This window comes from Lagopus leucura, unplaced genomic scaffold (assembly GCF_019238085.1).
Source record: "Lagopus leucura isolate 7727_CA_CO unplaced genomic scaffold, USGS_WTPT01 Super-Scaffold_100028, whole genome shotgun sequence".
NCBI lineage: Eukaryota > Metazoa > Chordata > Aves > Galliformes > Phasianidae > Lagopus > Lagopus leucura.
Genome location: NW_024962279.1, coordinates 5,198,803 through 5,342,981, shown reverse-complemented (window position 1 = coordinate 5,342,981; position 144,179 = coordinate 5,198,803). Strand labels below are relative to the sequence as shown.

General features: G+C 41.1%; 1 protein-coding gene and 1 long non-coding RNA gene across 7 annotated transcripts; one reads left to right on the top strand and one right to left on the bottom strand.

Moving 5' to 3' along the window:
* The first annotated feature begins 55,131 nt into the window (after window positions 1–55,131).
* LOC122185261 (contactin-3-like) lies at window positions 55,132–124,366 on the top strand. Its single transcript, XM_042880867.1, has 20 exons — window positions 55,132–55,244; window positions 77,512–77,607; window positions 89,621–89,824; window positions 90,145–90,247; window positions 91,249–91,433; window positions 98,595–98,731; window positions 100,925–101,054; window positions 102,284–102,434; window positions 110,181–110,308; window positions 111,744–111,919; window positions 114,858–114,975; window positions 116,079–116,237; window positions 116,324–116,473; window positions 117,049–117,119; window positions 117,967–118,201; window positions 118,351–118,466; window positions 118,843–119,029; window positions 121,645–121,757; window positions 123,397–123,565; window positions 124,158–124,366. The coding sequence occupies exons 1-20, from the start codon at window positions 55,190–55,192 to the stop codon at window positions 124,256–124,258; spliced, it is 2,784 nt and encodes a 927-aa protein (XP_042736801.1). The 5' UTR covers window positions 55,132–55,189; the 3' UTR covers window positions 124,259–124,366.
* LOC122185262 lies at window positions 110,665–135,939 on the bottom strand. 6 transcript variants are annotated; one of them, XR_006180822.1, is made up of 12 exons: window positions 135,850–135,939; window positions 134,011–134,103; window positions 130,916–131,069; window positions 129,385–129,507; window positions 128,262–128,375; window positions 127,212–127,784; window positions 127,048–127,104; window positions 124,140–124,275; window positions 122,804–122,908; window positions 122,278–122,366; window positions 117,730–118,139; window positions 110,665–115,468 (listed from the first exon to the last, which is right to left on the bottom strand). It is a non-coding gene; the product is annotated as an uncharacterized LOC122185262 (long non-coding RNA). The 6 variants fall into 6 exon arrangements; XR_006180825.1 differs by lacking the exon at window positions 130,916–131,069 and having other exon boundaries at window positions 110,665–112,018; window positions 112,112–115,468; XR_006180824.1 differs by lacking the exon at window positions 130,916–131,069 and having other exon boundaries at window positions 110,665–112,207; window positions 114,408–115,468.
* Between the last annotated feature and the right edge of the window lie 8,240 nt (window positions 135,940–144,179).

Genomic DNA, 144,179 nt, shown 5'->3' with positions numbered 1-144,179 from the left:
GAACCACTAACCCAAACAAAACTCAACATTGCATTTTCAATAACTTTAAAGCTAAAGAAGCTGATCTGCGACTCGGTTACAGAACAAACTCCCCCTGACTTACACAGTGATACCATTCAGCTAACGCTTGTCCTTCACTTGCCTTCAGCACCCCCAGAGGAAAGATTTCTTTGCTTTTTCGCTAATCATCTCTGACATGAAGTTGGCCAAGTGAGCTGTGTGACCATGTCAGGGGTGTTCTGAATCAGCCTCTCCACACGCAGTGAAAAACAGATGGAGAACCAAAGACCTTGCTGCCTCAAGCAGTGGGTTGTTGTTTGTGCTTCTGTTCTGTGCCTACAAAATGCTACCCTTCTGAGGCAGGTGTATTATTAAACACAATTTTCACAGGTGCAAATGATCATAGAAGGTGCAAAGCAGTGCCTGCATTTATAGCTGAACCTGTTCTGGCTTGCTGTAGCATAGAGGTGGAAGAAATATGTGTTTCCTGTTTGGCTTTATTACCTAAATTGCTTTCTCAGGTGAACCAAAACACAAAGGAGAGAAAAAAAATAGATCAGATCAAAATGATTTATTTTCATCTTTACTACTTCCCACCAAGGTGAAACACCCAGCCCAATTCAGTTGTACGATATGCTTGGGAGAGGTAACATCCACAGTGTGCTCTAGGAAGCATAACTGCTCTTCTTCTCTCCCTGGTCTCTATTTAGGCAATAGTTCTGCAGTTGCTTATGCAAAATAAGGAGAAACAAATTTTCAATTTCTTTTCCTCTCTGAAGAAATTTAAATCCAATCTCATGTCTGAGATTTCCCTAATCACTACCATCTGTGCCTCTCCAGTGCTCCCTACTCTGTTTCTGCTTTTGATGATTAGGTAAACAGAGGCCATAACAGCAGTTGGAACCAGGTGGTGCACTCCTGATGGGGAAGTTGTACAGAAAGAGAGAGGCAGTGGTCCACAAGCAGTCTGCTCAGCACCTCTCCCTGCCTGCTGTCCTGTACCTGAGCAACAAAACATTTTCTTTTAGCATTCAGTTAGGTGCTGCTCCAACCCCACCTTCATTAACAGCAACATTGGCAGCTTGTCTTTGCCAGTATCACCTTCCTGTCACCTTATTCCCTGCTCCCATTCTCTCTGGGCAGCATCCCAGTTCAGCACAGAGGCTGCCTGCATTTGGGCAGAGCCTGGGCAGCAAGAGCTGGGCAGACAGCTGGGAGAGAACCACTCCTAAACACACCACAGCTGAGCAGGAACCATCGCATGGGTGTGCCTAAGTGCCTGATTACTGACTCCTGAGAAACAGTCAGGTGAAAATGAGGTTGATTGTGATTGAAGACTGCTGCGTTGGAGCTGAGCGGACTCAGTGGTAATCCATGTAGCAGGATGAACAGAGTCCTTTAGCAGTTTAGTACAAAGCTTATTGTGATAGGGTAAGATGATGGATCAAGGAACCTGATTTACTCACTTTGGTTTTGGTGAAGCAGTCGTGGATATGTTTGTGTGATTTCGTGTGCCCAGCAGAACACAGAAGTGCTTCTGAAAAGGTAAGTCTGGCTGAGCTAATCTGGATCTCTTAGACTGGGTGGTTTGGTTTTTGTGGTTTTGGCCTCGTTTCAAAATCTAACTGTGTTATGTGCTCCATTGATCTCAGGAGCTCTATGCAAACTGATAAATCTCTGCTAGCCTGGTTGGTGTATGCTTGAGCTTGGCCCAGGCTGTGCTGTAGGAGCTGCCCTTGGCGTGGCTGGTGAGCGGATCTGAGTAGTTGGGTCTGTGGTGGGAGCCATTGCTGGGTCTGATATGCTTCTGGCTTCTTTCCTTACCTGCTGCGTGGTGGGAAATGTGCTATATCCTGCTGGTTTGGTATTGTAGTTGTTTTATGCCTCTCTTAATTCTGTGTTGTTTTTATGCCTGTCTTGACCACAGCAGAAAATACTGAGCAATGATAGCACACGAAGGGCCTCCAGAAGCACAGGTAGAGGGCTTCTGCTGAACTGAGGAGAATTTTAATTAGCATTTCTTTCTGATATTTCTGGTACTGTGTATGTAAATGCCTGTCTGAGGAATCACACTGAGATCTCTGTGGTGACAGTGAACTCTCATCTTCTAAGAATGTGACACAGAGACAAAACACAAAGCAAAAATCCGTTGTCTGTCATCAGGTGTTTTTTTTTCCCAGCCCTCTGGTAAGAGAAAGATAAGCTGTACCTTGCTGTGTCGTGGAGTGATAGGAGAGAGTGGTCATAATGAGCAGAAGAAGCTGTGCAGCTTCAGTGCCGTGGGAGTGCCGTCCATGTCCCTGGATGGTGCTGCTGCAGAGCAGAGCCAGCCATCTCCTGAGGCAGGGCTGCAGTCATGTTATCGGCTCCAAGCTTGAAAAATCTGTTTTTTTTTTAAAGTCTTATTTTGTGGTACTCAGCTACTGAGTAAATTCTGTCCTTGTACTCCTGTTTTTATGTGTTATGTAGGCTTAAAAAAATAAGTGATTGCATAGCCAATGTGGCTATTAAGGGCTGCTCAGCAGCAGGAAGCGAGTAAGGAAGATAAGGGGAACACAAGAAAGGTATCAGCATGTGAGAGGCTATGCTGTTGTTTTCCTCTTTTTTGCCCCGTTTTTGCTTTATCTTCTCTTAAATCCTAAAAATTCTTTTCCAGGACCAGAAAGCACCCTATAATTTCCCAACCCAGTGCATGGATAGTGGTTGGAGGTGGTGCTTGACTTTGTCCGTGGGGTTAGCGTTTGTTTCTAACTACGAATCCTGGAGTTCTGTTGTGATTCTTGAGGATTTAACCAGCTTTTCTCTAAAATCTGACTTCAGGATCTCAGCCAGTACTTTTACTTATTGCCAACGTGATTGTGGCCATGTATTGCTGTCCCTTGGAGCAGTCTTTTCAGCCTTGCTCCCAGGGAAGAAAAAAAGTTTGTTCCCATGATGTTCCTCTGTACACAGCATACCTTTCCAGCCCAGGGATGCCCAGATATTCTCCCTTGCCTGGCAGCCAGAGTACTTACGAAACATCACCAGCTGGCTTAATTGACAAGATTAATCCTGTTTCAATGTACCTTTAGCTTCACAAACATTATGTAGATTTTCTTACTACACAAAAAAAGAAATTGTTTGCAGGAACTAAACTGTGTATTTTTCCTAACAGTGACAGTTTGTATGAACCAGTAGCTCCAACACCAGATCAGAACAAGCAATATATGTGTTTTGCCTGAGCAGCAATGGGAATAAGTATGGGATGGATACAATCAAAACAGACTGAACAGTTCATTAATTTACCTGGAAAAGCTTTGTTGGAGGGTTGGGACAAAGGATAGGTGACCTCTCTTAAATATAAGGTGACAATTTGATGGAAGTTCTTGTTAAGTCTCTGTATTATACATGCTCTCTCATGGGGACTTTCAGCTCTGGTGCTTTGTGTGCTAGAACAAGGCAAACAACTGAGTTACTGGATTAAGAATTCAAAGCCAGTTGGACTAATGTTACTAGATCCCATTCGGCACAGATCTGCTCCACGCTCATACGCATTTCAAAGACACGGTCATGACAGCCTCTCTTTTTCTAAAATTAGGAAATGTGACTTAGGAGCTGAGCTGTGATGGGCTGTCCTGGCCCTGTGCTGTGTGGACGTGGGTTCATCCCACTTGGAGAAGTCACTGACAGCACACTGTCCAAGGAACAGAGACACGGAGGAAAACGTATTATTTCAGTGAGTGTGTGGGCATTCTTGTAGGTGATTTTTGAGGAGCCTTTGGTATTTCATGAACAGGTACAGTTGTCCAGAAAAGTTTCAAACTTGTCTGGCAAATTGGAGTGCCTCTTTCAACACTCTGAATCTACTTTAGCAGCTGCTGTTTAGTGAGTATCTGACAGTTAGAGGGCCTCTATTTCAACCAAAGGTTCTTCCTGCTTTAGCTCAATAGAGCCATTCTCCATGTGTTGGCCATCTGGATGGCAGCTGCCATACCCAGGCCTTACTTTTGTCCATTATCTTACACATTTCAATAAATATTTGCTGTATATTTGCCATTATTTTGCATATCTTCCCACATTTTACAACGCAAGTTTTCCACTGGCTGGGTCTTCACTGTAAACACATTAATCATCCTAAATTCTTCATGGATCTAATTGCTGGGTGTACGCTATTTTCTGGAATTAATGCGTATTCAGATATAGAAGTGGGGAAAAAAGTAAAAACGTTTAACTTTGATTAATTAAACTGTGTTGATTTAACAGATGGCGTGTTCTGACACCCACCAGGCTTAGGTTTAGATTTGTGATACTTTAAAGAGGGATCTCTGCCCCTATTATTAAATGATTTCTGAATCTCTACACAGCCCACAGATGTTCAGCTCAGGCTGGTTTTTGTTTTGCTGGCTTGTTTTGTCTTCAGCTCATGGCTGGTAATGATTGATTCAGTTCCGGGTTTCACTGAGGTTTTATATTGCTGCCTTATAAATTGAATCCTTGCTATGGAACCACTGTATTGTTGTTTTCAGGCAGACCTTGTTTTTTCAGTACTAGCATAGAAGAACTTAGTATTGAATCACTTTTCTACCAGTAAAGAATTAATTAGCCTAGGGAGGCCCTGCTATACTTTGGTTATTTTGGGAAGAACCTTTAGAGAGTTCAGAGAAATTACAAAATTAATTTGGAAAGATGCAAGACTTTACAGGTTTTTTCTAGCTGGACTCTCCTAACAGCTGTTTTCTGTGTGCTGCTCACACCGACCAACCCCTACGCCTGTGTTCTCAAATACTGTGGGGTAAATCATTTTACTTACAGGTATATGCTTTTAATTATGTCCTATGCAGAAACAGCTGGTGTTGGACTTCTCTAGGGGTTGTTACTACACTAATACCCATATTCCTGATGGCCCAGGCAGCATTATTAAAAATGAGCATGTCCACAGGTTTTATTTACTTCTAAGTCGCTCCTCCTTTTCCAGTTGTTGTATTTTAATCTAGGAGCTGCCACTAATTGCATGCTATCAAGACTGTGCTTACGCAGCCTAGATATGCCAAAACACTCACTAGGGTTTCCAGGAAGCAGATTTGTAAGATGACATGTTCCTTGCATGCTTTCTGGCCCACCCTTGACTAATGGATTCATTACCCACTTGTGTGTATGTGACAGAAAAACAAATAATAAAATGACTTCATCACAAGGGAGAATGTAAGGGTAATGTAATGCATTTGCTTAAAACGATGGATTTGCAGTGAACAATGTTATACAAAGAAAAAATACATCAGGGACTCTCTCAGGCTTGTAGCCATGAGCCTGCAAAGCTTTCTCTGTACTGGCACTGCTATAGAGGAGCTGGTGTGACCTGCTCCTTGCTTGTCTGCTTCGGGGCACATCACAGCCCTGTTCCCCCCCGCCTTCCTCCTCCACCTCCTCCTCCTCCCAGCTGGGCTCCCCAGGACAGTCTGTGAACTGTCCCTGCTCTGGAGAAGCCTGTCTGTCAGCCCCATTAATTAGTCCTCTTCTGCTCATAAGCTCCAGGCTGCTTCCCCTTGTTTTCAGCCTCTAAAAACTGGGTAGCGCTCTCAATACCTCTCACGATACATAAATTATATAAGCAGTACCAGCTTCTTTCAAGATTTATGACATTGAGCTTGCTTTGAGCTCTTTGCAGAGTTTACAAATGACATAAACACAACAAAAGAGAGATTTGTGAGCTGGGTTGTGCAATGCTCTACACATGCTCCTTTATATTTAGGAGAGCCCTTCAGGGCCCCCTTCTGTAAGCTGATCTTGTAGGTTGTATAGATCCTGTTGCAGGCAGCAAAGCTGCTGAAATGTGGACTAACCCTGTCCCCCAGAGCTGCTGAATTACTGCGAGTGGTTCCACAGACACAGCCCCAAGTACCGACCTCTGTGTTGAGACGAGCCAAGCTGTAACTCAAAAGCAACGCAGCTTGCAAATCATCTGGGCTCAGCACCGTGCAATAAAGCAGCAAATGTCACTTTTCTTACTTCTGAATTTCAACCCACATTTTGTAACTTATGTTCTGAAATGAATATCTTTATATGCCATGGTGAGGGCCTTTATTTGTTTTTAGCTTATGTTGCTTTGGAAGGTGTGACACAGAACTAAAAATGTTGCCTTTACAAACCGGGTTTGCAGCGGGGCAGTGGGACTCCAGGCTGTCTAACATGAGCTAAATTCATAGAAATGGGATGATGGAGAGTATAAATGCATGCATTCACTTTAGAATTTGGTGATTTCTTTTGGTGAAGTTTGAAGTGTATTATATTGAGTCTTGAAACCATCTGGTCCTTCTGTACTTGAACCCTAGTAGGGAAGAAGTGGGGGGAAAATGAGTGTAGTGACATTGGTGGGATGAGAGGAAAAATACAGCGAAGGAAAGACAGGGAAAAAGGATGGTTCTTTGCTTTTACCAAAACTAGTGCTAGCACCCAAGGCAGATCTTAAATGAGTGAGAAATTTCTCTCTCTGTAGATTACTTAATTATTCAAAATCAATAAGAAACTGTTATATAATGAAAACTCAGATCTGTATATAAATGCTTAAAATTTTAGGTCAGTGAAGCAATAAGTCTACTTAAGGTAGTCAGGAAGACTAATAGAAAATACCTCAAATTCTCATGTATTTTCTTTAAAGTAGACATAAAACAGGAGCTAATAGTTCACATGATTCTGGAATAAGTTTGGGAATTGTCATCTCTTTGTTGATCCCATTCCATGCAGATAGCTAAATCGTGCTGTGCTGCTGACAAGCCCTTGCAGCACTGCATTGCTGTTATGAAAAGCATCCCTCACAGGATGCTTGATTGACAGGGATGATGCAGTGGCTCTGTGAGGGGAAAAATGAAACCATAAGGACTTAATATAACTCCTTAAAGATGCTGTTTTGCATTACGTGCTTGGGGAGGGAGTATGTTTGAACTACTTCAGTGACCTTTATTTTGTTTCTTATATCAATATTGTTAATATTCCTGTATTTATTAAGTTGCTCTGGATTTAGAAAGAACACAGATCGCGTACCCCAGATGTGTGCCGGCCATTTGAACCAGGACTGTGCTGTGGATCCACATTTAAATCATTTTTCCAACATTAGCTAAACATGTCAGGTCTCACAGAAACGTTGGTGCATTCAGCAGTTGTGGCATTTGGGGCTTCTTTTTGTTGGGTAGTTTTTAATCATCAAGAACATATTGAACACGATAGTCTGTGCTGTGGCAATGCAGTTGCCACCACTCTATCACTATATCACTGCACAAAAGCCTGGTTCTAAGCAGTTCTCTTAGTACAGCTATTATTTTGTCTCTGATATTTACATGGTATTGCAATGTAAGCCCATAAAACTTCCACAATACGGATATAAAATCCTCAATTGCTAGGATCCCAAGCCAAGTTCCTGTTTGGCTAATGCATTCTGTCTATTTAAAATTCACACTTCAGTTCCCAGTTTGTTGTTGATTGGACTCTCTTTTGCTTTCTTGCTCTGAGCCCATCTGTGTGTATTTAAGCACCCCCTGGGGCCCCCCCCCCCCCCCCCCGGAACAGTACTGGAGGGAACTCAGTGTGTTAAGTCAAACTCTGTGCCCTGCTATCTTGGCAGCCACAGCTCCTGAAGTCATTCTGTCTGGTTCCGAGCCACGGTGAGTTGTGCTGCTCCCATTACTCCTGCTGCAAAGCTCTTCCAGTCTCTCGCAGTTTTTTTGATGCAAACTGACCTCTGAAGGCTTGCTTTTGGACCATCTCCTCTTCTGTATTTTAATATTCCAGCAGAATATGCTTAACATGCATGTGAACATTGCCACAAAAGCAATGCATAGTTTAAATGTCCCAGACAGTGTGGTGAAAAGGTCCCTCAATACTCAGAGAAGGAAGACAACAAGATAAAGGTTTTTCCTTTTATCCTGAACGTTCCATGGAGTTGTCAGCAAATGCTTTCCTCCATGTGATTCATTACATACAGGGGAGAAGTAAAATACAACGTCTACTTCTTGCTGAATCTGTTACTGACAAATAGTTTCTGAAAAGGTCCAATGCATGATAGTAGAAAGACACAGTCTTGGAGATAACTGTAATTAATGTTCTGACTTCATGGTAAATGTGTAGGAGTAGTGTTTGAGTCTTTCTTTCCCTTGCATGCTGGTGATGCTCACTGAGTACGAAGGAGGAATCCTCCCGTGTAAACTCTTCTGTACACTCTTCTTTATTGTAATTAACCTGAGTCAACAATACTGGCTTGAGCCACTCCTTGCATGCTTAACTTTATTTATGTTGTCACTATTTGAAGTCCTTTTTAAACAGAAGATAATTATCCAGAAAACAAATAGAGCTAGAAATCACAATGCTCTGCCCATGTTACCCATCAGTGTCTTTTGGCCATCCGAGAGCTGCTTCAGCCTTCAGGTCTTCTGCTGCAGGACATGGTTATCTCCCTGTTCTGCATCTCCAGCAGCTTCCTTAGTGCTAAGTGAGTTGCCCACTTTAAATATCTTAAATATCTTTCTCCTCCAGCTACACAGATAAGCAGGCTTATAGTCTTAGATTAGATTAAAGCTAGCTCAGATATATCAGATAGTTAATAAGAATGTAATTCATCATATGTAAGCTTCATTTGTGTTAAAAATTGGCTTGGAATATTCTCTAATAGTAGAATCTGTCTAGCAATCAAAGTGCTACAGTGTTCAAGGCTTTTATTGTACATAATTCATTAATTTTCAAGTTTTTGTTTTAAAAAGTGATCTAAATGAAGAATAGAAAGCAACACAATTCATTTTATGAGAAATTTAGAAACATAGTCTGAAACAAAACGTCACATATTCTATCTCAGTAATAACAGGTGTGACATTGTCAGTGTCCTCTTTGTGATAGCTGTGGAAGGAAGATATCCAATGACATTCAGAGCCAACTGTCAGCTCTTCTTTCCAGGACAGATACTTGTTACCCACTTTGACAGCATTTCTAGAAATAAATAAGTTTATGTATGAAAGAATTGTGCAGTAAGATGAAAAAAATAAATAAAAATAAATTAAGAGAACTCAAAAGCAGAAAGGGAAGTAAGGATGACCAGCAGACCAGGAAAACCTGTTGGTAGTAGTTTTAGCGACCAGTTTGTGGCTGAAGGAAGTTCCTAATGTCTGTTCTCAACATTGGAATTCAAAATGAGTATTGCACCTTAGGACATAGAGCAGGTCAATGGGGGAGTGAGGGCCAGCTGTCTGTCTGAGCAGTCAAGATGGCTTTTATTGGGGTTGCTTTAATTCTCATATTACCCTCATGTGTGCAACATGCAAATGCTTTTGCAACAATGAGGAGGTTACTGAGAGGCTGGAGGTGGTGGTCCTGCTGCAGCTGCTGCTCTGTGATGCAGTAGAGCCTGACTTCTTGTAAATGGATCCATAACTGGATAGAGGACTACCACAAGACTGTTGGGGGAAGGAAATACAGTTGTGAAACGTGTGAAATTGTCCCTGCAGTTTTGTTCTGTTCAGTTGAGGTCCATTTCAGGAAAATAATAATGGGGGAAGGAGTGCAATTAATGGCTACAAACTAGTTTATTTAGGTTCCGACAAGCCAAGAAATAACTGATGGAGAGGAAATAAAAGTTGGATTGATGTATGATCAATACATTGGTGCAAGGTAAAAGTGTAGTTAACAATGCCATTGTTAACTATCTGAAGTGTCATCTTGTGTCTTTTGCTGTGAACAAAACCCTTGAAAGGCAATTCAAATGCTTGATATAGGAGACAATCATAATTTCATCTGTAGGCTCAGTTAATAGCTTGCAATGATTGTATGTATCTCTACAGTGATGAGAATGCTTGCACAGTGTATGCAGCCATCATAAACCCCAGGCTGGAAGTAGAGGTTGGTTTGCAGTTCCAAAATGGTAACTTTTATTTGCTAAAGCAGCCAAAACGATGTCAGATTATGTAAATGACCTGTCTTCAGAAATGGTCCCATGGTTGGTATCTGCTTTTGGGGATCCTGGGGAGAACTTGGGGGGCGGGGGGGGAGGCAGAATATATTTATTATCAGTGGCAGACTGGATAAAATTCTGTAAGGTTTAAATGCTGTTACTGCTTTTTAAAGAGAATATTTCTCTAGCCATATATAAATAAAGAGAGTGCTTCAGTGAGTGCCAGGACAGTCTGAAATATTTAGCCAAGGAGCTGAGATAAGAACAAATTACTCATTTGGTAATACTCATAGCTGAAATAAAGTAGTTCTTAACAAACATGTGGACAAGTTCCTAAAAATAAAAGCAGCAACATGCTGAAAACGTTTATTCAATACGCTGTCAGAAAACTTCTCAGAGACTGAATGCTTATTGGTAGGTTGGTGTGGAAGATAACTACTCTCTATTTTGAGCTTCCCCATAGCAAGAACACCAGAGAAGTAGAAAGTAGACCAACAACAGCTAACGGTGTTTGGGTTTTTTTCTGAGGGATTTGGTTTGGAGCACACATTGTGCAAATATCCAAACTGCATCATGCGTTCATGGATAACTCTAATCTATGAATAACAGCACTGATATCTAAGCACAAGCATAATATTGAAAAATTTCACCTATTTTGGTGTGTAGGCTACACAAATAAAACAGGTGTGTGCTCGCCCCTTATCCAGATGTAGCATTTCTTCCATGAAAATGGAGGCTAGGTTCTCTAACACAGCAACAGGGACTCTTATCTTCACCCAGCACTCATCTCTTCCTCTCATCTCCTTTTTTATGAAGCTGATCTTTCATCAGAGTGGAGGCAATGGAATATGTCAAAAAGTAGGAGCCCAAAAGGCTCCTACTGTAAGTCCTGTTGCTCAGTTTTATAACATCAACTTGGAAGGAAATTTCTTTTTAAAAGATTTTTTTGTTAATTATTATTATTATTATGAGGAAGATCAGAGTGTTGGAAATCTCTTGGTATTGTCAGTGCTCAATCCCATTGAATGGACCCTACAGACTTCTCTAATTATTCACAAAACATTTTGAGCAGATGTCCATAAAATGAATTATCTGCTGTCTGCCAAAAACTACTTCTGGCAGGCAGCATAGCAGGTAAATAAAAAGAGAGGTTGAAAACATGAATAAAACATGAATAGAAGAGCTTAGGGCATTTTGATTCTCATAAATTCAAAAGCACCAGTGGGATCCATAGAGGTGTAGTAGGGAGCCTCCTGTACGAAAATATGTAGAAAGGAGTCAACTTTGGAGGAAATGCTCTAGCAAGTACTTCATCCTCTTGGTGGAAGCACTGCTGTGCCAGGTAACAGACAACGCTTTCAGATATGGGGTGGCAGTATTTTTCTGTGCCTACCATGGGACACCAAGAGTCTGAACTTCCAGCATCAGTCTGTGTCCTGGGTCACTAAATTTAGTAAAAGTTGCAAATTCTTGTAATTCTTTCTATTCTGTTGTTGACAAGGGCATCTCTATATAAGCCTTGCTTTCAGTAACCAATTAAAAAACAAAATCTCCTGAGCGTAATGCTTTCCTAATTAAGGCAAGCTGTTTTGTGTTGTTAGGATCACAAAAAATGTAGCATCTACCTTCTGAACAAGTTGAACATTGCAGTTACTAAAACTCTGTGAATATAAATGCTATTAAAGAGAGGTATTTAAAGGAACCATCCTTATGTTAGCTTGTGAGGTTCGTAGATGGCATGATTTCAGGCAGATTATATATAGGATAAAACCAAAGAAAATATCAAATATTTGAGAGGAAGGCAGTTTCCAAAAGCTTAGTATCAAATTAAAAAGTACTGTATTCTGTACTGCTTCACAGAATAATAAAAACATCACAGTATTCAGGAAGAAGTTTTGTCCTACATCCAAATCAAAATCTTGTCATGTTGGACAAAATGGACTGTTTTTCTGTTTAGAAGAGAAAACTTGTAATTTGTTGGAGGTTCATTAGCAAAGAAAGTAAATACAAGTATAAAACAACATGAAGGAATAATTCTGGCATATGGGAAAAGTTTCCACATAAGAAAGTGGAAGAAAGAAGCATGAGAGGACAGAATGATTCAAATACCGTGATTAAAAGGAATAATAGGCAGGCAGGTAACTTCATAAATAACAGATCAGACGTGGTGATGGCGGTGTCATTAAAAGCAGTGATAAATTAATGCCTAGCAGAGGCCTATTTCTTTGTAATACTTCTGACATACTCAGTGGAGCCATTGTTACTAATTCATACAGGATTATACATAATTGGGATGTGCAATTATAACAGTTGGGGTTCAGAAATGACAACGTTCTCTTTCCTTCAGGGATCTGTAATTTATTCCATCACCTTGAACTTGCATTATACAATATGCCAAAATAAAATTTGCAAATGTTCTCCTAAATCCTGCTATCTTTGGTTCATACTGTACATGTAAAGGAAACATGTTGAGAAGATTAAAAATATGGGGAAGAATTACCATTTTAATACTTGTCCGTAAGGAGACAATAGAAGGTTTTCAGCCTCAGTAAATCCACTTTAATTTATGTAAATAGTTCAGGCAAAATGGTTCTTTTGCATTGTCTGTGTGAAAGCAGTAGCAGCAAGAGAGGGCTAGAAAGGTCAAGTTCAATTTGTTTACCAGAAATGGATCTGGTGTAAGTGAAGACAGATAGTAAGAAAAATCACAAGGGCTGTGTTTTGTAGGGGTGTCTTCCCATTCTTATCCACCAAAACATTTCCTTACAGCATTAACTCATGTGAAGTCTTATGCAAAAACTGCCAGGAGAAATACCTACGTTTGCAGAAGTGTGGCTGATGCAGTTTCCCTGAACTTTGAAATTTCCAACTTGGAGACCAATCTTAAATTTAACTAACGGTTTTTCTCTTTCTGCCGTCTCTCCAAGCTGCTGAGATATTCTTTTCTTCAAACACTTGTTATCCTAATAATCTGTTTATACAGAATAAATAAAGTGTTGCCATGGGCAACCTGAAGCTCTCAAAAGGAGGCTTCCTAAAATAGGAATTTCTGGGGCAGAGAATGGCTTGTACAGATTTGGTTCTTTCCAACTGTTCCTTTGTCACTGCCTTTGCTCCTGGCACTCCTCTCTGCATGATTCAATAGGTCTTCTGCTGCTGTTAAAGAAGCAGAAACTGGAAAAATGGCTTACTAGGGTGTTCCTTGAATGTTACAAGAGCTGGGTAAGAGCCATGTGAGCAGGAACATGAGAATCGAACTTACATGAGAAGGTAACTCTACAGCTGGCTTGTTTATGAGGGCATTAAGTATGCTGGAGAGTTCTGTACGGGAGCTTCTAGCTATGGGGCTACACAGCTGTCTTAAAGGGAAGAAAATAGGAGGAAGATTATCTGGCTAACTTGTTGGGAAGTGGAGGAAGATTTTGTTTTCTGTTATAGCTTTATTTTTAATACAACATTGCACGTGTTTCTTTGTGCTTGAATGCTCTCAGCCACAGAACATACAGATACACACATGTACGAGCTTTTCCAGGGTTAGGAGAGGATACTGTGTGTATCCTCATCCTATATGCAAATGTAGTATATGACTGCTGTCTTCTGATGCTATAGGGAGCAGTATCCCTTTCACCGAAGAGGCACTGCGATACTTTCCTGCTGAGTTACGCAGGATTCCTCATGTGGGATCTGCCAGCCTTTAGTTCTGTTCTAATACTTTTTGTCCTCCTACAAAGGCAATTTGGCTATGCTTTAGCCCAGTGCAAGGACATGGCTTGTGCTGCTGTGCTTTTCGTGTGTCAGAAACCAAAGGTGTCAACTGTTATGTCATTGGCTTGCCACTTTTTTTTGCTCTGTCTGAATTCAGTTTACAATGAAATGCTTTGGAACAAAGCCAGAGATAACCTTGAATGTCAGAAATTGTATTTTTAAAGTGATTCTGGATGCACAGGCAGCCAAAGAAGTTCAGCCCCTCTTCAAAGTCATGATGGGAGTATTGTAATGTAGATTGCATCGATTTGCTACCAGTTACTGACAGCTAGCAGGATTTTTTTTTTTTTAAGTTTCTCCACAGTGCCTGAAGAATAAAAAGTTCTCTACTTTAAAAACAAAAAAAAAAGTTGTATTTTCATGCAGATGATCCATCCTAAAAATAGTATCCATGTTATGTGTATGGTAAAACTCAATTTTGTATGCTTTATGGCAGGATTGTAGCACAAATGAAGCTTACACTTAAGCATATACGTAATGCCACGGACTCTGATGCATGCTTAAGTGCTTCCTGGTTACTCTTAACTAATTAATTTATTATAGAGAAGCAACAGAAATGCTGACTTGCAGTGTGATGACAGTAAGGTTGCTCTAGTTCCGAGCTATCCTTGTGTAGGACCAGTGTGCAGGTGTATGATGAATGAGAGTTGACAAGCTTCTACAATGAATGCTTGAAATACCAAAGCAAAGACCACTGGAGCGTAAAAGAAACACTGCACCTGGCCATAATTCAACCCAGCACTCCATTTACAAGTGTAATAAGAGTAATAGAAAAGATTAACTTTCATAGGAAGTTAGCTTGTGCATTTATACACACGTTGTTTTTTTTTTTTTTTACAAAGTTCAGTGTATTCTGGGCTTTGTTTCTACACTTAAGTTATCTGTATGACTTCGGACCATTGGTAATGCTGTGGAATTCTGTACACGATGTTTATAAGGCTGCTTTCTGCTGGGGACTTGGGTTTTGCAGTAATATCTGCCTTTCAGGCTTAACCATAATAGAAGCAGTGTAAATTGCAGTGTGTGCTCATATCCTTTCTTCTGTAAAGCCTTTGGGGCTGTGCCTGGACAATAGCTGTAGTCATATGCAGGGGTTTGCATGCTAGAGGAATGTTCTCCAAAATCTGGTTCTATATGGAAGTGACTTAGAAGCAGTTCACTCTTTGTTCAATGCCATAACATGAGCTGTCCTCCACAGCTGCTCATTATATGAGGACTAAGTGATGTAACACATAGCCTTCCCACAAATAGTGTGATTCAGTGCACAAAAGAATTGCTTGCATAGTGGAAGGTGTTTCGCTTTCTCAGGCTACAGAAACAAGGGCAAGGATAGTTCACCCTTAGGATCCATTTCCATCCTGTTACTCTGAATTGGTATGCCTGGGATCAGGGTGAAGACTGAAACCCATATTTCCAGAGTCCCTGGGCAATACTGCAGCCCCTGGGGCTTCCTTTCTTCCTGGCCAAAGCTTATAGCCTTATTGCTCTATCAAAAGGCACAAACAAACCAACCCACCGAAACAAGATCAGTGAAGAGGCTGTATTATTCAAATGATACTTAATCCAATATAACAAAATGTGATTATGAAAAAAAAAAAGAGAGAAAACTAAATCTTTGTTCTGCTTCTTCCTTCCTCTCAACTTCTGCTCCATGTTTGAATTCCACGGAGGTTTAAAATAACCCTCATTAAAAAGTTGCTATCAATTGCATCTCCAACAGCTTTATTAAGTTTGTGGTCATAGCCAGTCAAAGCTGGAGCAAAACACTGTGCAAAATCCCTTTTGTTGTTGTTGTTGTTGTTGTTGTTGTTGCAGATCCAGGAGCACAAAATACAGCTTGCTCCAGCTATAATTGCTGCCTTGGATTTCAATTGGCCACTTCCTAGCTTTATTCGCAAGACAGCTTTATTGCATTTTGAGATCTGATTATTAACTGTCATGAAAGCCTTGCTGCCAAGGAGGACTGACATCCCCAGTGCTAAACATGGGGAAGCTGTCATCCAAAGGTGACACAGTTCCTGTACTCAAATATCACAGCTGTTTATAATGCCACCGTGGTGGTCCATGGCCACATCAATGCTAAGAAATGTCAGAGCCTTCACTGGAGCTGCAAGGCCGTGTACCTGCTGGTGAGGTGCCAGATTGCATCCTTGGAGTAGGTTTATCTAGCTGCTGGCAGGAGAAATGCTAGGGCTGTGTTGTACATCCAGCATGCTTCACAGGAGCTTCCTTGATTTCATGTCTTCAACTTACAACTATATTTGTGTTGTCATCCTTCGTCACTGGTGAGGAATATTTTGCCTTGTATCATGTAGTCCTTTTAGGACCACAGAAAAATACCAGTATTACCAGTTAAAATAATTTGGAGTTTCCTCAGGCTTTCGAAGTATTTTGTACAAATCTTCCTCTTCATAACTTTCCTTTTTTCTTTTCCAAGAAGCCCTTGACTATTACCCCAGCATTTTCAAACTGTGTGTATGCATCTCTGTGTGTATGCACATATAAATATATCTACTTCTTTAAAATTGCATGTAAAGCTGATATTTGTGTTTTGGCTCACCTCCACTGGAAAGTGTGGGTGAAACAATACTCATGTCACCTGCTTAAGGCTCTGTACCTTTCCTGGAAGGTTTTCTTCTGTCTGTTCCTTGTAATGCTCATAATAGGCACTGTGCTTTTTTTCCCAAATGGCTCCAGAGATAACTATTTGGAGGGTAATTTTCGGCTTTGAGGATAAAGACAGTGCAACAGAGTTGGGTTCTCTACTTAACTGCGAGCGTGAACGTTTCATTTCCCTATATATTTGCCATCATTCAGCTCTGTTGTCAATTGTTCTGTGTACTCCAAGTAAACTTTGTATAGTTGAGGTGTTTTGCAAAACCCATAGATCTGAGCTTGCAAATATCCTGGTTCTGGAAGTCCAGCTCAGCTCCTGTATGCTGAGCTCTTGCATGACTTACACTCTAAACTGGAGGTCCTTAATGTGATGAGCCATATCTATGAATCTTCACTGTAACAGGTTGGGGAAAATGAGGGAAAACACTAACCTTTGTGCTAAGTGCATTAACTCTGGGGATGTTCTTAGTAAGGCAAGGGAGGGTCTTACCAGAAAGATTCATCCAGTAGTACCATTAACTAACTCCCAGATTTCAGACCTCTTGCAATTGGATTGGAAGTAGTGGAGTCTAAGAAATGATTATAAACGTGAGTACACAGGCAATATACTGCTATTTAGTAGAATTACAACTGTTTTGGACGAGTAACTAAGCCAACACAAGAGGAGAGAATCCAAATAAAATTACGTTTCAGTGGAACGTGTGAAAAAGTTAATGAGGGAATTTTGAGAAAAGCTTTCAAGGGTTTAATCTGAATATCATTGGTAGATGCATAAATAAATCAAGGAAGAACAGATTGCTATCTGGAACTTAAAACCACCTGTAACCCTCTGCGTGTTTTGGTTGTTTTGTTTTATCAAGGAAAAAGAATTTAATGTCTGAAGTCAAAGTTAGACTCAATCAATATGTTCAGGGCTCTTGAGAAATTTTGAAAATAGTTTCCTACTTGTAGTGATTTAGGGCAGTCAGGCATGTAAAAAGATCGATTTGGTTGTGAGAAATCAATGACCTCCCCTGCTAAGATTCCCAGCAAAATGAGAACTTGCCAATTACAGTGGGAGTTTTGATAAGGCCAGCAGGAGGAGGATGCTCCAGACTCAAAGAAACAGTGCTGCAATGCAATAGCTATTATTTTTTGGGCCGTTAGGGTATGAGACAGAGGCTAAGAATGGTATTCTGAACATCTTATCTCAAAACTCCACAATCTCTCATGGCAGATTAGCAGTGCTGATACAAACCAAATAAGCGGAGCTTACACACGCATGAGATAATCACCTCCATCTACTGGTGATGTTTGCAGACCTCTGCTCAGCAGGTGGTGGCAGTGCTCCTTCACTGCAGCCTTTCAAACCTCCCATCAGAACTCGCTCTGGCCATAACGCCACGTAAAATATGATGGATGTGTCTGCTCTGAAACCACTGTTTAACAGAAGTGTTGGTATTTTCTTATTCTCTCAGCACTGTGGTCGGTTCTGTGCAGTGCTAAGCATTGCTATGTGCCACCTACTAAAATGCCTGTTGTAAGGATGTTCTAAGGCTGGGGATGAAGCACTGGGACCTCAGTGTAATCAAAGGTGTGTGGGGATTGAGGGCCCACCCCCCAGAAACCTGACTGCTGTGGCTTTATGTAGTGCTCAGTGATTCATCCAGAAGGGAAAGCCCATTCCTTCGTTATTCTGCCTTCCATGAGCAGCGTTTTAGAGGAAAGCCAAATAGCTGTGCCTACGGGATCTCACAGAGATTCCTAAAAGCTGATAATAAGGTTTGACAGTCATGTCATAATTGTTAACAATGATACTGGAGATACGCCAGCAACCTCACACTCTTGCTGCTTCTCTGGATGAGAGGAATTGCTTTATAGCTCTAAGTCTGCAAACCGAATTTGACATAGAGGGACATTTCTCACAAAGGGAAATACAAAGCAATGCATCATATTGTGCCAGATTATACAATGGCTTTTAGGATGAAGTAATGAAGAAGAAGAGACTTCAGTGAGACTTCATTACTGTTCTCTATGCATACAAATATATTATACAGCTAAGAAAGCTTTTAGGAGCATGGTAGAACAGCCTGATGAAAGGTTTGGCAGCAGGTATTTGGAATGGTCCACTTATTTACCGCCACTAAAACCAGGAGTGATTGATTCAAATTCGCTGATGAAATCTTACCTTTCGAAACGCCATTGCTCATTCTCTGTTTCCAGCACCACGCAGAGAAAAGTTTCTTAAAGTGTAGTTTGGGGCTGTTTGTGCTGCTCTCCTGTACTGCCATTTGTCCTGGTTAACATGCACCCAATAATGTAGCTGTCAGAATAAATCACAGCAAACGATACTTTTTCGTATGGGTATCACGAATTTCAAAGCTCAAGGCTCTGGGATTTTTTCAGGCCAAAGGAGAAGGTTAGCTCCTTCTGAAATTTGTTGACCCTCAGACAGCCATAACTCTTTAAAACCGTTCCCTGAAAAAGGAATCAAAATACAAATCAACACTATAAAATTGGCGTACGAGAACAATGTCCTTTTTGCCTCTGTTTATAATGCCTTTTCAGTGGCTTTATGAGAACTCATATAAGCAAGCCCATGCAGACTCCTGCAAAATTTGTTAATTATTATAGACTGTTGCTTACCTTATTGTGGAAGCTGTCAGTAGACTTAATTAATGGCTTCTTTTTCCTTGTCACGTGGATTTTTGATTAGCAGTTTACCAGGTCACACTCCAAATCCTCGGGGTCTCAGTAGAATTCTGGAAAATATATTATGCATATGCTTGTGCTTGCTCCTAAACTTGGATAATTTCTAGTCAAGAATTATTACATCAATTTCACAGCACTGCAGATAGAGTCCTGACCACTCCAATTATCTGTCTACTCCCGAATACAGCAGCAGTAACTTCAAGCCGTCATAAAAAAGTTTATTAATTTAGCTTCAGTGAGAGCCAACCGTTTTACTGCAGTGCAACAGAAAGGTATCTACCGCCATGTGAGAAACCCTTAGCTATTTTTCTCTAAGCTTGGCTCTCTGAAAGGACTTTCTAAAATTTGCAAGTATGAATAGTGGGACCTATACAGAATCTGCATGAAAGCCTTCCTAAATCCCTGCAAGAACAAACAAGCGTTTAAGGCTAAAAGCTGATATTTTCTTAGTCTCAAAACAGTGCTGGTTTGCTGGGAACTGCAGCAGAGTTTAGCTCTCTTTTTCTCATAATTTCTAAGGGCTTTGAGTTTGTTTGTTTACACACTTATTGGTGTGTGCTGTTTACCCTTTGAGCAAGTTTTTGCCAGTAACAGAATAGAAACTTCTGCAGTAGCAGAATATAAACTTCCAAGTTCACTCTTAACCACGTTCTTCCCAAGACTTTTCCGTCTCAATATCCTGAGCCCTAAACGTACCTGTCTTTCAGGCCATGTCCAGCACCAACATTGGCTGGCATTCCATTTTGCTCCCAGATCATACAGCTGGGATGCCAGGTGGGCTAGTGGGAAGGATAAGGCGGCAGTGAGAAGGGATGCCACCAAACAGGTAAATCCGTGCATCAAATGGCCAGTGCACCACAGAGCCTTCCTTTGTAGAGGAGCTTCGAGCACCCAGATGAACTGCTGCAGGGGTAAGGAATGGGAGAGGAAGCTCTTTGCCTAGGCAGAATGGGATGCTCACCCCAAGGGGAGAAAGTACCAGAGGCGGGGAGAGCTCTCAGAAGGTCTAACTGGACAGAGCTGCCTCCAGCATGGTACTTGTTCTGTGCTTTTCATATGCCAGAAATCCCATAGGGATTCTTCTTCCTTTGCCAGAAAGGCAGGTCTGGAATTCTCTTCTAAGAGGATTGCTTTGTTGACAGCAAGAATGATATTTTTCTGCTAGGGATATACTGACTGAAGTGTTAAAGCAAACCAAAATTCCCTAGATTGTGGAAAGCTGGCTGCAGCAGCAGAAACAGCCATTAAAACTAATCTGTCTTTACAATCTGATCCCCACTAGTTATTTCAGATGTAGAGATTCTGATGCGCTCTTTGAAAGCGTTAGTTGTCATGAGTATAGAGATGCAATTATACCAGTAGCTTTTCACTTTGTATTTTTTTGCTGGTTCCAGCATCTGAAACCTGAAATTCGAAGTCTGTCTTTGAATCATGTAAGGCCACTGCCAGAACTGGTAGCTCCATGGCCACAACTTCATCAGCTATGCCTGGACCAAGGGGAGTAATCCAGGAACATGATGCAGGATTGCTATACCCAGAGCAGGGCTCTCAGGGTTTGCAGATCACCTTAATGTGCCTGCTGTGGGTGTGGAGCCTCATGTAGTGAGTGTTGAATAATGAAAGGCAGGTGGGGTTTCCTCTGCTGTTCCCAGAGGTTATGCATGAACCCCCCCAGCAGTCAGAGAAACAGAACACAAAAGCACTGACCCAGATTAGCTGCTGAAAGTGGGAAGAGGAAAACAAGCAGCTCCTGTCCATCACTCCTAACGCTGCTGAAACTGACTTTAGAGAGACGTGTACCCGAGCATGGTGCCCAGGGTAAAGGCCATGCTCCATTTCACATTAATATCAAACTTATTTTGAGAAGTCAGGAGGTCTTCCTCTGAAGTGAAGATGAGCTGTTGCAGTGCATGGACTATTACTAGCACAGATGCTCCAGGTTATGAAAGTGCAAAGACAGATTTGTGGTGTTTAAGTAAAAATACCAGCGACGAGGCAAAATGGAGATTAGAGAGGGGTAAAAACAAACGTAATAAGGAACTGATGTGAAGTAATGATCTGAAAACTGCTTCAAAGCCACTTCAGTCAGTGAGTTTTCATTTTCCACTTGTTTCAGTTGGCTTTTAATCAGGGCAATAAAGGAGAGACAAAAATAGATGAATGGAAATCAGAGAGGTGTAATCAAAATGTATACCTTAATTTGGAAATGGGACATAAGATGGGCACTTTTGCCTTACACGATGATTAATTTGATACTTTTGAACAACAGTCAGACTTTAATTAGGAGAGAACATAGTAATCTAATAGGCTTTGCAGATTTCTGTAGTAGGCTAACTATAAAATGTATCACTTATAAATTGAGGTTCAAAAGGTGACACAGGCTCAGAATATTAAATACCAACATCTCTCCCTTAGTTGATCTACCTGTTACAGCAAAATTTATTGCCAATCTGGCTGCAACATCTGCATAACTAAGGGACTTGTTAAAGAGAAATGAAACTTGTCTTTCTGCCAAAGTTTGGAGAGGCTTAAACAGAAATTAATATCTGTAAGTTTTCCTGGAGCGTTTTTGAGAAATTATCAGGCTGGCAATACCTGCTGCTATTGGGAGGGGGGGAAAAAAGGCACATTTCACAGTGGAGCTGAACTTGCTGCATAGAAATGGTGATGCTTTGACATGTTTACTTTCAAAGTTTGATACTGTTATTAAGGTAAATCTGTGCTATCAAATCCAATACTAACAAAGCCAATCTGATATATGATCTGTGAAAATGGGCTATAGTCATTGTATTCTCAAAAAGCCTCGCATGTTGATGCTACATACAAAGCAGGTGGTTGATACTGCAAAGCCCATTGTTATGTGCGAGTGTAAGGTGGCAATTCAGACAGCTCTGTCCTTTGGATCATACGTTCTGTCTAGAATGGCTATTGGAGAAATACTGCAGGAATGGGAATATTGTAGTTGAGATGGCCTTTGAATGCACACGTTGTGCTTAAACGTTAATAATTTGAAAAATCAACTGTGACGATGTATAGGGATGCTGAATTACTCACACTTTTCTTTTATGTTCCTGTCCTTTAGGGGGAAAATGTTTGTATGTGTTTAATAGGGACTGCTTTTTATTAAAAAAAAGAAGTGCAGATTCAGAGGTGTTTATTTGATGAACAGCAAATCCAGACTTCGGTCAAGTAGTGAAAAGATGAGTTTGGCTGAAATTCTGCGTACGTATGGTACCTTAACTTTCACTTCCCAAACTTGCAGTGAAGTCACAAAGAAATCCCTTTAAGCAGCCTGGTGCTCCTTCAGGGATGAGTATGAAGCTACCTGGACTGAATTGATGCTAAAATTCCCATCTTGACAGTTTACCACTTAACAATTTCTTTCAATAAACTATCCAGCTGCTTATAGTTAAACATGCTAATAGTTCTCTTTCTGAAAATTTGGAATCCTCAAGTTCCTTTTAATTACTAGATTAAAAAAGACAAATAGTGCCAAGGTATTTACTTGATGGCATGCTGCTTCTCCTTTCATCACTGAAGTATGATGCCTGCAGTTTCTACTACTTGTGATAACAGACCCTGGAGAAGAAAATAATCTTTATTATTTAATTTTTAAGTCTGAATTCGCTATTCTTTTCTCAGTGCTCCTCATTGAGAACTGGGCTGTTCTTCATTAGCCAGCAGGAGGCACGCGTTCCATTTACTGAGCAATATTAGACTTGCTAAGAGAGATGCCAGAACTCCAGGCTCAGAGTACAGTGACTGCACTGCACACTCTTTGAAGTCTTGAACTTAAAATTGCAAGGGGCAGAGAAGAATCATTTAGGAGAAAGCAGCCAATGGTGTGAATTTAGATCCCAGCTGACAGTGCTGGGGATGGTTAAGTGCTGAGATACCGAATTCATGACCTAGAAAAAGAAATGTTGATTAGCCAGTAGTTGGTGGAGCTCCAGAAACCAGGTTGCTGAGCACTTTTTTATTTGATCAAATCATTCCATGGACTGTAAAAGATAGAGCAGGGAGATGACTTGAATATCTCCGACAATGTACAGATGACTTTTCGTTCCTGTTCAAACTGTGAGAAACTCATTCACATAATTTGTGAACAGTGAGGACTGTGAACAATGATTTTCTTTCATAATGCTTTGGTTGTTATGACACCTTCTGGTTGTAAATTTCAGTTAATTAATGGTAATTATTACATCCAGAGCATCTTTGAGGCCAGTGTGATGCAATAAGTGAAGGTACCATCACCTTCTTCTCATGTAAGTCCTTCTGTACGTGACAAGTTCATGTTCTGTCATGCCCATGGGGACAGATCTTTTCTTCCTGACATACTGACCCAGGCAGAACCAAGATGCTTTGTGGCTGTGGAGTTTCAAACTTGCGTAGCCTTCCAGGTGTCAGTCATGCAGCTCCTTCATGCATATTTGATTTCTGCCTTGAGTGGTAATATCCTTGCTTTTAATGTATGTGCATGTTGTGCAGTTGCTGTGGGAACCATATCTTTGAGGTTACGTGATTTAAAAAAAAAAAAAGTATTTATAGATTCTATTTATTTTGCTTATGAATCAACGCGTTAATATTGATGCAATGGAAGAAGAAAGGAAAACAAACTTCTGAACAGAAAGCACAACATCAAACACAGATCTGTTTGTTTTTCTCTACAGCAGAGTTCCCACAACAGGCACAATTGCAGCAACAGAAAGGGAAAAAAAAATATACAAAACAAGAGAAGACAGAACAGGATAAAGCAAGCAGCAGACAGCTGAGTAGTTAATTTAAGTTGTTAAGACCATGTTTACCAGTCATGCAATGAGACTGCAAAGTATCATGGCATCTTCTTCTGGTTCTTGCTATGGGGCCCCTGGCACTGAAGCTCGCCTAAGATGTGAGGTCAGTGCAGCAATCTGCTTGATGCTGGTGCCATGACGATCCCTAGGGTCTGGATGGTCACAGGGAGGGGTTCTGGGGTGGCCAGCCAGGCTTCAGGTTCTCCTGAGCTCCCCTGAGGGAGGACTGCAGAGGAAGGATCCAGTATTGCCCTAATACATAGGAAGACATGAGGAGAGTTTAGCTGGGCTGGTTTAGCACTTCCTTCTCAGATGTGCTTTTTCTGTACTGCCAGTATGTGAACTACAGCCACAGGAGGTGTGTGATTTCAATGAAATGTGAAAGGGAAAGGGAATTCTTGCAGCTGAGGGGGCTGGGCGCGAGCTGGGCAGGGCTGGGAAGCGTGAGGGGTGTGAATATGTATGAGACTCTAATTGGCTCCCATATGTAATCAAGGTGCCTGCAGTTCCAGGAACATCACCTAATTGTTGTAACCAATTAACAAGTTAGAGTCTCTTAGAGCCACGCTGTCCCGTGCAATTCATTCCAAGAGCGAGGAGAGGAATAGCCTGTGAGAGCTTCCTGCAGATTAGAGTACCTGGGGCTCCTGGGTAGAGCAGGTCACACTGATGTTGTCCCAGCATCACCTCTTGACCTCCTTTGGGTCACGAACTGGCGTTGTCTCTTGGTGTTCTCAGTGTGACAGAAGCCCGTGCTGCAATAGGTTGTGCTTCCCTGGTGTCAGGGCAGGCTGTGTTAGGAAGCACTGAGCAGCACTGGGCCCTGGTTCTCAGAGTCTAAGAACTTCTCCTGAGCTTAATGCATTCATCACTGCGGCATTCATGTGTGTGCCGAGGAGATGCCAGGCTGTGCTGGGGCTCTGTGGGCACATAAAATCATGTTGGGAACAACCTGCAAGATCTAGTCCAACCATTCTCCCATTACCATATTAGAGCTGGCAGCACCCGATTCTTTGTGGCATTTGAGCAAGCATCCCTCCTCACCTTACCTCTTCACCACCAGTTCTGAACGTAGGCTTGCTGGGTTTTTAAGTGCACAGTCCCAGTCCTTTTGTCTGCTTCCTATAACTATCTTAATTGTTTATCTCTCTCTTTTTTCTTTTTCTTAAATGTCAATTCAGTTTTCCTTGTTCCATGCAGAACGTAAGGTTGCTTTTTCTTCTCCCTCCAGCATTTCAAGTCCCTTCACCTGCTTCTCTGATTGTTTGTCTCTGTCTGGTTCTCCTGTTTTCTCCTCGGCCATTCCCAGTGCCTTTACCCACCCATACTGCTGCATCTTTCCTTTTCAGCACATTTGAACTACAAGGCAATAGAAATGCTCTTTGTCTTTGATATCATCATGTGATATATTTAAAAAAATAATGTTTTTTACTGATTCAACAAAGATTTATAGCAGATTTTAAATAGTCTTTAGCCTGGAAAACTAAGGGATTTTTTTCTTTGTCCAGAACAGAAATAAAGCTAAACCCATTTGGAATGCATAGCAATTCAATGCAATAGTCATGTCTGACACGGTTGTATTTACTTCTATTATAACACAATTCTCTGCAGACAAGTCAGCAGAGAGAACTACACTGTAAGCACGAGAGCCTCTGCTTCTGTGTATGATTACAGCTCATTTTGGTGGCACAGATTTCTCTGGCAACAGAGCACTTAATAGTGGACCAAGATTCCCCAAACCCCATGTTATTTGTCCCTACCTCATTTCCAGATTCAGTTATTTACAAATAAAGCCAGTTACAGGGTGCATTAGAACTTAATTCTGTGATTGATGATTTTGCTTCTGCTGGTAACTAAACTCCCTTTCTACTACAGAGGGACAGTGTTGGAGCCAAAGCAAGGGGCAAGATTATGCTGGCCTCTTCATCTACTGATTATTATGTTTTCTGGAAGGTAATTATTTTCCCTCCTCTCTGATCGATGTAGTCTGATATCCATTTAATCTGTAGTCTGTAGCTACAAAAGGCAGAAACACGAGGAACCCAAAATGATGTGTTTTCCCAGTAGGCTTAAAGAAAATTGTGGAGCAGACTTCCAGGCCATTGCTGTTTTCTGCATGGATGTTGCAGCTGTTTTAGATAAGAACGTTGTTGCCACTGTATTGAATGGATTTTATATGATGGTATAAATATGTCAATTAGTATTTCAATTAGCATCCGTGACTAATCCTGCCCACGCTGGGAAGTTGCAGTATGCCAGTTCCTTACCAAAGGGTATGTTTGTGTTCCTTTGTTATTCAACTCTACTGTTAGTTGGTAACTTGAATAGTGGGGATAGGACAAATTATGAGCTTTCTTCTTCATGGGAGGTGAAGGATTGGATAGAAACGTTCAGCAGAGGGCGAGGTCCCAATTCTCCTGCACTGTACGAAATTCTGTGTTCTATTGCACACTGTGCATCAACTCCTACAGGCTTTCTTTCAAATGGTTGAATGCTCCAAAGTTTCTATGAACTTTGTAAAGGACTTTGTCATACAGTTTTGTTCTCCTGGTCTCTGGCTGATGGCATACCTCCTTAAAAGTCTCATTAAATTGCTTATCCTTATCTTTACTGACATGCCATCTGTGCCATCATCTTCATCTATGGCGAAACCACTTTGTATTGCCTTACCAGTGTAAGTGGTCTTTTATTTAACTTAAAATTCTGTGAGAAATTAATCTGCTGATGTTTCATAGTGAGAATAACGTAGTCTTCAAATGTAAACAGAGCCAAAGCAATGAAAGGAAATGGGTTTATGGTGCTCTGTTCTGATAACCCCCTGCGAAGAAGGGATTTCTCATTTTTCATTATTTCTATTTTGCCAGTAGAGGGCACAAGTGCTTAAATCACATGAGCTCCGCACGCGGTGTGTTGTGCTGAAAGCAATTAAAAAATATATAAATAAAGAAATATAAATCTATTTCCATTAACGAACATATAGGGGAGTTTTTCTCCGTTATCAGGAACTGCTAACAGCAAAAAAAGGTTAAAGGTTTAAAGAATGTTGTGTTCCAGACGTGCAAGAGTGTTTGGGTCTTGCTGTAGTTTGCTGGCAGAAAGCAATGCTTGGGGCAATACAGTGAAGGGAAAGAAGGATAAAGAGACAGCAGTGCCTTGGTACAATCTTACTGTAAAATCATCAAACACAAATTAGCTGCTTGTAGATACTGAGAATTAGAAGGCTTGGGATTTGTGTATTCCAATTTTATATATAAAAATTTGGCAAATTTTATTAAACAAACAAACAAACAAAAATAAAGCTCCCACCTGCACTGGAAAATCAATTCTTGGGGTAATTTTTGGTTGTATTGTTCTATCTGACATTCATGGAATGGAAATGAGAAAGGAGGAAAAACCATGGGCTAAATAATGACAAAAAGAACAGTTGTGCCTTGTATGCACATCTCATGATAGGCTTGGCCCAGTGCTTATTTCTAGAAAAGCTTTTAAAAATCCCCAATTTGATAGATTGGTGGCTTCCTTGAATCGTAAAGGAACAATGAATTAACAGTAGGACAAAGTTTAACAACATTCAGACACAACTGTGACTTTCTTCTCCTTTCTGCCCAGTGCCTATACATTTTTGAAGATATCTACGTGCAGTATTTAGAACTGATTTCTTTGTCTTGTTGCTGACTTTTGCTGAAGTGCTGCAGCTGAGGAGCAGCTTTCCTCGTGCCTGCAGTTCTTCTTGCAATACTCTGTAACTGAACTGAGCAGCAGAGTAACTTAGAGTTAGCAATCGCTTACTTAATAAGCGCGTGTTCCAACACCTCCAGATCCCTCTGTCTTCACATGGGTGCCTCTACAAGGCAGAACTACAATGACTTTCCAATTGAAAACAAGGAGGAACAGCTGTGTGGGACCTCTACCCTCCTGGAATGCGTTTTATCAGCGCAGGGACACAGTGCAAACACAGCTGAATGCTTCGGGTGATTAAATATAATCTGAATTAGAAACTGTATTTGTTGGATGCTGTAGCTGCATGCATTACATATATGAAAAACGTTGATAATTTTAGAACAGGTATGCACAAATGCTAATTAAAATCTCTGATTCTGTATTTGGAGTTGGATGGCAATGCATTCTTTATTTCCAATACAAGTTCCACAACTCATTTGTGCTAGACAACAAGATGAGCACATGAATGTCCTCAGGATCTTCCTTCTTATTTTAGAGTTTTCTGAGGTTCTTTTACAATTGGTTTCAGTACGTAAAAGTCTGCAACTGCCCTCATGTTGAGATCCAATGACATTTTGGTTGGAGGTCGTTTATAATACTGCTTTCCTTATTGTTTCTGTTCAAAGTGCACTTGCATGGAGCCATTTGTATTCATTACAGATGCAGAGTCTTCCCATCAGGGTATTTATAGATCTCAAAATTATTAGTGCTTGATTTAGGAAAGCATTCTTAAGCAAGACAGGAACGAAAGCATATGTTTTCACAGAGACAGAGATAAATACTGGCTGAAATATTTCACTGAACTCAAGTTCTTGGGACACTTTCCATCTAGCTACTATTCAGGTATGCTGTTTTTCCTTTTGTTTTGTTTTTTTTTTTTCATGGGTTGGCATTATTTACGTTCATGGTTTTCTCTGCCTGCTCTTGATCCTGCTGACAAAGTTTAACATTAAGTGCACTTAATCTTACTTTTCTTCAGGCGTGTTTGGAATGCCTGAGTAAACTCATGAATGAGATTTGCATGATGCTAAAACCCAAACCTATTTCATCATGTTAAAATTAGAAGAGTCAGGTGATTTTCAAGACCTACATACAGAACTACAGTGCTGGAGCACAGCTCCCTGCTTGCACAGAGGATGCTATATAACCAGTTGATGGGTGATATGATGAAGATAATTCCTGGGTTTGGGTGTTGTGATGACTGCCTTGAATTTCCCAGCTAGAACTGAAAGCTCTGGAGGTGACTAAAACACAGCACTGCATTTGGAAATAAATACCGTGTGTTACAGAAATGAAAATATGTATTCTTGTAACTTCTGTTGAGCATAATGAAAAATCATTCACGCTAAGAAGGGAAGGAGGAGTAGCCGACAGTTTCCTCCACTCCTCCAGCATGATCACATTTCAGAATGCTTTTAAGGAGTATTTCTTCACTGCTCAAAAATTTACTAACCACATCTTTACTGGCAATGGCTGTCTATGCTTTGGTTTCTGTCTTCCAGCTCTTAACAGTAAACTCAGAGTGGTGCTTTGGATGCATTTAAGCACTGGGTGTTCAACTCCCAGCATGAGATTGGAGTGGTTTCCCATTCTGTTAGAGCCCTCATGCCAGGAGAGCTCCTTGGGTTGTTGTGAACAAATACCCCACTTCTCCACTGCACTCTTGGTAATATTAAAGCATCAGATTTAGAAAACATTCTATATTTAGCAAACTGCTGAACAGTGTGTGAGGCACTTTGTTTGAACAAAGAATGGCAGGGTTGTGGGAATATAACTTTGCATTTAATTCTATTTGATTAGGAAAGCTACCAGTCTGTCACTTAGCTTTCAGGACAGCCTTAAAATGTCTTTGCCTTCCACTGAGTTGCTAGTCAGGCCTCCAGGCATCAGGTTTGCTTCTGCTTAGCATTCCAACTCAAGGTTGCCAGTTAATATATAATGATAAGAACAGATCCTTCGCATTTTAATAGAGATCACAAAATCAGGCGGAAGTACTGTGAGAATAACTTGATATATAGGGAAGTAATTCTACTTTAATGCCTAGTAGTTGCAGATGTTCAGATTACTGTAATGTTATTAAAATGAGCATCTATTAATAAACAAATATTTCAATGACACAAATCTGCAACAAAAACAAAACTAAATTACCTGTTTATTGGCATTTCAGTCATTCATTTGTACCAGGAAAATGCCTGTACGTCTGCAAATGCCGTGCTCTCACCCTGTCCTCTTTCCCATAATTCACAGATTACTTTTATGCCTCCATCTACCAATATGTAAAATCATTTCACCATTTTAATTTTCTCTCTCTGTGATTTCAAGATATTGTATATCAGTTTGCACTCACTGGGCACTTAACCTTCCTATTATCATTTTCTTTCTGTATCGTGCTCTCTGGTATGACAACACATAACTCACTTTCTTTTATCAGTTTCGTATTAGTCACTGTGGTCTGATCTGGGTTCGGGCTGCATTAAGGAAATTTGCATCCATACAGCAACACCGCTGTGGTTATCACCAGCATAAACCTTTAATGCATACAGCTGGTGTCAGGGCAAAGCGAGGTTTTCAGTGCTGCCATTTAATCCAGTCACATAATTAATTTCCTTAATACAGACAGGGCCTCTCATTAGCCTCCCCCTCCCCGTCCTTCCCCCTGCTGCTCCAAACACCATTTGCACTCTCTGTTTATTAGCACCAACAGGAGCTCATGGAGACAAGGAAATGAAATTTTTAAGATACTGGTGATTCAATCAATTGCATTTGATGCCAAAGTAAGTGTTACCATTGACTCCACTGAAATTGGGCTAGACTGTTGCTACTAAAAATACTCCTCCTAGACCTGTGGAGAGCAGAGTTACACGAAACAGTGGTAAAATGCAGATGGCCATTGGTGTGGGGAGCATGACCAGCACTGCTGTCAGTGACTGTGGAGCAAGGATGGGAGGGCATGCAGCTGATGGCCTGGCACAGCCACAGCAGGGAGTGCTGGGCTCAAGGAGACTGTGGATTATCTTGTGACATACAGATCCAAAATGCCACCTAGCTACTGCATCTGATGTTGGCCTTGAAGAAATGCAAAACGTATTATTGTCCCTGCAGAGCAAGACCTTGGGAAAGTGGCATCAACGTTGGCTTAGAAAGAGAAACTCTTATTAAAAATGAGAATGATTGGCTATGTGTTACACATTTTTAAATGTGAGGTTTTGTGAATAGTACTGGAGAAAGTAGGTTGTTATATACCTTCAACTGCATCCAAAGCATCATATATTTTGTCTGTATATTTTGGTCATTGACATTACTGTGCCTGAAAGTGTGATTGGAAAATGGAGTCTATAAAAACCCTTATACCCAGAAAGATGGAAAACTGTGTTTACAACTGCTTATCTAATTTTTAAAATTCTATTGCCTGGTGGCCAATTCAGATTCAAGGAACTGATCAGTCTGCTTCCAAAGAAACAGCTTAGTGGTGATTCCTGTCCAGTGGTGATGGCAGAGCAACAGCCTGCTGGCTACGTATCCATGTGACCCTACACCCCTTTTGCAGAGCAATTCGGTTTAAGCTTGAGGTGACTTAGTTGGTATTTTTGCCAGTGGACAGGAGAGATTTTGCAATTGAAGGTGTCTAGGAGACAAGCTATGATTGATTTGTTCCCTGGAGGAAATTGTGGTGGATCTGAGCCTACTTGTTACTGGTGGCTAAATTCTATCTAAAAACCTGGAAAAAACAAGGGCTGTCACAGCACATAGCAGGCAACAGCAGAAAGCAGTTCTATAGGCAATGCATGGGTTCAAAACACAGGTGGAAAGCATGACTTGAAAGCAGACATAGCAACTATGGCAGTTGGCAGAGCTGTGTGAGGGCTGCAATCAGCAGAGCAGGTGCTCTGATAGCTGTCATTTGTGCCAGCTGATACCAGGATGGAGGTGGTTAATTTGAGTCTCCCAACCAGATTATTAATTATTAACTGGCAAGTTTTTTAGCTGATTTACTTAAATATCATATTCATTTATCTGCTTATACCCATGCCACACTCATAAATTAGTTTCCTCTTTTTTTTTTTTCCATGTTAATCCTTAAGAAGCATTAATTAGACAACACTACAGCAGAAGCATTGCTGTCCTTCTCATGTAATTCCTGTGATGTGCTGTCAGTGATGTTTGAATGACAGGTGGGAATGAAAAAAAATCATTAGGCTGGAAGCAACACGAGACGTTTAGTTAAATTATTATTGAGCGTGAGTATTAGAGAAGCATTCTGGAGATCTGGATGGCAGAAGGGCATCGTGGTGTCAGGTGGTGTGTGGAAAATGTGCCATTTAGCCCCAGAGTCTTCTGTCTGCAAATTGATTATCTTCACAAGTGTATGGTAAAATAGCAAGTTTGCAGTGTTTCCTGAAGTGAATAATACAGGAAAAAATACTTGCCAAGTGACTATTTCTAAGTATTACAAAATAAGTGAGGGGAAGAGTGCTCTATTTTCTTAACTCCTCTTCCCAAAGGTTGGTCAGGTCTTTGACTTCACAATCTCATAAAGTGCTTGCCTGGCAAACTTCAGAAAACCTGCATCTTTTCTATGGAGCAACTTGCTAGCTGTGATAGGGAATTGAAGTCCCTCATTTAAATAATTACTGAAACTGAAAAATGTATTAGTTGGCAGTGGCAGTCAAAAGGTGGGACTGGGTGGGAGGCAGACAAGGGCACTGGGCACTGGGGAAGGCAAACTGCAAAATGCATTCTCAACATTTTCTCTCCTCTGGTTGGTCAAGCATAAAATAGTGGCATAAAAACCCTGTGCTGATCTGGCACAGCTGATGCTAACAAGTTGAGAGCCACGCCGTAGGGCTGTGACCCTGCCAGCTCTCGCATGCCCAGAAGAACCAGGTGTAATAAATGTGAGCATGCCAGGTGTGCAGAGCTGCCCATGGCACTTTGGGCTTTGCTCCTTGTGGACCCACGCGCTGCAGAGGCATTCATAGCTGCCGTTGTGCCACCTGTGCTGGGGGCTGCTGTAAAACTAGAGCTTGGCCCTTGTCCTGTAAGAATGCTTAAAAAAGGCAATTCTAGGCAAAAGCCCAAGGGTGGATTTTAAGACATAGGATTCCATGCTTTAGGCCCTTGCCTGACTGGTAGCAACAGACTGAGCTCCTGCTCTGTGCCAAAGCTGAGCTGAACCATGTTAGTCTGCGTCTCAGTGCTCAGCTCATGAGTGGGAGCTCGTTATATCACAGTTACTCCATCACCTCTATGAGTCCTATGCGATTGCACTCTGCCAATTAAAAACGTCTCGTAGTTTTTCAGAGATAATTTATTTTTTTTGACATCCTTTTCTCAGAGCGGTGCCACATTTCATTACAGAAGCGATTGCATTTCAGTGTCAGACAGCCCTTAATTACAGACGCAGACATTCACGGGAAGGTAACGAAGGTCTCCTCGGGTCCTCGCAGTGCACGGGATCCCAGAAGCTGTGCCAGCAGTTGGCACCTTCCGCAAAATAGAGCTGAGGGGAAACAGGGGCAGCGTGTGCTTCACTGCACCGTGCATCGCCCTGCGCGGCGAGGATCCTGGAAGGTAACGCGGCTTTGGGAAACGCACTGCTGGCTGTCGTAAGGGGCTTACAGGAGTTCTGCTCAGCTTCGCTGCAGCTGCGCAGCTCTAACAGCGCGATCACCTGGCGCGAGGCTCAACGAAACGTCTCCCCGTCTCATGCACGGAGGCCGACGCGAACCTTTGAGTCCGGGCTAAGGAGCCCAGCCATCGCACCAAGTTTTTGCCGAAGCTCCGCACGCGCCGCCCCTCCCTCAGCGCCGCTCCCCCGGGCTCTGCCCGCCTGGCGGCCCCGGGCACGGCGGCGGCAGCGCGTGTGGGCGGGCAGCTCGCGCCGATCCCGCCCCGCGCCTGGAGCTCGGCGCTCCCTGCTCCAGAAGAAGCGTCGGGCGCTGCGGGAGCCGCAGGATTACGGCGGGGCCGCTCGGCGGGTGCGCGTCTTCGCGTTCGGACTGCGGGCGGGGCGGCTCGGTCCGAGAGAGTCGGTCCGGCGGCCGCGGGGCGCCTCGTTCGCTCGGCCCGGCGGTGGGGACCCGGCCGCGGTCGTGCGGCTGTCGGCGGCGGCTCCTCTCTCGGCTCCGGGTTTTTTTCGCTGCCTTTACGGACGAGGAAAGGAGAAGCGGCGGTGCGGGCGCTGGGTGCGTGCCCGGGATCTCTCGCTGCCCGCCGGCTGCGGTCGCCCTGCCCAGCACGGTACGTCCCCTCCTGCGCGGCTCGCTGCGTTCTCGCACGTTTTATTTCGGAGATGCCCTCGGGGCGCTGCGTGCGGCTGTTCCTGAGCGCCGCCCGAAGTTCGGAGCGGTTCTGCCTTAGGGCTGCGCTGTCCGGCTTTGCTTTTGCAGGTAACCGTCTGAAATTCAGCGAGAGCGCGCGCTGCTACTTCTCTTATTTGGCGTCGGTGTGCGAGCCGGCAGCCCCGCTTTGCTTTCGCATCGCGGAGGGCCGCTCCGTTCCGCTGAATTCTGCCCAGAACTTTTCCAGCGGGCGCAGTTGGGGCTGCACGGGTTTGCTCCGCGCCCGTCCCTGCAGCAGCAGCAGCAGCAGCACGCGGCTCCGCGCCGCCGCCCCGTGCCGCTCCCCGCCGCGCCGCCCCGCTGCTCCTCGGGCGGCTCGTGGCGTTCGGGGTGCTGAGCGGCGCTGGGTGACCTTGTTGCTGCTCTGATTAACCCAAATTCGAGAGCCGACAGCCCGTTTCGAATGGGAAGTGTGGCAGCCCCAGCCTCGGGTGCGAGCTGCTTGATCAAGATTGCTGTGTTAATGGCATTGCTGCTGATGTGTGCGTGTCGTACCGATCTTAGGGTGCTTGTTTGATACGAGAGAAAATATCACAGGGCCGGGAGCAGCAAACTCTTTAAACTATTGACTGATGCTTTTTGCGCGAGGAATTTGAACTCGCTGGAGCTGCATGCTGGGTTTGCCGGAGATGCACTCGTTGCTGCTTTAAACCTGTGGGAAGTTGTGAACAAAATATTGAAACGAGGAGTGGAAATGCTGGGCTGGCTGTAAGCATCTCAGCCCTCTGCGGGGTTATTCCTGGTAAGTTGGCACGAGACTTTCCGAGGCAAACTGTGGCGTTTGTGAAAGGATTTAAGGGAAAATGGTGCAGTAAACGCGTGTGGTTCTTAGCGGAGCGCTGCTGATCTGATGTCAGGACTGCGGCTTGAAGGTGCGTTGTGCTGCGAGCCCCGTACAGCTCCCCTGCTCATCAGTCACCTGCGGGCTCCGTAGGGTTTCTGCTTCTCTGCGTTCTCTGTCCTAGCGCTACCTTATGCTGGGAGCAAGCTGGGCTGAGCCGAGGGCGTTGCAGCAAGCAGCGGTGCAGCGCTGCTCTGGGTGCTGAGGGCTGCAGGATGGCATCGCCGCCTGTGCCTGGGGACGGGCGCTCCTTGAGCTGAGCGCTGGGCTGGAGCTGCGCCGTGCAGCTGCGTGCTGCTGGGGCGCTGAGGTGGGACGGTCGCCTTGTCTCAGCTCTGTACCCACAACGGCGGTGGCCGTGCGGTCCCAAGGCTGCACATCCATACCTGGGGGCTGTGGGCCCTCAAAGCACCTCGGTGTTGGTGGAGAGCAAGTCTTGTAGGCGTGAGCAGCACCGACGTACGTTGTGACTGCCTCCTGTAATGCTTCTGCAAGGGCTTGTCCTCCAAACATAACACTGCAAGGCATCTGTGCAAGTGGAACATTTGTTTTCTTGGAGCAGAACTTGCTGTGCTTCATATGTTCTAGTGACAGTGCTGTCATGGGAAGCTCCTGCACTTTGGTTTGAATTTTTAGGTGTTTGTTTTTTGTTTTTTCTTTGTGGTAGAAACTGACTCTCCAGGTGCCATAAGCCCGTAGTTTTGTATCGCTGTAATTGGTTATTACGCATTAGGTGCCATCCACAAACATGGTTTTCCACTATTCTGAACCAATGAGAAATGTGGTGTGTTGCTGTTATCGGTGAGGAGCCAGAAAGCCTACTGAGAGAGGGGAGGAATCATCAGAGCTGAGGAATGACTGCACTGAGTGTGCTTCTCGGGTATGGGAAAGACTTCGGATGAATTAATTATGAGATTTAATGGAAATTGGGATAAGTGGGCTGTCTGTTCATCTGTTGAGGTTGGTTGTTTTTTTGGTCTGTTTTAATTTTTAACCTTGGTGCTTACTTTGGCATCTGGGTCTGTCATGTTCTGATAACAAATATGTTATCTTCTGATTCATATTTAGAAATCAGCACGATATTACAGTCATATAAGATGCAAACATGCATGTGTTCAAGCTGAGTGCTACTAAAATTACAGGTGTCTGTACAGGATGACTTCTTCAAGAGCCTGTTGTGATGAATGCATTGCTTAAAGTCACGTTGTACATGGATGATGCCAAAATGGATTAAATGTCAAGATACTCTGAAAGCAACTTTTGTTTAAAGAAGTTTAGAAACGTATTCTTCTTGTTCTTCAGGGTGGTTTCCATGGCATGCTCAACCCCTGGAAATGAAGGGGCAGAAGACTCACTTTAGTGCTCATGATGTGAACGGTTGTGCTTTTGCTGCTGTCCTTAATGAAGCACCTGCGGTGGCAGGAAGTCTTTTTCCAGCTCTTGTTTGCAGACCTACTACTTAAATTTCTGTCAGTGGCAGCCTCTTGCAGCCAAAGCAGGGACGGATCCATCACTGATTTTGCCAATTAAAAACAATTAAAATGCAGAAGCATGAACTTGATAGAGCTGCAGTCTTCTCTAATGCTAACGTCTTCACCTTTGATTTAATGAAGCTGTTCAGAGTCACAGCCCCACTTCTTGATGCAGAATTGAGTATCCAGATTTCATAGCATGTGGTGTAGGAGAATGCATTGGAGGAGGAATTTAACGAATCATTGGCGATGCTTTGTCATGTGCCTTAACTCAGGAAAGGATCGGAGAGAGGCTGCGGGACTGCATGGAGCGAGATACATCCCTGTTTAAAGGTACTGATTTGGTGCTCAGGCAGCCATGTCTCTCTCGTGTCCATTGACACAGATGAAAATCAGCCCCAAGCTGGTGGTGATGTTGGATGGCCTTTGCAGCAGGTGTTCTGACAGAGTTTGGGTAACGAGTGGAAGGAGAAAAAGTATTTGATTGCAGTCATAGAGTCATTAACAGTCAGAAGGACCTCTGGGATCATCTAGTCCAACTGCCAGCCCATCCCCAAGTCGATTAAAATTTGCTATCTGTGGAATTTCAGTGTGTTGCATCATAGAAAGAGAAGAGGTCCTGATACAGGCTGAGGGGAGGGGCAGAAGTTCAGAAGTTCTGCCACGTTTTTATTCTTGTTCTTGGTTGCATGAAGAAAGAGAGGTGCTGGTTTGGAGTAATGGGGATGGCTGGTTGATTAGAACTGAGCTCGTAATGCTTGTAACAGTGGCTTCATTTGGAACAGTTGTTGATTTTACACTCTTGAAGAAGCACTTTTTAATGTATTAAAGTAAAATATTCTTCAAAACCAGTGAGAGCTTTCATCTTGCATAACTGACGTGTTTTTCTGTTCCTAGCTATCACTTTTAAGTAATGGTCTCTCAAAGAATAAATAAATGGATCAATGTAAGGAATAATTAGCTGGCAGGGCTGCTGCGTTTCCAGCTGAGTAACGCAGCGGTTGTTGCTGCTCAAGTGCTCAGTGCTGACCCACGTCCCATCTGAAACCTGTTTGTGCTCTCTGGAGAAACTTATCTGGTGAGAATGGATGGTGTTTGAAGACAGCATGCGTATATTTTAATATTTTGAAAACGCTGCGTGTAGGAAACGCTCTGTTTGCAGCGTTTGCCTTCGTGTGGTGCACAAAGCATTTAAAAGATGAGTGGTGGAACTGCCAACATGGTGAGCCCCAAGGAAACAGGTCCGAATGGAATTCTGAGCAAGAGAGGAGAAGGGAAACAGAAGGAGCAGGCTTGGCTGAGGAGTGCTCCTTGATTGGGCATTTGTGGGATGCAGAGTAAGAACAAAATGGAGGGCTCCTCCGTGAGGCGGTTGCACTGCGAACTGCTGCCGGTTGTGATGGGCTGAGCGCAGGTGTGAGGATCTCCTTGAGGGGAAATGCACAGTTTTTATTTAAAAAACAACTATTCCTGTCTTCAGTGTACTGACTGATGTTTTTTTTCCTCTTGCTCTGCTCTAATGTCCGTGCCATGTTTGCAGTTTGGGGAACGTATTTCAGTTCAGTACAACTCGACGGTTCCAAGCAGTGCTGTTGCTTAGCATACTTAGGTCTTTTATGAAATTTAAAATATAATAAATTACAGCTATTTGTAGCTATAGACCTGTATTTGGAAAAAATTGGTGGGGAAAATCAACTATTTTTCCACAGCCTGACTTAATGTAAGGCATGGCCAGTGTCCCTCTCACTCGTGCTGAGGTCAGAACAATCATTTTCAGCCTTTTGCACTGCTTGACTACATAAGGAGCAATCCAGTCTAATCCAATCCAGAACAGGTCAGTGAATGATAAATGTAGTTTAGCTTACAAGCATACTGATGTTCACAGTTCATTTACAGAAAAATCATGCATCTCTGCTTCTGAAGACTCTCCATTTGTTAAAATCAGCTTCTCTTGGAATTCACAGTACAGCATGAGATGAAAGAAACTGCTTTAATGGCATATTATTGTGGAAATATTTTACGTGTAAAAACTGGGGTATCAGACTGCTATGATTCACGCAGAAGCCATAATTATTGAATCTAACCAAGTATTTTAATTTCGTTCTGGCTTAAGTAAGGTTTATGCAAATAGCTAAAGGTACCTTTTTCCCCATTGATCCTTTCAGTCAGATTATGGGCTGCATGTGTACCTGAGGGAACAGGGTCTTGTCTTTGCTACCCGTTACCTTAGGGAGCATCATGGAAATAATGGTTGGAATACTGATGGAAGAGAGCTGCTGGCCAGGCAGTGAGCTCTGGTGGGCCTGAGCTGTGTGTGGGCTTCAGGGCAGCAGTGCTGCCTGGACAGTGGGGCTGTGCCGTGGTGTAACCTGTATCTGCAGAAAAATAATGTCTTTATTTCCAAAGTTTGTGATTTAAAAACCACCAGTATTGACTACACCAGCCATTTTCTTCATTAAATAGTAACTTTTTTGTCACTTTCTGTTTTAAGTACAGTGCAGGTCAGCATATGTGCAAATGAATGGTAGGAGAGCTCTGTGCTGCATCCTCAGTTCTTTAACGTGTCAGCCAAACGTGTTGATGTAGATTGTAAATGATAATAAAAAGAAAAGGCTGTGCATGCATGTATCTTTTACTAGGGTAATTTGTAAAGCACGGGATTCTGCTAGGTCAGTGCCTGACCACCAGCAGCTCCTCCATGGGAGCGTGCTGTGCTCCTGGAATGTGCTTCTGGATAACCACCGCTCTGAAATCTGCTCTTAAAACTTAGAAACAGAGGTGTATAGAAGCCTAGCAAGCAGGCTGAAAGTGATCAAGAGTTATTAGCATGTTCTTTCTCCTGTGTGCACCCAGAGTCTTTCCTTTCTGTTATTAAGACTAGCAGTAGACCCTTTCTTTTTAAATTCAGAATTTCAAATCTGGACTTCGTGCACTGTTCTCAGTTATGCAAATGCTATGTGAGAAATTCTTTGCTTATCAGCATTTTATAAAGTATTTGGAGTTAAAGTCCATATAATCTTTAAGGTTATTCCGCTGACTTTTCTGTCTGCAGTCAACTTTTTGTTGCGTTCGTAACATTTCTTACGGTAAGACCAGAGGGTATATTTAAATAGTTTCGAATAATTGCTGCAATTGATACACTATTTTAAAACAGCATGATTTATAAATGTAATGGTATGAGCAGTGTGGGATGATGATTATACAGATAATTATTGCGTGTTATCAAAGCAGTGAGGGTTTGAAGGTGGGATTTTTTCCTTAGTGTTGCCACAGTTACTGCAGAGATCTGTGTTGTCTTCTCCGCAGCTCTTGCTGGCAGTTGTTCTGAGCTTGTGTTTCTTCCCAGGGATGCTGGCCATCCGTGGGCCCCGTGGCACAGCCTCACATGGCAGCCCTGCTGCAGGCAGGTGGGATCTCAGGGCTGCAGTGAACGTATTTCCTCTTGCTGTAAAGCAGTTAAATCATATTACACCATTTTCTGTTATTTCCTACCTAGTGGAACATTGGGCTTTCTTAGAACAGTTTCATTAGAAAGTTCAGTGTGGTATGGTTTATTTCCATTCATCCAGGTGATGGTGTTGAGGGCTTTGTTCCACGAATGCTGTGGCTGTTAAATCTCTCCATGCTCTCTTTTCTACCCCTTCTCCTTTGAAATGTAGTCCTTTGGAATGCCGAAGGAAAGGGTAGTTGCAGAGAAACCAGAAATGCATTGGAGGAACAGCTGGTGCTCTTCATTTCTTCTGGTGCTGCCAACTGAGAAGGACGGGCGAAGGGCACAAGGACAGGAAGGAGGCTGTGCTTTGTCACGCTTTCAGGCTTTGTCCCTCAACACCAGAACAGAAGGAACCCCTGGCCCGTAGCTTGGGAGCCAGGTGCCCATCTCAAGACATATCTGCTCACGTGGAACCGAGTCTGTAGGTAAAGAGCAGAGCTGAGTTATTGCTGGAATGGGTCTTCTCTTGTTACGGTGTACTGTTGGTTTTGATTTTGTTTTTCTTCTACAGTGGGGTGTGTACCTGAATAGTTGGTGGGCCACTGCTTCCATTTTGAGTTGTAAATATCTGCCCCTGAAATGCGTATGAAACTTAAACCCTAACAGCGTCTCTGTCACATGAATCTGGGCTTCATTCATTTCACTGGTCCATACAGTGCAATTGTTAACAATGTCAGTTAAGTTCTCTTTAACCTTGGGATTTGAGAATAGAGTGCCTTACAGTTATTAAAAGGCAAGCTTTGCATTGAAAATTTGTACTGCATCATAGGGGAATTTATTTCAACATTGATTGATTGGAGTTAAAACAAGTGAGCAGCCTTGCTGCCTTTGAGAGATGCCTGTTAAGTGCTGGGTTCGAGCAATGCTGCTGGCTTTTGGACCGTTCAGGTCTGCATCTGGCTTTTTAGGAAAACTCCTAATGTTTTTGTACAGGAGCTGGCATTCGTTATATATTAGAACTGGCTCCAACCCTTTCCTTTCCATCTGTCCTAATTTTTGCTCGTGTTGACTAAATACATTGAGAGTGTGTTTTTTGACTGAAGATGAATGTGTGAAAATGAGTATCTGCTTTGGAGAGTCCATACTGAAAGGATAGACTCTGTAATTTTTCTCTCTTCTTTATTATGAGATTACATGTGAATATGCAAATTGGCTAGCATAAGAACTCCTACAGATTAATGGGTGTAATTTATTTGGGGTTTCCAAGTGTTCTCGTGTAGCTGCCTTTCCAATGAAGCAGAAGCTGCAGGATGCGGTGAATTGAAGCTTTCCCTGGGAATGCTGGTCAGGCTGGTAGGAGAATATAAATATTGGGTTTTCTCTTCGAAGTGTCTTTTCCAGCCTCTGTGTCTTGTGAACTGGATTACTGCTTAATGGCTTAAATCATTGGCAAATGCTGCTGAGCAATACTGCTGCAAACATTAATGGAAGCAAAAGTTGTTTAGCTGTTCTGTTAGTCAAATCAGTGGAGGTATAAAGTCAGTCCTTCGGGGATGTAGTGGAAGGGTGGTGCTTTTCCATTAAAGGCTGCTAGGGATAAGTTGGTCAACTGAGAACAGTGGAAAGGGAATCAGCAGCTGAGCCAGAAGGTGGATTTCTACCTTGATCCCCCCCTGTGGCTGTTCCCCACTTATGAGCATAAATACTTGCCTTGGTGGTTAATGGGTGGATTAACTGTTAGATAAAAGGTCAAATTTTATGGAATTTCTCCTAAAATCTATTCACAGTACCATCTGTGCTTAATAATGCTGTTGTTTCCTTTTTCTTCTGTAGCCAACATCTTTCTAATTTGTATCACTGAAAACCTCTAAATGGGTCAAATAGCTTGGGATCTTCAGGGAGGTGATTTGTAAATTGCTCCAGTCCTGCAGGGTCCTGCTTCAGGCAGATGTGCTTGTTGGATGGGCTGGATGTCGAACGGAATGGATGACTGCCTGCTGCTGTAAGTTTGGGGCATGACCAGGATTGAATTTGCTATTTCAAAATGAGATTTCTGTGTATTAACTTGAGTGTAACTGCTGAGTGGGACTGAGCACCAGAATATGGAAATGGAGAGAAAACGGTGCGACTTGATGAACAAATGCCATGCTTAAAAGAAAAACTAAGTATTTAGAGTCCCTTTAAATGTTGAGGACTGAAATATGCAAAAATGTTGGAAATGTGCAGGTTGGCTCTGTAGGTTTGGTGAATATCTACTGTTTGGTCTGTAGAACAACACTTAGGGCAGACCACTTGAAACACATCCCATGACCTGGCTTCCCTGCCGTGGAGGGGCAGTGCTGGCAGGATGCTGAGGCTCCCTGCTGAACGTCCCCTGGGATTTTTTTCATTTTTTTTCCTTTTGAGTTAAAGCCTGAGAGCATTAAAATGGAAAAGTGCTTCTTTGATTCTTTGCTTGAGGAAAGTGAATTGATCTGTTTTTTTTTAATCTGTTTTGTAACCTGATTTGAAACAGACAAACTAAACCAACTTTAACAGAGAGGGCTTTTATGTTTATCACCCACATGCTATACGTTTTATGCATCAGTCTCTAGTTCTCACATCTTATCTTTAGGATTTTATTTTATTTTATTTTTTACCTCTCTTCTGTTAATTCTGAAGCAAGCTGCTGAGGTCAGGTGGTTGCAGATGATGCTTTCATATGAAAAAGAAGATGGGGAAGAGGTCACAGTAGAAATGAGAGTTTTAGATACAAATTTGCAGAATTCATGAGCTGAGGCTGAGCTGTAGAGTTTTTAACACTCTCAAGCAATACAGGAAACATAAGTTTTTAAGTTTCTTTTATGTCAGTCATTGCTTTGTGGGGTGAAAAGCAGTTTTCTATGGTTTTTTTTTCCTTTCTTTCTTTTGGATAATAGCTAGAGAACAGCTAAGGGCAAAGAGAGGATCAAGTAACTTATTCTATAACCCTTGAATTTGACCTGCATCAGCCCTGTGTCTGCTCATTGCCAGGTGCAGGTGATGCCAGCTCTGCTGTTGGAGAAGTGTTGGTGTGGCTGAAGCCTCACAGTGCTGAATGCTGGGGAAAGCAGAGCTCTGGTTGGTGAGCCTTGTGTTGCTTCGTGTGGGGTCTCCAGCTGCAGTCCATAGCATCGGCTCAGGCATTTAAGCTTACATTTTTAAGCAGCACGCACCTCCCCTGAATAAAGATTTATTGATCGGACAGAGATGTTCTGTGTACTCGTTAGGTTTGTGTGCACATCATTAGTGGCATATGAATAGCCTCTATTTGTACACTGAGCATTTTCCACCAGAGAAGATACCTGTTTTGTTGCTTTGATCGTTAAAGATTTTATTATTCGTACCACGATAATAGTAATGAAAAAGCATGAGGTGGACCAAATGACTGCATGCTCTTGATGAAGATGACCCTTCCCTAGGTTGGATATTGACCAGCCCTAAGGACAGCACGCTCTGATGGCCTTCTGGCAAGGTAGCAGGAAGCAGCTGCTCACTGCAATGCCTGCCTCCTGCTTGGGCACTTTCTGTTTTGCCTTATTTCCTAATGTTGACTAAGCAATAGTTAATTTTGCCATTTCTGAGACAAAAGCTAACGTGAAAGCTAATTATTTTCTTTTTCCCCTTCTCCCCACCCCTCTGTTTGAGGTCTGCTGTGTTCCTCATTACTGCTCCTTGTCTCATGTTTTTGTTATTCTACAGAGTTTTGTTGAAATTGTAGTGGGAAGAAGTGCTGACACCTTTCAAAGAATTAGCCAAGGATTTGTGGTTTCGAGTACAATTACTGAAGTAGTCATGTGTAAGCAGTAGTTTTCCTTTCATATCTTTAGCTTCGTCTGCTTATGGATGTTCCAGTTCTTCATTAGAGTTGTTGTAATTATTGGACTTTGAATCTCGAGTTGACCATCTTTAGCAATACAGCAGCAGAGAAACTACAGATCTGTATAGTTCTGATGAAGAGCTGTGTTTGTAGTGCTTTGAGTGATGTGGTTTAGTCTACTTGAGAATCCTTTTTCCTTGGTAAGCTTAAAATGCAAGCAGAAGAGGTGCAATACTTAACTGTGCTCTTTTTGTGTGGCTGTTAGATGGTAACAAGTACAAACTTGGATGTCAGGGGGAAATTCTTTACAGAGAGAGCGGTGAGGTGCTGGAACAGCTGCCCAGAGAGGCTGTGGATGCACCGTCCATCCCTGGAGGTGTTCAAGGCCAGGTTGGATGGGGCCCTGGGCAGCCTGGGCTGGTATTAAATGTGGAGGCTGGTGGCCCTGCATGTGGCAGGGGCTTGGAGATTCATGATCCTTGAGGTCCCTTCCAACCCTGGCCATTCTGTGATTCCTTCCCTCTTCTCTGGAGAACAAAATAATGTGGTGGCTCTTGCTTGGCGCTTTGTTTCATAAGAAGTTCTTTGGTATTATGTAACTGGTTTGTTTGCTGGCACCTGGATGCTGCATTGTGTGTTTCATCAGGCCATGGGAAGCCCTTCTGCACATCTGTTCTTCAGCGCTGCTGGCTTTGACCTTGTCCTGTCCTGTCCCAAGAATATCTTTTGCTGGGATCCACTGTGGGCTGATTTTCATCTGAAAATAAACCACAGAGTTTATCAGAAGTCCATTCTTTGCCTAAAATACTTGGAGTATTTATAACTGTGTTGTTTCTACAAGCATTTCCAGATGACTGTAAAGCAGTTGCTTCTTAGGCTCTGTGTTGAAAATGCAAAACAATCTCATTTGTTGTCCAAGAAACTGGGCTTATTGTGCAGATACCAATTTTGTAAGAGGGAAACATCAAGGAGTACAAATATAGCACTTGTCTCCTCTACTGAACTGGATCTAAGTGTTAGTGGGTATATGCATAGATGTTTTTTTTCCCCTTTCTTTCTGTAGTGCAGAGTAACAGTACTCAGGAGGCACCATCCCAGATGTAACTTGAAAACTGTTGGTATCGCTGAACGTACTTCAGAGTTGGGAAAGTTGCATAAGCTCCTTATGCAAAGCTACTACCTTAAGCTGCTTAGCAAAGCTCCACCACCTCGTGTTTTCTGCCTTGAAGCGATTTTAGCATAACGTCATCTCCTTTTCGAGCATCTGAACATCTCAAGTCCATAGGTTAGATGATGTGCATAATTAGCTGCTCATGCCTGTCTGTTTTCCTGACAGAACAGAAAGCTCCCTTTGGCATAGTAGTGATTTTAAAAAAGCATCAGTAAAATATGCAGAAAGTGATGGAAAGCAGTATGGAAGGTACTAAACACATTGGGTGAGATTTACCCTGAAACATACACCACTTCTCTTTCGTTCTGAGATGGACACAGTTCTTCAGCACAGAGTAGGTGTGGGTTCTGAGTCCTTCCATCCCCTTAACTCACCTCCAGTGTCCTGGCCATGGTCTGGTAGTGGAGCACTGCTGCTCCCTGATGCCTCTTCCACTGTAGCAAGATGAGAGTTGTTTGTAGGCCTCTAGCATGGAAATCACCGATAGACATATGAGCACTCTGTCTAAACTTGTTCCAAACATGAGTTATTCATTGGTTATTGTATTTCAGACTTTTAAAAAAAGTAATGGACAAATCACAGATTTGATAATTGATTTGCTTTGTATAATACAAACCTGAGAACAGCAGCAGAGGGCTGGAGATTTTGCGTCATGCTGCTGCTTAGCCCTTCTTCATTCACCTGAGGGAAAAGTCTCCACTTCCATCTGACTCTCAGGAAGTGCGTCAGTCTGGGCCTGAACACTGCAGAGAGTTAGCTACCTGCAGTTTTAATTAGCATCTCATACAGATTCCAGATTCATAAGGATTCACATCCCCTTCTGGCTCACTCTTTCTTTCCAGAAGACTCAACAAGTTGTCCACTAAGTCTGAGTACAAACAGCTCTGTTTTAAAAACTCTGGACGCTTCTGTCTAAAAGCTGTTATTCCTAGAAGTAAAATTGCAGTGATACTTTATCATCAATTGCCAAAGTTCTGTTAGGGTTTTCTTCCCCCGCTGTTAAATGTATGTAGATCCAATTAATATAAGAATATGAAAAAAGTCCTGAGAGCTTGCCTCAGTACTAGGCTTGGAAAACTTCCTTTATTCCTTTGTATCAGTTGAATTTAATGATCTTGTTGTTCAGAAAAAGGCTTCTGAATCCTTTTGAAGAGCTGAAATTGCTTCTTATGTTCTTATGGAAACATGAGCATTGTAGGCATGGTTTCCAATAATTTTGCAAAGGCTTTTCTTAGGGCAGCTTATGCCTTATGTTCTTGCTTTAATAATACCTCATCAGAGCCATAATCTCTTCTTGGGAGCCTGTTTTAGCCTGAATTCCAGTCTTTTTCCACATTTTATGCAATGAAGGATGCAGAGGCTTCTCAAATACTTGTAATAATTGCAGCATCTTTCATGCCATACACTGGGAACTTGACTATTTGGAATTCATATTCAACTCAAAATAATTTGTCTCTGTGAGTAAGGGCAAGACCCCATCTGATACATGTTGAGTACACATGTATGCTCTTCACATCAGGTATTTCCTATTGATGAGAGTAACTACAGAAAAATGCAGTGGTGAAGATCTCTGATCTCATCAGGTTTCTGTAGGAAGATTTGAAAGGTGCTAAGGGCTGCTTCCTCCTGGTCTTAGGGGTGTAGGGAAGTATTATGTGGAATTATCAAGAAGGCGTTGCTCTGGACACAGGGTGATGCTAGTTCCATCACAGATAGAAGCTGTGTATCACTGGGGATAGCTTTTTAAGCTGTATGCCATGTCTCTAGTGTAATTGTCCGTTTCTGTTGTCTACAGGCATTTTTCTGACGCACAAGTGTTGTTAAAATATATACAAACAATTTCCAATCGGTGCCTTAAATGAAAGGTGGTAGTGAATCTTGTGAAAGAGAGTGAAGAAGCTTGCCTGCTGGGGAAGCGCTGAGCTTTCTAGTTCAGTGCATTTATTAGTTCTTAAAGAGTTATGAATTTAGTTGGAGGTCATTCTGGAAAGGCGCTTTCTCTTGGTCTGCAGTACACGATTAATAGCAAGAGCAGTGCCAAGTACATTAAGACACAAAGTGAACCTTGGAGGGCCAGAGGAAAATAGCATCTTGTGGCAGCAGGAACCTGTTGCTATGTCCCTGTTAGATGCTGCGGAAAAGAATGTTTCTTCTCTGTGAAGAAAAAGTAATGTTTGAGAATCAGAGGAAAAATACGAGCTTTTTTAGTGAGAAAAGCAACAAGTTTTGTTTGAGCATAGATATTTTGTAACTGCGTTTCCAGCTTGTTTGGGCAGCCATGAATGATTGCAGAACAAGATTATAATTGAGATAAAATAGAACTCCTGAACCTGAAAAATTAAATTTGGAGTTCTCAAATTCCTGATCTCTTTCTTTAACCTTTCCATGGATTTGTTTTCCTGCCAGGGCATTTTGTATCCAATTACTCTTAATGCTTTACAAGGCAATTAACCTCCCTCTCCCATCTTCTCCTCCTCCTCCTTTGGTTTTCGGAACCTCTGTCAGCCAGATGTTTCCTAAGTTGGATTTAGTTCCTTAGTCAGGAAATTGATCTTGCAGTACATCACACGTTCTTAAGTTCATCACCACTGAATGTTATCTCTGTACGTTCCGTTTAGCTCTGTGCTCCTTCCAGGAGGTGTTTTTTTAACCAAAACTGACAAACTTACCCAGCAAAGCCAGTGCAGTCTTTATCGCATTAACCTTGTGCTGGTATTTAAGGAGATCTTGTTAAGTAATTCACACAATGCTTTTCTCAACTCTTTTTTTTAACATAGAAGTGAAGTCTTGTTACCTGAGAAGGATAAAAAGACACTTTGCAGTCTAGCACTTAGTACTGTTCTTCTTGGCCACTGACCAAATGTGGTTACCGTCTTTGTGCATTAATCTTGGGATAGACCCTGAAGTTCCTCTCCTAGTGTTAATGGAAGAACATTCTGTTGAAATTTAATTTCTTGCATTCTGCTTGTTTCGAATGGTGGCCTTATGTTCAGAATGAGTTTCTTTTCTTGAGATGTAAGTAACAGGGATATCTGAGTTACGATCTCTGAACTGTGCAGAAGTGAGGTAACTGGCTGCGCTTCACTGCTGTTTTGTCCTTCTTGCCCTCTGCTTTCTGTGGTGGGGTGTCTGTGTGCTGTCTGCCGGTGGTGAGTTGGCTGTGCAGGGACGTGTCCAAATTAATGCTGTGCAGGGGGCAAAAAAGAGAATGAGGAGTGGAGGGGGGAGTGTTCTATTTAAATAATAATAATAAAATACCATATTCTACAGTCCTAATAGTAACTGTGCCATGGTTTCGTTCTGTTATGCAGCGCAATGTCCCCTAATCAGCCACAGTAACCTACTGAGCATCTCAGTGCTTTCTCCAGTGGGTGATATTCTACCTGTCAGCAGTTTGTGTTTTTCCTGTTAGAATCTCATTTTGGATTTGCTGTCTTTATCACAGGTCTGAAATTTGGCTTAAATGCTGTATTCAAATTTTGAGGTAATATCTCATACTGTCTCTTTAAAAAACAACCAACCACAAAAATGCATACAAATACTGAGGAACTTTATTTCTATCCATACAAGAGGAAAGTCTCAAACTAAATAACTTTTACAGTGAAACTTCATTGACATCAGTGCAGATTAAGCTGCCTGGGTCTCAAATAAGAAATGGGGAGCTGGAGGAAGGAACTGAAACGTGTTCAGATATAACCATTCAGCCATGACTTTGAGCTTCTCTTTCCTTTCATATCACAGCTCTATCCTGCAGGGGATTATTTTCTTGCGTGTGACTTTGAGTGTGATAATCACAGACTTAGATTAAGGGTACCTGAGGCAATAACTCCTGGAGCTCAGTTCTGTGCTGAAATTGGTGAATTCTTCCATCAAACTCCTCCGATCCCAGACTGTAGGTATTTTTAAAGAAAAGACAAGATTGCATATGAAATGTATGTTCTTGTGTGTGTGTATACGTATTTCATAAAGCATAGAATTTTTACTTATACACTCTTTGCCTATATTACATAAGGCTTTACGTACTGTGTTTTAGGGGGCGAGTTTAGGAAATGCTTGGAATGTTTTTGCAGGTGCTTGAGACTGGTCTGTTATTGCTCTCTGGTATTCGTTTGCTTCCTGGATGCCTCGGTTTGGGAAGGTGGACGTGCCTGAATTCCAGTTCCTAGCATTTGAAGCCTCTCAGAAGGGTAGGAAGAGCCTGTCCTGTGCTGTACCTCTCTGTAGGTACTGCATCCCACTGGGGTATTGGGGTGCTGTAGGGAGCCCTGACCATTGCCCCTTGGGGTCTCCAGCCCCCACTGCAGCAGCACTGGGTACTGGTGCAGTCTGGGATATGATGAGGGTACAAATAAACTTCATTTGGGTCAAGGAATATCCAATTATGAAATCAGTGCATGCTGTGGGAAGCAGTGAGTTATATTTTGGCAACCATGCAGAGTAAGATAAACTTTTAAACTAATGATTTGTATGAGATATTTTGGAAGAAATGCTGCATTACTTGCACCTCACCAGGCAGTATCCTCCATGTGTTCATACAAAGGCCACTTGTATTTTTGAAGCCTGAAGTACTGGCTCATTGGCAGCATCATTAGCATCCTAAGGCTCACAGTGCTGGAGGTCAGCAAGAGCACTGGAGAAGTTGCAGTTAGCTTTTGGCAATGGCTGAATGTGGAAAAAAATACGTATGTTTAAACTTTAATAACACTTTTGGGGAATTTCAAACTTTTCTTTGTGCTGAATAAACATGATTTCTCATTGCTGTAGCTTGAGAACTTTTATGAAGAAATTTCAACCTGAAAGTCTCGATATGCTAAAAATGTCCTTCTGCCTGCATGAAGTGGAGCTGTGTATACTTTTGGTACCAATGATGGCATTTTACTTGGAAACTCAAAGTGAGATTGGTGGTGAGTAGGGCATGGAAAATCTGTGTGAACACTGCAGCAAATCTCCAAGTCTGCTCCTCGGAGGTCCATGACCAGCATGAGGCAGCAAGGCCAGGATCTGAGGTTTTTATCAGCAGTGTGCATGCTTGAAATCATGTGTCTTAGCTGATGCAATGCATTTATAGAGTAGGGCACGTGTAAGTCTGAATAACTGCTATTTCATCTGTGAGTAGAGGCCTTTCTGTTGTTACTCTGCATCTTCCGTTAACTCGGATGCCATGGAAAGAAAATGTCAGATATTTGTTTTTAATGTTTCTGATTAATCTGGTCCATTACATGCCATTTCATGGGATGTGCTAGCTTCTGCTGCCTTGTTGGACAGAAAAAGATGGTTTCAAGATAAGGTTGAAGGTCCTAGGAGTGAACTGTGCAAATATGCTTTCTCTTGTCATCCCCGAGTTGGTAAATATGACTCTGCTTATCTTCAGTATTATATTTTTTGATCTGGAAAGATTAACTGGCTGTCAGTGTAAGACTTTCACGGTACCACCACAAAAATTGATAAACCAGGTTTGAATGATGGTAGCTAAACACGTTGTCAAACTTGATTTTACTGTGCTCACAATAACTGTATTCCATGTGAGTTGGGGATGGAGTTAATATTGCTTATAATGACTTGCTAATTTGAAATTTTGTCGCATAGTTGATGTAATTGAAATAGTTGAAAAAGATTCTGATAAACATTCCCCTGTACTTAGGGAAAAAAAAGAATGCAAAGCTGATTCCTTTGTAAAGCTTTCCCATAGGTGTACCAAAGTTGATTGAGGCAGGCAGTCCCTGCAGGTGGTCGAACTGCATGCAAAGCAAAGACCTCTGGCTAGATTTGAAGAGGCTCTCAAATTGCTGGCACAGAGGTTAATGTGCAGAACTGTAGAAGCTAGCGGTCTTAAAATAGTGTAGGTTTCCTGAGGAATTTTAATATAAATTACGTTCCCTAATTATTTGTTTTGCAAGTTTTCTGCTTTTATTGACATGAAATAACTGCCTGTGGTAAAAAGCTCAGCTGAGTTCTGTTCTGCGGTGGTTACAGCTCTGCAGGTTTAGGTTCAGTGAGTGCTGGCGTATCCAGAGAAGACCTCAATGACAAGAATAATATGTGAGGTAGAGGTGCACTGTGTTGCTGTCGGTGGAGAGATTAGTGTGCAGTGAGAGAGGGCATCCAGTTATTACAATTTTTCTTTGTTCCACTGGGAAAAGGATGGGCTAGAAAAAACGTAGGGCAAGGGAAGATGCTCTGTAAACCAGAACCACCCATGCAGTCCCTGTATCCATAAAGCTCTATGATGCTTGTATAAAGCACAAAGGATATATGGTCAGGTAAAGCAGGGGATTGCAACTGGAAGTCGATAAATAGAGTAAGATCAGAAGTTGTAAAACTCTGCAGAACGGTTGCTGCTACTTTTCTTCTGAGCTTTTGTAAATTCATTTTGTTAGAAATATCTGCGGTGCTTTTAATTAAGCCTCTGCTAATGACGCACTGCAGATGGCTTTAATCCTACCTAGGGCTTGTTAATAGCAGAGTTCCTCTGAAAACTTTCCTGCTCATCTTTCTATTCTTACAGCCCAGCTTCATCAGGATGATTTGTCTATTGCTGATATCCCTATAGGGACAGGGAGGCTGAGTGAGAGCCACAGGCAGCCTAACAACCGCTAGGAGCCTGCAAAGGCTGCTCGTTAATGAGTGGCGCTCCCATGCAGCGTTGGAACCAAGATCTAATGAGCCCCCAAAGGAGCCGGGCCGATCGCAGTTTTCCTTGGAGCACCGTTTCCAACTTTTCTTTGGAACAAGTCATTGTATTGCTTAGTAGGGGTTTTAACTGTATTTTGTCATGCTTCTTAGCTTTTAATTGGTTAATTCTTATGTATCCAGAGTCTAATTCAGGTGTTTTAGATGGATTTTCGTGTGGTGCCAGTAGTGGCTCAATAGTACTTGTACTGCATCTCAGCTTTTCAAAGCCTTGCCATCCTCAATGTGAAATTACTCAGAATCACTAAACCCAATGTCGTGTGGAATTAAAGAATGTAAAAGGAGGAATAATCTTGAACAGCAAGTGCTCTCATAGTGAGATCTGCTGAGCTGCCAGATAGCCTTCATGGTGCTCTGTAAGGTGAGGCTCTGCTAAGCACTGCTCAGCAGGCTGCCACCAAAATACATCAGCAGGTCTTTGTGAGCTGGCATGGATCTTGCTTATCCCTTCAAATACTCAGATTGCAAATGCTGTTGCTTTCTTATATGATCTTTGTGGAGGATCCCCATCATAGACTCATAGAATGGCTTGGGTTGAAAGGGACCTCAAGGGTCATCAACCTCAACTCCCTGCCACAGGCAGGGCCACCAACCTCCACATTTAATACTGCACCTTGTGTAGCAGAGAAGTACAGGGAATGGACTTTAGCACTTCAGCTGCAGATAGAAGCTCAAGTGGATTTCAATATAGAGATTGCCAAATTTGACACTGGATGAGATCAGCTTTAAGTTATTATTTATACATATGTTCATCCCTTTTGTTTCTTGTTTGTCTCAGCAAACTGATCCCAGCTCTGGGCTACTTTGGTATCAAAGGAAAGCCTGGGGAACAGGAATATTGTGGGAAGACTAGCTTGTTAAATTATGTGCAAATGGAGGATTTTCATAGTGGTTTTTGTTGTATTTCGTTTGGGTTTTAAAAAGACCAAAAATGTTGAATCTTTGAATCTGTGACTTTTTCACTGTGTGTGGTAAATACACCTTTACTTTTCCATGGCTACACTTTCATCCATCACTGGTTCTTGTCAGTCTTAGAATGTGAGCTACGAGAGGTAGAGACTTGATTAAATGATACGGAAGATTGAGAGCCCACCATGTGGGTATTTTTCATTGAAACACAGTGTACTGGTTGATTTTTACCACTAGTAATTGCATTTTGAGGGAAATGAGAAATGGATGTTTTCAATTTATTTTATTTTATTTTATTTTTTTTTGAAACGATGTGGCTACTTGAAATTGCTGAGGGATGGTTCTCATTAGTCTGTGCCTCTCATTTGTATGATGCTGTGTGGAGATGACTTTAACTAGAATGTTAATATCATAATTTATCAAGATGAAATTTCCTTTTTTTCTTGTCAAAGATCACAAATCTTCCTGTTGAAAGTTTATACTGGGTTCTCAAGCAGGTCTGAGAAGTTCAAATAGTGTATGTAAATAAAAATCCCCCCTTCGGAGAACTACTGCTTTTTGACTGCTGTACTCAGGGTTGTAAGAATTGAGGTCGCTGCATAAGATTACTGATCCTGAACCTCTTCCAGACTCTGTTTCTCCCAGACCTGCTTGTCCATCAATTGCTGCGCTATGTGGTGTGTTAGTATGTGGGTTGTGAAAAGCTAATTTCGAAGGAGGAAAAGTTGAAACTTTGAGTAAATGTTTGTGCTTTCATCTTGTGCCATCTGTTTGGCTGCTGGTGTTTTCTTGTTATCCTGTAGTTGAACTAGTGAGAACTTGCTTGTCTCTGAAAGACAAACATATAATGAAGTCTGTTGTTTTGTTTTTTTTTTTTCCTGGTATGTTTGCACCCATTTCCTAGGTTTGCATTCTTGATGGTTTGCAGCAATCAACTTCTTGTGAAAATAGTGCTCTTATAGGAAGAAAGTTTCTCGTTTTCCAAAATAGAGGCAGATTTCCTCTGCATGCTCTTTTGGTAGTGGAACCAAACATTCAGATACTGAAGCTGCTGCTTACCTTTATCCTTCTGGATGATTGCATACAGTGTGCCAGAGCTCTGCCCAAGTGATTGAAGTCCTGTTAATTCCAAAAGCACCAAAATGCCTTTGTTGAAGCCAAATGTGCTACAGCCCTGTACCTCTTGACCCCAGGGCATGTTGGATAAGGAACAGAGCTTCCTCTGGAAAGCCCTCAGCAAACATACAGTGCAGATAGAGCCCAGCAGCTTATGCTAGCACTGTTTCATCAGTATATCACAGTGTCACTGTGCAGTACTTGTTAATACTAGTCAATAAATTATAGAGGATACTGCAGAAACAATATGCAAAACGCAGCAGTCCTGAGGCTTCCTAGCTCTGATGCTTTGGGATTTCTTTCAGAACTTAGTTCTTGGGTTGTGTCAGGTACTTCTTTCTCAGCAGATTGTGGCCATTTCTTAGGTTGTCGTGAGAAGGAGCAGGTGTGAGGTAAACTCTCTTGTCACACAAGTGCTTCAGGGTTTTGGCTTCAGCACAGAAGAAAAGGAAAAAGCATGTTCGTGTCACACAGCTGTCACTTGAGCGAAACCTGAGCAAAGCCAGGTCCCGGGGGTCACATCTGCTAGAGGATGCTCCAAGCCAAGTCAGGCTGTTGCTCGTTCTGCATGCAGCCTGTCTGCTGTGTGCACTTCTCTACGTGCTCTCAGATGTGTCCCCAGTATGAAGTGGGCAGGGGGTGGAGTTGGGCAGTATGAGAACCACCGTTCCTTGTGCTGTGATGCTGTGGATGGGGTGGGGATGAGGATGCAATCCTCAGCTGAGGATAATCCTCTGTGTGATTGCCTTTCTGAGGTGCTTAGCTTGAAATGCAAACACGACATTCATAGAAGTATGAGAAAATTTTCACTGTAATGTGAAACACACCGGAGAGAAGAACAAACAACAAAACGTGTTCAGGCTTAGCAGATTGGCACCTCGAAATTAAGGGTTGTCTTTTTTGCCCTTAATATTTCAGTGTGTTGATTCGTCACCTCAGTGCCGGGGGGAGTGATTTGATGTAGGTCTGATCTGTATGCTGCAGAACCTCCAACTTTGCCTATTCACTGTTCTTATGGGGAAAAAAGGGATGCTGTGGAAGTGATGCACGCAGTGTAGAGGCCACAATTGTCACACAATTTTTAAAAATGTATTGCACAGCTCGTGTAGGAAAAAATGAAAGTAAAATAAGAACAGTGTACCCCACACATAGAGCATGGCAAATTCTTTGTCATTTCGCCAGTAACGAAGGTAGAAATGGAAGCTAACAAATTATTTCACAGTTTATCACTGCACCTGATGCACTTCAGTGCCACATGCTGAGATATTTTTTTTTTTATTCTATTTTGAAATTATTTTTGGTTGCTGCATCTTCCTTTTCAGACTTCTGTAATACTGTTATGTACATCAAGCACAGGTCTGGAATAGTAAAACAGTAAGAAGAGGGGAGAGTGGATGTTACTTCAATCAAACTGGTTACTGCACGTGTTCAGGTTGTTGTCAGTGTGGTGTATACAAAGCAAGGAGGATGAAAGGTGTTCTTTAACAGCTGTTTGACTTCCAACTGCTGTATTGTGTGTGATTGCACCTCATGTATTCTCTCTCCTTCTAAAACTCTGTTTCTTACAAATAAATGGATGTGGGCAACTAGAAAATTGGTGTGCTTGTCAGCTGTGCTCCTGCTGGATTACCTAATTTGTGACACTCTGTAGCCATACATGTGTATTTCTCTTTGGGGCTCAGTTATAGGAAAACTGAGGCACTGCAGAGCATCTGTCCATTTTCTATTTGTTAAAACATGCATTTACAATGTAGGCAGTTCTTAAGTTTGAAGTTGGTGATCGTCCTGCTGTTTGTTCTTTTAACAGGTAAAACCTTGCACATGGAAGACTAAATGTGTGGTTCACCTGAAACAGAGCCAAAGTTACTGAATTGAGGCAACTGAAGATGCTGCTGCTGTGGAAACAGCTGTTCCTGGTATCACTCGTTGGCTGTCTTGGAGGTACCAAACTACAGTACTGCATGCTAAACTAGAATTTCAAATACTAAGAGTGAATTAATTAAAATAACTTCTCAGAAGTTACTCAACAGAGCCCTGCCAGAAGAAGATATTTGACAGCATGAGAGATACCATTGGTAACGCATGCATTGTGGATACAGTGATGTAATAACTTCAGGATGTGTTTCTGTTTAAATGGAGACTTTAAATTCTTGCTGTTGCTGGGGGTGATTGCTACAGCTTTTGTCAAAGCTTCATTTACTGTAGAATGGGTTTATTTGTGAGGAGCACTGCTGTTATCACTGCACCAATCAGCAGTCCAGAGATTTGCTTTCCCACTCTGCCAGACGATACCCCTCTAGTTTTTAGTGCTGGGAAGCTGTGCTGCCTTTCAGGTCTCCTTATGCCCTGTTGTCTCATTCGAGACGTTGCTCCCTAGCTTCCTGAGATCACTGCTCAGAGCAACAGGAGATGTCCCAGACTACTTTTGGTGGTTGTTCAACACATGGTTTGCTTGCCCATCCCTAATGATGCCACTGCGTGTGTGAGGGGGAAGGAGGAGGTCCCTATGCTGTCCTCAGTGGTGATTTGTGCTGGTGATTTCTGTGCATGATGGCACCATCAAGGTTGCAAAGAGCAGACATAACTGGTGGGGCCCAGATTACCAAAATGCATGCTCTTCAGTAAGTCACTGCCACCTTGATGATTTTATTTCCTGTGATGGTAGCACTTTTGTGCTACCAATGAGGGAAGCCTTTTGTTGTTCTAGTTCATCTCATTTGATAAAGGTCTGGAAAGTTCTTGAGCATGCAGAGCAAACAGAAAGAAATTTCCTCGTAGTGCATCTCTTTGCTGCATAGAAGGGGCTGGCTGTGGGCTGGAGGACAGACTGGAAAGCAGTGATCAGTGCTGTCAGAAATCTTGAGCTGATAGGTCTGTTCCTTGAGGGATTTTCTCCCTGTGAATGTGATGACGCCTGTTCTTCATCAGGCCTGTGTGGAAGGTTGCTCTGAAGAGTGAGCTGAACTGGCTGAAGTTGAAGGTATTTTTAGTGATTTGAGAGGAGGGAGGATAGTATGTATGTGTGCGCTTTAATTGAAACAAGCAAATATTGCTCAACATGTGAAATAGCTCATGGTGTGGACTACAGTCAGGGTCTGTTGTGAGCAGTTGCATGTTTCTTTGCAACAACTTCAGTGAGGGGATGCAGAGGGTCTGCAGTGAGGTGGGCAGACCATGGTGGTACAGCAGCGTGCTGTGCAGCCCCTGTTCTCACCTCTCCCCTTCTATACCTGCACCCTGTGCTCATGCTTTGACTGCCCTCAGGATGAGTGGTTCCCCATTTTGAATACAACTGAAAGAGATTTGCAGATTTCATCCCTAAGTGCGGGTCCAGAGGGCCAGAGATGGTTCAGTGATCTGACATACCTCCCTGTAATCTGAAAGGAACTAATATGGTCTCTATCAAATGCAAACACTTTTTCTCATAGAAATAGAATTCCAGGAGACTTAAAGATGGGATTTTTTTTCTTTTGCTGCTACTTTGTAGTTTGTTTTCTGGAAGAGATATTGGATGTTTCTGACATTGAAACAATCCTATGAGATTTGCACAAAGTTACAGTTTAAAATTGAAGGGTTTTGCTTAATTCTCCTTTGAACTGCGGGGAGCAGGTTGTTTATAAGCAGACCCGGTCTTGCTGCTGCTCCTAGGCTTTCCCCATGTCTGTATGTCCAGTGCTATGCCAAGCAAAGATGTGGTTCACTCTGAGCCTCTGCACAGCCCAAGACAGGGGAGGGAGAGAGCAGCAGGGGCTTGTTTCCCTACAGGTCTATAGGCACTGTTTTATGGCACTGCTCTGTGCCACTTGTTCTTCCTGCTCTTCTTCTTTAGCAGTGAATGCATGCAGCAACAGTCCTTCTCCAGGCCAGAAAGTGAGGGTGTGAACAACCTGAGTTAGCTAGAAAGTGCAGCTGCATTGGCCAGGGTTGGGCCTCCCCTTGGGCTGCATCTGGAAATACTTCAAGATAAAAATGTGTGTGCAGACTTGGAACGATTTGAAGGATGCACGTCCGCTTTGTGCAGTGCCTACTGCTGTGTCTTTGGCAACACTGGTGAATTACTTGCAAGGCCAACCAACCACTCCAATATCTGAATTAGCACAATTTGACATTATAGGTGTCAGCAAAGCAGTTTGGTTTTGTAGAATATGTGTATGCGTTTCTGAATCTTACGTGCAGCTTTGGAGTTTTGCTAACTGCTCAGTACAGTCATTATTCAACAAAAGAAATTTCAAGTAATTAGCTGATGTAATGAACGATCTGGGGAGTGAGGCTAGAACAACAAATACAATTAGCTATCTAAATATTATTTTAAGTGTAGTCTCGCTGATTTTGACCTGCTAGGTATTGGTTTTTGCTAGGTTTACAGTACAGTACTTCTGAGTATGAATATCTTTTGTGACTTAAATCACAAATATCATTTCAAGTAGAACAAAAGCTTTCAGTATCTCCATGGTTATGTTGATGTTAAATGAGTACTGATGCTATAAACAACAACAAAGCCTGATTTTTTAATCTGCTAAACCTATTTATTTCTTTAAGCTTTTCATTTGATAGTAGTCTTTTATCTTTCTAACCGTATAACCTGATTTTTCTGTAGTTTTTCATTTATAAAATGTAATACCTATCCTTTGAATCATGGCAAATATCTGAAACACAAACAGTATAAAAAGGGAAAACCAAAATCCAATATTTAATTCACAGATAACGTGGAGTAAAGGGTTCCTTTTCAAAAGAACAATCATTTTACTCTAATTAAACTCTTGCTATCTTTAATTGCAAAGCTTGCGAATCTTCTGGGTTGTGTTGAATTTAAATATGCTCTGTATTTTTTAATTTTTAAAAACGGAGATGATAAAGGAAATCAGTTCAGACCGAGGAGGATCTGCTGACCCTTGTTTGGCACAGGGTTTCCTTACAGAATGTGATAAGGAGCAGGCTGTAGGCATGGCCAGTTGGAGTCTTGCAAACAGGCACATGGAGTATGGACTGCAGGGTCTGTGGAACTGCTGCAGTGATGCCCTCAGACGTGCACTGAGAGCAGTTTGACCTTGATGGTGGTTCATGTGCAGAGGTACGTAACCTCCTTCAGGAAGCATGAAAGGTTTTTTCGCTCGTCTGTTTAAAGGCTTTTCTGACCTTTAATCTTTCTTGCATTTTTTATTGCATGTCACCTCAGTTCTTTTCAGTCATGTTTTAAAGCAACTTAGATGAAAGCAGGTTTTGTTTCTGCTGCTTGTGAGGAATGGTAGTCTTGAAGACACAGCGTGAATGTTGCAAGTTTGTGTTAAATCGTGTCAACACCAGGTGTACCAGATGAGTTCCTGGGAGAAGAAGGGAGGGGGAAGAAAAACACCACCAAAAAAAAAGAAGCAGAAGTAAATGTGTGTTCTGTGTAAGAGTAATTGCAGAAAGGAATGCTGTATGAAAGGAATTGCGTTAGCTGCAGATTGTTCTGTTTGCATATCTCAGATTGGCATTGAGTGTTGTGGAGTTTGCAAAGCGAATGTCAGAGCTAATAGTAAAATGTTTGTTATTGAGATGACTACTCTACTTGTAAAATTAATTTGCAATGACCATTGCAGTGACAAGGAAAAAGCTGGTAATATTTTAAAGGGCCAGTGCTTCTGATTTTGGGTAAGACTGTATTTGTTCATCCTACTAGCCTTGCTTTGTACCCATTGCAGGTTGTATCTCTCCAGTATTTCCCAAATGTTAGCTGAGTAGCACTGGGGAGCTGGTGGATTGGAGAACAAACAAGAAGTGAAGCAAAAAATGTATTTAATTCTAACGTTACCTTTTTGCTTAAATGGCTTGAATATTATTAACAGAGCTTTGGAGCAGTAAACTCTTAAAATCTACCCAAGAATCATGCAGTTCAGTTGTTTCAGGACTAGTTTCAGTGAGAGCACTCTGTAAACATGAAGCAAGTTGTAAACAGTTTGGAGGATATTACTTTTAAGCTATCATCAAGACAGATCAGCAGGTATTCTAACTTGCTATAGAAAACGATTTTTCTTATGTTCTTCCAAAACCTACCTGCAATTTACTGTTAGGAAATAACAGCTTTGGAAATGGAGATGTTGCTGATCTTGACTTACAAGTCTTGACGTTCTCTGTCCTTACAGATAAGGTATTTCATACTAGGTTCTTATTGCAGTGTGCTGTATGGAATTGCTTTCAGTTCTTTCAGTTTATCCTATGTGAATCTTCAGTTTATCAAAGTGGGGATGTTGAGAATATCTAATGGAATGGGGGGAAAAGAATAAGGCCCTTGAGGTTTTGCTTATTGGACTGTGTTTGTATTTGTATAGCTAATGATCCTGTAGTCTTTTTGACTGTGTACCTTAGGGATAAGAAGGTGATGATTCAGCATTACATAGTATGTCAAGTTTCAAACAAGGGAGAGGAATGTCTGCTTTGTGTTCCTTCCAACTCAAGCCGTTCTGTAATTCTGTGAGCTTCTAAAAAATATGCTTTATTATCGTTATTAAAACTACTCTGAAGAACAAGCTGAAAAATGAGTAGAAAACACAAAAGAAAAAAAAAATCAGCAAAAGCATAAAAAACAGACAAGAGCAGTTCCCAGAATCACTGGGGTTGTAGGCTGGGAGAGATCTCTGGTGGTCATCTCGTCCGACTGGTGAGAGTGCTGAGCTGAGTGGTGCACTGGTAGAGTTGTGAATCCTTTCCCAGAGCATGATGGCTTTTCCTGACTCTCCTGGGCATTTTCCCAAGTGAAATGAGCATTTCCCTGCCCCCAGTGTAGTCCCTTCAGGCATCATCATCTCAAGCACCTGAATGTGCTCAAACACAGAAACGCGATGTTTTCTGCACAGAACTACTGTTCTTGCACTAGTGAAGATACACAGTGCTAAGATGACCGTGTCAGGCAGGCTGTGCTTTCCAGTGAAGCATTGGAGCGTTAGGAAAAACAAAGCTCTTGTCAGTGGTGATGTGCTACCTGAGTTTGAAACTCCACTGGAAAATGAAATAGGAAAAGGTAGGAAGGCAGAATGCAAGGAGAACCGATTAACGTTCTTTCTCTATCCACTCTTAAAAGTGCATGGCTGGAGCATTGATCATATTTTCCAGATGTTCAGGTCATTCTCAGTGCGTCTTAAATAATAACCTGCCAGGAGAAAAAAAAAAAGTATGTAGTTTAACATATAGAAACCATTTGGGCATTGAAGTCCTTTACAGCATAGTCTGTTAACAGGGAGACTTTTTCTGTTAACTTATATCCCATCTGCATTTTAAACTAGATCATATTATTATTGCTTTCACGCCAATTCAGGTGTTTCCATTGTTTTCACGTCCATTTTTCCTGTTCCTTTAGTCAGCCTAACTCTTAGAGGAGAACTTGGTTAAACTGCCAGACTCCACAGTGTTGTGCATCGGACCCACTGCTCTCCTCTTTGGTGGTATTAAGTTTAGGAGGCTTACAAAATTAGAAGGTGTGGTTCTCTCTTACTCCCAAGAGGGATGGAAACAAACCTTCTGTTTTCTTCCTAGTGAAGGCTCCTTGGACACCAGCAGAGTGGCAGCTATACCTTCCCTGTGCACAGATAATGCTTTTCCTTGAAGTTATTAGTAACTTCCAAGTAATTTTGATAGTCTCTGGGGGGTTTCTGTATGGGTGAGAATCTATTAGAAGAAAAGCCATCATCATTTAATACTGTGACATTCTTCTTGTTAGAATTTGTTTTTCATTAAAAATTACAGTAGTCACAGAACCAGCCTATTTCTCAATGAGCAGATTTTTGCATATTAATTGCAATACTTTTGTACATTGCACATGCACAGTCATAGGGTAAAGAATGCATCTATGCCAGTAGTGACTCAGAGAATTGTTTATCTTGTAGTCCTTATATATTGCTAAGAGGATTGGTTACACTGATAGGAAATACTTGTTTGCTTATTGAATTAAAAAATGAGGAGCTAATCTCAGAGTTGTGATTTTCGAAGTTCTGATGTCACGAGCACTTTATACAGCTCTGGTAACAGAAAACAGAATTACTGCTGTAAATCTGGAAAGGCCCCACTCTAAATATTTCTTTGCACTTAAAACCAACATACCATCAAGCCTAATTACCCCTCTGTTATGGTGAGCAAGGGATCCAGCGAGCAGCCTGGCATGTAAACTCCAGAGCCAAGATATTTGCCCTGCTGCAGGCATTTTGCCTTCCACTTATAAAATGACAGATGGTGGTAGCTTACTGAAGACGCAGTTTCACCTCTTGAGATGAATCAGAGCAGATCTTGCTTCCTCTTTCTTTCTGCAAGTCTTGTTTTTAATACGAATGCTGTCTTGTACACTCAGTGCTGTGAGCTTTTCCAATTTTAGCTTAATGATGGAGCACACTCTTGTTAAGAATGACTTTTTAGAGATCTTCTTCATTCTTTGGCCTTACTCAAGAAGACAGGGAGCAGAAACAGCGATGCTAAGCCATTCACTTTGAATTAAGAGAGGGAATAAATATATTCCCCTTAGCCACAGTCATCTTTTTTTCTTCCTAGCTGTATATAAAACTGGAGCCAAGCTGGTGAAAAGGCTGTTGCCTTTTTGACTTACTGGACTTCCTCTGTGTTCACTGGGTTTACACATGTCTGCATTTCAATGGTGAGCATGTTCCATCAGATACAGTGCGTAGTTCCATAAGAGTAGATAATGTTGTGATACTGAAACACTTCTCAGAGAGACCTTAACATTTCTACTTCATGCTCTGAGCTGAAGAACACTTCCTCTTGAAAAACAGCTACTTCTTGCTGTAGATACTGTCTGAGTTTTAAAATTGAACCCTCACCTCCAACCAGTTGATGTCATTTCAGCATGACAAATGCTGTTCTTGTATTTAGTAATTAAACTCATCACGGATTTTTATGATGTTTGAACAGAGAACTTTTGGCCACTGGCAGTTTTAAATTTTGTGTAACTTACTGAGGTGTTGAGGTGCTTTTTTCTGCAATAAAACTGTAGTGTTGCAAATATCATAGAGCATAAAGGCTGTGCATCTGTGTTTATACACTCCTGTCTTGTGCAGTTTTGATAAGAGTTGGTGATCGCTTCCATTGCGTTGGTGCTTCTGTTTGCTGTGTCCCTCGTGGATAGATCATTATGCTGTGCATGTTAGTTGTCATCTGACTTCAGTCGCAGTTGCCTTGGGGAAGGAACCTTCTGAAGGTAGATAACCTGTCCTTAAACAGCGTGTGATGTGCTTGTCATGTTTGCTTAATCTTTGTTGGCTAAACAACAGCTGTCATTGGCTGCTGTTAAAAAATAAATGATGACCAGGATGGATGAGTGATCTCATCTATTTGATTGATTCCTTGTATTTTGGGTAATACTTCACTCTTTCTTACCTGCATAACCTGTCTGGTGCATAAGCTCCTTGCTTTGGGAAGGCTGGAGATCTGCAGGTTAGACAGTCTATAGAAATACCAAACCAGAGGAGGGGGGAACCGTTTTCTCTGCTAATGAAAAGACAGAAATCAATAGGGAGGGAGCACTGGGGAGAAAGATTTCCAGTAGAAGGTCACTGTGCTGAATGCAAGCTGTATCAGCCCCTTGGGAAGCTGAGAACAGGATGATGGGATGGAGGAACGTCTTAGAACAGTTGTGAGCAATGGTTGGGAAAGCAGGGAAGTACTCAGAGTTTGAAATCTAAAGCTGAATAATTTGACAGATGTTCAGGAAAACAACAGAGCTGCGAAAAAAAATACTTTTATTATTATAATTATTAGAAAAAGCCTTCCAGAAGAAACTGCTGCAATTTTGATGTTCTTAATGACCGTGCTGAAAATGAACGTTTGCAGATTTTTATTTTTTTGGTAATGTTGCATTGCTGCCAGCCTCTTGCTAAAAGCACGATTATTGTGGGGGAGCACAATTATCCTTGTTTAATAACAAATGGGAGAATGTTAGCCTTTAACTTCTCCAATGCATTCATCGGGGATCAGAACACAGTTTACTCTCTTTGTTTATAGGATAAAATAACACGAGGTCGTAAAGCCAAAACCTAACCTCAGCCTTATTGCTGTGCATGCTTGAAAATCTAAGGAAATGAAGACTCACTTATTGCTGAGTGATTAGTACCATGAGAAGTTACTGATGCTAAAAGGAATTAAACTTCGTAACTATAAGCAAAATATTAAGAAATGGCAGTTTTATGTAGTGGAATGTTTTTTTCCTGGGTAGAACAGTTCTGACTTCATTGTCTAGTTTTTAGAAGTCTTGAAGGCACGTCAAAAACATTTCAAACATACACCATTTGGCAGGAAAGCAGACCTTTCTCTACACTGGGGCTGCTTTCTGTCTTGGAAGAGAAGGCAGAACATCATTTTAACATGACACCTAAGTGAATGCATTTTGTGCTCGATTATCCTTTACCCTTTAACAGAGCTTCTGAGGGTCAGACTCTCAGGACCAGCGGAGAAGCTTCTGAATGCGGAGATGGTTCTGTTTGAACCAGTCACTGAAAGCAGCTTTAATGTTTTAATCCAACAGAGAAGAGAGACCCTTAGTAAAGAAAGGGTGGTATGGAGTAATATCATGCAATGATAACATTATGTTACACTGAAGCTAATTGGATGCTTCACTGCAGTGTGAGATGAGACACCTGGACTACTGCCTTCTTTCTGTTAAAAACTGCTGAGGCCCCAAGCATCCCCTGGGGGTGGGAGTTGTGCCTTGCACCAGGGGCATGAGCTCTGCACAGCAGCCTGTGCCTCTCTGGTGGCCTGCAGCAGGAGGCAGAGGATGGCAGTCGACTGGCTTTTCTCAGTTGTGGGGCAACGAGAAGTTCAGTGTTTGAGACCTGAATTAAAAGCAGCTTAATGTGCATAGCCAAGTTCAATTAGCAGATATTTTATCATGTTACTCATACGGCTGTTTATGACTGCGGAAGAAAACAGGAAAAAAATCTGCAATTAGTTTGGTGTAAGATTCAGTTAAGGATTCTCCCAGGCTTCTTGAAGTGGCAAGTAATGCTGTAGCTGTTAGTAAATAACTGAATTGTCAATTCTGCAGTATTGAAAGTAACAGACAAATAGTGATGAAGTCCTAGGAACAGACAGGATTTGATTCACATTGATGTGAATGTACCCTGATGTAACTCTTGCAGTGGCATCGTAGAGGAGCTTCCAGTCTGCTCATTGGGCATTTTAGGAGGCTGTTACGTAGCAAGAAGAGTTACAGCACAAATAAGAAATGGTCTTTTAAAGCTCTGCTGTATGTTGAGGAAAAGTTTTTCAGCTATTTCACTCCAGATTACTTTCTGCTCTTTATGTTGCTGGGGATCATCCATCAGTAGAGAGACTATGAATTGAGGCTCTTAAGGCTTCATCACATTTCTCATTTCTAAGGTTCACTGTGTAAGGAGATCATTTGCCACGTTATTTAATGAGTGTGGGCAGCTATGGGGATATATAATGAAAGGAAATGGATTTTCCCCACATTCTACCAAATGTAATGAAACATTTATCCTGCATCAGCATTAGACATATAGTAGCATTCTGTGGGAAGACTCACTTCAAAACTGGGGAAGCTCATTTCTTTTCATGATATTTCATGCTAAAAATTCTGGGGGGGGATGGTGGGCCAGCTGTTCCTGCCTTCAGAAATGTATAAGAACTTCCTTTGATTGCAGCTGTGGGAAAACAAAATCAAAATTTACTTCCTAACCTATGCAAAATGTTAGCACAAGCCATAGATGGTAGTTTGAAGACAGAAATTTGTATGGCTGAACTTACTGTTTATGTGTGTTTTGTACATAAAATATGGAAGATTCATCTCGCAACAGGATGTACATCTGTAGCACTGATGCGGAGTGGATGGATTTCAGCTTTTAGTCTGTAAGTGCATGATGGTACCCTTGCCATAGAACCGTATTGGAAAACGATAATTCTGATTTTCTTTGGAGTTTTTGAATCTTGATCAGAATTACATTGTTATTCTATAAATAGTGTTTGAAGAGAAAATGAAATCTACATAAAAGCAGAGAGTAAATGAGGGAGAGAGAGCAGTTGTTACAGATCATAACCTTATCAGTTGAGGTGACAGTTTCAATTCCTTTTGAGTTCTCTCCAGTTGTCATCTTTTTTTTTATGTAGGATTTAGTAACAGTTTTTGTCATTTTATTCCCATAGCAACTTTTTTTTTTTTTTTTTAATTATGAGAATCTGCTTGTCTCCTCTTATCTTACAAAGCTTGCACATGAATAACTTGTGGAGGAGTATGGTGAGGAGAGAGACTTTCTGGCACAGAAAACAAGGAGAGGAGTGTTACGGATATATAAATAAAAGAAAAGTATGGACTTCATGGTTTGTGTCCAGCACTCCTACCTCAAGCCTTAGCACAGGTGGGCAAGTGAGACTGCGAGCTGCTGAAGGATGACATCTTGGTGGGCGTGCAGATGGCTATCGTTTTGGCTTAGAAGAGGAAGAAAATATTCAGATTTAAACTTTGTGCTCTGAAAACATGCCCGGTACTGCACTTGGCACACACACTTTCTCCTCTCCAGCTCCTCCTTAGAACAAGGGTGTGGAAATTCCAAGTTGGTCCTTGACTGGTGGCAAACAGCTCAGCAGCTGGGGATCTCTGATTGCTGTGTGTCATGAGAACAGGGCCTAAAATCAGGGAGATAACATCAGCTTGTACAAAATGGTTCCTATCCTTTGTGTGTTAGTTGCTACTGCTCTCAATCATAAGGCACTAAATGAGGTTGAAAAAAGAAGCTGTAGCTTCATCGCTGTGTGTCGTCTTCTCATATTAAATATTTCACTTGATTGGACTTAATATAATGAGTGTCTGAACTGAAGCGGCATGGAAGGTAGTGAAGTAAATTGATCCAAATCAAAACTTTTCTTCCACATCTATAACAGAGAGATTTAATTGGCTGTGGCTGTAATCCCTGAAAGCCACAACTTGCTATGAAGCTGTATTTCTGGTTGCACCATGTTGAGAATCACTTGTAAATGTCACAGCTCTGTATCTCCTTGCTGTACGTGTTCAGGCTCTGATCTGCTGCCAGCCTGCCCACTTTGCCTCCTGATGTTTGCTGTCAGTGCAGCTACTTGCTGAGCAGGTATTAACACCAACTTGATGAAACTTGAGCTATTCCTTTTACATTGCATTGCTCGTGTCTTTATGTTGTATTGAGATATGTTTACATAAATGTTTCTAGTAGAATATGCTGTTGAATGGTAAGGCAGCACAGACTGAGTTATAGGGAGTGTCATTTTATAGCCAAGCAAATTCTCCTTACTTATGAGAAGAGGAGCAGTACCTGTGTTTTATTTTCCTCTTATTACCTCTCTCAGCCCTGCAAAGTGAGAGTTCTTCATTCTTTTTTATGAAACTGTATTTTTTAAGCCCTTGGCTTTTTATTAAGTTGTAGTTAACAATATACTTCTGAGGATTACACCACCCTACACAGAGCAATTTGGCTTCTGCTGGAGATCAATCTGCAGGTAGCGCATCTGTCGCTGAGAGATTCTGCTCAGATACCTGCAAAAAGATCTGAGGCCCCACTGCGTTTCTGGGGGGCTTCTCCTGATGGTTGTGTCTCCATCTATTAAACTCACTTCGATAGCACTGGGATCGTATTTGTTTTCATGAACAGAACAACAGGTAAGTATTTCTGGGCAGCGTTTTTTCACATGCCCTGATTGTGTTGTCAAATAGTCTCATGCTGAATGTATTTATCTATTCAGCTGCTTGCTCAGGTGTAATCCCTTGTTCAGCCACATCTATTCATCCACTGAAGGATGTGCACATTGGTACATCATGGCATATTAAAGGTTTACCGCAGCCTGCCACAGCTGTCATCACTTTGACCCCTCAGTAAACCAACAGTCTTCCACATAATTTTGCTTTCATTCAAGTGTAATGCCATTACTGCAGAGGCAGACAGAATGCAATTCTCTGAAGATCTGGTCTCATTCCTTCCTTTTCCAAGGAGGTCAACGTGCTCAAGCGATCGCTGTGCTTTCTTTTTTCACTCTTTGTTGCTGCAGGAAGAACAAAGAAGAAAGCAGACTGAATGGTCTGTTTGCATTACATTGAGGGGGATAAAGTGGAAGGGTGAACTCACCACTTGGATAAAGGCCTCTTTACAACATCCATTCCAAACCTCTTTGTTTGTTTCCTTCGCACTTTCATTTTTTAGCTTTTTTCCTACACAGTTGTACAGATTATTTTTTATTATTATTTTTACTTCATTATTATTTTTTCTAATGCCATTTACTACAGAAGTAAGCAAGTCGAAATCAGCTAAATCACAATCAGATGTTAATGTTGTATGGAAATGACCTCAGTTAAATCATACGACCACAGAATGGCCTGGGTTGAAAAGAACCACAATGATCATCTAGTTTCAAATCAGTGCATTTACAAGGGGTACCACTTCAAAAACAAACAAAACTTTCTCATTCTAGTTCTTAGCTTAATTATGGGACCAAACATACTTCCACAGTTTTTACTGACTTCATTACAAGGTTGATGTCCATTGCTTCTCACATCTCAGTGTCCATTAGAAGATGTAGGACTGCAGGCTGGAAAAGCACTGCCGTGTGTTGCAGCTGGTTTTGATTGAGAGCAAGGCACTTGAGCACACCACAGGACTTGTCTGCCATGCACCCTGAATTTCACTGATGTGTAGAGATATAAGGTGTCAAAATAGATCAAGTTAGAGTGAATTCTTATCACAAAACATTGCTTTGTGTAATGAATTTAATTTATTCAGAGTCATGCTTGCAAGGTTCTCCTATTCTTTCTCCAGACAATGAAGTATCAGATAGCAGTTCATTTTGAGCAAGACCAAGTGCAGTTTTATCACCTATTTACCTCTTTCTTTAATTGCTGAAGGATCATTGTTCGTGCTTTTGCAAATCAAAATGTGGAATTTGTTACCCACAAGAGGATTAAACTTCTTGATTTAAGTGCTATATCTGGGTCAGAGCAATGATTAATACTGAACACGAGAATCTGTAACCAAACTGACGCCCTGGTGCTCATCCCAAAAAAGGCTATTCTGATTTATGAAGGTGTATGAGAGGCAGAGGTACATGTGTCACAAAGCAGATGAAATTTTTGCTTAATAACAGTCAGCAGATCATGTCTTCAGTTCCAGTCGGGCTGATTAGCATGTGTTTGTGTGGTGGGTAGGAACAGAGCAGCTCTTTGGTGGGATGAAAGGTGGTGTTTACAGCACTTAGATTAGATGCCCACTGCAAGGCATGCAGGTGGCACATGGCTGGTGGCTGCTGCAAAGCCTCTTCTCCTCCTGCTGGGTACTGTCTTGTTTATTCCTGTGGCGTGCATTTGCTTGCTCTAAATGAGTTCTATTGACTCCTGTGAGTCTGTTGATAGTGAGGGTACAAGTGTAAGAAAGTTGCTTACAGTGAAAACATTTCAGCTGAGATATGTGGAGCTGTTGCAGGATGTGCAAGTCACCCTCGCTGTATGTGTTAAAGCAGCTCTGAGGATGCTGCTCGGGTTTCCTTGCATGGCCCACTAGGAACACAAAGTTGCTGCTCAGCAAGAGCTGCCGTGCATTCAGTCTGCTGCAGCAAAATAATTTGACTTCTTCCAGTGAGCATTCAGACTCTCAAAAACTAATTAAATACACTCAGTAGTGCTTGAGAAAAGGAGAGGTTTCTAGATAAGAAAAGACGTGGCTGCTCTAAAGGCAAGAAGCTGGTAGAAATCATTAACTCTCCATACTGAACTGCTCCAAAATGAGCCAAGCATTCATGTCACTGCGGCATTTCTTTCCCTGTGTACCTTACATGGAGAAGGAAAGACTCCTGTCTAGTTCTTTTCCTACCTATGAAGATGCACCATTGGGCATACCCAAATTCTTGATTGGGGCCTGTGCTTTTGCTGTTTGTTGGCATTGCTCTGTGGTGCTTGCTGGATGGAATCTAGCATGGCCATGCAGAGGGAGAGCTGCTTTGTCTTGTGGTTGGACCCTTGCAGCAAAAAATGAAATCTCTGTGCAAGAACAGGGAAGGGTGAGGGCATTTTACTGTAATGAATGCTGTGATTGTAATCGTAAGGAGTGAAGAACTGACTGAATGATTGCTGAGGCTGAAGATAAGGAGATTTAAAGAAAAAATGAGGAATGTGCTGAGGTTGAGCATCCAGATTTCAGGAGATGGGGATGGGGGGGAAACAAGGCTTGAACAAGGAGGCACTGGGGAGAAGGGACAGGGTGGAGGTGTTGTGAGGAATAGCAGAAATGTGTAGGATCTGGGATGCCTTGAGTTCCAGTTCTGATGGGAGAGACCATGGCCTTGAGACTGGAGCTGGGTACAAGTACCCAACAGCTCTGTGTTTAAGCAGTTGGGTAATTGGTAGTGAGACTGTTAAAAGAAAATCTTTTTTTTCACATGGATGAATAACAGTGCTAGCAATCCGACAGGGATGGCCATGTACATGTGTGCACAGTTCAGTATTCAATCAAGCAAGTTGAAAATCTTATTTTTCCTGAACATTTGTCTCAATAAAACTTAGACTCATGGTTCATTTATTTGAAACAATCCCTGTCTCAGGGAAAACAGAGTAGAAAAAATCCACCCAGAAGCTATTCACCTGTGAGCTATTTGCAGAGCTTTGGTGAAGGGGAGGGCTATGGGCACTGCTGCTCACAAAAGCTTTTGTTTTTCACGAGTTTTCACCCCAAACATATCCAGGGAAGGTTTTGAGCATGGTAGAAATGGGTCTCAGTGTATATTTATCTTGTTCTCTGAATTGAGGCTTCACTGCTAGCTGAGAAGCTGGTGTTGGTGGGACAGGATTAACTGGAGTTATGTGGGATGTTAACAGAGCCAGGAAGGGCAGGCTGAGGGTTGAAGAGCTGTTACCTTTGACAGTCTGATCCTTAGAGATCTGTCTGCAGACTGATGAAGGTTCACTCTGTAGATGGGGAGCAGACCCACTGGAGCACCGTGGTTCCCTCTGGGGGACGTGCTTTAATCAGCCATGTTGGAGCTAACTATTTGGCTTAAGCCAGGTACCACGCATGTTTTGAGATGGGAACTATAAATGTTTTGAATAGTCTGTGACTATTAGGTTTTTATGCTGATGAGCTGGTGTGTTTTTAGGTGTGAAACAGCAGCTGTGGTGTGACATCTGTTGATAGGACACTTAGTCATCTGCTGTATGTGTTATTTGTCATCATTACATCTGTTACAGTCCACATGGCCCTGATCAAAGCCGAGTGGCTTTCTGCCAGTTTCTCCAGCCCAACAGGGGCAAAGGAAATGGATTTGGTTACCTGTGTCCTGGTAATATGGGTGAAAACCCAGCTGTATTCAGTGATGTTAGTTGGAGCGTACCTCCATTTCTCTGAGGAAGGGTGCAGTCTTCAGAACGATAAAGGAATGAAGTCAATAGCAAAAAGAAATAAAATCCCATTGTATCAGCATGTTCTCAGTGCTTAAAAAATGTCCTCTTTGATTTATTTAGAGGAAAGTCAAAACGCTGCCACTTAAATAAACAAACAAACCCTCAGGTAATGAGTCCCGGATCTGGCAGTTCATTTATCCACCTGTTTAACTATTACAGTATGAACAGCTGTAGTTCTCCAACAAAAATGTGAACAGCCCAATAGTTCTTCAACACTAAACCCAAATCTGCTTTGTGGTCACGAGCAGTTAATGATAGAGGTGCTTCAGAGACTGTCAGGATATTCGTAGAGTTTCTTTTAGGAAAGCTTTAGGGGGACAAAATTGTTTCATGTGCGAAGTCGGCTGTAAGATAATTTGCTTGAGCAAACATTGTTCCCTCCTGAGATATTTCTTAAATTGCTTGAGTTGCTTTGTTCAGTGCTGTGTTTGAGTAAAGGGATAATTCCCAGATAATATGAATTTTGAGAAGGTGTATTTTTGGAAATACTGGAGAACGTTTTTTCTTCATTTTTTTCTTTCAAAGCACGCAGTTCTATTTTTCCAGGTTTTCTTCAGTGTATTTTTGCCAATGCAAAATGCCTTTAGAAAGAAAAAAAAAAATCTGTTCATCAGATGTTGACTCAACTTTTATGCTATTGATGTTCATCTGCTGCTATTTTTCTCTGCTCTCTGATCTCTTCCTTCTGCTCCACAAAGCCCACAAAAGTATCTCATCTCCCCTCTCTCCCTTTTTTTCTCCCTTAGTACTGCAGTCTCTTTTGCCTTTTTGTGCACTGGCATTTCATGTTCGCAGCACTCTGATATACCTGTGCCAATTTCTTTTCAGCTTTTCATATGTGTGTTTATGTAACAGACTTTGTTTTATGATTTTTTCATATGATTCCCATTTAATCGGTGTAATCTGTGTTTCCTGTTGCATATTTTGCCACACACTGGGTGGCTCAGTGGTGCTAAGCAATACAGGTGCTGTCAGTTTGCTACTCTGAGCTGCTGCTGTTGCAGCAAGGAGCACCTGCAGCCTGCCCGTCCCTGCATGGCTTGGTGGCCAGGCACTGATTTCATGCATCAAGAACAACCTGCAGGTCCTCTTGTCTGCCACATGCACTTGAAGGATAAGTTCCTTGAAGGATGTTCAGGCTGGAAAATCGAGGTTTGAGTAGTGTCAGTTTGTAACTAAAAGATGCCTTGAGGATGGGAAGCAGAGACCTCTCTCTCTGCCCTGTCCTGGGGTATAGGAAACAAAAATGACCAGGACATCCATGGGAAGGCAGGGGCTGAGCTGCTGCCCTGTGTCAGAGCTAGCTCTTAGCCTGGGAGAGCTGTGCTCTGACTCTGTTGCTGCTCCTGTGGCGTGGAAGAACACAGCCTCTTACTTAAATGAGGTCTAGAGAATATTCTGGTGTGTATATATAACCCATTGTGCAGTTACCTTCCTACAGATAAATGTTCTGCTATAAAATGAAAGTTCAGCAGTGTGCCACAGCATTAAGAGATTTCATAGAGGTTGCTGTGAAATTATATGATTTTCCTGTAATACCAGCATGACAAAAATGAAACCATGGAGATAGTTCTCTGGTAGCCAGCGAATTTCTTCTCCAGTGACAAATCACCCAGTTTCTTTGCTTGCTTTGAGTAATGTTCGATTTTGCTCTGTTAACATTTTTTTTCTCTCCTTTCCACCTCCAACAATAATTGATGGTTATAGAGGTAATGTGGGGAGGAGGGATGCGAACAAAAGTTATTCTTACGGGATTGATCCGAAGCCCTGTGAAATCAGCAGAACAACTCACTTTTTCCATGTGCAGCTCTATCGAGCTTGTTCCCAGTGGTCTGCAGGCACTGTTCTGGCTAGCTGGCCTCATCTTCCAACACTTCTGTTAAGCTGATGGAAGTATTCTTAAGGAAATTATTCCTTGTATACGTTGTTTCCAGTGTTTGTCTCAATAAGTATAAAATACACGGTCATAAAAATTCCTCGATATTGCCAAATTTGGGATATTGAGTAGTGGGAAATAACATTTGCCTGTGCATGTTAGTAGTATAGCTAGTGGTAAAAAGCTTTCCCAAAAAGAAACAGATTTGTCTTATTTTCTCCAAAGTTGTCATTAGCAATGTAGCTATTACAGCATGCTTAGGCTGTTATTCTTAAGAGCTGAGGGACTGCTATTTCATTTCTTCTTAAATAATGTGACTTGTACCAGGGCGACCTTGTTGTGCATTAGTAGTTCATTATGTGCTGGCACTGAACAAAGTCCCCTCTGTAGAACTGCATACTGAAGAAAACAGTTATGATTTGGTTGTCAGGCTCATTTGAAGCACTTGAACATCACGCCAGTACAAAATTATACATGAAGTATATTTAACAAGTTCTGCAGCAGTGAAAAATAATGAATCTAATGAAGTAATAAAATAAATATTTTTTGTCTGTCAAAGACACTTATCTTTATAGAGCATGAACCCTTCTAGAGTTTTTGAAACATGGTAGAATTGCTAATAAATGTGCAGTGACAGTAAGTATCAATTGATGTAAGTATAATCAGATGTTTGGGTGCAAATGGACTTGGGTGCTAAATTCTGCTTCTCTCCAGGGCATGACATTGTCCTGTGCATTACTGAAATAGAAGTTGGTGTAACCTCCAGAAGCCTCTGCTAATCTTAATCTCAGGCCCTATGGATGACAGATATGTAGCTGTGGTGCAGTGCTGCTGCAAGCTGGCAGTGGGTCTGTCTGAAGCAGCTTTGTCATCAAAAACTCTGTGCTTTTTTCATTACATGGTGTTAAATCTTCTCAAACCATGGATGTTTGATCTGATCTTGCATCATCCATTGCCTTCCTTGATTACACAATTGCACAAACCAGAAATGTCTTGCAGGATACCTGCTGTAGCAGCAGTGAATGCAGGCAGGCATTGGGCAAGACTATCAATTTCATTTCTTTCTTACCTGTTGGTTTCAGGTGAACACAAGAAACGTTATCTTCTGCAGAGGTCTTCAGATGCTGAAAGCTCTGCTGCTCATGAATTCACAAATACATTTTTTAAATATCATATCATATGACTTTTGTTCCAAATACAAAAATGGTTATTCCAGAGTAGTGGCAGTGTAAATGATGCTCATGTTACTTCTGCTCCATATTTCTGAAATCTTTCTTAGCATTGTACTTAAGGCTTAAAACCTAGCTGGAGTGCAAGGGATGTCAAGGTTTCATTTCCATGGTGTTTGTGTGAATGGGAACACATCTGATTATCCTGCCTGAAAAGAGGAACAAAGGCTTTACTTAATAAATAAACTTAAATAACATTTTCTTGCACTTTTTTATTGCAATGGCAAGTGCATTTCAGGTGATGGAATGTCATACACTTGATGCTGAAGCAATGAGGCAAAGTTATGTGTTATCCTGGGAGGGGAGGAGTTGCTGTTCCAGGACTCCAAAACATCTCCATTGCTAATTTTAAACTTGGTATGTCAAACTATAAAAAGGCATGAAAACATTTAATTTTCCATTTACACTGTTCTGGATTGGTTTTAAGGTGCATATTTTCTGTGTTGACTTTGGGCAAGTTAAGTAACAAAGCTGCTTGTTTCCTACAGGAGCAATAGCTTTTCAGATGAAAAAAAGATAAAAGTGGGGCATAATAAATCGTAATAAATGCAAGTAAGAAGTAAAAAGGCATGGGCAAGGGGAACTAAATAAAACAATTTCAGCACCTAGTTTGCGAGAGTAGATGAAAACCTGAAACATCCAGTGGTGAGTAAGATGATCCATGGATAATAAATAGAACGAAGTGCAGCCGTACAGGTGGTTTTGTTCAGCCCTGAGCTGGTGCATGCTGAGAAGTGACTTGTATATAAGTAGGGAATAATTCCCAAGGTCAGAAGTTTGGACTTAGTTGCTTAATACTCATGGAGGATGTTATTGTTATTTTGCATGGTAATTTATAATTATTTTTGAAGTGCCACCAGCCAGTGCGTAGAGATGATAAAAATATCTGAAGGAATTGAGTGATGATACTTGTGCAGCTGTGTGATTAGTCTGGTGCTTCAGCCGCTCTGGTAGGTACGACAGAAAGCTTCCTGCTAATTAATGAAGAATGACTCTTTCATTGTAGCGTCGCTCATATTCTTTGTTTTATGATGGATTCTGCTTTCCTTCATGTTTTCCTCTAAAAATTATTCCCTGGTTGACAGCAGCCTTCACTGTAATCACTGATGAATACGCTCAGCTGCACTGAATGGCACCATCTCAGACTGTAGAGCTGCAGTGGGTCACTGGGTGATGCAGCACAGCACAGTGTGCTGAGTCCCAAACCTTCCCAGTGGCTCCCAACCCCATCCCGTCCTTTCCATGCACTGTGTGGGACAGCACAGACAGCTGTGTTTTTAGGCAAGTGTGGTTGCAAGGAATGAGTGTATGTGCTCAGAAAGTAGTGCTAAACCATCTTGTTGTAACTGCAGAAATAAGAAGTGTAGGTCGATCCGAAAGTAAAGCCTCCTACTTATTCCCATGGAAATAGCATTGTATCTGTCATTGCATCTATCTCTTTGTATCTGTTGTTATTCAGTAGAGCAAATTCTCAGCTATGTAACACTCTTTTTCACCATAGTCACCAGCATTAGCTGTGCATTTTTGCCAGCACTGAACCTGCCTGGTTGCCATGCTTGTGAAGATCTGCACCAGTGAAGGTGGCCCCCACTGTTTTACAGCTGTTATGGTGGCAGTGTTTCTAGGAAAACGTTGCCCACACAGTCCAACTTCCACTGTGCTAAAATCCATTGTTTAATCTCTGTAAACATTACAAAGAGTCAGTGAATGTCAGTGGCTGCTGTTTTATCTGCGCATAGGAATTCAGTGATGTCAGACACCATTTTGTCAGATTGCCCCTCTGCTGCCATTTGTTACAAGGCAATAAAACATAACAGAAGATTGGTGGGAAGGTTCAACCTCTACTGCCATCCCACCAACATCCGCTTCTGATGTTGTGGGCCAACATCATAACACAGGAGGCATTACTTTTGGAGCAGCCCTCTTATATAATATTTACAACTCACAGTGGTTAAGGTGTAAGGGGGGTGAAATTCCATCTAAATCCATTTTATACATGATATATATGTGTGTGTGTGTATTGTACATTTTTTGCATCCAAGTTGCAACATTATTTTCATCCTAATATGGAACAGAATGCCTTTTCCCCTGGGATGTATGCCATCAGAAAAAAGGTCTGTAATCCAGGTAGGGAAAATTCTTAAAGGTGCAAGTGAAGGTGATGTTGGAAATCTCTGCACATAAGTTTTGTTCTGGCTGGTGTTCCACAGCCCTCCTTCCTCAGCTCCTTTTGTGCCCTGTTGTGGTGAGTGCACTGGGATGCTGTTAGCTCTTAGTTCCCCTCTTAGGGACTTGGTGGAAGTGCTATGAAGGGGCTGATGAATTTATATTGGATATTTATATTGATAGAGGGGAGGGAATGATGTTCAAAAGACCCGGAACAAATTCTGAGGCAGGCTGTTTTGATCTCCCAGTGAAATCAGTTTAGTTGTGGTTGCTTATGAACTCCAAAACACGTCTAGCCAGAAGATCTGAACTCATTATGTGAGTGAGGACATAGGTCCTTGAGATGTACTTACAGAGAAATTCAATTGGAAAGCTGAAAGCAACCATTTTAAGTAACCCTCTGTGCAGTAACAAAGAATAACAGAACAATATCTTATTGTGGCAGCAAATGTATTTTTTTTAAATGAGGCATTGAAATTCTAATCACTCTTGTTCAGTGTTCAGACTGCAGCAGCTGTTGCTTTTCAATATTAAAAAAATATTATGTTTTGGGAAACAGCTAGTGTTGGTCAACTCTGTAGTATAATGCTTGTTACAGAGATAGCCTTATCTTAAAACTTCTCTACCTTTTTGAGCATCTCTGTGTATCAATATCCTGTAAAAAGTTAGAGGAAAAAAGCTTTTTTTTTTTATTTAAGATTCCTAGCTGGCTTTTTACTGTCTGAATGTTGTCATGTATGGCTTTACTGTGATGTGATTCCTGGAAATACTTTCTTGGGGTAGAACTTCAGTGCCAGTTTGTATTGATGGCTGTATCTAGCTTTATTCAGGGTTACAGTGGAGCCTTACTTTCTTAGTTCTCGAGTCATCAGTTAGAGTGAACCTTAATTTAAAGTTATAATAAATATTGCTGCTCTACAATTTTGCACTTGTGCATTGCCTGCAGCATTTGGTTTCACTCTTACACAGTTTAACACGATAGAAGACCAAAACCAAGCAGAGTGCTGGGTTGGTATGCAGAGAGCAAAGTGCCTGCCCTATCCATGCTGCAGGGCAGTAGCTGGGCAGTGCTTTGAGGGGCTCTGCCCACAGGGCTTTTTTACCCTCAAAAAGACATATCTGCTTTCTGAATAGCTGTGACATCAATTTACAGCTGGTTAGAGGAGCTCAGAGGATCTTGAAGCTATTTTCATCGGAGCCTTCATTTCAGCACAAGCAGTGGCTTAAAGACCTATTTTTAAGTTATGCATATGATTCCTTTCCAGTTAGCAGAGTTATGGTGATATAAGCCTAACGTAAGAGCAAAGTTATCCATCGGATGTGTTTAATTAGGTTCTTGTAAATTATTTCACTTTAGGCCTAGTTCTGTCATCCTCTCTTGTGTTTAACAGCCACTTCAGCAGCAGGTCCAGGAGATCTCAGAACCACTCTGCATCCTGAGTGACCTGAGAGCAGGAGTTGGACAGCTTGAGCCTCCTGTACGGTGGGACTGTGCCGTCTCCTAACATCTCACCTTTCTTTCTAAAACAGACCCTGAGAGCTCACGGACGAAGATGAGAAGCACTGTATCCGTGCGAGAAGGGCAGGGAGTGGTGCTGCTCTGCGGAACGCCGCCCCGTGCGGGAGGTAAGGAGCACTGGAGCTTCCAGAGACAGCGGGTGAAGATGGAATGTCCTGTGGTCACAGCAGGAGGGTGGCAGGGAGCTCCATCAGGGAGCAGCAGTGAAACCTCGTCTCCTACAGAGAGAGAAGACAAATCCAAAGGAAACGAGTGCAGGAGAAGACGGAAGGGCTGTGGCCAGGAGAATGTTCTCCTATCTTGGGGTGCCACCTCAGTGATTTCTGTGCACTTGTTCAATTTTTATGATATCTCTGGCAACCGGCTGAGTATCTTCTAGAGTTAAATTCTCTCTGATTTCATGAGTGCTGAGCCTCAGTGAATCTAGTTTTTTCTATATCCAGACAGTCGCAAAGTCCAGATTGTTCTCTGTAATTATTCTACTGTGTGCATGCATTCCTGAAACTGAAGCATTTCGTAGTTTAATGCAGTGTTGCAGATATAATTAAAACACTGCTGTCTTGAGGGGAAAACTGTATAAATGGATTCTTTGTGGGCCAGAAGTTGAGTGCGTTTTATCATCTATTATCTTCTGTCCTTGGTAATTGCTTGCTGAGTTTTAAATAATATTTGGAAATAATTATTTCTTTTGTTTTCTTTTATTGATAAGTAGTCTCATTATTGAAGGTCAGTGATGTTAAACATTAGACTTAATAGAGACAAGGTAATATAAACTAAACATTGTGAATATGATAACATAGGTGTTGTGGCCTCTTAAATTTGACAGAGTCAAAGCAGACAGAGCCATAAAGTGACATTTTACAACTGTCTGAGCTTGCAGAATTTTCCTCTCTCCAAACTGATACGAACTCTTAAATCATCTTTATGGCTTTACAACAGCTTTGTCTTTTAGCTGCTGAGAAAATGGGTGATTCCCATGGCTATCTGTAAGAATTAGGATGATTAAATTTTGCTTCTATATGCAGTTCAAAGTCTGAATTACTGTGGCTGTTCCCATACTTGCATCCTAAGCGTGTACACACACAGAAGTGCTCATCTGACTGACTGCAGTTCAGCACAGTGATGCTGGAGCTGTTGAACATGAGGTGACACAAGACCTGCTTGTGCTGCCTAGGGCCGTGGCTCACACTGACACATGAAGGAGGTGAGGGTTCTTTCACCATCAGCAGGTGGGGTATGATTGACACTCCACGCTAATTGTGTTATTCATACAAAAAAGAGAGCACTGAGGGCCCCATGAATTATCAAATGGAACTGAGAATTGGTATGAGAATTATTTAGAATCCTCGGATTTGTGTGGGAATTGAAGCGTATTAACCATTAAACTTTTCAGAAGACTTAGGAAGAAATCCTTCCTCGTCTTTTTTTCATTTTTTAATTTTTTTTTACTGAACTGAACTCGCTGCATGGTGATGTCAGGCATTTAGTGACTGTAGATCTGGCATGATACAAATTGGTTGGTCTTGGATAACGTTGGTCTATTAAGTGGTAGCTTGTTAGGAATGGCTCAAACAACAACAACAAAAAAAAAGTGGTGAGAAAGCCAAGCAGTGTTTTTAAATATATATAAAATGTCTGCAAAGAGAAATTATTCAGTTCCCTGTATTTGGGAGGAAATATTTGTGTTCACTTTGGCAGGAAAATACAGCAATCTGAGTTAGATGCTGGGACCAGATTAGTGCAGATTATGGAGCAGTAGCAGTGATTTCTTGATTCACAAAGGAGCTGGCATTAAACTGAACAGCCAGTAACTGTTGTTGGTGGCTGCTGGTGGTGTTTCATTTTGTTATTTCATTTGTTTTAAAGAATTTAAATATCTGTCTGGAGTGGTTTAGAAACAGCTGACCGCAGCTCTTTGGGGTTCTTTGCTGATCTGTGGTCTGATTTTTGTTTGATTCTGTGTTGGTTGCACTGAGAAATCAAATTTAAACATACAGATTCTATGCAACAGTAGTTCTGAAAAGTCTGAAAAACCTTGTTCTCTCTGTGCCATTAGGCCCCCAAATATTGTAGAATGGGAAAAAGACAATTTGGCATACTTTATAGCTTGCCTCAGCTATGGATGTTAATGTGACTATTACGAATATCCCCTTTCAATGAGGAGCAATTTACTTGTGCAGTTAATAGTCCTTTTGTCCTTACAAAGTTTGCAGTTTCATGAGAGTGTGGACATTGACCATTTAAACCAGCAGTGAAAGTCTGTTTAACTTCACATTTCAGGATTACGTGCTGAGCTTGGATTTTGGCTTTGCATCTCATAGCTGTTGGTGTCTGGGGGGAGGAGGAGGGTGCTGGGTACTTCTGCTGAGGATGCACCCAATGGCTTCATATCCTGGTGGTTAAACATAAACTGCATCACAGACTACTTCAGTTTTTTTCTTATGAGTTTTGCTGCATTCTCCCTTTTTAGCATTTCCCTTTTTAGCCACCTTGTTTGAGATTTACTGGAAGGGTGACTCAGTGAGTGACCAGCTTGGAGAGATACCTCCTGCCTTTGTGGTGTTTGGGGCTTTTTGTTGCTGTTAGAGCTCTAACTGAATGGAGATACCTGTGTAACTTGATGATAATTATTGGGTTTGGATTTCTAAGTGAAAGTATAGGAGGGTATTTAACTCATTCTTTCTTATCCTCTTACTGGAAGTTGTATTTGAGCACTGATTTTTGGATAATTAAGATGCTCGTTGGCTGTTGTTCTGCAGAAATGTGACTGTTTTTGTACATGATTTTAATTCTGTCACAAGAAAACCGTTAAAATACTTTTTATTTTATTTTTATTTGCAAATCACCAAGTTGTCACCCCAATATTCTAACAGTAACATGGCATCAAAAATTGATTTATCTAAATGCACTACATGTAGATAAAGAATTGTAATTCTTACCTTCTGCTGAGCTCTCTACAGCTGTTCAGACTTGCTGCTGTGCTACTGATACATCTGTGATAGTTTTAAAGGAGTGCTGGTATAGCAAACATCTCAATGTCAGATATTAAATTCTGTGTGTTAACATGCAGCAGGTTTGAAAAACATATCAGGCAATGTTATTTTTTTCCATTTTGCCAAGAAATGAAAAGACCAGGCATATGGAGATCTAAAAATGACTTTGCTACTGATTTTGTTCCAAAAGCAGCAACTAAGAGCTGACAAAGCCTCAAGTAAAGCAAATCTGGAAGTTCCTTCAGGGTATTCCCTGGTATTGCTGCTGTGTGTGTGCCTTGATTATCATGTAGTTTTGCATTCCAATATTGTGATTGATATTAATTTGACTTCTATTTGATTAGTATGGTCAGAGTTAGCAATTTGGCAACAGTTTTGTATTTCAGAAAACATAATTAATTTTAGATGTTTTGAGTGTTTTGAAGAACACAGTGAGGCATAGGCTTGAACACAGATCACATTATGATTTCAGGGCTGCTTTATATGTAGAGAAAAAAAAGAGTCTTAATTGTAGAAGTGAAGCCTTCTTTGATGGTTATTCATACTTTCCAAGAACTTCAGGCTTGACTGAAAAGCTAAGCATTCATTTTATGTTGGTGGATGCAATAAGGGGTATGAACATAACCTACAAGATACGTTGTGAAGCCAACAGAGCTTACAGCTCTAGGAGGAAATTCACTGATTATGTATACATGATCAACCTTGTGTGATATGTATTACTATTTCATTCAGTATGTCAGGGGTATTTCTACGTAAATAAAGAAGCAGAGAGGTCCTCCATCTAATATCATGCCTTGACAAAAGCAGATTTAATTGATAAATGAGACCATGTTTGAATGATAGTGATCAATCTAGCTTACGCCTTATTATTTCAAAGCTGTGACATATTGGTTTGAAACAATATTAGGTCACTGAAAAATGGATCCCAATTTATTGCTCACTGCTTGGTATGACAAATCATTCACTGAATAATGTCATGTCTGTTGCAAATTGGTATTTAGACTTGCAGATTTCTGCTCGTGTCTCTGTATTGCCATTTGGAGACCTGCATGTTCCAGCAAGACTGTGCTTTATGAATAACATAGCATGGAAAGTATCCCAAACACCAGAAATATTTTGATGCTTTACTATTTTTTTTTTCTCTTGAATATCAATGTGTGATTTTTCCAACGAATTAAGGATTGAGTTAATTTCACTGGCTTTGAAAACATTTCGTACCTTTAAACAAAGTAGAATCAAGCTGATAGAACTCCAAAACGTGGTTTCTTTCCTCCTGCCCATTGGTGTGTTTGTAGAAAGTGCAAAACATCCTATTTTTGCACACTTGCTTTTTGCTTTTGTTGCAGATTGTGCATGACATTTGTCTGGGCATGAGCAATCCATCATGCTTGCAGTAGGCACACGATGAGATTTTTGCTCAAAAGTGCATTCTAAGGAGAATAGTAAGCTGAATATTGTAAAAGCAATGGCCTAAGAAATTGTTCCATGGTGTTCTCGAACTGTTCTCAATCTGCCAAAGAGAAACGGTGTTTTTATTTAAAAATATATATTTTGCATTATTCCTCCTGGTGTCGTCAGCAGCAGCGGCACAAATTTCAGCTGACAGTTGGAAATCAAATTGCACCTGAGAGACACTTATATTTGCCCATACAAGAGACAATAATGCATGTTCACAGCTGGAGCTTACAATGATTTCTTTCTGACAGAGCATTATTCTCAGCACCAGTAACAAACCAGCTACGAAGAGGCACTGTCTGCATGTTCTACACCTTGTCTAAGCAGTGTTCTGATGCACCGTGGTAAACCTGTGTTCCAGGCTTAAGTAGAACAGGCTGAAATTGATATATCCTTATAGATGTATTTGAGCAATATCTGCAGCTACTGTACGCAGCTGCTTTCAAGGTAGTGTGAAAGTCTGTAAACTAGCATAAGAATCTTGGTGCAAAACGTGTAGGATTTGTTTGGGAAAGGGCAAACTAGATGGGCTGGAGCTCTTCTCTAACTCCATGTTTCACTAGGAATGGATGCTGCTTCTTGGTGGGGTGTTTGTTGGAAGATGGGGTTGAAAGAGGGAGAAAGAGATTAGAAATAATTAAATGATCTGAAGAAAGAAAAAAAAAAGAAGGAAAATCAGGTCGAGCTTTTCCCTTTAGCTGGTCCCTGGTAGCTCAGATATGCCCTAGGGAGGACAAAAAAGAGAGGTCTCTGCTTCTTTTCCAGGATGGTCTTTATCCCTCAGTTGTTACTTGTAGGTGTTTTCTCTCACTCTTCATTATCTTGTTGACTAAAATATTTTTTCTCCTTTAGAAGCAGGATAATTGATTAGGAAATGATGGGAGGGAGATGTCTGCAATCGCAGAACACATTCAGGGTTGATCCTTGCATTGTTAACAGGAATACAAAAATAATTGCTTTTCACAAGCTTTTACCAAGTACCTTCTCCTAAATGAGTGGAAGACTAACAGAAGTTTGCCACTAATTACTGCTACCACTATTAACATTAGAATATTTATTTGAAAATGTCTACTTCCATATTTTCATTAGGTTTGTGTCACTAATATTTAACATTCAGAATAAATCAGATGGGTTTTATTTGAACAAGGCATTAAACTATCATCTTTTTATCCTCTGTTATTAGAGGCACGAAGCAATTTAAAATAGTTTTAACTATTTTAAATAGGCACAACAGAGTTGTTAGAGAATGCTCTGAGCAATTACATACAAAGTTCTGGGGAGGTGATGAAAAGAACAATTTGTCATTTGCAGTGGATATGGCTAATGGCTGTGTGATTAAATATTGCTTCCTAAAGCAGTTTCTTACTTTTGTGCATGCTTCCAGAGTGTGAACAATTTGATCAGAGCCAGTACATTTTGAATGACATTGCTGGTCTGAAACAATTAGTTCAGAAATGCAATAAAGAGAAACTAATCCATCATCCCTCACAGCTACAGGGTAAAAGAAATTAGGTTTTTAGTCAGCGTTGGAGTCCAGTGCTGAATAAAATGCAGAAAAGCATTTTGTTAGGCTTTCCCATTAGCATCTGGATTTCCTTCAGAGCACCAAGGAGCGTTTAACCTGCTGGTTAAGGAGCACTTCTGCATTATGAGGTCACGTTGGGTTTGAAACTTAGTGCCAGCTGATGGTCACGGCCCACAGGGGAGGGAGGAAGGTAGAAATTAGCAGCAGGCAAGGCTGGATTGCTGGTTGTGCTGTTTGGGATTGTGTTTAATGTGAGTAGTGTGATTAAGGAGACAGTGCTGCCAGTCTTGAACTGTGGCATTCAGAGAAAGGCAGGACAGCCCTTCTGTACACACTGCTGCACATCACAGCAGTGCCAGCGGTGAGGCCTCCCCAGCACGCGGCTGCTGAGAAGGATTCAGTTGGTGCTGCGCTCCCATTTATCCTGTCACTCCTTTTTCACATGGCATGGCTCACTTTGAAAGGAGAAAACAAGCAGACTGTTACCATATTCCATTTAATTGTGAAAATTAGGCGTTAGCTGAAATTGCAAGGACGTCCCTTTAAGCTGAAACATTTCAGCGTTCTTATTAAATGTGTAGATTGAAATTGCAAGATATTATATAGGTCTCTGGCACTGCTTTCGTTGTTGTGGGTTATTCCATACACAGGAGCTGCATGCCTAATTACCTGCACAGCACGCTGAAAATTGATCTTATATGTTTTATCTACAAAATAATTCACCTTTTATGCCAGAAAGATTAATGGTGTACATTAATTTCAAATCTGAATGTTTCCCATTAAACTCGGGAATAAAATGAGTTTCTGAGAGGTGTTCTTCACTTTTTGCATTTGGACTCAGTTTCCCATCATGCAATTTACTTTTTTGCTATAAGAAAAAAAAAAAAAAAAATCAAAAATATAGAATATCTATATAGAAATAGATATCAAAAGTTCTGTGGGGGAATTTCAGAAGCTCTGAGACATCTCTGAGCTTTTTTTCCCAAGTTTATGTACTATGCTGAGCATGACAACTCCCAGCCAGAAACTCCTGGCCTCAACATACTGCTCAGGCTGTGTTAGGGAGGTCTGCTGGGCACTCACCATTATGGTGATGTAGGAGATGCTAACAGAAAGTAGCCAAGACCTGGTATTCGTATATAGACCATGGTGTGAAGTCTCACTGCGTCTAGTGTAAGTATCAAATATTATTGCATTCTTAGTGGTTTAACTACTTTTAAGCAAATGGTTGAGGACACCCCACAGAAGTTGGAGTGTTTAAGAGTTTGGTTTGAGGCTTTTTTGAGGGAGGTGGTGGAGGTGGTTTTCTTCCCAGCTGAGCGTACTTAGGCCAGTGTTCAAGGCTGTGGGCATTTTAGTTGTCCAGCAGTGTGCAATAAAGCCCTGAAATAATGTACAACTTACTTACACTAATAATGTAAAGAGTTTTTTCTTTGCAAGCTGTATTATTTTTGACAGTGGCACCCAAATGGATTGTGATATGCAGTTTGCACGTGCTGGGGGATCCTGTATTGGAGGGCATCATCGTTTTGCCTTACACTTGCAGTGCATGAGATTTTTACTTGTGAAACTGCCATTTGTGTTTGCCACAAAAAAAAAAAAAAAAAAAAAAAAATAAAATTAAATTAGAAATTATTTATTTTCTAACAAAAATAATTACTACTTCTTTTTGACTGAACTCCAGGAACCAAGCCTGACCTGCTAGCTGGCTGCAGGAGAATGGGCGGGTGGGTGTTCAGTATATTTTTACCACATGCAGATTAATTTCCTACCTTTAATTAATTTGTTTCCACGTTGCTAGGAGTTCCATGCAGACAGGCTCAGCGCTGTGCATGTCCATGTGAATATGTGCATGGAGCTGTGCTCCTCTGTGCTGGCAAATGGGCACTTGTGCCTTAAAGCCATGTGCATGAGCAAGTGGTGGCCCAGGGCAGAGCTCACTGCTTCCCAAGGATGCTCTTCTCCAGCACCTGAGATGTTTCTGCTGTGCACCGTCATGGGCTTCACAGTGGGAGTTGAAGTCGGGGCAGATGATGGGCTAATTGGTTTCTTTCTTAGTTATGTCATCTCTCATTACCCTCTTAAAATCAATGGTACTTTTCCATTGCTTTTAATTTTAACTCTAAGGCAGATATTTCAAAATTCCTGGTTTTTACAGATCTCCGTGTCTTTAATTGCAGTTGGTGTCATTGCTAAATTTTCTCTGATTACTCCCTTGCAAACACTTTAGAAGCCATATGCCATCGTGTGGTTTAGGCAGAATTTTAATAGGGAAAATAGCAAGTTACTTCAGTTTCCTCTTAGTCTCTATTACAGAATATTGTAAAATATGAATTGCACAGCTGCATGAAATAATGCAGATTTTGAGCTCAGTGGCTGATATGAGACATTATCTGCTGAAAACAACAGCAGACCAACCAGATATAAAATAACCTGAAAAAAATCAGAGCTGGGACCTGTTGCTGAGTCAGCGCAGTGCACTGCAGCATCCATTGCTGTATTTTCAGGATAGAAAGCATGAAAGCATCCACTTCCCTAACCAGAACCCAGTCAATTTGAAAGCAAGATGTTTCAGTCAGTATCAGAACAGTATTATTCATGTCTTTAACTTTTGGCTGTCTTAGAAATCTCATCAGGTGTGAATTATGGAACTAGCTGGTGTGAATTAAGTAGGTGTAGAAGAATGGTTCCAAAGAAAATAACCATCGGAATGTAGGCTTTAAGTGTACAAACCAAGCTTTATGAATTATCTTTCTCCTTTGTCGTAGGCCTGCCTGCATTTTTGTTTCCAGGCTTTTGCTTTGCTGTCATCCTGAATTTCCTTACAGTCTTGATTTCCCCAAACCAGTATTGCCTCTTATATTTTGTTTGTAAGAAATAAAATCTTCCCACTTCCGCTCAGTGTTTCCCCACTGATGTGCTTTGCTTGCTGTCTTAAAACAAAAAGGTGCAATTTAATTTCAAGCCTTTTTTTTTTTCTTTTCCAGAAGCAGTGATGTAAACATAAGACCTAATGTTGAACCCAGTTAGAAGCTGCTACACTTCTGGGGCTGATCTCCCCCCAAAAACCTTTAGCAGCATTTCATTTTTGTTCTATGGGAAGTGGTGTCTTTTCAAAGCTCACATAAGGCAGAAGATGACCATGGCAGACCCTGACAGTCACACAGATTTAATTGTTGAACCTTATATAGTTTAAGTTTGAAAATGACAGGCAATTTTATGAAATGTTTTCTAATTGAGCCCTTAAGTGCACAGAGTGCATAGAACAGTATAAGCATGCTTTGAGTGGTAGACTGTAGAGTAAATAATAATCAAATAATACTAAATAAATAGTAGAAGCCAACCAAGATGTAGCAAACAAATTAAAAATGAGTAATAACAGTAATTTCTAATACCTTATCCATGTACAGTAACCAAATAAGGAAAAAAATGCATTGGAAAGCAAAGGCTTCGTTCTCTGAGGAAACCCAGGAGAGGTGTATTGCTTTCATTTATAACAGAAAATCAACTGAAAATTTGTAATTGACAGAAAGGAAGTGAGTTTATGTCCCTTGAGGTGCAACAAGGAAAGGGTGTAAACAAAATAAATCACAGAACAAGTTGCTTAATGTGAATTTTTTGGAGAAAAATCAGAATACTGTTTTGTAAAATACAGTAAATATAGAATGAGATGGTGGCTGTGGGGCACTGGTGAAAGAAATGCCACTCTCCATTTTTAATGGAGTCAATGAAAGTATATGTATAATGGGAAGTCAGGTTTCCAGGAGTGCTCATTCAGGCTGTTGAAGGATCTAATTGAACTGGAATACAGTTTGCATGGCTTTCATAACTGTAAGGACTGATTTCAGTGAATTTACTCTCGTAGAATCATAGAATCACCAAGGTTGGAAAAGACCTGAAAGATCACCCAGTCCAACCGTTCACCTATTCCCAATAGCTCCTACTAAACCATGTCCCTCAACACAACATCCAGTCTTTCCTTGAACACCCCCAGGCTCAGTGACTCCACCACCTCCCTGGGCAGTCCATTGCAGTGCCTGACCACCCTTTCTGAAAAGTAATACTTCCTAATGTCCTTCCCTAATGTTCCTGCATTGATACCTAGTTTGTGCTACAGTTTTATCTGTCTTACAATTGCTCTCATCCCTCGCTGCTATGATAAAATACGATTTTCTAGCCTTTTCCATTTTGTAAGACCATACAAAGAGGCTGTGGTCCCTTTCAAATCCTGTAGACCTGCTGCATCATTTCATATGTTTATTTACTTAGTTTTTCTGTGGTTGATGGAGCACTGCATGGTGCTGACTGTGGGCAGAGCCATCAGCGGTGCCCCTCAGTGCTGCACTCTGCTCCCTCATCCCTCTCTGTAACAGCAAGGCTCTGACGCTGCATCTCGGTGTCTGTTGTAAGGCAGGAGAGTAGCTCTACAGGACTTGTGTTGTTGTGGACTGGATGTGTATAACTTTCTTAGGAGACTTGGGGCATATCTCAGGCATCATCTCCAGTAAATGCTCTGTGTTTTCATAACAAATCTGTGTTGGCCTTTGTTACAATAAATTCAACCTCTGAACTTACATAGGAAGCAACTTCTAGGGGAGTGCATTGTTTCACTGGAAGTGTGGTGAGTCTAGAAGGATAGGTGGTTATTTTCAACAACAAAAAATCCCCTTATAATGGAAGTTTAACTCTTGAGCATATAACTGAGAATGTCAGTTGTTCACATGCACTGTTCCAGCAAAATTATGGTAATGGAAGGAGTTTAAATATTGATAGAAGGAAATTAAATGCAATTATGAGCTATTTCATTTGATGCCCTTTTTACATTAACCAGTCCATAAATACTTTAATAATTTAATTTGAGTGTTTTTTATCTGCAGTATCTTGCCTGTTGTTAAATTATCCTGTTGGCTTAATGCTTTCCTGGCTGCGTGTTCACACTCAGATATGGGAGTTATGAAAATACCTGCTCTTCTTTTTCAACTGCATCCAAATGTCTGCACTTCCAAATTAAACCCAATGGATGATCTCCATTTTGTAGGGGCAGTGCTAGTGCTACAAGACAGTTCAGTGCCAAGGCAGGTCAATCAAACTATAATCGTTTCCAATTAGCACTTGTAGAAGCTCTAATCTTTTCATAAACTTTCAGCTGAGTGGCACTTGGGTGAAAAATTATTTCTTGCCTGGGAAACCATTAAAAATTAATTTCCTTTCATTCTATAGGATATGAATGCAACAGGCACATGGCCTCTCACAGGAAGGGTCTTTTGCACAGCTCAGAATGGTATTCAGAGAAAAATAATTACGTGTAATTTATGCCCAATCTCCTCGATTTATCTTTTCAAGTGAAGTTTTCCTTTAAAGTGTCCATAAAGAACTGCTGTTTCATGCCGAGATCAAACTTTTCTATGAAAAATGTAGTTTTGCTTTGTGCTGAGCTCTTCCAGGTGTTTATGGATCTTTGGATGTTCTTTTCAGCTGCATATGCCAGTGCTATTTCTCTCAGGTATCTAGCTGGGCTGTAGATAATAAATGATATTTCCCTTTTAATAAATTGTGGTCTAATTCTGCTGTCTCAAAAAAAAAAAAAAAAAAAAAAAAAAAGGATCCTTGTGTATCACTTTTGGATAGTGATAGGATAAGGGGGAATGGTTTTAAAATGAGACAAAGGAGATTTTGGTTGGATATTAGGAGGAAGTTTTTCAGTGGTGAGGCACTGGCACAGGTTGCCCAAGGAGGCTGTGGATGCCCCATCCCTGAAGGCATTCAAAGCCAGGCTGGATGTGGCTCTGGGCAGCCTGGGCTGCTGGTTGGTGACCTGCACATAGCAGGAAGTTGGAACAAGATGATCATTGTGCTCCTTTGCAACCCAGGCCATTCTGTGATTCTATGGTAAAAGATTTGGAATTGTTTTCATGTTTTTCTGGAGCAGGAGGCTTTGTTGAAGAAGCCATCTGCTTTTTTAGTTTTGCTTGTTTCTGATGCTTTGGTGCTTTTTTTTCTGTCATTGGTTCTCTGGTCCTATTACATAATATTATATATAATAATGTTACAAGATGCAGTAAAATAAAGACCTATGAAGATAAAAATGTGGGAGAGGAAAAAAAAAAACCAACCTTATCAAACATCTTTATTTTTATAACCAATCAGAGTTGTCATTTGCTTGGATCTTCAACGAGTATCCATCGTTTGTCCAAGAGGACAGCCGGCGATTTGTGTCTCAGGAGACCGGCCACCTCTACATCGCCAAAGTGGAGCCTTCAGATGTGGGAAATTACACCTGTGTCGTGACCAGCACTGTGACAAACAGCCAGGTCCTTGGGTCACCAACTCCTCTCGTGCTGCGCACTGATGGTATGGCTTTCCTTTTCCCAGTCTCGAAATAACACTACTTTCACTGTGTTACAAACAGCTAGTTTCCAGTGGATGTTTTTTTTTGTGGCACTGTAACCTTTGGTGCAGTCTCAGAGTATTGGTTGCTTGTAAGAAGATAAACTATTCTTTTGTTGTGCATTCCTCTGCTACATCTGACAGCGATTTCATTGTAAGGTCATTGTGTGTGAGTTTCTAAATGGAGTGCAAGAGAAATAAATTTTGAATGTGATGTTATTCAGTGTTTTAGAGAACGATGGCTTGAAAAATGAAAAATGTCTTTTCTCACTTGTCTTGCATAGGTGTGATGGGAGAATATGAACCCAAAATAGAAGTTCAGTTTCCTGAGACGCTTCCTGCAGCGAAAGGCTCAACTGTGAAACTGGAATGCTTTGCACTAGGAAAGTAAGTTCTCATCTTCACCCATACGGCAAGGCTGAAGTGTACTGGAGTTCATTTGCACAACAGATGTGGGCATCTAGCACCATCTTTTCGGTAGTCTTCTCCTAAGATCAAGTTTTGACCATCATATTTACTGCTTTGGAATAAGATGTGAAAGAGCCTTGAAGACACTTCTGTTGTTGTTTAGAATTAAAATGTTTGCAGTGCAGGAATCTTATGTTTCACTTCAGATTCTCTTGAACAAGATCAGTGAGTTTTGCAGATGTCCTTTGAGGTAGCTCTGCTTTCTCAGTATAAAGGGACTCTTGTTGAAGTCAGTGACAGTTAGGACTGAATTTCACTGTTAAATGTACCTTATGCTTTTCTAATGTTGTCCTTCCTTTGTAGCTGAAATCAAGATTAAAATGCATTCCTCTTCTCAATGACATTTCACACGTAATTGCTATCTTTTTATTGCTATCTTCATAGATGATTTGAGAATGCATTTATGTTTCTGTAAACGTATTTAGTAACCACTCTGCAGTTTATTTGTAGGCAGCTTTGTCAGGTGTTCATAATTTTAAACTCCAGAATGGTAACTTAATCACATGTTATTGCTTCTGTTCCCCAGCTAGGTAAGGGAAATTTTGCCTATCAGAGAATGAATGGCTCTTCTAGGATGGAACCTGAGGCTCGCCTTGATTCCCCTTCCTTTGAGGACACTGGTAAAGCTCTCCTGTCTTCAGGGGAGGCCAGTGGTGATTTACTGGAAATTTTCAAGTCTTTGAACGTTCAGATACTCGTGAAAAATCTGATGCCATAAATAATAGCATGAGGAACAGAACAGCATATGCAAATCAGTAACCATGCTGTCTGACCATCTGTCATGTACAGTATGAATACTACTTTTAATGCAAGCTTTAGTCACTTCAGGGCTTTAATGCATATTAGTTTAAGTACCTAATTTTTACAATCAAGTACTTGCAGCAAAGTTATTTAATGAAATCCCATTATTTTCTGTTTAGCCCCGTGCCTCAGATTAACTGGAGAAGAACTGATGGTATGCCATTTCCGAGCAAAATAAAGCTAAGGAAATCCAATGGCATGATTGAAATACCTAATTTCCAGCAGGAGGATGCAGGACTGTATGAATGTATTACTGAAAACTCAAGAGGAAAAAACATAGCAAGAGGTCGTCTCACTTACTATGGTAGGAAGTTTTTTCTTTCTCCCTCTCTTCTATCCTTCTTTACACACGAAATATAAACCACTATCAATTCGTTTGGGGTTTACAGCTTCTACAGTGCTATTGCAAATTTGTTCATAAAAGTTGCTAGCCTCTTGCAGAGAAAGAAGGTAACTTCTTCACCAATGTTTTGCATAACACTTTTGGTAAATGTCCACATTCAAAAGAGCTGCAGGAAGTGACTGTGCTTGTTTAGAAAAATGCTGGAATGATATATGTATATATTTAATACTTTTTGTTGGTCCATGGGTGAAAATGTAAATTTCTAGTGGATTAGATTTATTCAAGGGACTGCATAGGCCTCACATTTTCAGGAAATGACAGTTTTATCTTCCTTTAGGAGAAGGTTATTGATGGATATTGACAATTCTTTGCTTTCAAAAAAAAAAGTTTCCTTTTCAAAAGAATAAACAAATAGGATAATATATTCTAGAATAAGAAATGAAATAATAGGGAATTTCATCGCTGGAAAACTGACAATCTCTTGTGCATTTAAGACTACAGAGTGAAATGAATATCAGCAAAGCATGATGGTGGTGGTTTAAAGCTAGAGCGATTTGCAACGAAGTGGTAATTGACAATTTTTGTTCAAGTCAGATCTTTGCAAATTTAATTTTCTTCAGGTAAATGGCAATTTAGAGACTGATTCAGGCTTTGCTTTGGAATGTTTTCATCGTGTAGGAATATTTGAGCAAAGATTTTATTTCTCTGTCTTGTGGAAAAGCACGGCGCGCACCTATTGTGCCACTTGGTTCTTTCTATGGGAAGCTACTGTTTACTGGAACAGTGCAGCAAGGCAGATTTCAGTCAATGATGATTTTAATTTAAGAAGCAGGTTATAAAGTGGAAGGAAAAAAATATTCCCCTCCAATTCCCAAATAAATAGTTACACTAAATTTTGCATATGCTAGTTATAGTTGGGTCTTTTAGGTATCAGAAAACGTAGGAAGAAATAGCTAAGATGCTTTCTCTGTCAGTGTCATCTGCAGTTCTAAACTTGGCAATATACTTTTCATTAAATAGCTTATATAAAGCTGTTTCAAAAGCTTAAAGTGAGCTGTGGTTTGCACGTCAATTTGGTTCACTAGTCTTACAGCAGCTCTGGATCAGAGCAGCTGTAAAGCACGAACCAGATAGAATTGGTTTGTTCATTAGTTCTTCCAATGTATTTATGAAGGTGGGTGATTTTGAAGTATTTGCACTACTTCCAGAGTTCTTTTTCTGTCATTAAAGGGCACAGATCTCAAATAAAAGATGTTGCTAATCAATAAAAGCAAGTGAGCTGCAGTTCTGAGAGAATTGTGATTTGCAGATGCTCCGTGTGAACATCTTCATTACAAACCCAGAAAGGGATCTGAAACCTTGAATAGAGTTAATATTCCACTATAAATGTCTGCCTGTCCTAGATGCATCCCTAATATGGTTCTTTAGACTGAAGAAAATAAGGCTTGTAATTGGCATGAATGTTACTCCAACTGTTTTATTTTGCTTGTTTTGCTTAATGAAACCCATTCTGCAGAATTAAGTTTTTCTTATTTTGTTACTTGCTTTCTTTTTTACAAATAGAATACCAACAATTCTGTAGTCAGGACAAAATAATTTTACAACTCTTTGAGAGTTAGGAGAATTGTTCTGGTTGTAGTTTAATAGTGTTCTGTAGCTGTGGTATTTGGATTCCCAAAAAAGCTTTAAAAGGAGTTGGGGTTAACATTTTCTGTGTTGTCTTAGTGAAACAAAATGCAAAATCCATCCCTTCACAGATGAAAAAAATATAAGCAAAATGGTGCAATATGACTAAAAATACAGGATTTTCTTTCCAGATTTTAAAGATTATTTGTAAATGAGACATTAGCCTGTCCTAAATGAAAGCGGGAAATGCTTTTTTCCTTTGTTAGGGAGCAACTGAAACATTCCAGGGCTGTGATTTAACGGGGAGCTGTTAGAGTAGTATGGTCAGGTTGCAATTGGACTGGATGATCTTTAATGTCTTTTCCAACCTGAGCAATTCTATGATTCTAAACTGTAAATCTTGAATTCTGAAAGTTGGGGGTTTCAGTGCCAAAGTTTGATTTAACCATCAGTTGTGTTTACTCTGCTGTCCTGTCTCTACTTCTTCCCATCATGAGTCGAGGTATTGAAGTCATGAAGCACTGGAATGTAGGCTCAACTTCAGTCGTGCCCACAGTAGTTGCCTCAAAATGGATTTTATGCTTGAGTTTGGTAGTTCTGTGTGCTTCTGTAACTAAAAAAAAAAAAGGAAAAAAAACGTTCTGTATTTTTCTAGTTTCATTGTGAGGTTTAAATGTAACTCTAAAGACATAGCTGGGTTGATTATTCAGATAGATATTCTAAAACGTATTCTGACTTCTTTCATAACATTACTAACAGACTATTAATCTTCCTTTTTCCTCATGAAGGATTTTATCAAGAAAAGCCCTACATCAAATGTTCAGTTCATTGTCCCCTGTGCAATTCCAACATGTGTTTAATGACATTTTTCTCCTCGGTGGAATTCAAAATGTGCTAAATATAGGATGAGATTATCTAACTATGAATTAATGTAAAACCTGAATATATAAATAATTTGCTTTCACTTCAGTGGTACATTCATTTGTCATTACCCTTTTCCATAAAGAGATAATAGAAGAAGAAAGAGTCCATGACTTTTCATAGCATGGAAAAATGAGAAGAAATTAAATGGTTACATTTTTGCATTTTAAGATCCAATTAAACAACATGTAACATGGCAGAGATATGTAAAGCAATTAATTTAAAGGGTAATTAAAGAAAAATACTCTTAATTAGCACGTGTTGATTTAACGGATCTCATGCTTGACAGTACTGAGGTAAAATGTTTAATAGGGAGAAAAAATTATTCTGTTCTGCAGCAGTGGACCGAATAGCAAAGGTGAATTGTGCTGGTGGTCAGAATCAGCCAGCAAGGTCACTTCTGCTTGCTTATAGCAGCAGCCATTGCTGTTCACTTGGCTGGATTTCCATTTTATGTAAATACAAACCCCCCAGTAATAAGTAGCAGCATATAAAATACAAAATACATGTTAAAAAAATACTGACATATTGGTGAGAATGTACCACCCAAATTACACTGAAGACACATTGCTCTTCAATGTGGAAGAGCACCATAGTTCAGTGGTTTTGTCCTGACTGTCTAGTGTATGGGGGAGGTCCTCATATCATTGGCTGTAGAACTGTAAACAGCTGAATAGCATTGAGGAAGTGCTTTGATTAACTTGAAGCTTAATTGACTTAATAATTTAACTGCCTTGCTTCAGAGGTACTTTGTTCAACTTTCTTGGCATACTGAATGGTTCCTAACAATGCAGTGAATGCTTCTGAGCATACAATGGAAGTAAAAAAAAAAAACAAAACAAACAAACTTGTTTTCAGGTATCTGCAAATGGAAGTTACTGCATGCTTCTTTGGGTCTGGTTGTTTTATCAGAAAAAAGTTATCCATACTTAAGCTCGGTTAAATCTTTGAGTTAAATGTAGGCTGATCACTGCTGTATCACTGCTGAGAGCATCAGTTATGAGTGTTACCTCTGCCTTTCAGCGAGGTACTACCTTGAAAAACAGAGGTTATATTTTCTGTTTTTGCAAAACGTTGTGAATTCCCAGTATGCTTCATAGCCTCCTTTTCTTGAACTATGGAAAGTGCCTTTTGACTCTGATTTATTGCCCGACTGCTGAGCTATCCTAAGATGTTTTCAGAAGAGCTTTCTGGATCGGCTTTCATTCTGTAGCTTTCAAAGTAAAGACATGTACAAGCAGATTGCATCTAATGCGTGAGCCTTAATTGGGGACCATCCTGTAGTCTTCTGCCTCCAAGCAGAGGTATGGCATCCTCAGCACTCCGTGGGAGAGCACAGAAATCATGGTCCTGAAGCTTTGCCTTTCCTGAATGCTCTCATTCTCTTCCTGTGGTTTAGAGGATTGAAAAGGAGCTTTTTATTGGAGCGTCCACTTTGAAGGAAGTCGGATTTAAATACTCCTGCTGGCATGCATCATGGATGCTGAGGACTCTGCGAGGTACCCTCAAATTGTTTACAAATTGGATCTCAGCACAGCTTCTGGAAAGCTTTAATCTCCAGCCACTGCTTCCAGGAGCTTCAGCTCATTCACTCGTTGCAGTTGGTCTTCACTCTCACCAAACCCCAGAACAGTCAACATAAAGAGATTTCTTAAAAATCTAAAGAAGAATTGTCTTTCTTGCCTTATGGCCTAGGGGGATTCCCCTGGGTCTAATGAGGTAACAGCTGTTTTCTCCAGGATCACCTGCTTGGCCTATGAGCTGGAAGAACATGGTGGTTGTATTCACCCCAGGAAAAGATGACTGAGTCTTCTCCCTGTCACCGAGGCTAAATTTTATCAAATTACACACTTGTATTACTTCATGCCTGTGGGACTGTGAGTTATTACAAGGAATATATGAGGCAATAACAACTGAAGCAAAATATAGGCTGGTGCCTTTACAGCTAACTGACCATGATGCTGATGGCTGACAATGGTTAGAAATTCAGTTACCTACAAGTATTTTGTCTTAAGGGAACCTTTTCCGCATCTTTCATGGAGATAGCACTGTGAGTTCCAGAGAACTGCAGACACAGCGCAGACTCCTATTATGATCTTACACAGTGTGCTACAAACTCCATTAAAAGTAACTTCAGCCTCACAGCTTACAGGACATCCTGTCTTTTTCATCTCAGTGAAGGTATGTTGCCCATTTGCCTGTTCTGTGCTTAAGGATGAAGGAGGAGTGGTGACCTCAGGAAGATCATGGCTATGCACCAAACCAACACAACAGCTGAGTGAGAACGAGGCTTCATACCAAGTCCTACAGGAGCACAGATAAGGAGTTAGCATCTCCAGAATGAAGCCAGATGTTCTAAGCAGGTAGTATTTGTCTGATGGTGACAAGACCTCAAGAGGAATTTTTGTTCAGAATCATTCTGGTACAGTTGGGCAGGCTGGATGAGGAGGGCGGTGCTGGGCTTGGAGAGCAATATCTGTCTTCTGAGAGAAACTGGAGATTACTAACATGTGACCTTCTGTCTGCTGTTTTCTCAGCTGCTGCACTGTGGACATCTGTGCTAAGTTTCAGAGCATTGCATGGAATACTTCCAGTTGTAATTGCCCCATTTATGCTGTCTGTTCAATTTTGATCTGGTTAGTTGAATTTAGTTGAATTATTTTTCTCAAAGAACTTCTGATGTTTTCTACAGTCATTTTTAGAGACTTTTAGATATGGAAGATTGAAAAGAGTATTTGTTTTTCTGCTGGATTCCTTGGTCAGTAATTGGAAGAGACAAAGAACTTCCCGCAAGGAAATCACTGAGGTCTACATCAACACTTTTGCAAATGATCAAGCACCATGAATTTCACACACAGTGGCTTTTGAAGCTGTGTTCATTTCTTTTCTGAGCGATGCTCTTGCTGCCATTCTTCTATCATATACACCCTGGAGAACTAGGAGTGCCCTCCTATGGAGACTATCTGATACAATAAGTCCTTAAATGCAAATTTACAGTGTAGTCAGTGTTCTTTTCTCTAATGAAATTGAATTGAAGATCGTGAACTTGAAAATAGACTACAGTTAACCTACATTCAAGTGGAGATATTCAGCAGATGTGAAATATTGCACATGTATGGATCCTTCAATAATTCAAGTACTGTTGCTTGTTGCATAAATATTTAGGTATGCAAAGTGCAGAAGGTGTGCTGATGTGGAAGCTTGAGTTTTCGTTCCCTTGACACATGTGGGACAAGTACTCCTAGTGGCAGTGTGAGATAAAACAGTGGCTCTTCATTTTCCTATTTTTAAACTCCAGTGTAGCAATGTTAGCTTTCAATATTTAACCAACATGAATATCAGTAAAATAGGCGTAGTATGTCTGTCTGACACGAAGATCAGGTTATCCTGTCTTCTACAACTGACCTTGATAAAGACAGTGTAAAAAATACATGAACCTCAAAATCAGTGCAAGGTATTAATGCTCATGTGGCATAAGATAACTGCAAAACAAAAGGAGTATCAGGAGGTTTCACTGTCAGCAAATACTGGTCGAATTCCAAAGCCTCCTAAGTTAGTATCTACATGAATACAAATGTAGTACAGTTTTCTGTGAGAAGATAATCCTGACTATTATTCATAAATAGTGTTAATCCTTTGAGTCAAGAAGTTCAGTACAGTATGTGACTGTGTTGAGATCTTACTGCTGTTCTGAAAATAAGGAGAGAGAATTTATATGAACAAATGTTTTTTAGTGAAATGAATCCCAGTCCTCATCCAAATGATGATCTGCTGGTCTTGTTCCTTTGGCAGTGGAATAGGTTCAGCTCTCAGCTGTGCTGCAGACTTCCTTTGTGACCACAGGCGACTCATTAATTTCCCTAGTCTGAATTAATTGCTGCTATAACGCTGTTGTAGTAGGAAGTGCAACAGGAATTAATCTGACCTAAGGTGCTTCCATCACTCATCTGTAAAATACTGATGTTTTCTTATATCACTGTGTTGTCCTGTTTTGTTTTGATTTGAGAATGTTCGTGTCTGTACTTAAGGAAATAAAGGATTAAATGTCAAATATCTATTATGTTTTAGAAGTTGATGCTTTCAATTTAGTAGCCGAAGTATTGCTAAAAGCAAATATTGTTGTAAATATTTACCTGCATGGCTGCCTCTCATGCACATTATTTGGCTTTTGCTGTTGTTTGCAGGAACAAAAGTATAGCCTTAGCCTCATTGTAATATGCTTAGATTATCCAGAAGCAGAGATCCTTAGATTCTCTTCAGCATTAATTTGATGGTTTGGCTGCATCAATTATTTAATTCCAATAATCCTGCTAATGTCTTTGCCTTACATTCACCTCACTTTTAAATTTGTGTTGATTGTACTCCTGAATTAGTGATTTTAATATTGGTTCGACTAGTTCAGCTTTAGTGATATATCATCTCAATTTCCTTTTGTTTTACTACTTGCAATAAAAATATTTAGAAGGAACAGTGAGTAATTTCTTTCATTAGTGACTTGAAGCAGAACCAATGAGAGACTCTGGTGGTACAACAACTTTTTAGGGTCTTCCTTGTTGATACATATTTCATCTGCAGCAAAACCACACTGGATCCAGATGATAAAAGATACTGAAATTTCCGTGGAGGATACCTTATACTGGGATTGCAGAGCAAGTGGCAAGCCGAAACCATCATATAGATGGCTGAAGAATGGAGACCAGCTGTCAGTAGAGGTAATATTCATTTCTGAAGAGCACAATGGTATACAAAATTAGCACTGCCTCATGTAGCAGTGAGAATTCAGAAAGTCCATGTAAATAGTCCAGATAGTCGAGATTGTGTATACTTTTCCATGTTTGTTCATCGGGAGCATCCAGATAGAAACATCTAAAGCTGCAATATCTGAAACACAAGGACAAATTATATTGTACAAACATAACTCAGCTAAAAGGATATTAAAGAGCAATGGTAGAACCATGGAAGTAATTATATAAAGAAAGGCTGGAAAAGGAAGTTAATTAAAATTATAGATTAACAACTGTAAATGAGAGATAAAGAATTTAAATGATTGTCTTACATTTGCTATTCAAATTTTGTTAAAGGTAATAAGAAAGCATTTGCAAACTTCTCGAGGAAAAGATGGCAAAAATTGCGGTGTTTGAAAGATAAAGAGTAGTGTAACATCGGTATTTGTTTTAATTCTGTTGTTAACCTAATGGAAAGTCATGCATTTGGTGACAAGGAAAAATGTAGTTAGCAGGTCTGCCAGATCAGAAGTGCAGAAAACCACCGGGTACCCGTATCGATTTCAGTTCTCACTGTGCACTGAGAAAACTGCTGAATGCAGGTTATTGGGAATGTAAACTAGGGGCAGTAGCCTGTAGCAGGAGGGCATTTTGCCCTTGGCCACTGCTGTCAGGACTGCTCAAATTCCGCGCACAGCATTGGCACCCAGAGTTGAAGAAAGGATTGCTCGAGTGAGTTCAGTGGATGGCTATGGAAAATGACCTGAGCACTGAAAAACAATTTGTAGCATTCAGGGTGTTATAGTTGCATGCACACTAACAGGAATGGTATTGTTTTGTGGGCAAGTTCGGTGATGGAGTACAAAATATATTGGTGATTTAAGAGCGCTGTTACTAAATTATATGGAGTCACTGAGGTAATGTGCTTTTTAACCTCATAAGTACAAAAATACCTTTTCTCATTCAGATTTCCCAGTTCTCCAGCTTGGAGCACTGGTGTCAAGCCTTGAAGGCATGATGTAAGGGAATAAGCATGACTGTGGAAATGCTTGAGGGCTGTGCACTGTAGGGCTAACTCACTGAAGGCGGGCACCAGGGAGACAGCAGAAGAAGAGTTCTTTGTGTATCGTGATCATTTGTCTTCAGCTCCTGTGATAATCCTCCTTCATGCTGGGTCTGCTCCACAAAAATCTCCTGCTGTGGTTATTCCACTTAACTTCCCTTCCCCATAAATGAATCTTTTGTAAGGAGGAAGAACAACAGGAGCTCAGGATGCTGGAAATAGGATCAAGATGTGGAGATTAAAGCTTGTTACTTTCAGGGACTGTTTTGTGCTTTGTCTAACTTGCACTTAACTGGGAATGGATCTGTCACAGAGGGGGCTGAGCTGTGTTGGCTTTATGGAGATAGCTGGATTTGCCCTTCACTGGGACCAGCTGTGAGTATGAGCCCATAGCAGAAAGGGCAGAGTGAGTACTGTTATATTAAGCCTGATGAGCCTTACGCAGGACCTCTGCTTGGCACTGCTGCTCCAGAAAAGCAGAAAATGTTTTTTGTGAAAATCATTTGTCCTTGTGATCATTATTACTTCTTTCCCCAAAGGAGAAGCTGTTGGATTTGTCTTTGTCAGTGGTTCCCCTTGTCACCAATCCCTATCACTCCATCCCAAAGCAGTCGCTTCCCACTGTAACTCATAGAGCTTTCCAGGAAGCATCAGGTCGAGAAGCATCCTGTTCTTCATTCCATAGCCTTGTCAGCTGTAAGGCACTTAAATGTGTCTTCCATTTAATGACTATTGGAATTTTTTCTGCGTAGTATCACAGAGAGCTCATTAACAAATGGCAAGTGTGAAATCTCTAAATAGTGTGAAATGCCAGTGCCATCTGTGTGTTTTGGATGCTCTCGTCTTCCTAGTATGATGTCCACATTTCTGGAGAAATGCGAGGGTATTTGAGAATAAAAAGCCTCTGTGAAACTGGGCAAGTTTGAAGAATTGATTTTATACACTGTATTGCCAAATCTCAGTGCTGTCATATGAATTATTTTAGAACTGTTCTTACGTGTATGCTGTTACGTCTGCCCCGTTTGTCACGTTGATGCTCTCCTATTTGAATTTCTTACTTATTTTAAAATTTTCACGGGAAATACATCATCAGTAAAGGTGTTTCTCTTACTATTCAGGGAAGGATCCAGATTGAAAATGGTGCACTTACAATATCGAATCTAAATCTGACAGATTCTGGCAGATACCAGTGCATAGCTGAAAATAAACATGGTGTCATCCATTCGAGTGCGGAGCTCAGGGTTGTAGGTAAGATTTTTCCCTTTATTAAATCACAGCCCTCCTTCTCCCTCTCCTCACATCGTCCACCTGCCCAGTACTCCACCTCCTCATGGTTTCAGCTTTATAATTCCCTCAGACGCTGTTGAATTAAACATTTTTGTCAACCTATTATCTTTTTTATCTGCAGTGCAGAGGAGTTTACTCATCTGTTTCCAGAGCATTTGCAGTCCAATCATTCATTGCTTTAAAACAGAACACAGATAAATAATTAATTAGGCAAAGAGCAGACACAGAGGCTTGGATACAGGCCTGGAGATGAAGACTTCTCAAGGGTCTGGACACAGCCCTGGCTCGGCACATCAGTCAGCTGCACTGACCTTCTGCACTGTGCCTCTGGTGTTCCCAGGAGAGCAGTGCAGTGGGCTGCTCTTGTGGCAGCCTTCCTTGATTGAGGGGACAAGAAGTTGTCACTCAGTCATTCAAATGATGTGTGTGGGAGTCTAGAATAAATGGCAGCAATTTACTTGAGGAAAAAAGTGAACTTGCAGACTGCAATATGCATTGATATGCTTGTGTAATTTCTACCTCCAACACAGAAAGACTGAAATCAAAACTAAGCCTACAAGAGCAGTGCTTTTGGGCATGAGTTACTCCCTTTATATTGTATAAGGTTACACTCGATAGGCAGACTGCTCCCTCAGCCTCATTCTCCTAAAATCCTGAATTTCCTTTCGATCTTCCATGTTGCTACAGATAGAAGCCATGTGCTGTTTTTAACTGTTAGTTCATACAATTTGTGCTCATACAGAATGAGCTGTGCTGTAGTTTTCTATCATTTAATATGTGTGATCTGTCATTGTAGTTTGGCACAAAAGTAGAATCCACCACATTCCTTGAGTGTTAATGAGACTTGATGTTGACTGCTCTGACTGGAGTTAGACAAGTCATGTAAGCTCAAATTTGATGTAGTGAAGATAGGCATGTTGTATCCAGTGAGCTTCAGTTCCAGTGAAGGCAATGTGATCTTAGGTGCGTGCTTCTTTGCAAAATTGAAACATCTACTTTTTTTTTTTAACCAGCATAAAGAAGAAAAATGCATAATTGTCCAACAGAAGATCTGGTTGAAATAACTAATTCATTCAGTGTTTTTAATTATGCTTGGAAGCTGAGAAGTGTCACGTACGTGCTAAATAGTAGTGTCGTTAATATAATTCAAGATGCTTTATTTCAGTGTCAGTATTTCTCTCCTATTTCAGCTTCTGCTCCAGATTTTTCCAGGAACCCAATGAAGAAAATGGTTCAGGTTCAGATTGGCAGCACAGTTGACTTTGAATGCAAACCAAAAGCTTCCCCCAAGGCCAGGTGTTCCTGGAAGAAGGGAGGTGAGCAGCTACACGAAAATGAAAGGTATCAAATCTATATTGGTTTATTTGTTTTAATTGAAAAAAAAAAAAACAAACCAACTCCTAAAATAATTTTTAATTCAGTAGCGTCATCTGTAGATCCATATAGTTGTGAACCTCTCTGAAATGTCTTGTGAGAGGATGTGGTTGGTTTTTGCTTGTTGTTGTGTGAACTGAGAATGCATATATATCGTTTTCTTTCAGATCACGAGCCAGGTTTTACTTTCAGTCTGATGTAAATTTGAGAAAATAAAGTAGTGGTAGAAAAGGTGGAAAGTTTCAACAAAATGGTCTGAAAGCACTGCTAACAAGGTGTACTACAGCCATGTGATAATGTGTCTGAGAGACAAAAATAGATTTCTACTTGGCAAGGATTAATAATTGGGAGGACCAGAATTCGCGTTCTTACCATTCTAATATATTGATATTTTTTTTTCTGTTCAACTACTGTGTTGGCTTTTATGGAAAAAATATTACAAAGATGGCTCAAAGCTGTGGATGCATTAGAAAGCCATATGAAAATATTCAAGATTTACTTTATAATTGCAAGAATTACGTGATGAGCCCAGACCAGTGAGCTGAAAAGTGACAGACTAATATTGACAGACATGTAACGCGCTTTAGGAAGAGACAGCAAAACCTCTCATAGTACAAGTATTGTGAATTAACTTAATGCTGAGGGTAGGGAACCTGCATCACTGTGCCCAGGTGGGTGCTGTATGTCCTGAGTCTGTGTTATCAGTGGTATGTATGGGACAAAACAGAAAGTAACTTCTAAAATTGTGGTGCTGTTACCAGAATCAATTCTGTTTCTGTAGAACACTGTGTAAAATTTCTGTTTCTGATTTGGAAAGATGTTATCAGATCAGTAATTTTGGAGGCTCCATTGCATGGCTCGAGGGGTCTCCTTGTACCCAGTAAGTTTGAATGCTTGTGTCTTCTTGGTCTGTGCAGCCACAGCTCTTTCTTCGAAGGGCACCCAATAAATAGTCTTCATGTGTTCAGTTGTTGGTGTTTTGGCAGGAAATTAGGCTTCTGTCATTACAGAGCTTGAACAGTAGTGCAGACTTGCTAGCTGGCTGTGTGCCTGAAAGTAAGCAGAGTCTCATTCAAAATAAGTCCCTTGTTGGATTTTCTTTCTTCGTGAGACATCCTGTTGTCTTGTAATGACATCATATCACATTCATAAGGAAGTCTGTGATGCATGGCCACAGTGTTTGCTGACACTATGTGAAGCCCCTCTCTTTTTGACAATACTTGGTGGTTGTTTTTCTAACTTTTGTAAGTGTGCAAATAAATACACAGCACAGGATTCTTTCCACGTAGCTTCTCCATTCTTTCCGTTCCTCACTTTTGTCCTTGCATCGTTCCTCAAGGAATGCAGAGGAAGGTAGCCTTCCTGCTCCTGCTGTGTTGGAGCTGCCTGTCAGCAGCAGATAACCTGTGTTGATTAGAAGGATATTCAGAGCTGTCAGATATGCACGGACCATGCAGGGCTCCACATATGTCCAAAGAGTTCTGGCCAGGAGTTGCACTCTGGGAACTTTCTGGATAGACACCATCTTTGTGGCTGCTTTGAATTGCTTTGATTTCAGATGTGGTGCCTGTACCAGTGGAAGAAAGTGATGTTCAGTTCCTGACTGTTTTGAGCGGACGTAATGCTGCCTGCTTACAACTATTGGAACACAAATTCAAATATACATCTGCCTGCTTGCATTTCTTGAAACACAAATTCCGCCATTTAGTTCTGCAAAGTGCAGATATTTCCAAAATACAGCCCAAAGTGTATACGGCCCCTCTGTATTACTGACAGCACATATAAATGGCTTACAGAGGAAACGTAATAACAAGACAGTGCTCCTGAATTAATCTAAATGGAGTCCACTTTCCTTCAGAGCAAAGGAGAAATGTGATTCTTTGCAGAAAGCACTATAGTTCATTACTGTCTGCTATGAATAATTGCAATTCACGAATTTCTCACAGTTCTACAGTTCTTCCCATTCAGTTTCCAATTAGCTGTACATTTTTAAGCCATTAACTAAGTTTCTGATGGAGCGTTCTGTGGGGGGCTGGGGCAGAAGGTGCCTTTTGACTTTCCAGAAAGGATAATGCTGGGCATGGAGGTGCATGTGCTTTACCTACAGGAGAGGCAGAACGAGCTTGATGTGTTTGATCCTCAGACCTGAATGTGTTTGATTCTCAGACCTGCAGTGTGGTTTGGTCTCTCTTATAGAGCACTCTGTGAGAAATACATGGAGTCGGTTGGAGTTTGCCTGTGAAGAGCCAGCAGGGTAATTGCAGTCTTCAGGAAAGTGTGGTGAGCTGTTTGCTTCTTCTGCAGAAGGTGGTTCTTGTGGGGGTACAGCTCTTGTGGCCCATGGGGATAAGTGCATGTACAGTTTTCCCAGTGTATTTGTCTGTGAATAGTGAGAACCGTGGTGCTGTTGGTTTGGTAGGTTTGCCTGTGGTGTAATGGACTTGTTTGTTCAGCAAAGTGTAGAACAGGTTGTTGAACATCAGGCAGTGGGATGTTTTGGTTTTTGTGTGCATCCATGCAGGTGTTGGAGCCTGTCCCCTCTGGGGGGTGTGCCAGCACAGTCCCATCCCCACAGCCCCAGGCACACTGCATCAGTGCTCTGCTGCAGTACAGCCAAGTGCTACTTCAGAGTACTGCTAGTGTTTTGTTCTGTGTGAATTTATGTTTCACTGGGGTTACTGATCACATTACTTCTGTAAAGCCTGGAAGATTTTCATTTTGATGGCAACATTGCTTGTATTTCTAATTTATTTTTAAATGGTGCTGCATTTTCAGTATGTAGGAGATTTGGATAATGACTCAGTAAATTTTAATTAAATGAGCTGAATCTCATACATCTTGTAGAGGGGAGAATGTATAAGTCAAATGGATTCGAGAGCCTTTGGACTGAGAAATTGCTCTGTTAAAGAACACAGTCTTGTTTCTTGTTAGTTTTGCAAAATATTCCATTTATTTATTATTATTATTAAGTATATCTTGAAAAGAGAGAACAAGACAGTAAAGAACAGTGGAACACAGAATTAAGGCACGTGGTTCAGCGTAGAGTATGCAAAAGTGAAGGCATAAAATGGGGATGAAATGAACTGGGTGCTAAAACAGGGAGCAGTCCCCTCCAAAATGCAGTTTTGGAACTGTGGAACAAATTATTGTGGATGTGCTGAGTGTGATAGTCAGGAATTAGCAAGAATGTCTTCAGTGCTTCCAGATCAGGTGTTGATTGTGGAAATCCGTGATTAACTGGCACAGGTCTGTTTTTACCCCATATTATGATTGTGTTATCACTGGCCTAGAAGCAGCTTGTGTTTACTTAAGCTGTTCTTTCCAGTCATTTCTTGTTGTATGGCCTTTTAAAAATATCTGCAGTTGTTAAGCTGCATCCTGGTTGTTTTTACTCAAAATTATTGTGGAGCAGCTTCTCCTGATAGCAGAGATCACAGCATCTCCAGGAGGGGAAACCTTCCATCTTCTCTGTTGAAAGTCCCCACCTCCAGATGGATGAGCTTTTATTTCTTAATGTGTATTTCAAAAAAGAGTATGAGACATTTTAATCAAGGTTAAATACACTCAGTGCTAGCTTATCTCCATCAGAAACAGTAGGCGTTCTAAATATGGTCCTAGGTACCCATCTAGAAGATTTCATTGAATGTTTTTATATTATTGCTCTAATATATGGCAGGAGAAAGATTAAATTTTGAGTTGGTGCCGAGCAGTGTTTCATCTATAAGCTCATCCACCTGTATTCCTAGATGTTTGTAAATATACTAAGAGCAGAACAAGATGAAAAGATACTGCAGACTTCACCTTTACTGGCAAACATCCCAATGCAAGTCCCTCAAAAAAAAAAAACAAAAACACCTTCCAGTTTTAGCATCTTTCACTGTGATGAAGTGATGTCAAGTTCAGGGGGAAAGAAAAGATGAGGTACTATTCCTGATAAAATATTGCATAATCTGTACAAGGTTCAGTTATGGGTTTCAAATTAAGCATTTGTACTTCATTTCGTGTTGCAGTTTGAAACGCTGTGATCTGGAAAGTAATGCATTTACTTACCAGTGCTTCAATAGGAGCTGATTTTGGCTGGCTTTCTCGTTAAGTAATCTGATTTAATTTAGTTGGAATTTGCTTGATATATAAAAAGCTGGTTTGACCCACTTTTCACTGATCCTTTGTACTGAGGAGTTATGAACTAGAAAGTAATATGTTTATATTTATTATCAGATCACCAAGGGTCTAAAATATTTGGCTTTTCTGCTGAATAATCTGACAAATATAAAAAGGCAGTGATTTAGTTTAACTGTCTGTTATTTTAGTAGCAAAGCATTGCCATGGAAGATGAACAAATTTACATTCATTAACGATTTCATTAATGGCACAAAACTTCAAGTGGCAGCCTTGCATTGGAAGAGCTGGAATCCTGGATCCTGAGGCGTCTGCTGGCCTTCATTGGTGGGTGGTTATACTGCACCAACATTTCCATTTAACACAGTTTTAACAAGTAAGGGTAATATACGAAAGCCTCTGTGTAGTGCAGTCACAGTTGTCTGAGCAAGCAGGAGTGAGGACAGCAAATGCAGAACAGCTGGGATGTTCTTAGGCAACATACAGGAAAGTCAACAGATTTCAGATTGGCTTCCTGGAGCATCGCTTGCCTTCTAATCCCCAGTGATATTATTCTCAGTGTCTAAAAGTACTGGAAATATGGTATAGTCTGCAACTGTAGTAAAATAACATGTCAGTATTAGAAGTATATGTTCTCATTTCATAGCTGGCTTTCTGCATGGCTGGTTATGACCTGATGAGTAAAACACACCTGGGGTACTGGGCAGAATTAATGGAGGCTGTAACTTCAGTTGGCTGGAAAGGTCTTTATTGCTAAATCCATGTTCCTAATTTAGGTGGGATAGGAATACTCTGCTAGTTTTGTCTCTCAAATCAGAAACCCTGAAATCTACTCCCATTCTTTTGACAGCAATCAAAGAGCATGACTACCTGGGCATGAGTTAGGACATTTGGCTTTTATAGGTATTTCTTTATGCCATCCTTTTGACTGCTGGAGAAGAGACTCTTCTCAAGGATTCATTTCCTACAATTTTTCTCAAGAGAGAATGATTTCATTTTTGTCAATCACATTTTGATCTGAGGAGCAGATAGGTCCTTGAGTCAGTCTCCAGTTGTGCTAATGCACGTGTGCCAAAGCATTATTCAGCCCATTATTTTATGGGGCTTAAAGTTTCTGCTGTTGGTTCATCAGAAGTTTGCAGGTCATGGAAAATGAAATTAACTTTAAAAATTTCTGGTCTCCAACAAAATGTATTGGGAGAACTCCTGCAGATACAGAGAACTCTCAAAGGTGTATCATTGGTCTGTGTTAGAAATCTGGATCTCTTCCTGGCAGCGGGCTGCCACAGTCTGTTTTTCCATAGAGTGTGAATATCTCATAACTTTAGGTGTACTAAACACACGTCAATTTGTCTAATTTTTCAGCAGAAAGTGGTAGAGCTATTGCTAGGTGTTGCATTTACATAAGCTGAGCTGTATTTACTGCTCTGTAATTGAAAAAGTAAAGAGTTGCTCTTTCTAATTTGCCATAAAGATTTTGACAGTCAGTTTTCTTCAAGAATTGATTTGTTGGGTGGTGGTTGTTCTTCATTCTGAAAAAAAAATTTGATTCTAAACTATGTCTTGGTTTTAATAAGCCTCTTGCTTCATTGGTTTAGATGAGCGAGGCTTTGAGATGGCTCAGAGCACTGTAAAAATGTGTTTTCCTTTCATTTTAATTAAACAATAGACATTTTCTATTCCATACCCAGTCCTATTTATAGTTTGTTTGATCTAAGACTTTGTCATTGCTGTTGGGTTTTTGTTTGTTTTTGCAGCTTTTCTGCTGAGAACTGCTTCAAAATAGGTGATGCAACACATGCCATTGTAGGATAAACCAATAGGTGGGAAGTCTGAAAACTCCTTAGCTTGCTTTAAGTCATAATTCATGATTGATTTTGCCCAAAAGAAGCATATCTCAGGTACCACAATATTGAGTGTCAGAGCACATTTTTAAAGAAAACACACACAAAAAAATCAAAATAATTAAGAGAAACAATTAAAAGCTGAGCTTAATTTTATAGTGCTTTTCATTGCAAAGAGCTTTGTACTGTCAGTGAAGCAGTGGAAGGAATCCAGACTGCTCTGCTTTCAGACATTGGAAATGCAGTCTCCATGTGGCCTGGTGATGAGGTGAACCTGCTATTAAGGGAAAGCAGCAGAACTACAGAGGCACAGTGAAATCCCACTGCTGCGCTCTGTGGTTGGTGAAGATGGTTTTGGAGGATCAGGGAAGCCAAAGGTTGAGGACAAAATCACCGAAGCCATCAGTCTGAGAGTTGGTTTAAGCTGTCCTTATTCACCACCATCATTATTCTCTGAAAAATGGGTTCAGTGCATTGCTTAAAGAAATAATGCCATCATCATGTTGTATTATTTATAACATAAGCCAGTATAAATGGTTAATGACAGTGCAGTTCACTGAAGCATATGTCCTTTAAGGGCCAACTTGCTTTCGGCCACGTAAGGTGTGCCCCAGCTGTGCCTGCCTGCAGTTCCAGCTGCCCAGCACGGCAGCTGGAAGCTCTCCTTGTCCTTGGTCAGCTTCACAGCTTCACCCCCAGCACTGCTTATGCGGAGCTGTTAGGTACAGTGTGTGAATGGCAGAACAAAGAACTTGTGTGTTCAGTTGAGCATCCTGCTTACCCCGAGCCTGGGGCAAGTTTTGAGAAGGAAATGCTCCCAATTCCCACTAATACTGAAGACTTAATCTGCTTCTTATAGAGAACCGAATCTCAGTTGGGACAAGTTATTGATACTAATTTCCCTCGTGTATATTAAACATAAAAGGAATGGCAGGGATGTGTATTTAATTTTGTACTGAATAAAGAAGCAGGTTAATGCTGGAGTACGTGCAAGCGAGAAGACAAAACCCTCGTGACTCTTCTGGAAAAGGGAAGATAGCAGTATTAAGTTCCAGGACATTGCTGCCTTCTCAGATGATGTGTGCTTTGACAACTGCGTATGACTCGCCAACTAATGTGGTTAGAGGTTTGCCTCCAGTATTAAAGTTGTTTGCTGCTCTGTAGATTCTCTTTAGCTGGTTGTGAGGTGTCTGGGGCATTTCCAAACAGCCTGCTAGCTAAGCTGCCGAGGAGATTGGCAGTGTAGCATCACTATGATTCATTTGATGCCTTTGAAATGGACTGATGTATCAGGAAACTGTTGCTTACCTTTTTTTCCCCAGTTATTCTGAACAGTTATGTACAGTTGTACAGGTCTGTGTGCAGCTCCAGGTTATCTCAGGGAAGAGCTGGTTGAAGGTTCTGCACATAAGGATATGACAAATGAGAGGACCAGAAACAGGGAATTAAAATTATCCTTGCCTTTAGGTCCTGCTGTTGTCTAGGATCTCAGCTCTACTATTGGGATGTTGGATTTCTTGCATATCTATCAGTAATGTGAGTCTCCTTTGAGTCTCCTTTGCTTAACATTTTTTTTTTTTAGTGTTCCTGTTTTTTTCCATGCATATAGTCAGTGTATACCATCAAAACTTTCAAATGCCATGTTGCAAATTGATGCAGTTTGATATACCACTGTAACAAAATGAGTATTCAGACATTTTGTCAACAAAACAATGCTGTAACTTCCAAAATATCTTTGTAATTTTTTTAGAATCACATTATTAAAGGATGGAGGACTAAGAATAACCAATGTGACCAAAGTTGATGCTGGAAGCTACACTTGTGTGGCAACAAACCAGTTTGGAACAGCCAGTGGGACGACAAACTTAGTAGTTACAGGTAGGTGGGCTGGAAAGAGGCTCAGGTTGACACTGAACTGCAAACTGCAACAGAAGCCTGCAGTTAGATGAATTCTGAATTTGCGCTTTGAACAAACACCAAATGTGTTGAAAAGCAAAAGTGTGACAAAATACATATTGAAGAATGTATAAAAATAAAAGGATTGATCTCTGGTTAGTTGAGAGGAAAGAGACCGAGGGATTTTCTCCCTTTTGGCACAGAGATTTCATGGTCCTGGTAGCTCAGATGAGGACGTTCTGAACACTTTCCTCCATGCTCTCTCTTAGTTACCTGAACAGTAAACAATGCAAGTTTGTTGCACTTCTTTTTATTTAACTTGTTAAAAAACATTGTATGAAATTCATGCCAACCAAAAATATTAGAGGTCATTATACATTCCAGTCCAAAAATCTCTTTAGCCCTAAGGAACTATACACTTATTTGCTCATGGAAAAAGATGTGGAAGAAGCTCCAGCTGCAGGAGTGCTCAGGGACCCTACAGGCAGTAAAGTATAAAGTCTTTCAAAAGCTAATCGTGTACATAATTGCTGTTAAAAGAGTTCTTGCCCCTTCCACTGAGATGCCCATTGCTAGCTGCTGTCTAAGATGCTGACTGGGGAGGAGTGCTTTGTGAAGTCTAACTGAAGACTGTCTTTTCTCATGATGTTCTTTTTTAAAGATGGGAATAACTAAAAGATTTTCCAAATGCAGAATTATCTAATATCCTACTGCATTGCATATCCCATACATCTCATAGATCCAAACAGAATTATTCTGTTCAGTGAAGAAACAGCTACAGATTTTCAGTCTGTTTCTAAATGATTCATGCCCTTTTATGCACAAATAACAGAATTATGTACAGAGGATTTATAGAAGGAAATTTAATTTTTCCAGTATTTATGGTATATGATATTTGTTCTGTTCATGTGATTCAGGAATTGTAAGCTGCTTTTCTTAATGGCACTATTTATGTTTTATATGATATACAGACCCAGATACCCAACATGTCCTACCCTATATAGATTTCCTCTGGTTTCCAGGTTTTGTTGTCTCCTGCTTCCACTCCCACCTTTTAATCTTCCCCATGGCTGCTACCACAGCACACTGCTCCAAATCATATGGGTTATTGCTGAGAACCACACATGCTTCTGAATGGTAATTTCATTGCTGTGGGTTGCAGTGCATTTAGCTTGGTGAGGTATATTGGTCTGTACACAGTAGGTAAAAAGCTACTTTTTCAGTTTCAACAAACTCCCACTGGTAAATGTGCAACAGTACAGTGCTCCAACAAGGGAGGTCAGTCGGTAGCATTTATAGTCCAGCTGTATAATTTGAAGTGACTGTCATTAATCAGATTTGTAGAACATGGTAGAACATTAGTGGCAGACAAGTCGTAGTACTACAGAAATCCAATAACTGATTTTTCTGCTCTCAGAGCCAACAAGGATCACTTTGGCACCTTCAAACATGGATGTCACTGTTGGAGAAAGCGTCATCTTGCCTTGCCAGGTTCAGCACGATCCTATACTGGACATCAGCTTCACATGGTATTTCAATGGGACACTCACCGACTTCAAAAAAGATGCCTCTCATTTTGAGAAGGTTGGAGGGGTAAGTTGTGAACGCTTCTCTTACAGACAGGCTCGCTTACTCTTTCCAACACTGTGAAGGTTTTTTCTTCTCTTTTGGGTGTATGGAATCTGGTCTTTGCTGCAGAGAAGTCATTCATTGAGCTACCCTGCAGCACATGATCTGGTATGCAGACATCTCAAATTTTAGACCTGAAGTTTTCTAAGTGCCTACCTCTGTCTCTGCACCTGGCCATACATGATTTTCCTTGGAAACGAAACATAGCAATGACAGATTGAGGAACTTGTTTCAGACTTTGAGAGCTCCAGCCTAAAAGCAAACAAAACAAAACAAAAATCTATCTTATTTTTTCCTGCTCTTGTACCCCTGGTGTTTCCCTCACTTCTCTCTTTATGTCTCCCCTGGTGACAGGGGAGGTCCTGGAGGTCCCTTCCAACCCTGGCCATTCTGTGATTCTGTGACAGAGGGAGGCCATACTTCTGTTTTCCCCACATGAAAAAGAAAAAACAAAAACAACAAAGCAAAACAAAACAAAACAAAACAAAGAGCTTAAAAAAAATAGGATTTCATGGAAACTTCCCAACCAGTTGTGAAAGAAATTTCAGAGTATCGAGTAACTCAGACTTCTGACTCTAGAACATCTTACCTGGGAGTTTGTTGTATGGCATAGAACCAGGGGTAGTTATGGAATACTGAGGTTTAGGTGACTTTTTTTAAAGTCTTACTTGATTGGAAAAGGGGATTGAACCTCCTTGATGGAAAAACTCCATGGGTAACTAGGAGAAACAGAGAACTATTATGTGAGCTTGTCTAGATCCCACTAAGGTTGATGGAATAATTTAATCCCAGTAAGAAGCCTTCCAGTGCATATTTGTTCAATGGAACTATCTGTGCATAACTTCAGCTTTGTTGATAAACATAGCAAAAGGAAATGATTTTTTAGTGGATGGAGATCTGTGTAATGATATTTTGGCAGTCCCTGCCATGCATGCTTGAGATCCATGACATGTAGTGGTTAGTGGGAATGTTATGGCACCATGTCCTGGTCTTCCAGATGGTTAGAAAAATATAGGATGTATCACTGTTGTACTGTACTTTTTTGTCAGATAAATGATTTATAGGCAAACCAAGCAGATTTCAGAGTTCAAAACAGATTTCCTTTAAATCTTCAGGATGCTCCTGCAAAGCACCCACAAATAGTTTAAATTTGGTGTTAATGTTTCAGAGCTTTATGTTTCAGTAAAATTATTCTATTTGATGGTCCCTCTGCTTAGATGGTTTATTTAAATGTAGTTTGCTACAATTAGTTCATGTAGAACATGATTTGCTTTGTGTGCATCTGTTGTTGTTGCTGGTCGTTTCCTGAATATCCACTTCCAATCAAGTTAGATGGATTTTAGATTGCCTTCATCTTAACTTTTAGGGTACTGGAGGCAACCAGTGCTGGATTGTCCTCTAAATGTTTACATCCTTGTTTTTAAAGAAGACCTGGCATTTTATTTTTATTATCACACTTGGAAGGGAAGCAGGCAAAGTTTTTTCAACTTCTACGTGAGACTTCGTAATGCTCATCTTACACATTAATTGCAGGTGTTGACATGAGTGAATGAAACTCAAGCTCAAAAAGAAATACTTGTGACAAAATGGCACAGCTGATTTGCATATAGTTAGAGATTTATCTGAGATGACGGCAGTCTTCATGAAAACAAATCATTCTAGAAATGTAAGGATCCAAGCGGAAACAGTTTGTGTGAGCATAAAAAATAATTAACTGCTAAAGGCAGAGGGTTGGGAAGATTGTTAACTTCTGTTTTTCGGAGATCACAGCAATCATGTCTTCCCTTTCTCCCAAATCACTGAGTTCTCAAGAATCAGTCGTGGTTGGAGCACTGTGAATACCTGCAAAGTATGTATGGTTCTGTCCTCAACTGAAACCGCTGCTCCAGAAAATTAGAAAGAGGGGGAAAAAATTGAAATCTGACAGATTTTTCACCTGGAAGCTTTGATGTGAACAGGGCTGAGGCAGTCATTCAGCTGGCACATGGGGAGGTTTTGAAGCAAACTGGCTCGCAGAAGTTTAGGATTGAGTGCTCTATTTCAGTAATGTAGAAAACTAATAATGCCGAGTCTGTAAGAGTGCAAAGTTACAGCTATCACTCACTCAAGCTTTTTGCATGCTTTCTTTGATTCTGATCAACCACACGCTGTAACGTGAGAGAGGACAAAGGAAAAGAAATGACCAACGTTTGAATGCATAATGAAAAAGAAAGAAGTAGGACCTTAAAATCAGGGCAGTCGGCCAAAGAGCTGCAGAGGTATAATGCTTAAATCCAAGTGTGCTCACAGTGCAAAGGAACTTGGCAGAAGGAAATCCCAGACAAACTGCCAGGGATACGAGGTGCTCAGTGAGGGGCCCTCAGCAGCACACTGACCCAGGGACTCATACTGTACCTATCTGAATTCTATCCTTAACCCTTCGGAACAGACCAGGTTCAGCTTTGTTGCTTACCTGTTTTAACTCCTTGAATGTCTTTGCTAACTAGACTTATGAATTCTGTCTAGAAGTCAGATTGGGTGGTGGCTGTAGAAATCACATCTTTCTTGTGGCTTGGAGGCAAGCAGTTGGTCACAGGGTGCTGACTTTCTTCGTGGTTCTTAACAGCTGTCTGCAGGTGTGTTCCCAGTGCTGGGCACCTGTGCTGCAGCTTGCTTCTCATGCAGGTACAGGCACTAACTCCTGTCTGCTAGGAGAGTGCTTATAGCCATGTAGCACGGAGCAGCTGCTGGGTAATAACCTGCTGCACTGCCTCTTTAATTTTGGGACAACTTTAATATGAAGTTTATTTATCTAGTTTATCTTAAACTTTATATATTCAAGGTGATAATTTCTCCGCTTCCAAAACGTGAGCTGAATATTAAATAATATGCTAATTCATTTAACAACTTTGTATTTTGACAGAGTGCATCAGGAGATTTGATGATTAGAAACATCCAGCTGAAACACAGTGGAAAATACGTTTGTATGGTGAAGACAGAAGTAGACAGTGTGGCATCTGCAGCTGACCTTATAGTACGAGGTAAATTTCAGCTTCAGTTACCATGAATTGTGTTTTCTTACTGTTGTGTGCTGTAGATTGCAGAAACAGTTTATGGTGCAGATTACAAAACCTGTTCATCTATGACTTGAATTACGTGATTCTGCATTGAAGTTAGGCTCGGTTTTGGATGAAACTTGCTTCTTCACAGAAAAAAAAATAAAAACTGAAGAATATAATAAATCATGGCATAATATCTTTTCTTATGACAGTCCTTCAAGCCACTGATGAGTGGAGTTCAGTACTGACAGCTGTGATGTTGTTGTTGTGTCTGCTAAATGGTGACTTCATGGTCCAGCATCCTTCCTGGCAAATGGGCATCTGCTGCCAAAGTGTTTGAAGGGCTTTGTCCTGGAGACACACAGGAATTCAAATTATATAATGCAGGGTTATTTCTTTATTTCCTTTTTTTTCCTGAGCAGGATTGCTTGCGGAGCTAAGCATGAACTATAGCTTTCATTGTTGATGATTACATCTGTAGCAAAATAAAAGCAGTAATCCAGAAATCAACATGATGCAATCAAGATTTATTCAATGTATTTCAAAATATACCAGGTATTTTATAACTGCCTTTGTACTGTTAGTTATATCACCTGTTTGCTGGTGCAGATAAGACAGAAACAGCATTTTTGCTAGGCTGCCCAGAATCAAGATTTTTCTAGAATGCAGCAGAACATTTGCCTGATGGAATTGTTGCTCGTGGTGCTGATCAGATGTTCTGATGAAGAATTGCTACAGTGCTTCATAGACTAAAACAGCTGTGGATAACAAGTAGGCAGACTACAAAGACACATTAGTAGATTAGAATAGAACATCAAGGACCAACGTAAAAGATAATGTGGAATGGAAAGAGGAATCATGCTGAACAGAGGTTGGTGAACTAAACCTGTAATCTGTGTAATAGTTCAGGGTTCCTATTTCAGAATTACATTATCAGATGCAAGTATAATTAATGTTAATAAATATTTATCCTAATCTAAACGTTATCTTCTTCTCTTAATAGAATGGGAATCCTTACTGCAGTATTAGTGATTTCCAGGGTATTGGTTTTACTGAACACCACCTATTTTTCAATCTTTTCCTAGGCTCACCTGGGCCCCCTGAACATGTGAGGGTGGATGAAGTAACTGATACTACAGCTCAGATCTCCTGGCAGGAAGGCACAGACAATCACAGCCCAGTGACTGCTTACACTGTACAAGCAAGAACACCTTTTTCAGTTGGCTGGCAGCGGGTTACCACAGGTAATACACATTTCTTGTCACAGGTGCTGGTGAAATATGCCTGGCCAGGATACACTAGCTTCTTAATTATTTTTTTTTTTTAATAGTTCCAGATGTGATTGATGGAAATACATTCACAACCACAGTGGTGGATTTAAATCCTTGGGTGGAATATGAATTTCGTGTAGTTGCCAGTAACAAAATAGGAGGTGGAGAACCTAGTTTACCCTCAGAAAAAGTAAGAACTGAAGAGGCAGGTTAGTGGGTTCTTCTATTTGTCTTTAATTCAGCATCTTGAATATATTTAAAAAAAAAAAATCATGTTTTTGGCTCATTTCAATTAAACTTGGAATTGTCATCAAAAGTTAAAGTCTGTAACTAGTTTGTTAGTATTTGTGTTTAGCTTTGGGACAGTTTATGTCCACATATCCAAATACATTTCAGCTGTTTTTAGCATGGCAAACTCTGTTCAGTCAGTGCTGCACAGTCTGAAGATGTTAATGAATGGGGAAGAGATGAGTTTTGACAGTTTTCTGCTCAGAAAGACTTGATTGAAATCCCAGATGTTACTTGGGATAAGTAAGTTAGCCCTGTTGAAAACTGGAAGCATGCCACTGATTTTTAGATGCTCATAAACATTCAAAGCAGAGCATACAGGGTTCTGCAAATGCTCAAAAAGAACCTGTCCACCCCATGCAGGTTCTAAAGCACTTGTCTCAGTTGGCAAAAGAAACAGGAAAACCAGAGGGTTAGCTCCAGAGAATGAGGTTAACTTGTGATATCATCTCATCTATTGACATGGCGTAGACAGCTGTACGTTTCTTTTTCACAGTTCCTGAAATTCCCCCAGCTGAAGTCAGTGGGGGAGGCGGCAGCAGGTCTGAACTGGTCATAACATGGGATGTAAGTTTTCTGGCAAGCAGTTTTCTTCAGAGAATGGTTTTTTCATTGAAACGCTTCTTTAAAGATGAATTTGCCTGGCTGCAGCAGCTTCTCATCTAGGATGTATATGTGCTCGGTAACATTCTGTAATGTGAGCTATGCACGTTTGCCTTCCCTCTTTAACTTGCTACTGTTAGACTGCAATCAGTAAGAAATTCAGTTAGCTTGTCTAAGGTGATTACTTATGCTCTCAAACAGTTGTCAAGGCAAAAGGGGGCGGGGAGGGATGGGAAATGGAAGGGTTGGTTGTTGCTCTAAGGTTAAGCCAAAGTGTTATGCAGCTCAGTGCAGCTTCCCAGTTTGTGCTTTCCTACCATTAACTCTCTGTGTATGTGCTAACAGATCAGATACTACTTTAATGTATCCTATTGTTAATGAGTTAAAAAAACGTTACCATGCTATTTCTTCCTGATATTAGGAACTCTATGTTGTTACTTAAATCACATCAGGGGAAGGTACAGATACCTTGCGAAGACAGTGCTGAATTCTTTGGTATTATTTATGTACTATGAATTGTGACCAGAAATTGAAAAGATATGTTTACTGAAGTGTCTTAAAGCAATGTACTTACTGGAGAACAAGAAATGTTTGGGGGAGTTGCTCTTTTCTTGATGTGCAGATAGTTTCAAATGAAAGCATTACACTCTACTGCACCAGACTTTATTTGTTGATGCAGCAATCCCAAATGCAGACCAGAACCAGTTTACAGTCGCATGCATTACATCACAGTGATGCTTTCTTCCTTCAAAGCTTTTCCAGTGTGGTATGTAACATCATGGGCTTCTGTCACTGATTGCTTTTCTCACAGCCCATCCCTGAGGAGTTGCAAAATGGAGAAGGATTTGGATACGTCGTCGCTTTTCGCCCCTTTGGCACCACAACGTGGATACAGACTGTAGTCACCTCTCCTGACACGCCCAGATATGTCTTCAGGAATGAAAGCATCTTGCCATTTTCACCATATGAAGTCAAAGTTGGTGTCTATAACAATAAAGGAGAAGGGCCATTCAGTTCAATAACTACCGTTTTTTCAGCTGAAGAAGGTATGTGATTTTCTGCTTATGTTTAATGAGATGTTTTATGAATGAATATAGCAACAGTTGATAGAACTGAGGTCAACTTGAACATGAACATATTTATTTGCACCATCACCTATGCTGCTCATCTCTCCAGTGCTGATTTCCAATTACAGAGCCTACTGTAGCCCCCACTGGTGTGTCTGTGACAAGCCTGTCCTCCTCTGTCATCGAAGTCTCCTGGAATGCCATTCCCTGGAAGATGAGTAGTGGAAGACTACTGGGCTATGAGGTAACATCATTTAAAATGCTCCTCTTGTTCTAAAATGCCACGATCCAGAATGCCTTCACACACATAGCTCATGCCAGACAAGTCTAACTTGTTTATTTTGTAGATGAAGCAGTGATTTTCTTCTGGTCGTCATTTTTTAATTTGAGCAAAATCTAATGCTTCAGTTCTGCTTTTTCTGTAGTCAAAAGGGCAGCAAGCATGAAAGGCAGATGGATGAGCAAATTTTGTTGAAATAGTGTACACATTTTGGAAACTTTAATATATTTCTACCTTTTTCAGCCAAGAGATGTGCACCTGAAGGAGTCGAATGCAATGCTGTTGCAGGGAATTGAATGTTTATCCAACATTTTAAGTAGCTTTGTTTTATATCTACTAGGTGAGGTACTGGAATAATGGAGGAAAAGAAGAATCTTCAAACAGAGTTAAAGCTGCAGGGAATGAAACTTCAATAAGAATAACAGGTTTGAAGAGCAACTTAGCATACTACACAGCTGTCCGTGCCTACAACAGTGCTGGAGCAGGTCCCTTCAGTGCCACAGTGAATGCTACCACAAAGAAGACACGTAAGTATCACAGATACAAAGTGGGGGGGCACGTGATGGTGTGTGAGCATTTGCAGGCCAGTGAGGAATAGACACATTAGCAGGAATCACGATGCACGTAAGCAACCTAAATCTTCATAAAGAATAGAAGAGCTGGGCAACTAAATCAAGCATAGATCCTCAAGTTTTTGCCCTCTGCTGTTTTAGCAGAATGAGTACTTAAAACTCATCCGTGCCAATGGAGCTGAGGTAAGATCATTTCTGCATAAAAACTTTATTATTCTTTTAGTGACTTAAGGAATGTAACCTGGTGTAGGGAACCTGCTTTGGCAGGGGGGTTGGACTCGATGATCTCTGGAGGTCCCTTCCAACCCCTACAATTCTGTGACTCCGTGAAAAAGAAAATCTGTTACTTGAAAGAAAAATAGTGATTATTGAATTTCTCAGGGTTTTAGAACATCTTTAAGTTCTCCAGGGCATGGCATTTGAATCATCCTCACACTATTCATGCAAAATAATCATTCACGTCCATTGTTCTCCCCTAATCAAGTTACACAAGAGGCCCCTTTCCTATTACAAAAAGGAGAAATTAAGCTGGAGAGCAGATTGTCAAAGACTGCACTAATTTTTCTAATATATTTAATGTGCTCTTGCTTTGTAAATACAACTCAAAATCAGGGTAATCAGTTTTGAAGTATTTCTTCCAGATTCACAAGAACAGACAATTATATCTGTATAAAAGGTCATCCTCCCTGGAACAGTCATTCATGTCCTTCTGCTGAAAGGAGTTGTATCATCAGTATTATGAAACTGTAATTTCACAATAACTTCATATGCAGAAGCAAGCACAGATGACCTCACTCAAATTAATTTATATTTACTGGGGTTTAAATACATTAATTACATTACACAGTAACTTCCTATTACTGTAATGACCTCATAGTCTGCAACTTGTCTCTGACACTAGTTGTTTTCCCAAATTAGTCTTAGATATTTTGTTGTATAAAATTGCACTTAATTGTGGAGGTTTTGCCTGAGTTTACAAGGTGAGATATTGCTATTATTTCATGTTCAGGAGGTCTTACAACAAACTGTTCTGTCTGTCAGCTGTAATTAAGAGAAATATTAGTGTGAGTGACTAACTTGAAGCATCTAATGAGTCCTAGAGAAATCAGTGTAGCTATTTGCACACTTCATACTGGACATAATAGTTTGGTATTGTCTATTACAAATTTGAAGATTACTGGAGATTTGGGTAGCTGAAGCAAAGCAGAGCCTTTTTTGAATCCGTTCTGTAAGTCAGGTGGTGGATAGAGGCTTACAGTGTCTATGTAATTATTCTTCGTTTTTTTAGATGACAATATTTTGTTTTGGATTTAAGAGAGTGATTCATTTCCCTCAAATTCAGCTTTAATATCTGAGTGTGTAAACTATTTTATCTGTTATAATATTCAAATCTCAGGAGAAAAACAATCTTCTGTTACATTTACAGAAATTAGCTATTAGTGCATCAGGTTGAATCCCATTTAGTATATGGAACAAGGCAAATACTGCAGAAGAATAAATCTTTGAATAGTTGTTAGACTTCAGTTATTTTATATCTTAGCCTCACATTTTGTGTCCACACAGTGCTGTGCTCTATAATCAGGTGCTTTATGATCTGACTGCTAATGGAACTTCCTATGCAAATGAGCTTAAAAATAAAAGGAAGGGGAAAAAAAAGCCAAGGAAAAAAAAAAGCCACAAGCATGAGCGCCAGCACAAACTCTTAAAGCACTGTTAGTTGTTAACAGTGGATTCCTTCAGCATCAAAGCTTTGGAGCAGTCCACCTAAGCAGCAATAGCCTCCACTAGGTGACAGCAACAGTAAATTGTTTTCCTTAACACATTTAGAAATATCTTAATGGCTGAGTGGTTTGCAGCATGATCCACTTTGTGGGAAGTCACATTGAAGCATCTTGAACAGGTTTGTACTTCACCTTTCCATTGAAGCATACAGCCACAAGCATAGCACTCCCTTTGAAAACAAGTCTCAGGTTGTTAATGAACACTGCCACAAAAAAAAAAACCAAAAACCAAAAGATTTGCTTAGCTAAAGCCTATTAATTGTTCCAACTGCAACTAGTGAAACCATACAGACTGCATTTCAAAATCATGCCTCAAGAGAAGAACAAAAAAATCTTGTCACCTATTATATTTCAGGCATGTTAAAGTAAATCAGCATAGCACATTGGTTTGAATATTCACTAAGACTAAATTTATTGTGGAGTGTTTACTTATTCTTGAAAACATACTACAAATAGGAAATGTCTGTTATCATCATTGGTTTCCTTAGAGCATGTGCTAATTGATCACCCGTGTCCTAAGAAATGCTTTTGTTTGACTGTGCTTAATGAAACACCATCAACAGATAATGCAACTTCAGAAATAACATTTATTTGCTGTTGTTTTCTTTTCCTTCTGTTTTTCCAATTTATTCTCTGAACCATAAAGTGCACAAATGACGAGGCTCTATTCGACTTGCTTTTACATCCGACATGTAATGACAATCAATTACCTGAACTGTTATTTCCTACTGTAGGATAAATCACTAATGCTGATTAAATTAAAGTCATGCTTTTATTATGTATTCAAAGCACCCAGTCAGCCACCAGGAAACGTTGTGTGGAACGTTACTGACTCCAGAGTCATCCTCAACTGGGAAGAAGTAAGAGCCATGGAGAATGAGTCTGAGGTGACTGGGTATAAGGTAAGCAAAAAAAAAAAACCACAACCTAAAAAACAACTATAGGAGAATCTGGAAGCAATACTCCATTCCTTACCTCATCTGTTTGCATCCTCTAAACTTCCTGCCTTGCACATTTCAGAACTGTCTCATTTTTGTACGTTGAAATCATATTCAGACTGTCTCTCAAACCATAGTCCTTTCACCAGTAATGGTACACTGATGCTTTCTATTGCTGGCTAAGTAGATTTTTTTAGCAGCAGGCATGAAATTGATATTCTTAAATCTTTTTCTTCTTACTTCTGTGCGACTTGCTCCCTCTCTTAAAAGTTACGTTGCTACATCTATTTCAGAGCTGATCAGTGCACAAACATACAAGTATTTAAAATACATCATTTATGCTTATGAGAATTGCTGAGAAAGTTCTTAATCAGTGTACAGCTGGACCCCTCATGTGACACTTACCTGTGTAAAAGTTTACATGTAGATTTGATTATGCATTGTTCTGGGGTGTGCTGTCAAGAAATAAATGTTGAAAGCTTACCTGGTTTCACAGGAGGTGGCCAAACAAAAGGAATCCAGCATACAGTTCCAAACTGCGTACTTTGTCTCCCACAACATTCTCAGGTTTCTCTAAAAAACACCAATAAGCTCAATTTTGATAATGCTGGTTAATTTTACCCAAGTAAAAGCATTTAGGGGTGTCATTTTTTATCCCTAGAAGCAAGGGCACTGCAGTTAACAGAAAGCTGGTTTGTCAAGCAGAATATCCAACAAATGACATTGAAAGCAGCAGAGCAGCCGCAGCGCGGGCGTTGTGGAAGGCAGCCAGATGGTTGTGTCCCTCAGAGCTTTTTTCAGCACAGCATGGCATTAGGGAGCATGGCCCGAGGGTGGCAGCGTGTAGCACAGAGCTGGAAGGTACTGAGAGGCCGCTGTCATTTAGATGGATTCAGGATCCTGGATTGCTGATGGATCATCATTAAGTCATTCCAGTGGCCTTGCATTTTTTGCCATCCGTTACTGTTGCCATTATAGTTTCACACTGCATGGGGAAACCCCCGACTCACCTGCTTGTCAAGTTTGTAGAACTCTGCCAGGAGTGTGCACTGGATCTAAGACCAGAAGAGAAGCTGACACTGCTCTTGCTTGAGGCTTCTGACTGAATGCAGCTCCTGGTGTTTAAAACAGGACACTTTCTGTAATTAACAGTAATGACAGACTAATTGAATTAGCACTTGTGGAACATCTTCCAACACAGCTCCATAATTTTCACATTCTAGTTCTCTCTTTCCCATACTGTGCATTGGCATAATCAGTTAATCTAGATAATGACAGACTCCAAATTGAGGGGTAATTTAAAAAACAGTACATGATGACAATACTCAACAGTCAGCAGAATATTCTATCACAGATTCTGCCATTGCAGATTAAAGTTAGTAAAATACTTTCATCCATGTTCACTTCTTTCACTACTCCTCTCGGTACTGAACGTAATTGTGCCCTGTCATGTTAACCAGAAATTAGACTTTTTCTCTCATCATGCCTTTTTAAGACCAAAATCTTTTATCCAAGAAACATAAATAAAAATTGCATGCCAGCTCCTACTGGAAGAAGTATTGCACTATGGATTTTCTAAAGATGCTGTTTGCTTTTGTTGCAGGTTCTGTACAGGACAAGCAGTCAGAACAATATGAATGTGCTGAACACAGACAAAACAACAGCTGAACTTCTGCTCCAGTTTAATGAAGATTACATTATAGAAGTAAAAGCAACAACTGAAGGTGGAGATGGCACTAGCAGTGATCAGATCCTGATTCCCAGACTAGCTAGTACGTTGAAGCTGAACTGCTGTTGTTTTGTCATGTGTTTATGTTCAGTCCTCAACCACTATCATAACCTCCATTGTACCACCCACAATACAGAGACACGTCTCTGCCTTTGCATAGTGATGCATTATTAAATGTGCAGCTGACACCAGGCAGTTGTCACAGGTTCTCTCTACAGGAATTGAGTCCTTATTGATAGGAGAACAAAAATTGAAAGCGTGTATGAAGTATGGTAATAAGGTATTAAAAAGAAAAGCAATTAACAGTCTTCCTGCTCTTATGCATGACAAACTTCATTCTACTGAACTGGTAAATTACCATGCAAATTGGTATTAAACAACATTTTTTACTTTTTTCTCTTTTTTTTTTTTGTGGTCATCTTGACAGTAAAGACCATTGATATAGCTTAAATATTTTGCAGTGCATTTCTGTAGCTTAAAAATATGTAGTGTTTCTATTTATACATCTTCACTGGTTATCAAAAATAAACAATGAAAGTAGGTTTTTTCTGCTTAGTATCTAGTAAAAGAGTAATGATTTGACACAACAGATAGTCATGCTTTCATTTAATCCTGACCTTTTTCATCTGTCACAGGTATGGATGCAAGAGGCTCTGGTCCATCAACCTTGAACATCTACAGTCTATCTGGCATTTTATCGACAGTGTTTTCCTTCACTCTTAATTCAGTGTTGTGATGCTGCATTTTCATTTGCTAGAAGAAACAAATTATCAATCAGTTATTACAGAAAAGTGCTTTTTCTTAAAAAAACAAAGAAGCTGCAGTGGTTAATGCATGTTTTTCTTCTGACATGTTTTTAAATTCTTTCTATTTCACTGTAGGATGAATTAAAAAATACCATGTAAAGTTTAGCAAATCCTTTAAAAAGGAGTCTGAAATGCCTTAATACTTGAACCAAAGGAGTTTACATATAACGTACTTCATCTACAGTGTAAGAAGAGAGTTGAAATGGCACTGTGATCAGTTACAAGGAAGAGCTTGGCTCTATGAAAAACTCAGTTTTTACAGTGACAATGAATTGTTTTGAGTATATTTTACAGTATTGTGATAACATCATTCTACATATGAAAGCTGAGAGCAGAGCATGCAGTTTCAAGCAGTGGAAAACATGAACTACTTGGCAGTTCTTTAAGACAGTGTCAGCGGCTTGCTGCCCTTTACAGAAGTTATTCTAAATCTAGCAAGAAATCAAAGCTAAAAGTTAGAGAAGTCGCAGTATTAATGTTAGTTTTGCACAGTCCACATTGGGGTGTCTGGAGGCAGGGCTTCCACTGCTTCTAAGAAATGAGCTCACAGCCACGTTTCAAAGAAAGCTCTCTTCTATCCCAGCGTACATCTGTGTACTCTTTCCAGCACTTGACCTTCCTCTTAATCACTTCTAAGGTAATTTCCTCACATCCTTACCTTATATTCAGTAACCAGATCCTTTATTCATAACCGAGTTGTGATCATTCTTACTGCCCCCTTCTCTGAACTCCTATCAGTGTGTTTCACTGACACAAGTGCCCATTTGTAAGCGTTACTGAAATGCAGTTGCACCACGGCCTTATGAAAAGGAACTGTTACCATCTTCCTACCTTGTGGTGTGGTGCTTTCAAATATGCAGCCCAAAATTACCTTGTCTGCCGCACCGCACGCGCTGTAAATTCAATAATACATTCATAATTCTCCTTCCAGCTGCTCTTTAATCCGTTCAGACTATTTCACCTGGTCCAGCACTCTAATACACCCCATTGCTATCATCTAATTCTAGTAAGTTTATGGCAATACTATAGCTTATAATTTTAAAAATACATCGAGGATCTCAAGCTCGCTACAGTGAAATCCATGCTTTCTTTCATAGCAATACCTTAAACCTGGTATATCCAACTTTCACCGTTGTGAATTTAGACCAGTCAGCCTGTTGGACACATCCATGGTACAGCAAGTGTTCATGTGACATAAAGCATATCTTAAAGACCTTCATTTTTATCTCATGAGATTATGAGAGCACACAAACATGAAGAACCAGGATTAAAGGTATCATGATAACACTATAGAAATACCTTGATATGCATTCAAATAGATCAGCATCACATCCAGATGAAAATAGTGCTAGCTGTTGAAGTAAGCAAGATCTGTATATACTGTAAATATATAGTTATAAATGGCTAGTTGCTTTTCAATGTGGCTAACCAGTGATGTTTTCAGACTCTTGCAAATAGGGGGGAGGGTGCGAGATGGAAAACAGGGGTTACTAGTAAGTATATAGTTCTGTTTCCTGCAACAAAGAGTGAATCTTTCTATTCTTGTTTCACAGAATTGCAGTTCACATTCCTGTATTGCCATTTTCATGCTATTACCGTGTATTATTTAATTTCTAGTTATATATCTCCATGAGATATGTACCGAGTACCTTGTTTCATATTGAAAAGTTTAAAATTTCTCCTTAAACTTCCAGTTGTGTGTGTATCCTATGGTTATCTGTATGCATTTTTCTATTCTAATAAAATATTTATTACATAGAGGGATACAAGACTATTTCAGATATTATTGCATGTCCGTATATTATATACTTGCACATGGGGATTCACTGCAACTAAAATCCTTGTCTGTGCTCCTCAGAACATTTCTCCTTCCTGATGCTTCATGGCAGGACAGGAGCGGTTTCCTTCTCAGCAGTTCTGCTGCCATTAAAATCCTCACCTGTATACCCAGGCCTGCTTCTACAGAAAGGAAGGCCAGAGGGAGAGGAGGAGTAAGGGCTACATAAGCTCTGCCTCTGCCCATAGTTCTGCATCCTGACAGATGAAAACCCACCTCACTTTCCTTGGCTTGGCTTCCTGTCTACCCCGCTAGGCTGCTTCCTCTCCTCAGAAATGAAATAGAATGTAATTATATTAAAGAAGAGTTGGTTCTTTTAAATAATTTATTTAGTGTATCACTATTTGTCATTAAATTGCATGGTGCTTTTTCCCCTGCAAATTGCCTATTTGTCACATACTGCAGTTTCCCATAAAGCTGGTGACTTTCTAGCACTAAAACCCGCTCAGTGGGAACATGAGCAGAGCAGAAACCATATTTTAAGCTTCCAAAGCATGGAATACCTGGCTGTCACCTAACCTACATGAAAGGAGCTGATCCAGATGCTGCAATAAGGACTAATAATAATCCCAACATAGCTGTTGCATATACACTTATAAACAAGCCCAAAACCATTTTTCTTGAGTAAAGCATGGTTTCTTTTCCAGATCACTGTAGCTAGACACATGGCCTTGCTCTGTATTTCATCCTGTATTCACATTAGCCTTCCTTTAAGATGACCTCTGTTCCTAATCTCATTTCAGTTCAGTTAATATTTGTGATAATAAGACTGACTTAATACTCCAGGGAGAGTCAGGAAAAAAAAAGTAATTACTGGGAAAATACTGAAGGAAAACATAAAGAGTCATTAAGAGATAACATGAGTTCCCAAAGCCAGCCTACCTCTCGTTGACTTCTCCAGAGCAGTTTCTGTCACTCAGCAAGTTCAGGAATTCAATCCTGGGGGAAAAAGAAAATAAATCAGATTAAGCAATAATGAAAAAACATGAATAACATCACTTGGATGAGGTGAGGTTTGCAGTGCTGGGACCTTGCACCAAGCTTACTAGCAGTCCTAGTGCAACATCGAGGCTCACTGGAAGCTTCCAAGCAGTTCCCCAGAAACTCTCAGTTGGGTGCTGTGAGGGAGACCGCGTGGGATATTTTGGAAAACAAACTGTTGTGAAAAGGAGGAAGAATACAGATGTCTTGCCATTAGCTTGAATACACGCACCACAGAAAAGGGACCAACTTAGCTTAAGGTGTTACCAGCTGTGCCTCGTATCCTCCAGCAGCTGTAACCACTTTCATTTGGGACAGCGTGAGCACTGGGGTTTGGAGCCTTGAGGCCATAAGGATTATTTGTTGGGTTGTTTTAAGATGGGGTTTACTCATCTCAGTTGCTCACCTTGCACCACTCTGCCTCCAGGAGCTGCTTTCTAACTGGTTTCTTGCACCATCCAACTAATTTGTCGGGTTGTTTTTTTCTTTTCCTTCTTTGTTGGCACACATTTATGCAAAGGGAGTTGACTCCTGTGACTCTGACAGCAGTTCCTCAGATGTAGCTGTTCTGTGAATCAAAAAAGCCTTCTTTGGGCAGTTTACGCTGTCAGATATGTTGTGAACAGGCAGAATCCCCCCTGAATACAAAATGAGTTAAAAACTAATATCACTTGAGCCCCAAGAAATACTGGAGATCTCCATTTTCTACTTAATTTGCCTTTCACTGGTGGATTGCAGACGTGGGCAGTGCTTGTCAGGTTATATATGTTATATCTTAATAACGGGCAATAAAGCAAGCTGTCCTGCATGAGGGAATGCATTAATCTGACAGCTTTCTGTCTGAAATAAATAACAATGGAGTATTGTGAAAATAAAATGAGTTTGTAAACAGGCATTCTCTCTTAGGAAAAACAGCCTCCTTGATTGTTTTATGCTAATGCTTTGAACTACTGGAAAGCAATAAAAATGGATACGTTTAGCAGAGATATAACTGAATGTACATGATTGTTCTTTCATCAAGCCTGTTTGATAAAGAGAGACACTACTTGCCTTTAAATCTGATGCGTATATACTGCAAGCTACAAAATGGGGGAGGAAAAAAGTATGCCACTTACCTGTATCTCCAGGTACCAGTTTTACATTCTTAGAGCTTTTTTGTGAAGACCTTTCTTATTTGCTTTCCTGGTACACTCACAGCTGAGGTCTTGCTGGGAAGCAGGATGGGCAGCCTGTAAGGAAGGTATGGGCATCTGTCTTTCCGCAAGCTCAAACCTGTTTCAAGGGCCCCAGCAAGAAGGGAAGGGAAGCTGCCTGCATCCAGCTGAGCTGGTGCCCGTCACCTGTGGGAGCTGTTAGCATTTCAGAAGAGCTGTTAATGTCTCACCTTCAGCTTGGAAGTCCTTCCTGCAGCCAGCCAAGGCATTTGGCTGCACATGGAAGTCTCGCTGCTGTCCATGGGATCGGTTGGAACCACACCATCAGACAGTGCTGGCTGCAGGACAAGGAGATGCACACGGGCACTGTTTGGCAGCCCTCCCAAAGCCCAGCACGTCCCCACCATGCCCTTGGCAGACAATGTCCCCTCCAGGCCATGCTCCGGTCTCCTGAGCAGCCACCAGCTGCCAACTCAGCAGGGATTCTGCTGGGAGCTGCTCCTAACACAGCGTGAGCTGAGAGCAGCAGTGTCTCACTTGTGACAGAAAAATGCAGTGATCTCTGGGAGATCTCCTTGTAGGTCACCTACAACACTCGCAGACAGCTGGAGTCAGGGATAACCACAGCCTGCCACCAGTTTTGGATCTGGTGTCATGTTTTCCTCTTCCTGACAGTGGCTACATATTGCCTGATCTCCGACTTGTCCTGTGATGCAGCAGGTACACAGAACAGATCCCCTACCCCAAACCCTGCTATTTCCATTAGCAGATTCAAATACCTTTCCTCTTCACCATACCTTTCATGGGTTCCCTCCTTCATCATTAGCTTACACTCACTGTCATATACAGTGTATGCCACGACACTCCTTATAAGTCAAACAAGTTTATACATTTAATATATTCTCTTGAGCTTCTTGCTGATATTTTTTTAGGTCAGTAAATATCTTTGTATCTTTGAATGTCTCTATGTTTCAATGGACAAATACTGGAGGTATGGAGATATGCCAATAGCTCTGGGAACATGAGCATTACGGAGCATTACTAAGACTCTTTCTTTCCAGTGCACCTCAGATTATTTTCTTACCCTTTAAGAACATAATTAGTCCCTTGAGGCCTGGACCATGCCTGTTGTCTGTGCTGTGCAATCTTCATGCTGCTCAGCGATTAATTCCCCTTCGGATGGCAGAACGTCACGGCACTGCAAGTGCTGAAAAAGGAAGAATAAAAAACATCCCATTAGCCTATGGAGAGGATGCAACCTCAAGATGTTCACTTTCAGCTGATGACAACTTAAAGTCAAAGCAGTTCCTAGGAAGGAGGGGACAAACCAGAGCCATCCATCAGCAAAGAGCCCCTTCCAGAGGGGTCACATCCTCCCCGGTTTGGGAAGTGGAAACCTCAGCAGCTGCCCTGCTCTGCTGGAGGGCCCAGCTCTGCACAGCCACACAGTGCTTCCAGCACACAAGTGGGTTTATTTCAGGCACCGTGCGCCAGCTGCTCTGCAGCTCTCAGTAGGAGCACGGATTGATTTTTGCCATCTCCAAGGAAAGTGAATTCTCCGTTGAGACCAAAGCACCTGGGTGTGCCCGCTGTGCCATTAATGGAGCAGGCAGAGAGGCCTTTGGTGCCACTGCTCTCTCCGATGATTTCTGTTTTGGGGATCTTTCTGTGCTGGAACACGAGCAGTGACCTGTTCTATCAGCTGAAGTCATAAAAGGAAACGAGGCAGAGAAAATGAGGGAAAGCCCTCTCTTTCATGTCTTATATGATACAAACACTAAATCATTTTCTCAAGGGAGGACTTGTAAAGGAGTCTATCCAAAAGGACGTCTGTTTAACAAGAATCTCTCTCATCAGCAATCCAAGAAGGGCCACAGTTAAAGCAGACGAGTAATTTAGTTTTTGTCTCATTTCCTAACATTGCCACCAAACTGAGGCATTTAAAGTTACCGTTGTCACAACACTAATTTATCTATTTGAACACTGGAGCTCTCTGGTGATTGAACGAGTTCAGCAGCAAGAACAGATTATTTCATCAGCTGCATCTATCTGACTTTCATCATTTTATGGATATCGGAGAGAAACCAACTACGATGAGAGAAAGCACAGCTTTCAGTGCCTTGATAGCAGAATCAGTGAGACAGCGAAAACACTTCCGCAGCCAAAACCTACTCCTCATGTATGGAAAACCAATGTCCTGAGCTTTCGTGTTGCCTTGGAAACATGAAATATAAATACTATTAATAAATTATTTTCAAGCAACCACAGTACCCAGTGCTGGGGACCTGATCCGAGTTTCTCTGATCCACTCTTCTAACTGAGGGAAATAGCAAAGAAGAACAAACCTCAGCCAAGTTCCACTTGCGCTTGTGTTTCCAGAAGAGCTAGCACAAGTTTTTCATGGGATCCCCACAAACAGGACAGCCGTGGCTCCATTCACTCACAGGACAACACCTGTGTGCCCAGGGCCTGGCCTGCAGCACGCGGCCATCGGTGGGAGCATGGGACACGACCACCCCAGCAGAGGGGCCGCTTCCACCACCGTGCTGCATATGAATGTGGCAGTGCTATTTTTACACTTGGTCCCAAACTATATCAAGCAAAAATTTGCTCACCGCAAGACTTCCTTCAGTTAGCCATTCATTTTTAAAGAGCTGTTCATAGCGGTGATTTTGAGTTTTCTTTCTCCAGCCTTCCTCAGGAACAAAACTATTGCCAAACTCCACAAACCTCTTCTGACTCCTGCTGAAAGTTGAACTGGCTACAAGTCTGGATCAAAGGGGGAAAAAGCCTTTAATCTGGAAGCACAGCAGTATTTACATAACACAAGATAAGCTCAAACTCTTCATATCTAGCATGTAGACACGCTTAAGAGAAGCATATTAAAATAGGCCATTTTAAATTTGATTTGGGGTGGGGGGAGGAGACTTTTATAGCTACTGTAAGAGGAAACAAGACTGGCAATCGAATCAGCACTGCTTGCGAGGCATTTAAGTGAAAAGCTCAGCATTTTCAGCATTTCCTGCCTGAAGGAGAACAATCTCTTGGAGTCATTTTCACACACAGGAGGAAAAGAGGACACAGAATCCTACTGCAGCCTGGGGCTAATGCTTTCCTCAGAGCTGGAAACCAAGGATCATCATGAGGAGCCCTCCTGAAAAAGTTAAAGGTTCAAATGTCAGCTCCTCAACTGTGATTGCAAATTTTGGCAGCAGTCTACTAATAGGACTGATGACAAAACGTACAAATTGATCTGGAGTTGATCTATTGCAGAACTATACTAAAAATGAAATGTTTCTCAAGAACTGTCCTCTTTTTAGCCAACTCTGGTAAATCCAGAATAATGGAAAGTTCAATACATGTATTGATATTTATTCTAATGACTTCATCATCTGTCCTTATGGATGCACTGAAAACAAACACAGAAATGCTTCAATATCAAACACCCACTTCTGCCTGCTCCACTTCTGCAGGAGCAGATCTATCTATTCTGCAGCTAATTAGCTATCATCTATAAAGCAATGGGAAGAGCCATGCTTTAATTTAGACCCATCTGGTAAAGGCTTTTTTGAAAAGATGAGGCTTATATCATATTTTGGAGTTCTCAGAGCCAGAGGTTTCCCAGAAGAGGCCATCTATCATTGATAACAGCTGCCAGCCCTCAAGATTATCAGTTATAGCTCTTAATGATCACACCTATGAAAATGGTGACCAAAGGATCAGGACGCAGTGGCTGACACATGCTTTAGGAACACAAATCTGAGAAAAGCTGAGACAAGGAGCAGGGCAGAGTTTCTCAGCACCAAAAAATGAGAACGGAGAAACATCTCAGGGGTCTTTCTAAGGTCCTCACTGTCTTTCCTTCAAGAAAATAGCAGAATTCATTTTTTTTTTTGAGTTCAGGTAAGAACCAAGGTGCTGCTGCTTGTGGACACTGTCCTGCTTCACTGGATGCCCGTCCCATTAAGCACGGGGCAGGTTCAGTTCCTTCTCCTTGCTGATCTCTCTGATTGTCCTGAAGTCCCACAGATCAGAGCCCTCCTTTGCTCCCACTGCTGCCCACAAGCACCTGAGCTCCCAGCTCTGTATCTGAGTGAAACCTGAAAGCTAACGATGTGCTGATGAGGCTCTGTCACACACACAGCACGGTCACAACCACAATTTCAAGGCTAAATTGCTGCAAACTGCACTTCTCCAAATCTCTGAGGAGTCTCAGGCTACAGCAGGACTTGGATCTGATTTTTCCCTCCATTCTAACATAGCCTCAGTTCATTTCCAAAGTGCTGCCTGCTCTATTCTCTGGATACAGAGCAGCTGAAGTGCAGTCAAACGCATCCTGCTGCTTCTAAAGCAGCTTCTGTCTCGCTGCTCTTATCTGGGCAGCACAGGGCTGGGTCCTGCTTCTAAGGAGAGAAACAGCTTACATCACTTATGATGCCTCACGTTGTCAAAATAACCAGACAAGCTTAAAATACAAGCTGACACTGCTAGGAACTATGTGCTTAAAATGTTGAATAGTAGTGGCACAGAATTGGAAATACTTGAAATTGTTAGAGAATAAAAATGCAAGATATCAGAGAAATGTCAAACCTTTTCTGTATTTCACCCATCAATAACACATCGTACATTGCTGTAAAGACAGAGGATGACAATGTCCAGGAAGCCCCAACAAGTGCCAAGCAAACACTGTTGCAAGACCAGTGGTGCATCACAGGAACATGTGTAACCTCCAGGGAACAGACTCACCAGGCAGCTGCTCCTCATGGGCACTGCAGACATTTCTCATTAGTGATGTAAATAAAAGCATTTGGGCCTGATTCTCTTCGTGTGCAGGACACCTAACGTTGCATGAGCATGGAACTTACACACAGAGAAAAGAGATGCCAAGAGGCCCTGGAGCATCATTGCTCTCAGAGGGAAATCCTACAGTGAAAACTTCAGGATCCATGGGAAAACTTCAGGATCTACTTGCTCACATGGATGAGGACCACTGTATAAGATGCGTGCCCAGAAAACCAGCGGTTGGCTGTATTCTACACACCAGATAAAATGCTGAATGCCAAATTTCAGATGGGCATCATGCACTTTAGAAATTAAAATACATGTTTTGGGTTTTTTTAACCACATCAGTTGGATTTCTGTCTGTGGGAATCTTTTCCTCAGAGAGGCTCCTTTCATGGAAGCAGCAGGGCAGTGTGATGTAACAGCATGAAATGAGGGATCTTGAAAAGCAGAGATGCTCTGCAGAAAGCACCACATTTGCATTTTAAGCTACATCTATTCTCTGAATACTCAGACATCTGAAAGCAACCCCAGACTTTTAGTTAGCAGCAGATCTTTTCATTTCAGCCTGAATTTAAAGGTCGTGCACGTTTGCAGCATTTGCACGGAGCAGCACCGCTCAGCTCTCCCTGGGAGCACAGCACTGTGCTGAGCTGTGCTGGGTTGTGCCCTGCTGCAGTGAGCAGTGGCCCCAGCACACCGGGGTGTTGTGTGAGGCACAGAGCTCTGATACTGCTGCCCTCAGTAAGGGCTTTAACACGTGTCAGAGCTACGACAGCTGAGCCTTTTCAGCCATATAAAGGCAGTATGAGTGATAAGCAACTGAACAAATCCCACTGTCCCTTTCACAAAACAAAAGCCCCGTAGGACTTTAGAGGAAATTGGAGATACTTCAACTCAATTTTCCACTTTCAGAAATCAGACTTACTTTACAGCAGGCTGCTCAGGAATTGCTGAGCATTGCAAGGTTCTCCTCAACATCTCCAAACTGCCCAGAATTCCACTTCCTTCCTTCAGCAGCCTGGAGAAGGTGAAGAGGAAGAAAAAGAATGAGGTTACAACCCTTGTCAGCTCCCCAGTGAGAAGCAGTGATGCAGCAGTGCGTGAGCCTTCAGGAAAGGGGCAGACTGCCTGCTGGATTTATTGACACAAACGTTGGTCTCAGTTATTGACTTTCTGATGCAGAAGATGCTGGCAGAAAAATTATCTGTGTGCAGAATGGATAAGAGCTGAGGGTTTGCTTTAGCCTGTCAATATGCACAGGACTTGAATGAGCATTGGTTTGTTTAGGGTTTGTGATTAAATTGATATGGCTTATGCCTAATTATACTGCTGATATAGATTGGCAATTAAACAGCACTAAGCAAGCAGAAGCTAACATCTTCAGTCACCTGCCACGCACTGGGGAGCCAGCAGGGAAGGGCCCTGAGGGGTGATTTAAGGAATCCCTGCAGAGGTTATTTCTGCAGTTCATTGACATCACATGAGGCCTCATCTCCTCTGACACTGGACTGTGAATCTTAAGGCCACAAGGCAGAGGGCAGATGGAGTAGGAACAGCTCTGCTGCCACATACCAGTGACAGGTAGCAGTGCTGTGAGCAGAGGCACCAAACAGCTGGGCTTCCAGCACAGCAGCACCCAGAGGGACTCAACCTGTTTCTAGATGCCTTCCTTCCCCTCCCTCTTCTTCTCATGACACAGAGACAGTTTCTCCCATAAGTGGAGGAAAGTGCCTGACCTCTGAAGAATATCCTGTTGAAGACTGGTTTGGCTTGCTCAAAAATCCCAGATGCGCTGGCTCAGCACATCGTTAGGGGGTGAGCTCAGGTCTGACAGCAGCAGCTGGCAGGTGTACAGCCGGTGCCACCAACCCAGGCTTGCTTTTCCAAAACTCAGCAAGGCAGAGTATCCACCTGGGGTTCTAAAAGACTCAGCTTCTGGCCCCAATTCCCTCACACGAGTGTATTCCTGCTTTGCTCTACTGGCTTCACAAAAAGCTGACACTGTTGAGGCATCTGGTGTGCTGAGACCACTACTTATCCTAATGAAGAATGCAACTAAACTGCCTGGAGTTTGGCTTCTTTATAGCTGTTGTTTGTAACTAGGTAAAGCCCACTTCTCCCACACAGCACAAGATTATGCTCAGGACCAGCCCACATGCTAAGAGGAAGAGAGGAACAGAAAAAGGGACCCTCCTTTCCCTCCTTCCTTTCAATAAACCCACATCCATCTATCATGCTGCCTTACAACATCCAGTGCTGCTTTGCACCCCTTGGCATCACCTGGTCCTTGGGCTGACCATAGAGCTGGTACCAGTCTGGTACTTAACAGGAGAAAAACAGTGCTGATGGGCATGGACAGACTTCCCTAGCATTCCTCCCTTCCCAGCTATATCCCTCTGTGATTGCTGCATTAAATTTCCCGAGTGTTACTGCTACCTTTAGGGTGCAGAGCAGAAGTTATATAAAGCAGCAGCATCCTTGTGTGCAAGTCAAAAATTATTTTACGTACAGCACAGAAACATTTGTAGCTCACAACGGCTGAAATGGAGCTATATAAAATTGCAGCCTGTATAAAAAATTTTGAAATAGAGACAAAAACATAACACCTATAGAATGGAAATATTACATATTACTTTTAAGCCCATTATTTTATGAGAAATGTGGTCATGTGGGATTTAATCAATTAACTACCTCAGGAGTTAGTAGACCTGTTAAAAATGTTCATGGTCAAGATAAGAAAAAAAGGCTTTGAATGAGTTCTCACCTTTGGTACGCTCACTGGGGCAGCTCAGGCTCTCCAGCACAGCTCCGTGTCCTGCAACATGCCAGCAGCACAGCCTGGGGCAGAGCAGAGTGCCTTTGGGAAGGGGGGAAAAGAGGTGATATATCACAGTGTCAGTATTTGGGGAATACAAGAGTCACTGCCATTAGCAAAGGCCCTAACATGAGCAACATGAGCTTGAGCAAGAGGCTGCAAGGTAGGTAGGTATGTGATGCTCGCATCTCCATATAGAACAGAAGGAACATTGTTTGTAACCTGTGGCCAGATGGATGAGGGTTACGCGTTATCCACGTTTAAAACTCAGTTATTTACACATAACATTCAAAAATGTAAAGGCAAGTAAGAGGTAGATGGGAAACATTTGCTGTTTGATACTCCAGTTAAAGAAGGGGACTTTAGAAAGGAAGGGCAACGTTATTCCTAAACGTACAGCTGTCAATGGTCTCAAAAACAGCTGAACAAAAATAAATAATTAACAAATGTTGGAGATGCAGTACAGAAAATTCTGGCTTAACAAACATGCAGGACAACTGTATGGATCAGAAAGTCTTGCCCGGAAAACACGACGACTTTACAGGGTCACAAAGTTGGAAAAAACCTGTATCGGTCTCCTCTGCCTTTCTCTGCAGCAGGCAATGGGGAACACAGGCTCAGCCCAGCCACCACGAGGGCTATTCACTGCCCTTCCTAACCCATGTGAGCATGGATGAACACAGACAGAAGAGAAGGATGATGTGCACTGTGTGTCTGTGTGCAGGTGTGCCCTGCTACGTGCAGTAATGCATGGGCTGACCATTATCAAGCAGGTGTTTAAAAGACATCTGTGAGCAGTTCTGCTGTAGTCTAATTAGTGCTCTAATACGTATTACAGTGCAGAGTCATCATTATTTCCTCTTCATTAGCTGCTGATATATAATGCATCTTAATAAATCTTACCCATTTCCCTTTTTTTTTTTTTAATAAAAGAAAACCAAGAGTTTATTTCTCCCATTAACATAACAAAGGCAAAAGGAATATGATTAATGCATGCCATCTAAACCGTGTGCACTAAACATGAAAAAACAATGCACCATCTCAGCCTAACGTGCCTTCACAAACTCTAAAATACACTTGTCAGTGTTAACAATTGCACACAAACAAAATGGAAGCAACAGAAAAATAAACCATTCCCTTCTCACCATCTTTTGACTATCACAATTCCTTGCTCCACTTATTTGAAAAGACAGAGACCACGAAGCCTCCCAGGATGCTTCAATATCATTGCAGGCATGATGGGGCCTGGCAGACAGAGAGCACAAGGATGCATTTCCTACAGGCACTGCTGTGAGAGCCCTGCGTGCCAGTTCTGCCCAAGCACACAGCTGTGGGATGGGCACTGCTGAAGCACCAGCCCCTCTTCCACCTCACAAGTCAACTCTCCATCAAACATGTTGAGAACTGAGATGAACTCACCACAGGGGCTAGCAACTGAGGAAGGCATGTCTGTATGCTGTTCTGCCTCTGACAGCAGCCCTGTAACGTCATGCACATGGCAGCCTGCAGCAACTTGCCAGTTGTGTCTGATCCCCAAAACCAACACAAAGCTGCTCTGCAGAGCAGACAGAGCCACAGCAGATGCCTCACAGTCCAGTGTCTGATGAGCTGTAACACCAAGCATCTCAACATCAGTGCATCCACATAAGCAGACAAATGCTGACCAGCACTGAGTAGGATAAGCTTCAATGCCCTCACTTTACAGACAGGGAATCAGCAGCTTAAACAATTTAGCATGGGCTGCTCAATAGAAGAGTCTCAGAGCCTGGGTGGCAATCCACAGATCTTGTCTCTTGCTACGGTCTTCATTTAACTTTACTATCAGCACCTTAATTATTTTCCTTTGTTGTTAAAGGCAGAAGCTCAAGTATAGCAAATAGTATAAACAAGTGTGCAAAGCTTAAAAGAATGCTTGATGGGATTTTGTCTCCTTTGCTACAGATATCCAGGACAAAGAGGAAAAGCTTGAAAGCAGATGGGCAAATGAGTTTTCTTGGTTTGATTTTACGGCGTTTCTCTTATTTTTATTATTAGCCAAGAACACTCTGAAACCTCCAAAGGAAAGGGTAACGGTGTCAGGAAAATTTAACATGTGTTTGAGATGAATTCAATGCAGCTCTATTAGCTTTAGGTCTGCTCTTTTCTATACTTTTTTTTTTCCCCTTGAAGACACGTTTACATCTCAATTTAAAGAAACTACTGAACCACACGTAACTGGAGTGGTGTGCTGTACCTTGAGGCATACCAAGGAGCCAAGAAGCACAGCAGTTTGATAACCATCTTAACGCAACACAGACATAACATTTGATTTCATATATTGATCACTCTATTTACAGTTAGTTGAGTAAGCACAAGTTTACCATCGGTGCTGGTTCTTACTCTTGTTTTCTGTACTGAATAAAACTGGCTGATGCATAAGGATGGGAAAGCAATCATGTTTTATGAGCATAGAAGTGATATCCATCCCCAGTAATGAAGCATGAAGGTTTAAAAAAATAAAAACACAACACACAGAAGAGCAGTCCATGGAGTTATGCTAACTGGTCTCTCAACTAGGATTTAAAATGATCTTAAGTGGATACTTAAAAAAAAACAAACTTGATTTTTAAAGGTATATTTAATTGAGGTTAACCTCCAACTGTAAGAAAGTTAGAATGACTGCTTGCTTAATTTCATTTACAGACACATCTGTATTTAATAAGTATAAAGATATTAAATATTTTTTGCAATTTTTCTTCCCCTTTCATCTCTTTAGAGGCTGCAGACACATTGCACACCTTTTATCAGTGGGACTTCTGAAGATGCTATTCCCAAACATCCACTCCAACCAGCACGCACGCAGCACACAAGGAAGTAACCACAAAATCAATTAACACAACAGTTACTTCTGCAGTCTGAGGTCTAATTACCAAGGCAATACTGATGGCTTTCAGGCTAATAGAAAAACACCATTTCTGGTCAAACTGGGCCATCTTTTCCCCCCCACACAACCAAGAACAGCAAAGCAGTGCCGGAGAGTGCAGGGGAAGACATGAGATGGATCTCATCTGCTCTCAGCCAGCTGGAACACTGTGAGCCCAACCAGAACCAACAACCAGATCTCTGCCAGGACAGGGCCTGCCCTCACTCCCTGCCATCCTGGGCTGGGTCCTTGAAGCGCACACACAAGCTCCTCAATTGTGTTGGCTCCAGCTGTGGATGCTGGGTCTTAACAACAATTCTAAACATTATAATTAGTTCATATATCTCAGACTTACAGTGGCCTTTGTGTAGAAGTACTTTACAGTTGAATAACTGTGATTCTCTTTATGTAAAATACGCAACATCAGTATAATCCTTAAAATCTAATAAAGATTCCATCAGGGTAAAATCATTATCCTTAGGCAAGAAAGAACCAATTCAATTATGACGTTGGTTGAAAAATCGAGGGTGAAAAGTTGTAGTACATATTAAACTTGAGGCTGAAAAGTTGTAGTACATATTAAAATGGTTACTACAAAATTTGTGCATCCAGGCTAACAAATGCTAATATGTTCTTTTGTTACCTTCCAATTTCTATGATTCATGTAAGCCTGCAGCAAGAGGAACTTGCTTTAAATTTCATCTACGTTAAAAAATAGCAATGCAATTAATTGTAAAGTTATTAGCATTCATGTCTAGTTGTGTTATTAAGCTGTACACATCAAATCTGGTAGTACAAGTACAGGAATGTCATAATGAAGTAGAACAGCATTTAATCAGAAGAATTTCTAAAGGTCATCAGAGCATCATATAAATCCATCCATGCATGACAGCAATATGAAATAAATAACTATAAGAACACAATGAGAATAAACTTCAATCTTTGAGCTTTGTTTCCAATAGTAGAAGAATTAGCTAAATTTCACGCTGAGAGCACAGCTAACAGAAAATGTTGAATTCTGTAGCTTTAATTAATGAAAGACTAATAAGATGTAGATAAGGAATGTTACACAAGGGAGCTAACGAGGTATGTACACTGATAGCTTCCCATGAACAGCTGATCTCATACGTCTCCGTAAAACTGAAAGGAAGTGTTCTGTTCAGCTTTTTCTTCCTCATTAGCCAGATGAGCCCTAAATGATTCCATTTAAACAACCAATGATTTATTAATATTTTTTGCACTCATACCAACAGTTTGACTGCTTTAGGGCACATATTACATGCCTGGTGCTTGGCAGTGCCACTCTCCCCCACTGCACGCATGGGGTACAGCGGTGACCCAGGTGTCGTGCACAAGGCTGGCATCGGGCTTGCTCCAGCACCACAGCCCTTCCTGCTCCTCCCCATGGCTCAGAGGCCAGTGCACTTCCCAGAGCAATTCCTACACTGGGTGGTGATACCAAAATTTCACACCCTGCGTAGTAATACTAAAATCCTAACCCATACATCATCCATCCACCCAGGTAAGGAACGACACACGCTAGGAGGATATTAACACTGTCATTTTCCATTTCCTTCTTTCATGCATCCTCTCCAAGCCCAATCAAGGAAACAATTATTATTTTTTTTAATGCTAAAAAAAGACTGCAAAAAGCAGCAGACAACTCCAAAGGCTGACTACATTCTCATGCATCACTTTCAAATTATTATTTTTTTAATTCATTAGCGTCTGCCCTAAATGACAGAATTTATAACCATAGGCAGGTTTCCCAAGGAATCATCCCAGCAGTATGTTTACTGAATCAGCAGGAAAGCTGAACAAACAACGAAAAATCAGAAAAGGAAAAGGCTATAAGTGAAAGCGTGAGGAGCTGAAAAGGACCATGAGATTATAATCTTAAATTAAAACTGCAGTGAAGGTAATATAAAAGGTATTTTAATCACTACATCCAATTAAATGAAGTAAATCACTAAAGCATGTTAATTACCTTAACTATTATAATAATTAAGAATCAAACAGAAATGAAGCATCTCAGAGAGTTCGCTGATGCGCAGGCAGTGCAGCTCCCAGCTGCTGGAGGCTGGAAGCTCTGCAGGGCCAGCTGTGACCCACTGCCAGGTGAGGGTTCTGACTTGGGACAGCACAGCATTGAGCACAGCACTGCTGTCTTGCCAGCATTGCATCAACAATCTCAGCAACATTGGCGTGTTCTGACCACAGCCCAGCAAAGACGGTCGTTGTCGTATGCCAGTTCAGGGAGCGTTGGTGGTAGATATTTTAATTAGTGAAAACAGCACCCAAGAAGCACAATTTAAATGTATGATTTACCTCTCAAGGTACTTTTCCATCTTTTCTGCCACAGCTGGAGCTGTAAGCTTCCTGAACATGAAAATACTGCAATGGTCTGAAGCAGCACACACACGCACGCACTTCCAGAGTGGTTTCCAGTTCACAGAGTTACAGTTCACCCTTGCTTATAAAGGACCAATTTTTCCTGATTTCCACATGCATGGGGGGTTTGCTTGCCTTCAAGAAAGCCAAACTTTCTGAAGCTAAAGTGAAATGATGTGAAAGTTGGAAAAAAGTCTTTTTTGCCCAGACAAAATGTGCTCCTATCTGGCACAGATGGGTCCTAGGGAGGGAACTTGTCCTGCCGGAGCACTTTGCTACATCAAGATCTTCTGGACGGCAGGGAGACACTTTCACAAGGGACAGAGAGCACAGTGATGGAGGCACCATTTTGTGCTTTGTTTCCTTCTTGTTTGGCCAGCTCTGTAGCCCTGAACATTATAAGCAGTCCCCAGTAGCCACAGGGTCCTACTCTGCAGAGAGAAGGAATGCTGTTTGCAAGCCTGCATACACACTGGATTTTCAGAGCATGCAATTATTTTTAATAGTTCTCCTTCCATTTTCCCTTTGCATATGTCTTTTATCTAGCAAAATTTTGTGAATACTCTTCAATAAAATAAAATAAAATAAAAAGAACAAAAGAAGCAGTGAGTTTGTTCTCTTTGTTGTTCCTATTTGTTTTCCCTATAAGAAAAATGCACCGCAGTGCTCAGGGTAGGATTTCATACATTGTAATTTTACCTCCAGAATGTAATCTCTCCCACACTGCACTGCGTGAAAAGGAAGAGAATACAGCAGTAATGTGCTGTTTTTCATTCCTACCACTTCTTTATTGCTGGCAAGTAAATACAATTATACATCATGTACAACAATACACGCTAAAACTACAGAAACTACAAAAGAGCTGCAGCGTATCTAAGTCCATTTGAGAACTATCAAGCCTCCATTAGGGTAAAGGAGAAGAAAAGAAAGAACTTACAGAGGCACGGATGTTCTGGCAGCAAGGAAGAGCCGCACCCTGAGGCAGCCAGCACCAAAGCCCTTTACTGGGAGACTGCAACACTCCCACCCTACAACTGTATTTGCAGTATTACATTTAAGAATCTCATTTTCACAAATTTCATCTCTGTCTCTCAAACCACAGAGCTGTTAACGTTTTCCATGTTAGATTTTGTGTAGGTACTGCACTTACAGGACTGATCCCTTGCTTTACTCCTCTCCCAGAGCACAACCTGCTCCAGTCCTATTGCTGAGAACTCCTGGCAGTTCCCACAAATCTGTGGGTTCTCCCCAGCCATAGAATCATTAAGGTTGGAAAAGACCACTAAGACCAAAAAGCTACAATAAAGTACCAGCATGAATCCAAAAAGGAATCTCTTCAACATGGATACTTTTATCACAACCCAATTCAAACTTCTTCAGTTTTAACACAGACCCTGCACAGATTTTGGAAGAAGTCCCACAGCCAATCTTGTCCTTCAGCACATACGGTGTGGGCTCAATGGGACACACACTCTGCTGGCCTCCCTGCTGCCCACATCACCCCTTCCCCGAGCCAGGACATCCTCAGAATCCCTCCCCAAGGCGTAAGCAGCCATCAGACGTGTTTCATCTCCCACCATATAGAGCTTACACTTCCCTATGTCTCAATTTCAGTCTGCTTTATCTTATCACTTAATATACCTAAAAGTCATTCACTGTCCCATGTTATTATCGTGCATTTGAGCAGTCTTGCTCAAGGAGCATCCTTATCTATGGGTATGAAAGCCTGACAGTTCTCAGCTCTTTTTTCACTGTCGGATTTGTTTGGGCTGATGGACAACGGGTGCATAACTGCTGAGCATTCCCAGCCCAAATCCAACTTCAGGCACCATCCATAAACTCCTCCATAACTACTCTGTCTTTTCTGTCCCTAGATTATCCCAACAGTGAGAAATCTGCTTCTTTCAGCAATATTTTGGAGATGTGGTGTTTCCTAAGTGAGAATAGCTTCCTCAAGAGCAGGGTAGGAGGGCCGGGGCAAGCAGTTACTGCGGGCACCTTGACCAGATGCATGCTTCCATCAAGACTTCACCTGCTAAATTATCTTTTTCATCTGTTTTTTTCAGCTCTTCAAAAATATAACATTAATGGAATTCTAGAAGTTCTCATTATATATTCTGCTTTTCAAGCACAGTAAATTGTGATCCTGAATGCTACCCAGTGACAGCAAGTTCTTCAAGGGTTCTTGTATACAGCACTGCTCTTCCCATCAAATTTCCAATAAAGTATTTCCATTTTTATATCTGAAATCCCAGAAATGGCACTAGAGAAACCTGGCATTTTACTCTTAAATTTAATACAAACTATTTCGCTCAGCATGAAAGCATTTTAAAATGACTCCAGTGCAGATTGTGGTTCACTCTGTTGTATTTGGTGAGCTTAGTATGTCCATGGCAACTGATGAATATTACTGCTGCTATTGCTATAAATAACAAACCTATTTGGCAAAGTCTGAGATGTAAATATTAAATCCCGCACAAAGGCAATTTTCTGCTCCTTCCTTTGCTCCCTTCTGAGTTGGGAACCTATATTTGCCTGTCAGTAGATTATTTCCAAACAGATCTGCAGGTGTCACAATATTACAGAAGCCAGTAATTTCTATTGGCACAGCCTTCCAGAGGGATTTCGTGGCTGGGGCCAGGTGTTGGGTGATGCCAGAGGCAGCCCCAGCCCCTCAAGCAGAGAACAAGCAGAGCTTTCCAGCATCCACTAACACGTGTGCTATTCATGGCTTCATTTTTACAAATCCACAGGCTGAGCACCTGCACTAGCCCATGCACAACCAGGTTGCTATTTTACATGCACAATTAGGCATGGGGCACACAAACGGAGTTAATCCCCTTCCAACAGATGGTAGCAGTGCCTGCGAGCTCCTCTGGAAGTGCTTTGGAGGCAGCACCAGAAGCTGTTCAATGATGGGTTATTCCCAACCCAGACCTCGCCCATCAGTCCCCAAAACGCAGCTGGCTATACCTTACCCAGGAGC

What these genes read in the sequence shown, in the direction of transcription:
- LOC122185261 (XM_042880867.1), top strand. Translation starts at nt 55,190, where the DNA reads ATGCTGCTGCTGTGGAAACAGCTGTTCCTGGTATCACTCGTTGGCTGT. An exon ending in AACGCCGCCCCGTGCGGGAG is followed by an intron (nt 77,608 to 89,620) that starts GTAAGGAGCACT and finishes ATAACCAATCAG; the next exon opens with AGTTGTCATTTGCTTGGATC. An exon ending in TCTCGTGCTGCGCACTGATG is followed by an intron (nt 89,825 to 90,144) that starts GTATGGCTTTCC and finishes TGTCTTGCATAG; the next exon opens with GTGTGATGGGAGAATATGAA.